This window comes from Bos grunniens, chromosome 18, assembly GCF_055505025.1.
Source record: "Bos grunniens cultivar Pamir isolate PY7600 chromosome 18, Bosgru_T2T1.0, whole genome shotgun sequence".
Lineage (NCBI taxonomy): Eukaryota > Metazoa > Chordata > Mammalia > Artiodactyla > Bovidae > Bos > Bos grunniens.
This window is the reverse complement of record NC_141182.1, coordinates 61280136-61423818: the sequence shown is the minus strand read 5'-3', so window position 1 is coordinate 61423818 and position 143683 is coordinate 61280136. Positions and strand designations below refer to the sequence as shown.

The window sequence follows — 143683 nt, the reverse complement described above, 5'->3', positions numbered from 1 at the left end:
AGATGCTCAACATCACTCTTTATCAGAGAAATGCAAATCAAAACCACAGTGAGGTACCATCTCACACCGGCCTGAATGGCTGCTATCAAAAAGTCTACAAACAGGAAATGCTAGAGAGGGTTCAGAGAAAAGGGAATCCTATTACACTGTTGGTGGGAATGCAAACTAGTACAGCCACTATGGAGAACAGTGTGCAGATTACTTAAAACACTGGAAATAAAACTGCGATACGAACCAGCAATCCCACTGCTGGGCATACACACCACGGAAACCAGAATTGAAAGAGACACGTGTATCCCAATTCATTGCAGCATTGTTTATAATAGCCAGGACATGGAAGCAACCTAGATGTCCATCGGCAGATGAATGGATGTGAAAGCTATGGTACATATACACAATGGAATATTACTTGGCCATTAAAAGAGTGCATTTGAATTAGTTCTAATGAGGTGGATGAAACTGGAGCCTATTATACAGAGTGAAGTAAGTCAGAAAGAAAAACACCAATATAGTATACTAACACATATATATGGAATTTAGGAAGATGGTAACGATGACCCTATATGCAAGACAGCAAAAGAGACACAGATGTAAAGAACAGTCGTTTGGACTCTGTGGGAGAAAGTGAGGGTGGGATGATTTGAAAGAATAGCATTGAAACGTGTATATTATCATACGTGAAGTGGATCGCCAGTCCAGGTTTGATGAATGAGACAGGGTGTTCAGGGCTGGTACACTGGGATGACCCTGGGGGATGGGATGGGGAGGGAGGCGGGAGGGGGCTTCTGGATGGGGAATACATTTGCGTCCGAGGCTGATTCATGTCAATGTTTGGCAAAAACCACTACAATATTGTAAAGTAATTAGCCTCCAATTAAAATATTAAATTAATTTAAAAAACAAGAAAGTCTGTTTTGAAGATAAGGATGAGCAACTGTCTTCTTACAGGTCCATGCCCTGTAAGGAAGGTAAAGTTCCCTTCCTAGACACAAGGGTCCTGTCATCTCACTGTGCACTAGTTTGTCTCTTAAAACCTTGAAGGAGAGCACCTTGTCATGCGTGGTGTTTGTTCTTTGGTCAGACAAGGTATAAGACAGTATTGAAAAAGGTGCTTCAAGAAAGCAGTTCCTCAGAGTTATCTGAGCATTTGTCTCTAGAGTGTAATCCTCAATTTAGCTCAAACAAAATGTTTCCCTATTCCCATTACAGATTGTTTATTGATTATTTCTTTGGCTGCTTAAATTTTTGATGACCAAGGACCCTGCAGGGTAGGGGCTGTGAAACTGGGGGTCCCACTCAGACCCTGCTCCCTCCCAGTCCTCTTACACTTCTCAACTCCCCACAGTCTGCACATGACCTGAGACACTCCAGTGTGGGGGGACCCCAAGGCCAGCTGGACCCCAACCAGGAGGAGAGGAATTTAACATCTGATATTAATTCAAGCAGCACAGCATTGAATAAGCATCGCACTTGCGTCCAGCCTTGCACAAAGGGGTGGAAGAGGGTAAATGGGAAGGTGTCCTCCTTGTCTTCTTCTTCAAGGAGTTCTGTTTGCTGAGCACACAGGCAAGGAGGGAAACGGGATGTAAGAGGTAAGGAGCTCCAGTCTTCAGGAAGGAAAACCAGGGAGCGGGAAGTGGAGTGGTGAAGGGAGTGGTGTGGGGTATTGGTGAAGGGTTGACTAGATTCTGAAATCTATCAAGTAACCCCTAAGATAAGACCCTGGACACAGACCATCAAAACAGGACTTAAATGTAGTAGTTGACTCTTACACTAACTTCTTTATTTTTTTATTGTACAAAAAAGATCTTCATGACCAAGATAATCATGATGGTGTGATCACTCACCTAGAGCCAGACATCCTGGAATATGAAGTCAAGTGGGCCTTAGAAAGCATCACTATGAACAAAGCTAGTGGAGGTGATGGAATTCCAGTTGAGCTATTTCAAATCCTGAAAGATGATGCTGTGAAAGTGTTGCACTCAATATGCCAGCAAATTTGGAAAACTCAGCAGTGGCCTCAGGCCTGGAAAAGGTCAGTTTTCATTCGAATCCCAAAGAATGCTAAACTACCGCACAATTGCACTCATCTCACACACTAGTAAAGTAATGCTCAAAATTCTTCAAGCCAGGCTTCTGCAATACGTGAACTGTGAACTTCCAGATGTTCAAGCTGGTTTTAGAAAAGGCAGAGGAACCAGAGATCAAATTGCCAACATCCACTGGATCATGGAAAAAGCAAGAGAGTTCCAGAAAAGCATATACTTCTGCTTTATTGACTATGCCAAAGCCTTTGACTGTGTGGATCACAATAAACTGTAGAAAATTCTTCAAGAGATGGGAATACCAGACCACCTGACCTGCCTCCTGAGAAATCTGTATGCAGGTCAGGAAGCAACAGTTAGAACTGGACATGGAACAACAGACTGGTTCCAAATAGGAAAACGAGTACATCAAGGCTGTATATTGTCACCCTGCTTATTTAACTTCTATGCGGAGTACATCATGAGAAATGCTGGGCTGGAAGAAGCACAAGCTGGAATCAAGATTGCCGGGAGAAATATCAATAACCTCAGATATGCAGATGACACCATCCTTATGGCAGAAAGTGAAGAGGAACTAAAAAGCCTCTTGACGAAAGTGAAAGAGGAGAGTGAGAAAGTTGGCTTAAAGCTCAACATTCAGAAAACAAAGATTATGGCATCTGGTCCCATCATTTCATGGGAAATAGATGGGGAAACAGTGAAAACACTGGCTGACTTTATTTTGGGGGGGCTTCAAAATCACTGCAGATGGTGATTACAGCCATGAAATTAAAAGACGTTTACTCCTTAGAAGGAAAGTTATGACCAACCTAGATAGCATATTCAAAAGCAGAGACATTATGCCAGGGTCCAGCCCTGGTGGATCCAGGGAATTCGAAGCCAGGACGGCGTCGGTGAGGATCAGGAAACAATTGCTTAATTAAACGTTAATTAAGGATATAAAGAGTGGTTAAATAAGGATAGCTCAGTGAGGAAATTCAGTGGAGAAAAGAGGCTGAATAATTCAGCCAGAAGGTGAGAGAAAGAACGACATGGGGAGACCAAGTTTTGGTGAACAAGGCCCGCACTTTATTTTCCAAAGTAGTTTTTATACCTTAAGTTATGCATAGAGGATAATGGGGGAAGGGGTAGAGTCATGCAGTAAGCCAGGCTTTCTTCCTGCAAACTTATCATATGCAAAAGTTTAGGTGATTTGCATCATCTTCTGGCCCAGAGGCCTGTTAACATTTTAAGACACTTTCTTCAGAAAACTTATTTTTCTCTAAAAGTGATTAGTCAAGCGCCACCCTCCAAAAGCATTAGATAAAGTTGCATTCCTATAGGGCAAAGGTGTGGTGGGCTATAACAAGAAAAAGAATTAACTCAAGGGTCCAAGGTTACAAACATTAAAGCTACTACTTACACCAATTATATTGATCAATACACTGCCAGGGACACAGCAGGTAAGGGATATGGAGACTTAGCAGCAAACATTGGCCCAACCAGTGAAAAACCCTTCACCAATACAATTTCTAATCAATCTTTTAACTGCTCAAAGGAATCTGTATTCAGACAGTTTAGAACATCTCATGCCTCTCACAGTTGGGAGGCTCTGAGCAATCACATGTGGCCGGAAAAACCTATTCAGGCAGGCTAGAGGACTTCCAAAGGAGTTTGTAGCTTGAAACACTATTACACCCAGGAACTTTATTAACTGGAGCTGTAAGCTAACTCTTTTTTCAGAGAGAGGTAGTGGGGGACAGCCCCCCATAAAGTCAGAGGTGTAAGTGAGAGCACAAAGCAGAAAGTAGGCAGACTCTGGTTTTGGGGGTAGATGCTCGAGAATTTCCAGGGGGACTCCTGAGGCTCCATCCCACCTTTGCGTATGCCAAGCCTCCTTCCTCATGACCTTTGCCATGGGTGGAGCTCCTGCTCCTGGCAACATTACTTTGCCGATAAAGGTCCATCTAGTCAAGGCTACGGTTTTTCCAGTGGTCATGTATGAATGAGAGAGTTGGACTGTGAAGAAGGCTAAGTGCTGAAGAATTGATGCTTTTGAAGTGTGGTGTTGGAGAAGACTCTTGAGAGTCCCTTGGACTGCAAGGAGATCCAACCAGTCCATTCTGAAGGAGATCAGTCCTGGGTGTTCTTTGGGAGGACTGATGCTGAAGCTGAAACTCCAGTACTTCGGCCACCTTGTGTGAAGAGTTGACTGGAAAAGACTTCACTGGAAAGAGTTCACTGGAAAGACTCTGATGTGGGGAGGAATTGGGGGCAGGAGGAAAAGGGGACGACGAGGATGAGATGGCTGGATGGCATCACTGATTCGATGGACGTGAGTTTGGGTGAACTCCGGGAGTTGGTGATGGACAGGGAGGCCTGGCGTGCTGCAGTTCATGGGGTCACAAAGAGTTGGACACGACTGAGTGACTGAACTGAACTGAACTTCCTTTGGCATGTGGGTTACCCGACCAGGGATGGAACCTGTCTGTTCATCATCCCTTCTCCCTACCATCCCTACCCACAGTCTCCAGAGAAGTCCCTGGCTGATGAAGTTTTCAGTTGAAATGTGAATCTATCCCTATGTCTGCTATGAGCTCATAGTTGATCTAAAGACGTGATTAATTCTGATTCAAATTTTCTTCAGGACTACTTTATGGGCAGTGTTGTGTATTGCCTCTTACAGCACATTGGGTATAATGTGAGAGTCAATAAGGTTATTCCATGTCAGTAAGGAAGAATGATAACCAGGTGGTGTCAACCTGTTCTATCAAAGTTTTACCCAAAAGATTCAGTCTCCATTAATTACATCTTAAGCCTGTAATTCATTCAGGCTTTCACTTGAAAGGTAGTGATTTTCCAAATTCTATTCATCTTCCTCCATTTATTCATAGGTTCATCTAATAATTTGTATTTGGTTTCTTGACATCCATCCTCCCTTCACTCTACTTCAGTTGTTCATTCCCACAAACAATCCTCTATTTCATTCTTACCAGCTTCTTGAACATCCATAATCTTGATTTTGAGCATTTTGTTCTGTAGCAACATCTTTTTGTCTTGTCTCTCCAGGATAACTTCTTACCTTTTAGTTACAGTTTGGTTGCACTCTTTTTTTCCATTACACTAAAAGTTACTAACTTTTCTTACACTAAAAATTATCTTTTAGTTATACTTTTAACTTCTTACCTTTTAGTTACACCCATCAGTAACCATTTATCAACCAGCAATTACCTATGACTCCATTTCCCCACTCCCCAATGCAGGAGTTTTGGTTTGGTTGTTGTTTTTAATTAAGAAGTTTTCTTCATCAGCTCAACTGTGTTACTCTGAGTCTGAGATAGAAAGCTAACGGGTCGCTAAGAGTTGGACACGACTGAGCGACTTCACTTTCACTTTTCACTTTCATACATTGGAGAAGGAAATGGCAACCCACTCCAGTGTTCTTGCCTGGAGAATCCCAGGGACGGGGAGCCTGGTAGGCTGCCGTCTATGGGGTCGCACAGAGTCGGACACAACTGAAGCGACTTAGCAGCAGCAGCAGCACACTGCCTCAGTAAAGCTTGGAGAAAAGAAAAATATAATCATTTCTCATTTTATGGTGAAATAATCCACTTTATCTATATTATTTCTCTTTTTCTCAGAGTCTACTTGGATAGTAATACAGCTACGCTGACTTCCTTGTGTGACTATTTGCACGTTTACTTCCAGTTTGTTTGTGTCCTAATGTTTAAAGTGTAAATCTTGACAAAATACTTAGTTACCTGTGTTTCCTTCCTAAATGGCAGTCTCTGTGTTCCTGCTGGAAAGAGGCACAAGAAGTTGTTTCTCACATGTCTGCTTAATATTTTATTTCTTCCTCTGGTTACTGGCTACCCTGTGGTAATTTTGTTGTGAAAATTCATTTTGCTGCACACTTAGGAAGCATGCACTTTTAAGTATGTCTATTATGCTTTTAAAAGTTTGCTTTAAAAGTATACAACATCCACTGGCAATAAATAGAGAGCTATAAATGCATCCCATGTTCACACTCCACAGAGGCTCAAAGTGCCCCTTAAACCAGAAGATACCTCCAGGGTTTGGAGGGATTCCACACAGCATCAATTTCCTTGAGTTAGGCAGATTCAGCACTGGGGATGTTTTAATCCAGAGTCTGGGGGGTGGAGGCTGGTGGCTGTTCATGTTTGTTCCTTGCCAGGCTGTGTTGGATCTCATATCCGAAGTATATGACAGATCCTAGTAGGAAAATGAGACAATGAATAGGAAAAGTAAGCGCTCTCTTCACCAACAAATGCCCAGTAGGCTTCCTGTTATGGCATCTGACAGTTTTGGGGAGGGCTTCTAGGAAGAGGATTGGATTCGGTCACTCAAGAAGACTCTTCACCCTAAAAAGCCTCTTACCAATCGCCATCCAGATGCCAAATAAGATCCAGGTCCCAGAAGTTATCTGCATCATAAAGTAAATGTTCACAAAGATGCTCACCAGTGGGAGGACAGGCAGAGCAGGAACCTGTGGGCAGAGTCAGTTCATTCCTGAACACAGCCCAGACGTCTGAAAGGGAGACCTGCCCCATGGTGTGGGAAGACTCCAGGCTTATTCAGGCTGTGTGTTCAGTGCCTGCCCAGACTGGGTCTGTAAAGCAGCGAGTGTGGATCCAGAAAGGGTTCATTGGTTTTAGCAACTCTCTTTATTTCCAGGTCCAACAAAGAAGTTTAAAGCTCAATCACCCAGGCTTCATTCACTCAAGGTGGACACTTTGGACACAAAACGTCACCTACCCTGAATGTAAGAGGACTGGGGTCCTGGGGCTGCCTCCAGATGATGACTGTCACCCCAGTGATGAGCAGCAGCAGCAGCACAGCCACTGTTGTGAGCACGGGGTCTCCAGAGAACACACATGTGGGCCACTGGGCCAAAATCAGGCTCAGGATGCTCAGCAGGAGAACTGCAAGGGTCAAGGAGGAGGAGAACAGGCTGGACCCAGAAGACAAAGATGTCAGGACCTTGGGTCACACCCCTCCCCAGGCTGCCCACCTCAGGAAGGGCCATTGTATCTCCAAGACCCCTTCTCAACTGCCAAAGACACAGAATCCCAACCTATCTTGTCAATTTCAGAATATGACCAAAGAGAAATCCCACTGCTCACCAAGCAGAGAGGCACATCCATAGACAATCTGCCCAGATATCTGGGTGGGGGTGGTGCTGGTAGGGAACCACAGACTCTTTAGAATCATTAAGGGTCCTGCTTCAGGTACAGGTTCTGAAAGACTTGCTTCATGACCAGAAATCTCATTTTCCTCCTCTGTTTCCTCCCTCTTGCTTAAAATCTGGTCTGGTTGGTACCTGAAGGAGAGATATCAGGGCAGTATTCACAGCAGGCCCTACCCTAACATCAGACAGTATAATCTACCTCTTTCTTGCCTTAAGCCTAGTGAGACATATAGAAGGCAGCAAGAAGGCAGAAGAGGATCACCTTCCCATCAACCCCAAGAGTCCAAAGCTCTCAGCCAAGGTTAGTGGGTCTCACCTGAGGACAAGTATGGAAACAGCCACAAGAGTGTAAGCAGGCAGGATCCCGGCTGACATGAGTTTCACCAGATCGAGGATCCTGAGGAGTGATGCCGTGAGCCCTAAAATGAGGGTTAGGGGAGGGAGTGAAAATTCCCTTGAAACATTCATGTTAAAGAAATTGGTCAAAGAATGATCCATTGATGGATGAATGGATAAAGAAGCTGTGGAATATACATATACAGTGGAATACTATTCAGTCATAAAAAGGAACACATTTGAGTCAGTTCTAATGAGGAGGATGAACCTAGAGCCTATTATTCAGAGTGAAGTAAGTTATAAAGAGAAGAACAAACATCACATATTAATGCATATATATGGACTCGAGAAAGATGGTACTGATGAACCTATTCACAGGGCAGCCATGGAGATGCAGACATGGAAAACAGACTGACGGACAAGGGCAGGAGAGAAGGAGAGGGTGAAATGAATGGAGGGTAGCATGGAAGCATATACACTAATGTATGCAAATTTGACAGCCAATGGAAATTTTCTGTATGACTCAGGGAGCTCAAAACGGGGCTCTGTAATAACCTAGAGGGGTGAGAGGTGGGAGGGAGACTCAGGAGGGAAGGTTCATAGATATACTTATGGCTGGTTCATGTTGATGTATGACAGATATCAAAATCAATTTTGTAAAGCAATCATCAATCATTAAAAATAAATACATAGAATTATTTTTTTTTAAAAGTAAAGAAAAGGTTTCCTTTATTCACCTGTAAGAGTTCCAGAAGCCAAGATGGCCATGATGGGGGTGCCAGTATGGGTGTAGATCTGGGCAAGAGCTCGGAAAAGGAGCCCGTCAGCTGCCATTGTGCAGGTCAACTGAAACATGAAGAACATGGCACATAGGAAGCTGGAAGAGAAGATAGAAAATGTGAGAGGGTGTGCAGAAGCAGGAGAGACCAGGGCGCCCTTGGTTCCCAGTCTACATGGCTCCTGTCTACATGGTATCCTTCATTTTGTCTCTCAATCCCAGGGGCTGGGGTACCTGAGCATCTGACAGTAGATGGGGAGAAAACCAGGACGCTCACCTGTATAAAACAGTACACAGTAAGACAACAGCCATGACATATCCAGCCGGGTCCCATCCGACCTGGAGAAAAGCCTGCGGCAAGGGGCTGTAGGGGTATATCAGGTAGTAGGGCACCATGAGGGTGAGCGCCGTGGAGACCCCAGAGTACGCCAGGCAGCCGATGAAGATGGAGACCACCAAGCTCAAGGAGATGGAACGCTGAGGATTTGGGGCTTCCTTCCCTGCAGGACAGGAGCAAGTACTGGGTCAGGAAAGACACTGGAATGAAAGCAGAAAATCCCCTTTCCTCTCGCAAGTCCGAAAGCAGGCTTTTGTTGTTTAGTTACTCAGTCATGTACGATTCTTTGCAGCCTCATGGACTGCAGCGTGCCAGGCTTCCCTGTCCTTCACTAGCTCCCTGAGTTTCCTCAAACTCATGTCCATTGAGTCAGTGAAGTCATCCAACCATCTCATCCTCTGTGGTCCCCTTCTCCTATGTCCTCAATCTTTCCCAGTATCAGGGTCTTACCTTTTACCAACCCCTATGCCCAGGGGCAGCCCAACCAGTGCCCACACCCCTGATGGGACACACAGTGACCATGTTACCATCAGTGACAATGCCATGAACACCAAAATAGAAGGTGAAAAGTATAGCTGCTCCTTGGACAATCCCTTCAAGCCAAAGGGCACAAACCCTCCAGAACCCAGAGGGCCCAACCTATGGTAAAAGAAGGAAAGAGGAAGAACGTGCATGAGGTGTGTTCAGCCATCTCTACTGGGCTCCTCCCTTCATATCACAAGTCCTGGGCTCCAGGACCCCCATCACCTGGATCCACCAGCCCAGATATCTTTAGTCCCCACCGTGTTCCCAGCTCTGCACCAACACCACCCATGTATTACCCAGAGGACCCTCCTGACCTAAAGGTGCTGCTGGATCCAGATGTGTTTGATCTGTAGTCCTGTTCTGTGAGCTGCCAGTTGTGCAGGTCTCCCTTAATGAAGCCAGAGAGGATCATGAAGATTGGAATAAAAAGGTTCAAGCCTGTGGACACTTTGATAATCAGGGTTGTCACACGAGCTCCCAGAACCAGTAGTCCTGTGGGAAAGATGGAATATGAGACATCCAAGGTAATTAAACCCATAGACACAGAAAGCAGGCCAGTGGTTGCCAGGGCTTGAGGGTGGTGGGGGTGTGGTGGATGGGTGGATAATGACCGTTTGGTGGGTACAGGGTTTCCTTTTGGGGAGATGAACATGTTTGGAACTAGATGGAGATGATGGTCATCACACTGTGAAGGGACTAAGTCCCTCTGGACTCTACACTTTAAGGGTCTTCCCTGGTGACTCAGCAGTAAAAAGCCTGCCCGAAATACAGAAGAAGAAGATGCATGTTCAATTCCTGGATCAGGAAGATCCCCTGGAGGAGGGCATGACAACCCACTCCAGTATTCTTGCCTGGAGAAGCCCATGGACAGAGGAACCTGATGGGCTACAGTCCATGGGGTCACCAGGAGTCGCACATAACTGAAATGACTGAGCACCCATGCAGACACAAGCACTTTAAGATGGCTAATTTCTTACTGTACCAGTCACCTCACAACACACGTCTGTCAAATCATCACTCTGTACACCTTAAACATAGACAATGTTGTAGGTCAATTATATCTCAATAAAACTGAAAGACAATAAATCAGTTTTATGCTATGAGAATAGCCTCTCAATTAAAAAAAAAAATCTGGTCTCAACACAGAGGAAGAACTTTGTCATTCTAAATAAATGATTCTGAGCTGGGGTGATTTTGTCACTCAAGAGATGTTTGACAATGTCTGGAGACATTCTGATGATCACAATTTAGCACCAGTATCTAGGGAGTAAGGCTGGGGATGCAACTCAACATTCAACTATGATTTATAAAACAAAAACAAAACCCTACAGTGTGAAGTTCAGGACAGCCCTCAAGACCAAAAGATGAAGCATCACCAAGTGTCAAGGGTGCCAGGGTGGGAAAGCAATGGTCTGTGTGCCTTGCCGCCCTTACTCATAACTCTGATCCTTCTTTCCAGTCCTAATTTTACCTTCTGCCACCCCACAACTTTCCAACACCAGTTCCCCCTCAAAACCCCACTCTTCCCATCCTATGTCTGACCCCTTCTCACCAGTCATCAGCAGCACCAGGCCCAGGGCAATGAAGTCTGGGTATGAGGCCAGGAAAGAGGGCATGTGTGGAGAGAAAGTTCTCTCTAACGCCTTAGAGATGTGGTTCCCAATGAGGCTGTCAAAGGCGTAACTCCAAGCCCTGGTCACACAGGAAGCAGCTGCAGTGGCAGAAGGGAGATTAATGGACAATAATTAAACCCCTACAATGCACCCTGGGATGTACTTAGGGCGGAAACAGACAAAATACTCATCCTCAAATAGTTTCTTTTCATGGGATTGGGGAGAGAAGAATAGATGATGCAAAAATAGGTCAACTATTTAATGTTAGGAAAAGATCAAAGTTATGCAAGAAAAGAACACTTTTCTTGGAAGTGGGACCAGGAGGGCTGAGAGATGAGGACTGACATTTTAAATCAAGTGGTAAAGGAAAATCCCATGAAGGCAACAGCTGAGCAGAGACTTCCATACGGTGAGGGGAGGAGACTGTGGGAACTGCCTCCCTCTCACCCACCCCCGACAGTGCCCTTTCCTCTGGGTTCTCGGCCCATGTTTAAAGAAAGCAGGCTAGCTCAGTACAGTGAAGCTGTGGGGCTTTCTGGAGCTTCCTTCTACAAGCTGCATAACAAAGTGTTTATGAACGAGTGAAGATCCCAGTTACCCTCCTAGTTTCCTGATCTTAAGCCCCACATCATCCCCCTTCCCATCATCTCACCAGCCACTAAATACAGTAAGATGTTCCAGCCAATGATGAAGGCGCATGGTTTTCCCATGGCGATGACACTGTAAAGATACACAGAACCGGAGCGTGGTACATAGGACCAAAATTCGGCATAGCAGAGTGCAGACAACACAGAAGACAGGGCAACCACCAAAAAGCAGATGACGATCGCTGGTCCAGCGACGAGCAGGGTTATGACACCAATCAGGACGTACATGCCAGCCCCCAGAGTTCTGCACACACCCACGATCACCAGGTCGAGGATGCTCGGAGGAGCTCTGCGACTCTCAGACTCCTCCCGGGGCTCCAGTGGCCACTTGCGGACCAGCCCCTGACGAAACTGGCGAACATACTGACGCAGCATCCTAGACGGAGTTGAAGAGGTTAAGATCTGCTGAGAAAAACAACATACAAAGCCGTCAAGAATGTCCATCCTTCCTTGGCCCTGGGAGTCCAGTTCCACGGAGCAATGGAGTGATGAGGGGTAGGTGGTATAAGGACAGAATGGGCAAATTCTCATCTCTGTGCTTTGGTTTTCCAAACATAAATCAGGCGTTTAATATGTTTCAAAGTTACTGGAAGGGTTGCTTGAATAGAACTGAGGGGGAGTGGTTTTATCTCCCCTAAATGTGTTCTTTTGACGTGTGGGCTGTATTAAGCTAAAGATGATTAAGACCCAGCAGACTCAGGAGAAGCTCCTTGCCTCTCCCTTAACTGCTCAAAATAATGTAGATTGTACTGCCTATGCCAGGAAGAGAGCTATCACCGGAGAGAACTTCTAATTTCAGGAAAACATACCTGCCTGGAGGAGCAAACATTTGTTCATCAGGCACTTGCTCTTCCCATCCTCCTGTGGGTTGTCTTCCTCCTCCTTGAAGCCCCAGATCCCTACCCGCTTCTCCTTAGCCCAGGGGAGTGTATAAGCCTTAAATGCCTGAGTCTCAAGAGTTTTTTGAGGGGCTCCTGTAAATGTATTAATCTGTCTTATGTCAACTTAGTTATTTACACCAGCCAAGAAACCTAGAGAGAAAAGTTTTCCACCCCTACAGAAGCAAAAGCCTCTAACACAGTGCCAGGTACACAGTAGATGCTTAATTGGTATAAGTTTAATGGACAGAGTGGGTTCCTCTGGTGGCTCAGATGGTCAAGAATCTGCCTGTAATGCAGGAGACCTGGGCTCAACCCCTGGGTCGGGAAGATCCCCTGGAGGAGGGAATGGAAACCCACTCCAGTATTCTTACCTGGAGAATCCCATTGACAGAAGAGCCTGGAGAGGTACTGTCCATGGGGTCACAAAGAGTTGGACACGAGTGAGTGATTAACACACATGCACACACAGAGAATTGGACAGGGGAGACTGGAGGGCTACAGTCCATGGGGTTGCAGAGTCGGACATGACTGAAGTGACTTAGCATGCTCAATGTACACTGGCACAAATGGATAAGAATGCTTGTTTCTGAATTGAAATCAACCAGATCAGCTGGTTCAAATCCAGCTCTGCTCTGTATTAGCTTGTGTGACTTTGCACAAGCTTTGCACCACTCATTATCCTCTTTTCTTCTACAGAACTGGGGAAAATGTGTTATTATTATTATAATTTTCCCCTCCCTTCCTTTATAAGTGTGCCATGACTCTCTGAGTAATCCGAGATCTCAGACTCCATACATTGCTTTGTCAAGGATGCTGAAACCTGGCAGATTTATACCTCACTGCCTGCAGTGTGAAAAGAAATTAGAACTCTGAGTCTGGGCAGAAGGAGACGGAATTTGTAGGAGGTGTAGCCCAGCTCAGTTAAAGCATCAAACCACACTGGCCTCCTGTCTTGCTGAACCTGCTCACAGCACCAGTTGTCTCACTGTATCTCACTGTGCACACTCTTTGCTGAACCCAGAGTAAGCAAGGCAGGAGCAGGAAAGCTGGAAGAAGACTCAAGGAGCCAGTGGAACTGCAGACGTGTTTATTCTCTCCTGGCTGATGCAGCAGCCATAACATCATGTAACGTAGCCCTAATGTGGACATAACACAGCCATAACACAACCCCACCTCCAGGGCTTTCCAGGGGGAGCTTATCTATATACTTACAGAACAAAAGCCACTGGTGGCCAATCGAGTACCTTGTGATAGGCATGTGCAGTGCTATAAGTAATCTCTGCTGTTACCTAATCATTATTTACAAAACATGGGGCAAGGGTGAGAGGGTTTGGGGTGAGAGAGACTGACTCTGCCATCTTGGCTAATTTGCTCTTTCCCTACAACTCCCAAGTGCCTAGAGGGAAGGGGGGACTAACCTTCATTCTGAATCAGAAATGACAGGACTCTGTTTTGCTGCTCCTTTGGGGCTTGAAATGTCTCCTCACTACACTGCTCTGTAGGACTAGGCTGACCCAGTGACCACCAGTTATTGTGAGGGGGGGGTCTCTGCCTAAGGGTATTCAAAAGTCCAATGTAACACTTTGGTTGAGAGCAAGTATTCAAAAATCCAGGGAACTAGGATTAGAATCTTGGCTTCCCCACCACCACTGTACCTCTGCACAAGTCGTTTACTTCTCTGGACCTCTGTTTTCTTCTTTGTCAAATGCCACCGGTGAACCCTTGGGAAATGTTAGCAGGAATGCAAAATGGTGCAGTTGCTATAGATAAAGTACGATAGTTCCTCAAAACACTAACGATGGATTTACCATGTGATTCAGTAATTCCATATCTGGGTGTACATGCGCAAAAAAATGGAAAATAGAGTCTCAAAAAGATATTTGCACACTCATGTTTACAGCAGCATTATTCACAGTAGATAAAAGTTGGAAGCAACCCAAATGTTCATCCATGAAGGAATGGATAAACACAATTGTGGTCTATGTATACAGTGGAATATTATTCAGTCTTTAAAAGGCAGGAATTTCTGACTCATGCAACAACATGGAGGACCCTTGAGGACATTATGCTAAGCGACATAAGCCATTCACCAATATACAAATAATGTGTGATTTCATTTCTGTGAAATCAAAGGAGGAGTTAAAGCCATGGAGACAAATGCAGAATAGTGGTTGGCCAGGGCCTGGAGTGAAGGCAAATTAGGAAGTTATTGTTAAATGAAGGCACTGTTTTAAAATGTTTTAGAGAGTGGCTACATAAAAATGTAGATATACTTAACATTATTCAACTCCATACGTATTAAGTTGGCCAAATTTACACTATATGTATTTTACCATCATTTAAAAAATTGCTGCCCATGATAAATAACAACCAGCTTCACACAGTTACTGGGTGCAGCAAACCCCAAAATGACTGAATATGTCACCATGCCTTCATCTCCACATTTACCAAAATCTGTGGATGTTCAAGTCCCTTACAGTTGCCCCAAAGTCAACAGAACAAAAACCCATAGATTCAAAGGGCCAGCAGTATGCAGGAGACTGAAATCAGTGGTCCACATCATAAGCCCTATACAAGGGTTGTGGTTGTGTAGTGTGCCTAGTCGCTCATTCATATCCAACTCTTTGCGTAATTAATCTCTAATATTATTTGAACATGAGTAAAAATTGTCTTAGAGCCTCAGAGCACTGATCCATCCCCCCTACATTTCCTTACACACATACACACATGCATGCACACACACACAGTGCAGACACTTTCATCTAGGAAATGGGTCTCTCTACCCTCAGGCTGGAGCCAGGCTGACCCCCTGCACCCTGGGATTGCAGAGGTCTCTTTGGGAGGACATGAACTCAGCGCCCAGTCTCCTACAGAAGAGGGTAACCTGAGACTTACTGGATCCTCGGAGCAGAGCCTGGAGCACTGGGTCAGTCAGGGAGGCTGAGGTTAAGCCGTGCGGGGCTGGAGCTGAGACATCTCCAAGAACTGAAGTGGGGAGTCCTGAGCACAGAAGACGTCCTCATCCCTGGGTTGTTGGGGTGGAGATGGGGCTGGGTGGGCGGGGAGCATCTGCAGTGTTGCTATCAGCCCTGACTCCTCTGTGGTTACCCTCAGGGGGAGGTTCTGAGAGGTTTGTGTGTGTGTGGGTGTGGTAAAATACCCATAACATAAAATTGATCATTATAGCCATCTTTAGGTTTCCAGTTCAGCTGTGTTAAATACCTTCAAATTTTGTGCATGCAGACTCCAGGACTTTTTTCATCTGGCAAAACTTCAACTCTGTACCCATCAACAATTCCCCCTTCTTCTTTCCCAGTTCCTGACATTCACCATTCTACTTTCTTTTTCTGAGTCTGACCACCCTAGGTACCTCGTTTAGGTGGAATGATGTAACACGTGTCCTTTCCTATCAGGTTTATATCACTTAGTAGAATATCCACTAGGTTATTCTCTGTCATAGCATGTGTTAGAATTCCCTTTCTTTTTAACACTGAAGAATATTCTCTTGTGGGTATATACCACATTTGGCTTATCCATTTCTTGGTCAATGGGCATTTGGCTTGCTTTCATGTTTTCGTTATTGTGAATAATGCTGCAACAGGAGTTTACAAATGTCTCTCCCAGGGTATGCTCTCAATTCTTTCAGGTATATTCCCAGAGGTAGAATTGCTGGATCACAAAGTTCTAAGATTTTTATCTGCTTGTGATGGAGAAGATGAAAACATATTGAGGAATGGGGAAGTCATTCTGGCTTATCCATGGCTTAGCCTGAACTGTGTGTGAACTAAGACAGCCTGTCTGACCCTCACAGCTCATCTGCTTTAACTATTGAGGTTAAGAACGTCTGTTTTGAAGATAAGAATGAGCAACTCCCTTCTCATGGCGTCCATGTTAACACTCCCTGTGAGATAAGGTTCCCTTCCTGGATACCAGGGAACTGCTGTCTCACTGTCTCTGTACCAAGTCTCTCTCTTTTGAAACCTTGAAGAAATGCACCCCATCATGAGTTCTTTGTTTGGATGAGGTGTAAGATGATGCTGGACACTACCCTTCAGCAGAGCAGTTTCTCAGAGCTATAGGGACATTGTCTCCCTTGCTATAGTCCTCAATTTGGCTCAAAGAAAACTCTTTCCTATTTTTATTACAGATTGTTTATTGCTTATGTCTGTGGACATAAATTCATTTGATCATCAAGGATCCCGAGAAGTAGGGGCTGTTAACTCGGGGACCACACTAAACCCTCCTCCTTCCCATTCCTCTTACACTACTCAACCTCTCACATTCTGCACATGACCTGAGAGACTCCAGTGTGGGGGAACTCCCAGGTCCAACTGTGTGCCAACCAGAAGATGGGGGCTTAAAATCTCTGCTGTTAATTCAAGCAACAAAAGCATTTAATGAGCATCACACCTGCATCCAGCCTTGCACAAAGGGATGGAAGAGGATAAAGGAGAAGGTGTCCTCCTCGTCCACTTCTTCAAGGAGTTCTGTTTGCTGGGAGAGCTGAGCGCCATGGCAGGGAAAGGAAATAATCTAAGAGGTCATGAGATTTTCTCTTGAGGAAGGAAAATGCCAGAGCAGGAAGTGGAGTGTTAAGGGGACAGAGGTACTGGTGAAGGGTTGACTAGATTCTGATCTGCATCAAGGGACTCTCATGCTAAAACACTGGGCATGTGTGTGTGTGTTCAGTCATGTCTGAGTCTTTGTGACTCCATGGACTGTAGCCCACCAGGCTCCTCTGTCCATGGGACTTTTCAGGTAAGAACACTGGAGTGGGTTGCCATTTTTCACTCCAGGGTATCTTCCCAACCCAGGGATCAAGTCCATATCTCTTGCATCTCCTGAATCGGCAGGTGACTTCTTAGCCACTTGAGCCACCTGCAAAGCCAAAACACTGGGCACAGACCATCAAAACAGAATTAAATGTAGTGATTGACTCCTAGAAGAACGTTTTTTTTTAATTGAGTTATAGTTGACTTGCTGCTAAGTTGCATCAGTCGTGTCTGACTCTGTGCAACCCCATAGACTGCAGCCCACAAGGCTCCCCCATCCCTGGGATTCTCCAGGCAAGAACACTGGAGTGGGTTGCCACTTCCTTCTCCAATGCATGAAAGTGAAAAGTGAAAGTGAAGTCAGTCAGTCATGTCTGACTCTTAGCGACCACATGGACTGCAGCCTACCAGGCTCCTCCATCCATGGGATTTTCCAGGTAAGAGTACTGTAGTGGGATGCAATTGCCTTCTCCTCCAACCTCTCTATGAACTACTAAATTCTACCCAACCAGACCCAACTGAATGAATGACAGAAGGAGAAAAGGCTATCAATGCTTTAACATCTGCGGTAGCCCAGGCTCCAGCAGTAGGCCATCCTAACTATAAATTGCCATGTTTAAACATTGTGCATTAAGATAGAATATTTGCCCTGGGTGTATTAACTCAGAAACATGGTGACCAGCATTGACTCATTGGCTATTCTAGCCCAGCAGTTAGATTTGTAACCAATCGCTGGTTCAGCCGCTCATCACTCAACAGACAATAAAGCAAGGAACAAGCTTCCGCAGAGAAGAATGATGCTTTATTCAGAAAAGCCAGCTATCTCAGGAGAAGGTGGACTTGTGTCCATACCAGTTCTTCTCAGCCATGACAATCTTTAAAGTGAAAGTCGCTCAGTCGTGTCCGACTCTTTGCGACCCCATGGACTATAGAATCCATGGAATTCTCCAGGCCAGAATACTGGAGTGGGTAGCCCTTCCCTTCTCCAGGGGATCTTCCCAACCCAGGGATCAAAGCCAGGTCTCCCACATTGCAGGTGGATTCTTTACCAGCTGAACCAGAAGGGAATCTTTAAAAGGAAGATGATAATGCCTCAGTTAATCCTTTAGGCAGGAGGTCAGATTATCTGTCATTTATCTGTTGCTGCTGACTTCTCCTTGTCTTCCCTGGGACACTATCTTACTCAGGAGATCCACCTGCAACTGGAGGTTCTCTTGCCCTTGTGGTCCACCTGCAAATTTACTAAGGGGAACCTAGGGGTAGAGAGTCAGTCATTCTTTAACTACTTAATTCTTCATTCTTACTCCTTATAATCCAGGAATCAGCAGGTTAGGTGAGGCATTGTGCATAATTAGAAAAGCAGAAAGTTAAATGTTGCCTAATGATCTCATCCTTATGATTAAGGTCTAAGGAAAATAGGGATGAGCAAATAGAAACGGGCAAAGGAGTGGCTTACAGTAGGTATATTGGGGCTTTTTAGACAGGATTCTAAGCACACTGACTAGACTGCAGTGTAGTATAAGCATAACTTTTATGTGCACTGGGAAACCGAAAAAAAAAATGTGACTTTCTTTTATGTCAACTCTGTAGAACCAAATCAGTAATATCTCCAAGGCTTCCCTGGTAGCTCAGATGGTAAAGAATCCACTTGCAATGCAGGAGACCAGGTTTGATCCCTGGGTCAAGAAGATCCCCTGGAGGAGGGCATGGCAACCCACTCAAGTATTCTTGCCTGCAGAATCCCATGACCAGAGGAGCCTGGCGGGCTACAGTCCATGGGGCCACAAAGAGTTGGACACAACTGAGAGACTAACACTTTCACATAACTGTATGAACTCATCACTTTGGGTCATATCATTTAATTGTTACAGAAAGTGCATCATTTTGCTTCCCGGAGAATTACCCACATTCTGGTTTGGCTGATTTTGGGGGTGGGAGGGAGGGGGGCCCTCACTGTGAGGCATGTGGGTTCCCCAACCAGGGATTCAACCTGTGCTCCCTTGCAACGAGGAAGTCCCTGGGTGACTAAGTTTTCAGCTTAAATGTGAATCTATCCCTAATGTCTGCTCTGAGCTCCTAGGTGATCTAGGGTGCAGGCGTGCAATGCTTAGTCACTCAGTTGTGTCCAACTCTTTGCAACCCCATGGCCTGTAGCCCACCAGGCTCCTCTGTCCATGGGATTCTCCAGGCAAGAATACTGGAGTGGGTTGCCAAGCCCTCCTCCAGGGGATCTTCCTGATACAGGAATCAAAACTGGGTCTCCTGCATTGCAGGCAGATTCTTTACCATTGGGCCACCTGGAAAGCAATTGATGTAGAGACTTGATTAATTCTGAGTCAACTTTTCATCAGGACTATTGTATGGGCAGTGTTCTGGGTTGCCTATCACAGTATGTTGGGTATCACATGATATCTGGCTTTCCCGCATCAGTAAGGGATCAACAACAATCAGGTGATGTCAACTTTTCCATCAAAGTTTCACCTGACAGTCTCATTCTCCATTCATTGCTTCCTAAGTCAGTAATTTCAATAGAACTTGCAAGGTAGTGACTTTCCTAATCCTATTCATTCTCCTCCATCTTTGTTTAAATTCATCTAATAACTTGTACTTGGTTTCTTGACCTCCATATCTCCATATCTCCTTTACTCCACTTCAGTTGTTCCCACAAACAATCCTCTGCCCCATTATTACCAACTTCTTGCATGTCTGTAATCTCAGTTTCAAACATTCTGTTCTGCAGCAGCAACTTTCTGTCCTGTCTTTCGAGGTTTTAGTTCAACCTTACTGGAACCATTTATCAACCAACAATTACATATGACCCCTTCCCCCCACTTCTAACAATGCAGGAAGTTTTCTTTTCCTATTAAGAGGTTTTCTTCATGAGCACTACTGTGTGACTCGAGGACTCTGGGATAGAAAAGTAAAGAAAACCAACCATTTACTCTATGTTACACTTTGTCTCAACAAAGCTTGGAGAAAATATCAAAATGATCACTTCTCTTTATCATTATGAAATGATCAACTTTATTTTTTTTCCATGGTAAACATTTTATTTTTCTACCTTAGTTGCTTATGGGGGTAAAAATAAAACGCCATTAGGGAGAAGCACAGATGAACTATTTATGGAGATGAGGAAAATTCACAATGGCTTGAACGTCTGTGAGCTAAGTATACTAGCATAAGTTCACTAAAGCAAAGCAATTCACAGCAGAACAAAACAAGCAGGAAAAAAAAAAGCCATACAGATTTTGAAAAATAGCATCTATGAAAAAGTCTGTGGGAAAATAAAAGGAAATTAACCAATGACGACATCAAGCATCTTTAATGAGGTGAACCAAACTGCACACATTGGGCCTAAAGGATGTGTGTGCATGCTTGTTGCTAAGTCGTGTCTGACTCTTTGCGACCCCATGGGGCCCGCCAGGCTCCTCTGTCCATGGGATTCTCCAGGCAAGAATACAGGAGTGGGTTGCCATTGCCTTCTCCAAGAAATGATCAACTTTATCTATTGCTATTCTTTTGATCAAAATCTAATTTGTCTGATAGCAATATAGCTACCCTAGTTTCTATTGTTAATATTTGCACAAAATATCTGTTCCCTTTCTTTTACTTCTAGCCTATTCATGGGCTAATATTTATGTGTAACTCTTTTAAAAAATCTTATTTGTTTCTTTATTTGGCTGTGCTGGGTCTCAGTTGTGGCCTGTGGAATCTTAGTTCCCTAATCAGGGCTCAAACCCATGCCCCCTGCATTGGGAGCCCAGAGTCTTGACCACTGGACCATTAGGGAAGCCCGTAAAGTATAACTCTTGACATAATACATAGTTACCCGAGTTTCTTTCCCATGGGGCAATCTCTAGTTCTTATTGGAAATAAGTACAACAAGGTGCTTCTTATGTGCAGGCTCATATTTTATTTCTTCCTCTATTTGTTAGTTACATCATAGTACTTTCTTTGTAAAGATTCATCTTACTACACACTTATGAAGCATGCAATTTTCTGTATGCATATTAAACTTTAAAACATTTACTTAAAAATTATACAATAGCAAAGTCATTGTGTCCATTGGCAATAAATAGTAAATATTTATACTAAATACTTTCCACCTTCACAGTCCATAGAGGCTCAAATCGCGCCTTGAATCAGCAGATACCTCCAGTGTATGGAGGGGTCCACACAGCATCTATTTCCTTTGGCTAAGATACTTCATCACTAGGGGTGTTTTAGTCCAGAGTCTGGGAGGTGGAGGCTGGTGTCTATGGCTCATTGTTCTCCTACAAGCTGTGTTGGATCCCATATCCAAAGTATATGGCAAATCCTAGTAGAGAGATGAGACAATAAGAAGAAAAACAGAGGCTCTCCTCACTTATGAATACCCAGTAAGCCTCCTATTATGGCGTATGGCACAGTTTAGGGAAGAAGTACTTAGAAGAGGATTGGGTTCAGTCACCCAAGAAGCCTCTTCACCCTAGACAGTCACTCACCAATGGCATTCCAGACACCAAATAGGGTCCAGGTCCAAGTACTCATCTGCATCATCAGATAAACGTTCAGAAAGATGCTCACCAGTGGGAGGACAGGCAGAGCAGGGACCTGCAGGCAGAGTCAGTTCATCCCTGAACACAGCCCGGACACCTGAAAGGGAGACCTTTCCCCATGTGGGCAAGACAAGTTCAGTCCAATTCAGGCTTTGTGTTCCATGCCTATTGAGCCTGGTTTGTAAGCACTGAGTGTGGATCAGGGAAGAGTCCATTGGTTTCAGCAACTCCCCTTTTTTCTTGGTCCAGCAAAGGATGTTTAGACCTCAAAGCACACAGACTTCATTCACTCAAGGTGGATACTTTGGCCACATAAGGTCACCTTATCCTGAACGTAAGAGGACTTGGGCTCTGGGGCTGCCTCCAGATGATGACCGTGATCCCAGTGATGAGCAGCAGCAGCACAGCCACTGTTGTGAGCACGGGGTCTCCAGAGAACACATGTCTGGGCCACTGAGCCAGGATCAGGCCCAGGATGGTCAGCAGAAGAACTGCAAGGGTCAAGGAGAAGGAGAACAGGCTGGACCCAGAAGACAAAGATGTCAGGACCTCAGGTCACACCCCTCCCTGAAACCACCAACATCAGGAAGGGCCATCATATCTCCAAGACTACTCAATTGACAAAATACACACTCTCACTCCATCCAGTCAATTTCAGAATACAAATAAAGGGAAACCCCACTGCTCACCAAGCAGGAAGGCACATCCAGAGACAATCTGGACAGATTTCTGGGTGAGGGTGATGCTGGTAGGGAACCACAGGCTCCTTAGAATGTTTGAGGTTCCTGCTTCAGGTTCAGATTCCAAAGGACTTCCTTCAAGTACACACTCCATCTCAGTTTCTTCTTCCGTTTTCTTATTCTTACTTAAATTCTGATCTGGCTGGTACCTGAATTAGAGGTTTAAAGACAATATTAACAGCAGCCACTATTCACACAACATCAGATTGTCTATTCCACTTCTTTCTTCTCTTGAACAATCAGAAGGCAGCATGAAGACACAGACCAGGATGACCTCCCCATCATCCCCATGACCCCAAGCCCCCCGATCAAGGTGTAATGGGGTCTCACCTGAGAGCAAGGACTGAGAAGGACACCATGGAGTAAGCGAGCAGGGACGCAACTGCCATGAGGTTTGCAATGTCGCTGAACTCAAAAAGTAATGCCATGATCCCTAGAATGGGGGAGCAAAAATGCCAGGGGTGGGATTAAGAAACCACTGGAACTGCACTTAAGGGAAATGGACCAAGGAAGGAGTGAGTTTTGTTTATTCACCTGCAAGGTTTCCAGAAGACATGATGGCCATGATGGGGATTTTTGTGTGACCATAGACCCGGACAAGTGCCCGGAAAAGGAGCCCATCCTCTGCCATTGCACGAATTAACCGAGACATGGGGAACATGTCACCTAGGAGGCTGGGAGAGAAAGTGGAGACACGTGTGAGGACGTGGAGAAGCAGGGGAGACCAGGGCATGCGCTCCCTAGTCTGGAGCAAGATGTCTTACCCTCTCATCTCTCAGTCCCACGGGCTGGGGTGCATGAGCATCTGACAGTAGACGGGGAGAAACCTGTGACACTGACCTGGAGATAAGAGCACAGAGGACGCCAACAGCCACGACATATCTGGCAGGGCCCCAGCCAACGTGGAGAAAAGCCTCAGGCAAGGGGTTATAGTGATGAATCTGGTGGTAGGGCACCGTGAGGGTGAGTGCCGCTGAGACAGCAAAATATGCCAAAAAGCACATGAGGAGTGAGAAGAGGGAGATGGAGCGCTGAGGCTTTAGGTCTCCTCTCTCTGCAAAAGGGGTAGAAGCAGCAGGTCACAAAAACACCATGGGGTAAAAGCACAGAACTGCCTAAAGCAGGCTAACCTTCTCCCAGCCTCTGTGCCCAAGGGCAGCTCAATCTCTGTCCAAACCCTGATGGGACACATGGTTACCACCTTACCTCTAGTGGTAATGTCAGCAAAACCGACAAATGCATAGAAACACATAGCTGCTCCTCGGACGACCCCCTCAAAGTCAAAAGGCACAAACCCTCCAGCACCTGGAGGGCCCAAGCTGTGGTGGGAGAAGGAGCAAGAAAGAATTTGGGTGAGGTGGGTTCAGCCATCACTTCTGGACTCTTCCCTCAATACCACAAACTCTGGAAACCCGCCATCTGGATCCACCAGCCTGGGTCTCTTTAGTCCCCACAAAATTCTCAGCTCTGACTCCCCTACACACACACAGACATTAATATGACCAAGGGTACCCTCCTAACCTATACAAGAATACAGCTGTGGCCAGTGTGTAGCCCTGATTCGTGAGCTTCCAGTTGTGCGGGTCTCCCTTAATGAAGCCAGAGACGATGGTGAAGCTGAGAACCAAAATGTTGATGCCCGTGAACACTCTGTAAACCCAGGCTGACTCAGGAACTCCCAGAGCGAGTAGTACTGTAGGAGAGATGAAATATGAAACGTGCACAGTAACGAAGTCCACAGAGACAGAGAGCAGCCTCGGCGGCTGGGGGTTGTGGGGGTGGGGTGGATGGACCGTGACTGCTCAGTGGATACAGGGTGTCTTTTGGGGGGAGATGAACATGTTTGAAACTAAAAGCAGATGATGGCTGGACAACATTGTGAATGTATTAGCGCCCCTGAATTGTACCCATAAGATAGTTAATTTCTTTTCTTATAATTTAAAAAAATTTTCATTTTATTTATATTTGGCTGTGCTGAGTCTTTGCTGCGGCATAACAGAATCTTTAGGTGTGGCGTGTGAACTCTTAGTGGCATCAGTGGGATCGTAGTTCCCTGACCAGGGGTGGAACCTTGGTCCCCTGCACTGGGAGGAGGAGTCTTGGCCACTGGACCACCAGGCAGGTCCTAATAGTTCATTTCTTATTGTGGTGATCATCTCACATAGGCAGGCCTATCAGGTCACCACTGTGGGATTTCCCTGGTGGCCCAGTGGTTGGGAGTCTGCTGGCCAATGCAGGGGACAAGGGTTCCATCCCTGGTCCAGGGACATTCCACATGCCAAAGAAAACTAAGCCCATGTGCTGTAACTACTGACCCAGAGCTCTAGAGCCCATGCTCTGCAACATTAGAAGCCCCGCAAAAAGAAGCCTGAGTATCACAGCAAATAGTAACCCATACGCTCTGTAGCTAGAGAAAACCTGTGAGCAGCTACAAAGATCTAGTACAGCCAAAAACAAAGTCACATTGCACACCTCAAACTTGCTGTGCTGTATGTCAGTTATATCTCAGTAAAGCTGGGGGAAATAGCAAAACAATAAATTTATGCTTTGTGAATTTCCTCTGAAATTAAAAAAAAAAAATCTTTGGTCTCAGTACCAAGACTAAAATATGTCAGTCTAAGTAAATGATTTTCACCTGGGATTAAATTTTATTCCCCAAACATTTGGCATGGTCTGGAGACATTCCAATTGTCAGAATTTGGGGAGTGGGTTTCACTGCTATCTAGTAAGCAAAGGTGGGGGACGCTATTCAGCATCCAACAATGATTTTTTAAAACATCCTGAAATCACAGAACAGCCCGCCCTACCAAGGAATGAACTGGCTCAAATTGTCAAGAGGGCCAAGAGTGGGAAACGATCCTCCAGATCTTGCTTTCCCGTCTCTCATAACACAGACAGTCCTTCCAGTCCTAGTCCCCACCCCCAAGTTTTTCCCAACCTCAGCTCCTCTCCATGCCCTATTCAGTACATCTTTTTAAAAAAAATATTTTATTTAATTAGTAATTGGCTGAGTTGGGTCTTATCTGTGGGATCTTTAGTTGTGACCCAAACAGCAAAGTTTGAGAATCAGTGGATAAGGAATCCACCTGCAATGCAGGAAACACAGGAGACATGGGTTCACTTCCTGGGTCAGGAAGATCCCCTGGAGAAGGATATGGCAACCCACTCCAGCGTTCCTGACTGGAGAATCCCACGGACAAAGGAGCCTATTGGGCTATAGCCCAAAAGGTCGGACATGACTGAGCAACTACACACACACACACACACACACACACACATTCTCCAGTTGTACTGTGCAGGTTAAGGACTTGGGCCTAGTTGTTCTGTGGCACATGGGATCCTAGTTCCCTGACCAGGGATCAAACCTGTGTCCCCACATTGCAAGGTGGATTCTTAACCACTGGACCACCAGGGGAGTCCCCTCATCCCGTCTTATATCTGACCCCTGACTCACCCGCAAGCAGCAGCACCAGGCCCAGTGCCAAAAAGTCCGCATATATGGCCAGCAAGTAGGGCACATGCAGAGGGAAAGTTCCCTCCAATGCCTGAGAGATGAGGTCCCCAATGAGGCTGTCAAAGGCGTACCTCCAGACGCTGGCTGTACACGCAGTGGCTGCAGCAGCAGAAGAATGAACATTCACAGACAAAATTGAACACCTAGTATGTGCCATGGGACGTATTTTGAAGGAAAAAATAGACAAAACATAATATCAAAGATTTTTTTCATGGGGTATCGAGAGCAGACTGGGATGATTCACAAAATAGGTTCACTATTTAATATATTAGGAGGAGATCAGTGTTTCACAAAGGAAGAAAACAGGGAAGTTGGACCAGGAGGGCCAAAAAGGGAGGGATGAAATTTTAAATCAAGTGGCAACCCCCCAAAAACAAATCACTCAAAGGCAACAGCTGAGCAAAGACTCCAATATAATGAGGTGATGAGCCTGTGGGACACGCCTCCCTCCCACCCATGCCGTTTCCTTTCCTCCTCTTTCTTAGTCCAATTATTTAAGGAAAGCAGGGGAGAGCTGAATAGAATGAAGTTGTGGGGTTTTCCAGCCACTGTTACCCACTTCCCCTAACAAGTCAGGTAACAAAGAGCCCATGAATAAGACCGCAATCGCATCTCCCAGTTTCCTGACCTTAGCCCCCACACCTTTCCCCCACACCTGTCCCCTGGTCCCATCACCTCACCAATTAAAAATAACAGTATGATGTTCCAGCCAACGATGAAGGCCCAGAGCTGCCCCATCGTGACATAGCTGCAGACATACGCAGAAGAGGACCGTGGTACCCGGGCGTCAAACTCCACATAGCAGAGCCTCGACAGCAGAGAAGACAGGCCGGCCACCAAGAAGCAGATGACAATCGCTGGTCCAGCTACGTACTTGGCCACTGCACCAACCGTGATGTACAGGCCACCTCCCAGGTATCTGCCCACACCCAAGAACACCAGTTCTGTGGCACTCAGATGAATCTTGAGACCATCAGACTCCTTTATGGTGTCTGCCCCTCGCCTGTGGGCCAGCTTCTGATCAAACCAGCGAACATACTGACACAGCGTCTTAGACATAGTTGAGGAGGCTACAATCTGCTGAGAAAACAAGACGCAGTCATCCGGATTGCTTATCCGTCCTAGACCCTAGGAGTTAAAGTTCATGAAGTACTGGAGTGATGAGGGGCAGCTGGTTAAAGGACACATCCTTTAACCATGGGCAAGTTCTCCATCTCTGAGCTTTGAATTCTTCAAACATAAAGAAGCCTCTTAATGTGTTTCAAAATTGCTAGAAAGATCGTTTAAAGAGAAGTGACGGGGAGCAGAATGCTGCTGCTGCTAAGTCACTTCAGTCGTGTCCGACTCTGCGACCCCATAGAAGGCAGCCCACCAGGCTCCCCCATCACTGGGATTCTCCAGGCAAGGACACTGGAGTGGGTTGCCATTTCCTTCTCCAATGCATGAAAGTGAAAGGTGAAAATGAAGTCGCTCAGTCGTGTCCGATTCTTAGCGACCCCATGGACTGCAGCCTACCAGGCTCCTCCATCCATGGGATTTTCCAGGCAAGAGTACTGGAGTGGGGTGCCATTGCCTTCTCCAGGGGAGCAGAATACATCTTCTCAAATGTGCCCCTTTGACTGGTTGACTGTTTTGAGCCGAAGGCAGTGAAGACCCAGCAGACTCAGGAGAAGCTCCTTGTGTCTCCCTTAACTGCTCAAAATAAGGTAATCAGCTGGTGAAGAGTCCGCCTGCAATGTAAGAGACCTGGGTTTGATCCCTGGGTTGGGAAGATCCCCTGGAGAAGGGAAAGGCTACCAACTCCAGTATTCCGGCCTGGAGAATTCCATGGACTGTATAGTCCATGGGGTCGCAAAGAGTCGGACACGACTTAGCGACTTTCACAAGGGACCTACAGCAGGAAGAGAGCTATCACCAAAGACAACTTTTTATTTCTAAAAGGATTATCTGCCTGGAGTGGCAAACATTTGTATACCAAACACTTGGGCTTTTTTGTTGTTGTCATTCAGTCACTCAGTCATGTCCGACTCTTTGTTACCCCATGAACTGCAGCACACCAGGCTCTTCTGTCTTTCACGATCTCGCGGAGTTTGCTCAAATTCACATTCACTGAGTCAAAGCTGCCATCCAACCATCTCATCCTCTGTCATCCCCTTGTCCTCCTGCCCTTAATCTTTCCCAACATCAGAGTCTTTTCCAATGAGTCAGTTCTTTGCATCAGGAGGCCAAAGTATTGGAGCTTCAGCTTCAGCATCAGTCCTTCTGATGAATATTCAGGGTGAATTTCTTTTAGGATTAACTGGTTTGATCTCCCTGCCATCCAAGGGACTCACAAGGGTCTTCCAAGCATTTTCTCCTCCCATCTTCCTGTGGGTTCTCTTCCTCCCATTTGAAGCCCCAGATTCCTACTCCTTTCTCCTTAGCTCAGGGGAGGATATGAGCCTCAGTTGTTTGAATGTGTTGAGTCTCAGAATTTCTATGGGGCTCCCCAATGAAGCAAATTGAATCTCCTAATCTGTGTTTTTTTTTTTTTCTTGTCTGCACTGGATCTTAGTTGCAGCATGCAAGATCTTTCGTTGAGGCAGGTGAACTCAGTTGCAGCATACGGGGTCTACTTCCCCAACCAGGGATCGAACCCAGGCTCCCTGCAATGTGGGCACGGAGTCTTAGCCACTGGACCACCAGGGAAGTGCCTGTTTGCCTGTCTTATGTCAGTTTAATTATTAAACCAGCCAAAGAGCTTAGAAAAGGAAATTTCTGTCCCTGCAGAAGCAAAACCTTCCAACACAGTGCCTGGTTCACAGCATCTGCTTAATGGGCATGATCTGAGTGGATAAGAATGATGATTTCTTGGTTTTAAGCAAAATCAACCAGTTCTGCCATTTCAAATCCAGCTCTGCTATTTATTAGCTAGCTGCTATTGCACGTGCTATATACCATCTTTGTCCTGCTTTTCTCTATACCACTGGGAAAACTGTCCTTATGATCATTATTTCCTTCTGTCCTAGATAGGGATGAAGTGACTAAGGGCCTTGGTGATCAGAAATCACAGACTCTACCTGTTTCCATGACAAAGATCTTAAAACCTGGTAGCTTCCTGTTTCGTTGCCTGCAGAGTGACATGGAATAGGGACTCTGCTTTGGGGCAGAAGGAGATGGAATTTGTAGGGAGGAACAGACTCAAGCTCAGCTCAGTCAAAGCATCACAGCAGAGTGGCCTCCCAACTAACTGCCTGGAGGGACGAGGAAGTAACCTTTACTCTGAATCAGAAATGAAAGGACTCTGTTTCCTGCTGCTCTGGGGTGTGAAATGTCCCCTCACCTCACTGCTCTGCAGGGCTAGGCTGACCCAGTGACCACAAGTCACCATCAGGGGGCTTCCACCCCTGATACTCTGAAGTCCAAGTTTAGCATTTTGATTCAGAGCAAGCATTCAAAGAGCCAGGACATTCTGATTAGAATCTTGGCTCCTCGAACACTACTGTGCCTTTGAACAAGTCATACATTTCTCTGGACCTGTGTTTTCTTCTTGCTTAAATGCTGCTGACCAACCCCTGTGCACCGTGAGTAGGAGGAATGTAAGGTTCTCTAAAAAAAACTAAAAGTGAAATTACCACATGATCCAGCAATTCCACTGCTGGCTGTACACCCAAAAGAACTGAAAACAGGATCTCAAAGAGACACTTGTGCACCTATATTCATAGCAGCATTAATCACAATAGCTGAAAGTTGGAAGCAACTCAGATGTCCATCCTCAAAGAAATGGATAAACGTGATGAGGTCTATACATGCATTGAAATACTATTCAGCCTTGAAAACACCGACATTTCTGATACACGCTACAACATGGAGGAAACTTGAAAACATTATGCTAAGTGACATAATACAAATATTGTATGATTCCAGTTCTATGAAGTACTGAGAACAGTCAAAATCATAGAGACGGAAAGTAGAACGGTGGGAACTTGCCTGGTGGTCCAGTGGTTAAGATGGCCTTGCAATGCAGGGGAGACTGGTCAATTCCCGGTCTGGGAACTAAGACCCCAAATGCTGTGGGGCAGCTGACTGCAGACCACAACTACTGAAGCCCGTGTGCTCTGGAGCCCTCGAGACACAACTACAGAGTCCTTGTGTCGCAACGAAAGATCCAGCATGACACAACTAAGACCCGGAGCAGCCATGTAAACAAATTTAAAAAAAGAAAGTAGAATGGTGGTTCAGCAGAGGGGCTGGGGAGAAATAGGAGTTATTATAAAATGGAGACACAATTTCAGTTTTACAAGATGAAAAGAGTTCTGGAGATCAGAACTCTTACAATGTACATAACACCTAACATTACTGAACTGTACACTTTAAAATGGTCAAAATGGTAAATTCTCTGTTATGTGTATTTTGTCACCATTTAAAAAATTGCCACTAATGCTGAATAATATAGTCAGCTTCACAGAGTTAATGGGTGTAGCAAACCCAAAAGTAATATACTATAAATCACCATACAGTTGCCCCTCACGAATACCCAACTCCACAGAAGCTCAAGTTCCTTACAGTTGCCCCTGCATCTTCAGATGAGGCACCCACAGACACGGAGGGCAGATGGTATATAGAAGACTGAAACCAGGGGTCCACATGTCCATTCAGTGTATAAGGGTAATTATTAATATGGTTTGTACATAAGTCAAAAAAATAGGCTTAGATCGTCAGGACACAGGTCCAATTACCTCCCATCCCCTACACACACCTTTTTTCCACACACACTCCCTGCTCCTGCTTTCATTGGAAAAAGGGTCAGTCAGGGGCCGGGCTGACCACCCCCTACATTCTGGGATTGCAGGGGTCTCTTTGGAAGGATGTGAACTCAGCACCCAGTCTCCTACAGAAGAGGGTGACCCGAGACTTAATGGACCCTTGGAGCAGATCCTGGAGCACTGGGTCAGTCAGGGAGGCTGAGGTTAAGCTGTGCAGGGCTGGAGCTGAGACATCTCCAAGAACTGAAGTGGGGAGTCCTGAGCGCAGAAGACAGTCCTCACCCCTGGGTTGTTGGGGTGGAGATGGAGCGGGGCGGGCAGAGAGCATCTGCCGTGTTGCTATCAGCCCTGACTCTTCTGTGGTTACCCTCAGGGGAGGTTCTGAGAGGTTTATTTTATTGTAGTAAAACACCCATAACATAACATTGACCATTTTAACCATCTTTAAGTGTCTGAGCCAATCATATTAACTGCATTCACCTTTTGTGCAACCAAACTCCAGGACTTTGTTTTCATCTGGCAAAACTTAAACTCTGTACCCATTAAGCAAAAATTCCCGTTTTCTCCCTCAGTTCCTTGCAATCACCCTTCTACTTTCTGTCTCTATGCATCTGACTACACCAGGCGCTTCATTTCCATGGAGTCGTAGAGTATTTGTCCTTTCCTGTCAGGCTCATTTCACTTAGAAGAATGTCCACAATTCCCTTCCTTTCTAATGCTGAATAAACAGTACATACCATGTTCCTTGCACACACCACATTGGCTTATCCCTTCCTTGGTCAGTGGGCACTTGGGTTGCTTTCATGTTCTAGTTATCGTGAATAATGCTGCTGTGAACTCGAATGTATAAATGTCTCTTCCCGAGTGTGGTTTCAATTCTTCTGGGTATATCCTCAGAGGTAGAATTGCTGGGTCATATGGTTTTAAGATTTTTATCTGCTGGTGATGGAGAAAATGTTCACATATTGAGGTATGGGGAAGTCATTTTGGCTTATCCATGGTTCAGCCTGAACTCTGTGTGAATTAAAACAGCCTGTCAGACCCTCATAGCGCTTAACCACTAAGGTAAAGAATGTCTGTTCTGAAGATAAATATGAGTAACTCCCTTCTCACAGCATCCGTGTTAACACTCCCTGGAAGATAAGGTTCCCTCCCCAGACACCAAGAAGCTTTTGTCTCGCTATGAACTAGGTCTGTCTCTTTTGAAAACTTGAAGACATATACCCTGTCATGTTGATGTATGTCCTTTGCTTGGATGAGGTAGAAGACTGCGCTGGACACCACGCTTCAGCAGAGCAGTTCCTCAGAGCTCTAGGGACACTGTCTCCCTTGAGGGCCACAGTTTGGCTCAAAGAAAACTCTTTCCTATTTCGGTTATGTACTTTTCATTGATCATTTCTGTGGACACTTGAACTCATTTGATCAAGGACCGTGAGAAATACGAGCTGTAAGACTTGAGATCCCACTCAACCCTGTTCCCTCCTAGTCCTCTTACATGACTCGACCCCCCACAGTCTGCACCCGACCTGAGACACCCCAGTGTGGGGACCTTCAAGCTCAGCTGTGCCCCAACCAGGAGAAGGCAGCTTAACATCTCTGATGTGAATCCAAACAACGCAAGCATGGAACAAGCACCGTGCCTGCATCCAGCCTTGCACAAAGGGATGGAAGAGGATGTGACTTGGTCCACTTCTTCTAGGAGCTGTTTTCTGGGAGAGCTGAGCGTACACACACACACACACACACACACACACACACACATGCTTCCCAGGTGGCACTAGTGGTGAAGAACCTGCCTGCCCATCTACCAGGGAGGGGATGTAAGAGACGGGGTTCTGTCCTTGGGTAGCAAAGATCCCCTGGAGGAGGGCATGGCAACCCACTACAGTATTCTTGCCTGGAGAATCCCATGGACAGAGGAGGCTGGCAAACTATAGTCCATGGGGCACAGAGTTGGACACCACTGAAGTGACTTAGCACACACACACACACACATGCATGCATACACGCATATATTTGTGTGTGTGTGTATGTGTGTGTGTGTGTGTGTGTGTGTGTGTGTGTGTGTGTACATAGCTGTTGTTGGCCAAAATATTGGCTTTCTCTGCCCAGTGAAAAAAAATATATGGAGACAGAGTTTGGAGGTAATATACAGGTGGCTTTAATTCTCAATTGGCAGAGAAGGAAATAAAGTAGGTTCAGGCCTCAAGGACTGTGCCTCCCCTCCTAAGATAAAGGCTTAGAAGATGAAGGCTCGCAGTCAGGAGTCAGTGAAGAGGAACCAAGATGGTAGGATCTTGTCTTCTTCCTCTTGCATTCTTTCAAAAACCATCATAGGCTGGCGTCAGTAGCCCAGTGATTGAGTCGGGCAGTTCGGTGGGTCTGCGGCCTTCTTTCTGAAATGTAACAAGGTGAAGGGAGTGTCATAAGGGTAAGCAAAGGGTAATAGGTGTGAAGTGCAGCTTCCTCCAGAATCAGGGGGCAGAAAAGCAAAGCCAGTTACAGACATGCAGAGTTAGGAGCAATTAAAGTTAAAAAAAAAAAAAAAAAAAGGAAATGTTTAGGCCTGCTCACTGTTTTCTTTTTTCTTCTTTGTTCTCAGGAAAGGGAAAGAGAAAAACTCACTCCGCTTTTTCCTTTTCACTGCCACATACCCAGCAATGGACTTGCTACATCATATGGTAGTTCTATTTTTAGTTTTAAGAGACACCTCCATACAGTTTTTTTGTGCAGTGGCTGCATCAATTTACACCCCTGCCAACCGTGTACATGGGTCCCGTTTTGTCCAAATCCTAGCCAACCTTTGTCATTTCTGTCCTTTTTGATGACAGCCTTTCTGACAGGTGCAAGGTGGTCTCTCACGGTTTTGATTTGCATTTCCTTGATCATTAGCACTGTTGAGCATCTTGTCACATGTCTGTTGGCCACAGCATTTTCTCTTTGAAAAATATCATTTAGTTCTGCTCATGTTTTAGTTGAGTTGTTTGTTTGTTTCTTTGATGTTGAGTTGTATGAGCTGTTTATATATGTTGAATATTAATGTATCATTTGCAGATTTATCTTCTCCCATTCAGCAGAAGAACTGACTCACTGAAAAAGACCCTGATGCTGAGAAAGATTGAAGGTGGGAAGAGAAGGGGATGACAGAGGATGAGATGGTTGGATGGCATCATCAACTCGATGGACATGAGTTTGAGCAAGTTCTGGGAGTTGGTGATGGACTGGGAGGGCTGGCGTGCTGCAGTCCATGGGGTCGCAAAGAGTCAGACATGACTGAGCAACTGAACTGAACTGAAGTGTTAATTGCTCTGAGTTATGTCTGATTCTGCAATCCCATGGACAGTAGCCCACCAGGCTCCTCTATCCATGGAATTCTCCAGGCAAGAATACTGAAGTGGGTTGCCATGTCTTCCTCCAGGGGATCTTCCTGACCCAGAGACCAAACCCAGATCTCCCATATTGCAGGCAGATTGTGCTTTCAACCAAATAAGAGGCCAGTAGTACATGTAATGGAGAAGGCAATGGCACCCCACTCCAGTACTCTTGCCTGGAAAATCCCATGGACGGAGGAGCCTGGTAGCTGCAGTCCATGGTGTTGCTAAGAGTCGGACACGGCAAAGCAACTTCACTGTCACTTTTCACTTTCATGCATTGGAGAAGGAAATGACAACCCACTCCGGTGTTCTTGCCTGGAGAATCCCAGGGATGGGGGAGCCTGGTGGGCTGCCATCTATGGGGTCGCACAGAGTCAGACATGACTGAGGTGACTTAGCAGCAGCAGCAGCACGTGTAAGTGCTTACCAGGTGACACTAGTGGTAAAGAACATGCCTGCCAATGCAGGAGACATAGAGATGTGGGTTCCATCCTTGAGTTGGGAAGATCCCCTGGAGGAAGACAGGGAACCAGCTTCAGCATTCTTGCCTGGAGAACTCCATGGACACAGTCCATGGGGTCACAAAGAGTCGGAGATGACAGAACGGCTAACACTTTCACTTTCTTTTGGGGGAACAAAGATACCATATACCATGGAGCAACTGGATGGGAGAGCCACAACTACTGAGTCCAAGTGCCACAGCTACACTCCATGCACTGAAAGGAAAGATCCCATATGATGAATGAAGATCCTGTGTGCTGCAACTAGGACCCAAAGCAGCCAGATAAAAAAATGAAAAAAAAAAAAACAAAAACCCACAATAGCACAGCCTTGCGGTGCGGTAGGGGCAGGATTCTGCCCTGCCCATTTGAGATATATACAATGATATTTTGGGGCTATGTTGCAGATATTGAATCCCCCAGCCAGCTGAAAAAAGTTAACTGTACACTACCCATGAACACATAGACCCCAGACCAGTTGGAATCAGAAAGTTGATGATGCTGATTCCCAGTGACCTCACACCAACCCATCAGAAGAGTGTCTATTAGCTCATCATGTTCTCCTCTTTGAACAATTATAAACCTCCTCCTACCCTTCCATGTCAGGACACATGGTTTTGAGGGCATTAGTCCGCTTTTGCCCCCTTGGCTCTGTCTCCACTCTTCAGTTTGGTACTTGGTTACAAAGGCTGGACTTTGGCTACCCTATCACATTGTATAGCTACCCAGGGCAATCTAATAACTTGTACTGTTTCTTGACCTCCTTCACTCTACTTCCATTGTTCCAACAAACAGTCCTGTACTTTGTTATTACCGACTTTTTGAATGTCCATACTCTAAATTTTAGCATTCTGTTCTGCAGCAACAACTTTTTATCTTGTCCTTTTACTTTCACTTCCCATCTTAGAGTTTCACTCAGCTATAACCATTTATCAACCACCCATTACCTAAACCCCTTTCCCCCACTTCTAGCAAGGCAGTTTCATTTTTCAATTGAGGATTTTTCTTTATCAACTCTACTGTGTGACTCTGAGTTTACAATAGAAAAGTAAAGAAAAACAATCATTTACACAGTGTAACACTATGTCTCAATGAAGTGGGGGAAGAGATTTTTTTTAAATGATCATTTTATTGATATGAATGATCTACTTTATCTGTTATTAATCTCTTTTTTAAGAGTCTACATTGTCCGAGAGTAATATAACTACCCTAGCTTTCTTCTGTTACTGCTTACACAGTGTGTCTGTTCCCTTCCTTTTACTTCCAATCTGTTTGTCCTAATATTTCAAGTGTAACTCTTGACACAATATACAGTACCTGAGTTTCCTTCCCATGAGGCAATCTCTGGTGTTTTTGCTGCAAAGAGCCACAAGCAGGATCTTCTTATCTGTAGGTTAGTATTTTGTTTCTTCCTCTGGATGTTGATTATATCATGGTACTTTCTTTATGAAAGTTCATCTTGCTACACATTTGTGAAGACTGAACTTTTCATTATGCATATTATGCTATTAAAAGTTTATTTGAAAAAATATACATGTACAACACCAATGTGATTTTTTCCACTGCCAGTAAACATAGAGCTTTAAATGCATACACCATCACAGTCTGTCAGGGAACGTTTAATTTTAAGGAATCCTATATGTTGTTTTCTGTTTCTCAAGGGACTTCTGTTCCTTATAAGTTCCTGGAAAACAGAAACGAGCAGAGCTGCACAGTTCTCAGGACTGAGGTCATGAGGTGGAACGCATACATGGATTCCTTTCAGTAACCTTTTTACTTTTCTGTAAAACTACTTAGTCATCTTCCTATTTCCAATACATGGATTGTCTTCTGGCCCTGTGACAATTGCTATTCCCCTAGTTACTGTTGCTATGGACCTATGACTATTGTTATTCCCTTAGTTACTGTTGTTAAGCGTCTGGTTTCAGTGTTTTTTACTCAACTTTATTTTTCTGTCTAAAGCTTCCTTGTATAACAATATATAAGCACACGCTGCCATGAATAAAGTACCCTTGTTCCAGTAGAGACTTGGGTCCCCCACGTCCTTCTTTTCTTCACCTTCTTTTTGTCGACTCCTGTCCCCAGGTTCTGTTCTGTCAAGAAGACAATAACAACAGTCCACAGACTCAAAGTGTCCCTTGAACCAGAAGATAACTCCAGTGCCTAGAGGGATTCCACACAGCATCGATGTCCTGTGGTTACAGGATGTTTTTGTCAAGTCTGAGAATTGGAGGCTGGTCGCTGTGGCTCATCGTTCCCTGCCAGGCTGTGTCGGATCCCATATCCAAAGTATATGACAAATCCTAGTAGGGAAATGAGACTGTGAGAAGGGAAAGTAGGTGCTCTCATCACTTACAAATACCCAATAGACCTCCTAGTACGGTGTCTGACAAACTTTTGGGGACAAGATAGTAGGAAGAGTACTGGGTTCAGTCACACCTCTTTATCCTGGAAAGTCACTTACCAATTGCATTCCAGATGCCAAACTGGACCCAGGCCCCAGAGGTGATCTGCATCATCAGGTAAATGTTCACAAAGATGCTCACCAGTGGGAGGACAGGCAGAGCAGGGACCTGTGGGCAGAGTCAGTTCATCCCTGGACACAGCCCAGACGTCTGAAAGGGAGACCCTACCCCATGTGGGTGAGAAAACTCAAGTCCTCTTCAGGCTGTGTGTTGAGTGCCTGCTGAGATTGTGTATGTAAAGCACTCTGTGTGGAACCGGGAAGGGACCACTGGTTTTAGCAACTTCTCTTCTTCTCTGGACCAGGAGAGGATGTTTAGACGTCAAAGCCTGCAGATTGCATTCACTGAAGGTGGACACTTTGGACACATAAGGTCACCTACCTTGAAGTAAAGGGGAGAGGGGTCCTGGGGCTGCCTCCAGATGATGACCATGACCCCAGTGATGAGCAGCAGCAGCAGCACAGCCACTGTTGTGAGCACGGAGTCTCCAGAGAACACCTGGATGGGCCACTGGGCCAGGACCAGGCTCAGGATTATCAGCAGGAGAACTGCAAGGGTCAAGGAGGAGAACAGGCTGGACCCAGAAGACAAATGTATCAGTGCCTTGGGTCACACCCCACTCCAAAGTTGCCCACCCCAGGAAGGGACATCGTATCTCCAAGGCTTTTCAACTTCCAAAATACACATTCCCACCACCTCCTGTCAGTTTCAGAATATGACCAAAGAGAAATCCCACTGCTCACCAAGCAGGAAGGCACATCCATAGACAATCTGGCCAGGTTTCCAGGTGGGGATGGTGCTGCCAGGGAACCACAGACTCTTTAGAAAGTTTGACATTCTTGCTTCAGGTATAGATCCTGAAGGACTTTCTTCAGTTACAGGCCCCATCTCAGTTTCTTCCTCTGTTTTCTTATTCTTGCTGAAATTCTGATCTGCCTGGTACCTGAATTAGAGGTATTAAAGCAATATTAAGAGTAGCCCCTACTGATCCATCATCACACAATCTATTCCCCATCTGTGCTGCCTTAAGCAGAGCAGGATTTTAGAAGGCAGCATATCAGCCGAAGAGGACTACCTCCCTATCAGTTCCCATAAGTCCAAGACCCGCAGTCAAAGTGAAGTGGAGTCTCACCTGAGGACAAGCACAGAAAAAGCCACAAGGGTGTAAGCAAGCATGATCCCAATTAACATGAATTCCACAATATCTCAGAGCTCAAAGGGTAATGCCACGATTGCTAGAATGAGGGTGGAAGAAGGGAATTAGAAACCACTGGAAAAGTCCAGATGAGGGGAACTGATTAGAGAAGGAGTGGGTTTTGCTTATTCACCTGCAAGAGTTCCAGAAGCCAGGATGGCTATGATGGGGCTGTGGGTACCGGCATGGATCCATCCAAGTCCCCGGAAAAGGAGCCCATCATCTGCCATCGCACAGATCAACCGAGACAAGACAAACATGGCTCTAAGGAGGCTGGATAAGAAAATGGGAACATGTGGAGAAGCAGGACAGACCGGCCATCTGCTCTCTAGTCCATGTGAGGTGTCCTTCCCTCTTGTCTCTCAATCCCAAGAGACAGGATACCTGAGCATCTGACAGTAGATGGGGAGAAACTCATGACTCTGACCTGTATAAAAGGGCACATAGGAAGACAACAGCCATGACATATCTGGCAGGAGCCCACCCAACATGGAAAAAAGCCTGTGGCAAAGGATTGTAGTGATGAATCTGGTAGTAGGGCACCATGAGGGTGAGTGCCACCGAGACACCCGAGTACGCCAAAAAGCAGATGAAGATGGAGATCACCATGCTCAAGGGGATGGAACACTGAGGATTTCGAGCTTCTCTCCCTGCAGGATGGGTGGAAGTAATGGGTCAGGAAACACACTGGGGTGAAAGCACAAAACCCCCTCCCTCACACACCTCACCTTCTACCCGTCCCTAAGCCCAAGGGGAGCCCAAACCATGTCCAAACCCCCAATGGAACATACAATGACCTTGTTACCTTTAGTGACAATGACACTGAAGCCAAAATATGATCTGAAAAATATAGCTGCTCCATGGAGAATCCCTTCAAAGCCAAAAGGCACAAACCCTCCAGAACCCAGAGGGCCCAAGCTGTGGTGAGAGAAGGAACGAGGATGAACATGGGTGAAGTGAGTTCAGCCTTCTCTACTGGACTTCTCTGTTAACACCACAAGTCCTAGGCTCCAGGACTGCCATCACCTGGATCCATCAGCCCAGGTCTCTCGAATCCCCACCATGTTGTCAACCCGGCACACCCTCACCCCTCACACGTGTTACTAAGGTCAAGGATACCCTCCAGTCCTGTAGATGTCACTTGATCCAGATGTGTTTTTGTAGTCCTGTTCCGTGAGCTGCCAGTTGAGCAGGTCTCCCTTAATGAAGCCAGAGATGATCATGAAGATTGGAATCAAAATATTCAAGCTTGTGAACACTTTGATAATCCAGGCTGACACAGGAACTCCAAGAACCAGTACTCCTTGGATAAGATGGAATAGGAAGCATCCAAAATAAATGAATATATAGAGACAGAAAGCAGACTAGTGGTCACCAGGGTCTGGGGGTTTGGGGACCGGGGTCGAGGTAGCAGATGGGCAGTGATTGCTCAATGAGTACTGGGTTTCCTTTTCAGGTGATGAAAATCTCTGGAACTAGGTGGAGGTGATGGTTGTAGAACACTGTGAATTTACTAGATGTCACTGAGTGTGTCCTTTATGATGGTTAATTTCTTACTGTGGCAATCATCTCACAACAGGGGGGATCTAAAAAAATCATGATATTGTGTACCTTGAATTTAGACATTTGTTTATGTCAAATATATCTCAATAAAGGTGGGCAAGTATTAAAATTGTTAATTTTATACCATGAGAATTTCATCTCCATTGAAAAAACATCTTTGGTCTCAATAGAGAGGACGGAACTTTTTTGGTCTAAGGAAATGATTCTGAGCAGGCATAATTTTGCCTTCCAAGGGACATTTGGCTCTGTCCGGGGATATTCTCAATACCTCAGTTTGGGGGAATGGGCATCAGGGGTATCTAGTGGGTAAAGGCCAGGGTTGTTGCTCAAAACTCTATAATGACTTGGAAAAAAAAAACCCACCTTACAATGCACAGGACCACCCCCACACCAAAGAATGATCCAGCCCAGAATCTCTACTGCCAAGGGTAGAAAACAACCGGCTATGTCCTCCCTTTCTGTCTCTCATATCTCAGACCCTTCTTCCCGTTCTAAGCCCCCCACCATTCCACCACTCCAATCCTTTCCCACCCCACTTCCCCCTCCACACCTCACTCTTCTATCACTGACCCCTTCTCACCAGTAATCAGCAGCAGCGGGCCCAGCACGACAAAGTCGGGGAAAGTGCCGAGGGCAGAGGGCATATATGGAGAGAAGGTTCCTTCTAACGCCTGAGAGATGTGGTTCCCAGTGAGGCTGTCAAAGGCGATGCTCCAGGCCTTGGCCACACAAGCAGTGCCTGCAGTGATAAGAGGAATATTCAGTAACACACATAAACACACATCCTCTGCTATGTGCCTTGGGATGTATTTTTTTTTTTTTTAATTAAGCAAAAACCCTAATCTCAAAGTTTCTCTTCATGGGGGAGGGGAGAGAGGGAAGGGGAAAGCAGACCCAAATGATTCACAAAATACATCAACTGGTTAATACACTGAGAGATCAATGCTATATAAGAAAAGAAGACAGGGAAGTGGGACCAGGAGGGCAGGGAGATGAGGGTGAAATGTAAAATCTAGAGATAATGGAAATTCCCACAAAGACAACAGCTGAGCAGAGACTTCAATATGATGAGGGGGTGAGCCTGTGGGCCATGTCCCCCTCTCATCTACCCTCTACAGTTCCCTTTCTTCTGAGTTCTTGGTCCATCATTTAAGCAAAACAGGATAGAGCTGAGTAGAAAGAAGTTGAAGGGGTTTTGGCCACTATTACCAGCTTCCTGCTGCAAGGTCAACAGCAAGGGGTTTATAAATGAGTATGACCCCAATATCACCTCCCTGTTCCTGGATCTTTAGCCCACATCTTCCCCCTACCCATCATCTCACCAACAAATAAGGACAAAATGAGGTTCCAGCCAATGACAAAAGCACACAGTTGTCCCATGATGACATAGCTATGGAGATACATAGAATCAACGTGTGGTATCCGGGCCCCCAGCTCAGCATAGCAGAGCCCGAACAACACAGAAGACAGGGAGTCCACCAAGAAGCAGATGATAACTGATGGTCCAGCTATTAGCTTGGCAATGAATCCAATCAAGACATACACGCCGGATCCCAGGCTTCTGCCCACACCCAAGACAACCAGATCTAGGATGTTAAGATGAGCCGTGGGACTCTCAGACTCTTCTATGGGCTCCAGCGGCCGCCTGTGGACCAGCTTCTGACCAAACTGGCGAACATACTGACACAGCATCCTAGACATAGTTGAGGAGACCATGATCTGCTGAGAAAACAAGACACAGAGCCATCAAGAATGTCCATCCTACACAAGGTCCTACTGTGTAACCCAGGAAACTCTGTTCAATATCCTGTGATAAACCATAATAGAAAAGAATATCAAAAAGCACCAAAATACATATATATAACTGAATCCCTTTGCCGTACAGCCAAAGTTAATACATTATAAGTCAACTTTACTTCAACAAAATACATGTTAGAAGAAAGAATGTCCATCTGCCCTTGGCCCTGGGAATCCAATTCCACAAAGCAATGGAGTGATGGGGAAGTGAGTGAATAGTGAGTCACTCAGTCATGTCTAACTCTTTGCGACCCCATGGGCTGTAGCCCACCAGGGCCAGGCCCCTCTGTCCATGGGATTCTCCAGGCAAGAATACTAAAGTGAGTTGCCATTTCCTTCTCCAGGGGATCTTCCTGACCCAGGGATTGAACCCGGGTCTCTTATGTCTCCTGAGTTGCCGGCAGATTCTTTACCATCTGAACCACCAGGAGAGTGACGGGGAGCAGGTGGTAAAAGGACACACTTGGCAAGTTCTCCATCTCTGAGCTTTGGTCCCTTAAGCATAAATACACCTTTTAATATGTTTCAAAGTTACTGGAAGGGTGGCTGAAGAGAAGTTGGGGGAGCAGAAAACATCACCCTAAAATGTGTCACTTTGGCTTGTGGGTTGTTTTGAGCAAACACAATTAAGATGCTGCAGACTCAAAAAAAATCTTTTTTCCTCTCACTTTATGGCTCAAAATCATTTAGATTAGGCAACCTATGCCAGGACCTATTACCAGGGATAACTTTTTATCTCAGAAAGACTCTCCTGCCTGGAGCCGCAAATATTTTTTCCCAAGCATTTGTTCTACCCATTTTCCTGTAAGTTGTCTTCCTCCCTTTTGAAGCCCCAGATCCCTACTTCCTTCTCCTCAGCTTAGGGGAGTGTATAACCCTCGATTACCTGATTGTGCCTCAGAATTTTTATGGGCCCACCATATGAAGCAATTTGAATTTGTTAACCCTGATGCTAGGAAAGATGGAGGGCAGGAAGAGAAGGGGGTGACAGAGGATGAGATGGTTGGATGGCATTGTCAACTCAATGGACATGAATTTGAGCAAACTCCAGGATATAGTGCAGCACAGGGAAGCCTGGCAGGCTACAGTCCATGGGGTCTCAAAGAGTCAGACACAGCTTAGTGACTGAACAACAACATTTAAAAATGGCTAAGATGGTAAATTTCATGTAACTTCTATTATACCACCATTGTTAAAATTGCTACCAATGGTAAATGATAGAACTGGCTTCACAGAGTTGCTGGGTGTGTGTGTATTCGTCATTCAGTCTTGTTTGACTCTTTGTGACCCCATGGACTATAGCCTGCCAGGCTCCTCTGTCCCTGGGATTCTCCAGGCAAGAATACTGGAGTGGGTTGCCATTTCTCTCTCTAGGGAATCTTTGAGACTCAGGGATCAAAGCCAGGTCTCCTGCATTGCAAGCAGATTCTTTACCATCTGAGCCACCAGAGCTGGGTGTAGCAAACCCAAAAGTAATTGAATATAAATCATCAAACTGTCACCCCTCATGAATACCCAAATCCATAGATGCCCAAGTTCCTTGCAGTTACTCCCGTATCTTCAGATGAGGAACCCACAGACACGGAGGGCAGAGAGTATAGTGAAGATGGAAATCAGTGGTCCACGTGTCACATTCACTGTATAAGGGTAATTATTGCTATTATATTGGAGAAGGCAATGGCACCCCACTCCAGTACTCTTGCCTGGAAAATCCCATGGATGGAGGAGCCTGGTAGGCTGCAGTCCATGGGGTCGCTAAGAGTCGGACACGACTGAATGACTTCACTTTCACTTTTCACTTTCATGCACTGGGGAAGGAAATGGCAACCCACTCCAGTGTTCTTGCCTGGAGAATCCCAGGGACGGGGGAGCCTGGTGGGCTGCCGTCTATGGGGTCGCACAGAGTCGGACACAACTGAAGTGACTTAGCATAGCATAGCATTGCTATTATATGAGTCAAAAATATTCACATATTGTCAGGACACTGGTCCAATCACCCCCCTCCTCCCCCACACACCTTTTTTTCACACACACTCCCAGCTCCTGCTTTCACGTAGAAAATGGGTCTCTCCACCCTCAGGCTGGAGCCAGGCTGACTCCCCCTGCACTCTGAGGTTGCAGAGGTCTCTTTGGGAGGATGTGAATTCAGCGCCCAGTCTCCCACAGAAGAGGGTGACCCAAGACTTACTGGATCCTTGGAGCAGAGCCTGAGGGAGGCTGAGGGTAAGCCGTGCGGGGCTAGAGCTGAGACATCTCCAAGAACCGAAGCAGGGAGTCCTGAGCACAGAAGACAGTCCTTACCCCTGGGTTGTTGGGGTGGGGATGGGGCTGGGTGGGCGGGGAGCATCTGCCGTGTTACTATCAGCCCTGACTCTTCTGTGGTTACCCTTGGGGAATAGTTCCAAGATGATTTTTGTTCCAGTATAATATTCATAAAATAAAATTGACCATTTTAACCATCTTTAAGTGTCCAGTTCAATCACGTTAAGTTCATTCACATTTTGTCCAACCAAACTCCAGGACTTTTTTTCATCTGGCAAAACCTAAGCTCTGCACCCATTCATCAACAATTCCCCCTTTCTCCTTCACAGTTCCTGGCAATCACCCTTCTGCTCTCTGTCTCTGTGAAACTGACCACTCCAGGTCCTTTACTTAAGTGGAATCATAGAATATTTATTAGTTGTTTCCTGTCAGGCTTATATCACTTAGTAAAGTGTCCACAAGTTTCCTCCATGTTGTAGCCTGTTTAATATTCCCTTCCTTTGTAATGATAAATAATACTCTATTATTGGCACATATCACATTTGACTTACCCTTTCTTGGTCAATGGCATTTGGCTTGCTTTCATGCTCTAGTTACTGTGAATAATGCTGCGATGAATAGGAGTTTACAAATAGCTCTTTCAGAGTGTGCTTTCAATTCTTTTGGATATATTCTCAGAAGTAGAATTGCTAGATCATATGGTTCTAAGATTTTTATATGCCTGTGACGGAGAAAATGTTCACATATTGAGGAATGTGGAAGTCATTTTGGCTCACCCATGTTCAGGTCCAGCCTGAACTGTGTATGAACTAAGACAGCCTGTCCAACCCTCACAGCTCATCCGCTTTAACCATTGAGGTAAAGAGCATCTGTTTTAAAGATAAGGATGAATAACTCCCTTCTCATTATGCCCATGCTAACAATCCCTGGGAGATCGAGTTTCTTTCCCTGACACTGGGGTGCTATTGCCTCGCTGTCTCTGCACTAAGTCTGTCTCTTTTGAGACCCTGAAGGAATGCACCCTGTCGTGTTGATGCGTGCACTTTGTTTGGATGAGGTGTAAGACTGTGCTGGAAACTGGGCTTCAATGGAGCAGCTTCCCAGAGCTATAGGGACACTGTCTCCCTTGCTGTAGTCCTCAGTTTGGCTCAGATAAAACTCTTTCCTATTCCTATTACAGATAGTTTATTGATTATTTCTGGGGACACTTGAATTCATTTGACCATCAGGGACCCTGAGAAGTGTGGGCTGTGAGACTCAGGACCCCACTTCACCCTGCTCCCTCCCACAGTCTGCACGTGACCTGACACACTCCAGTGTGGGGGACTCCAAGCCTAGCTGTGCATGAATCAAGAGAAGGGGAGTTTAAATCTCTGATGTTAATTCTAGCAACGAAAGCATTTATTAATAACAAGCATTGCATATGTGTCCAGCCTTGCCCAAAGGGATGGAAGAGGATGAAGTGGAATGCGACTTAGTCCTCTTCTTCAAGCAGCTCTGTTTGCTGGGAGAAATGAGTAGAAAGGCAGAAGAGAAACAGAAGGTAAGGGGTAAGGATGAATACTTCACTACACTAGGCACAATTATATCCCCCATAAATTTATCCTAAATTATGTGACACATCTATACTTAATAAACAAATAAAGCTTCTTCATTGTCTGTTGGAAACCCACATTTACCTTGCCACCCTGCATTTTGTCTAGCTACCCTAAACTGATTGCCAAAGAAGTTCAATGATAAGGGGAGCAAAAATTTACTTTGGCTCTGGACTTCACTGGTGGTCCAGTGGTTAAAACTACATGCTTCCGCTGCAGGTGCACAAGTTCCATCCCTGGTCCGATACTAAGATCCCACTTATCCCAAGGCCAAAAAGAAAAATCTTTTACTTTGGCTATATACAGACTTCCTAAATCAATCAGATGCACTTTTATTTTATTGATTTATTTTTTAACGGCAGAACCTTCCTTAGAAATGCTATTTCTTTGTTTCTTTATTTTCGGGTGCACTTGGTCTTTGTTGCAGTGCACGGGCTTCTCACTATGGTGGCTTCTCTTGTTGTGGAGCAAGGACTCTAGGGCACTCGAGCTTCAGTAGCTGCAACTCTAGAGGACAGGCTCAACAGCTGTGGTCCAGGGGCTTAGCCACTCCGTGGCATGTGGGATCTTCCTGGGCCGGGCACTGAACTCCTGTCTCCTGCATTGGCAGTGGATTAAGTCATCAGAGAAGCCCCTCCTCCATCTACTTTTATTTTTATTTAATTTTTTTATTTAAATTTATTTATTTTAATTGGAGGCTAGTTAATTTACAATATTGTATTGGTTTTGCCATACATCAACATGAATCTGCCACAGGTGTACACGTGCTCCCCATCTTGAACCCCCCTCCCACCTCCCTCCCCATACCATCCCTCTGGGTCATCCCAGTGCACCAGCCCCAAGCATCCTGTATCCTGCATCGAACCTGGACTGGCGATTCATTTCTTATATGATATTATACCTGTTTCAATGCCATTCTCCCAAATCATCCCCCCTCCCTCTCCCACAGAGTCCAAAGACTGTTCTATACATCCGTGTCTCTTTTACTGTCTTGCATACAGGGTTATCCTTACCATCTTTCTAAATTCCACATATATGCATTAGTATACTGTATTGGTGTTTTTGTTTCTGGCTTACTTCACTCTGTATAAAGGGCTCCAGTTTCATCCACCTCATTAGAATTGATTCAAATGTATTCTTTTTAATGGCTGAGTAATACTCCATTGTGTATATGTAGCACAGCTTTCTTATCCATTCATCTGCTGATGGACATCTAGGATTCATCTAATAACTTGCACTCAGTTTCTTGACCTCCATCCCTCCTTCACTCTACTTCAGTTGTTTGACGGTCCTATGTTTCATTATTATCAATGTCTTGAACGTCCATAATCTCAGTTTAAGCATCCTGTTCTGCAGCAACAGTTTTTATCTTGTTTTCCTAGTTTCACTTTCTTTTTGTTTTACCCAATTATGATCATTTATCAATCAATCATTACCTCTAGTGCTTTCTTATTTTTCAATTAAGAACTCTTCTTCATCAACTCTATTGCATGACTCTAAGAGTCTCTGCAATAGAAAAGTAAAGAAAAATTATCACAATGTTACACTGCATCTCAATAAAGCTAGAGGAAAACAAAAAAAATAATTATTTCTCTTCATCATGATGAAAGGATCCACTTTATCTTTTATCATTCTCTTTTTTTCAAAGTCTACTTTGACAGTAATATAGCTACCCTACTTTCTTATGTAACTGTTTGCACAAGGTATCTGTTCTTTCCTTTTACTTCCAGCCTATTTGTGCAATGCTGGGCTGGAAGAATCACAAGCTGGAATCAAGATTGCCGGCAGAAATATCAATAAACTCAGATATGCAGACAACACCACCCTTATGGCAGAAAGTGAAGAGGAACTAAAAAGCGTCTTGATGAAAGTGAAAGGAGAATGAAAAAGTTGGCTTAAAGCTCATCATTCAGAAAACTAAGATCATGGCATCTGGTCCCATCACTTCATGGGAAATAGATGGGGGAACAGTGGAAACAGTGTCAGACTTTATTTTGGGGGGCTCCAAAATCACTACAGATGATGATTGCAGCCATGAAATTAAAAGACGCTTACTCCTTGGAAGGAAAGTTATGACCAACCTAGAAAGCATATTTAAAAGCAGAGACGTTACTTTGCCAACAAAGATCCATCTAGTCAAGACTATGGTTTTTCCAGTGGTCATGTATGGATGTGACAGTTGGACTGTGAAGAAGGCTGAGCACCGAAGAATTGATACTTTTGAACTGTGGTGCTGGAGAAGACTCTTGAGAGTCCCTTGGACTGCAAGGAGATCCAACCAGTCCATTCTAAAGGAGATCAGTCCTGGGTGTTCATTGGAAGGACTGATGCTGAAGCTGAAACTCCAATACTTTGGCCACCTCATGCGAAGAGTTGACTCATTGGAAAAGACCCTAATGCTGGGAAGGATTGAAGGCAGGATGAGAAGGGGACAACAGAGGATGAGATGGTTGGATGGCATCACCGACTCAATGGACATGAGTTTGGGTAGACTCCAGGAGGTGGTGATGGACAGGGAGGGCTGGCGTGCTGTGATTCATGGGGTCGCAAAGAGTCAGACATGACTGAGTAACTGAACTGAACTATTTGTGCCCTAATATTTAAAGTATAACACATACAACACATATTAATAGTTATCTGAGTTTCCTTCATATGGCGCAGTCTCTGTGTTCTTGCTGGAAGCAGGCATAAAGAAAATGTGCCATAAGATACGATCAACCTTATGTGCAGGTTTAATATTTTATTTCATCTTCTAGTTGCTGGTTAGATTGTTGTACTGTCTTTGTGAAAATTCATCATGCTGCACACTTAATGAAGCCTGCACTTTTTGTATGCATATTATGCTCTGAGAAGTTTACCTGAAGTTATACAATATTAAAGATATTTTGTCTTCTGCCAGGGCTCTAAGTGCATCCCACCTTCACAATCCATAGAGACTCAGAGTGCCCCTTGAACCAGAAGATCCTCAAGTACACGGAGAGATTCCAAACAGCCTCTATGTCCTGTGGTTAAGATTATTCACTGCTAGGAATATTTTCTTTCTTTTTACCATGATTGCTACTGCTGCTGCTAAGTCGCTTCAGTCATGTCCAACTCTGTGCAACCCCATAGATGGCAGCCCACCAGGCTCCCCCATCCCTGGGATTCTCCAGGCAAGAACTCTGGAGTGGGTTGCCATTTCCTTCTCCAATGCATGAAAGTGAAAAGTGAAAGTGAAGTCGCTCAGTTGTGTCCAACTCTTCACGACCTCATGGACTGCAGCCCACCAGGCTCCTCTGTCCATGGGATTTTCCAGGCAAGAGGACTAGAGAGGGGTGCCATTACCATGCTTGGTCATTTTTATTTAAAAAAAATTTTTATTGGAGTATAGTTGATGGATAATGTTGTGCTAGTTTCTGCTGTACAGCAAAGTGAGTCAGTTATATATATACATATATCCACATTTTTTAAAGATTCTTTTCCATTTCATCCATTTCAGAGTATTGACAAGAGTTTCCTGTGTTCTACAGTAGGTTCTTATTAGTCATCTATTTTTGTATGTATATGTACTACAGTATGTATATGTTCATCCCAATCTCCTAGCTTATCATTTCACCCCTTCCACCTCTAGTAACCACAAATTAGTTTTCCACATTTGTGACTCTATGTTTATTTTGTAAATAATTTCATTTATACCATTTGTTTAGGATCTTCATATAAGCAATATCATTCATATTTGTCTTTCTCTGACTGATTTATTTCACTCAGTATGACAATCTCTAGGTCTATACACATTGCTGCCAATGGCATTGTTTCATTGTTTTTAATAGCCAAGCAATATTCAATTGTATGTATGTACCACATCTTCTTTACCCATTCCTCTGCTGATGGACATTTAAGTTGCTTCCATGTCTTGGCTATTGTGAATAAGCACTAGGGATATCGTCATCAAGAGTCTGGGAGATGGAAGCTGGCGGCTGTTGATCACAGTTCTACCCTGAGCTGTATCGGATCCCATATCCAAAGTATATGACAAATCCTAGTAAAGAAATGAGATGATGATAAGGGAAAGTAGGCACTCTTCTCACTTACTAATGCCCAGTAGACGTCCTATTATGGCTTCTGACAAAGTTTGGGGCAGACATAGTAGGAAGAGGGTTGGGTTCAGTCGCTCAATAGTAGTTTTTAATCCCAGAAAACTACTTACCAATGGCATTAGAGATGCCAATTTGAGTCCAGGTCCAAGTGTTTATCTTTGTCATCAAGTAGACATTCATAAAGATGCTCACCAGTGGGAGGACAGGCACAGCAGGGACCTGTGGGCAAAGTCAGTCCATCCCTGAATGCACCCTGGGTATCTGAAACATGAGCCATACCCAACATGGGTGAGAAGACTCCAGTCTGATTCCAGCTGTGTGTTCAGTGCCTACTCAGATGGAGGATCTAAAACACTTAGCATGGATCAGCAAAAGATCCATTTGTTTTAGAAATTCCCCTTCTTCTCTGGTCCAGAAAAGAATGTTTAGATCTCAAAGCATGCAGACTTCATTCACTCAAGGTAGACACTTTGGGCACATAAAGTCACCTTACCCTGAACATAAGAGGAGTGGGGTCCTGGGGCTGCCTCCAGATGATGGCCGTGACCCCAGTGATGAGCAGCAGCAGCAGCACAGCCACTGTTGTGAGCACGGGATCTCCAGAGAACACCTGGCTGGGCCACTGGGCCAGGATCAGGCTCAGGATGAGCATCAGGAGAACTTAAGGTGGAGGAGAACAATTTCAACTCCAAAAGCCAAATAGATCAAGAGCTTGGATCATATCCCTCCCGAAACCGCCCACCTCAGGAAGGGCCATCATATCTCCAAGATTCCTCAACTGATAAAATATATGCTCCCAACCTATCTTGTCAATTTCAAAATACCACCAAAGTGAGATCCAACTGCTCACCAAGCAGGAAGGCACATCCATAGACAATCTGGCCAGATTTCTGGGTGGGGATGGTGCTGGGAGGGAACCACAGACTCTTTAGAATGTTTGAGGTTCCTGCTTCAGGTTCAGAGTCCAAAGGATTTCCTTCAAGTGTAGGCTCCATCTCAGTTTCTTCCTCTGTTTTCTCATTCTTGACAAAATTTTGACGTGGTTGGTACCTTAATTAAAGATATGAAGGCAATATTAATAGCAGCTCCTACTCATGGAACATCATACAGTCTAATTAAAATCTTTCTGGACTTCAGCCCAGCAGGACAATTATAAGGCAGCATGAAGGTAGAAGAAAATTACCTCCTCATCAATCCCCACGAGTCTAAAACCCTCAGCCAACATGTAGTGAATTCTCACCTGAGGATGAGAACAGAAAATGTCCCGAGGGTATAAGCAAGCAGGACCCCAATTATCATGAGTTCAACGATATCAAGGAGGTCGAAGAGTAATGCCATGACCCCTAGAATGAGGGCACGAACAAGGTGGGGAGGGAGTGAAAACCAGTATAAACATCCAAGGTAAGAAATTTGACCAGAAGGAGTGGGCTTTGTTTACTTACCTGCAAGAAATCCAGAAGCCGTTATGGCCATGACAGGGGTGCCTGTACGGGCGTGGATCTGGGCAAGATCCCAGAAAAGGAGCCTGTCATCCGCCATTTCACAGATCAACTGAGACATGACAAACATGGCACCCAGGAGGCTGGAAGGCAAAAAACATGTGAGAGGATGTAGAGAATCAGTACAGAGTGAGGCATCTCTTCCCTGTCTACATGTCGTAATGCATCTTGCTCTCTTGTGTCTCAATGCCAAGGGACAGGATACCCAAGAATCTGACAGTAGACAGGGAGAAAACCATGATACTGACCTGTATAAAAGAGCACACAGGAAGACAACAGCCATGATATATCTGGCAGGGTCCCATCCAACATGGAGAAAAGCCTGTGGCAAAGGACTGTAAGGATGAATCTGGTAGTAGGGCACCATGAGGGTGAGTGCCGCTGAGAGACCAAAATACGTCAAAAAGCAGATGAAGGTGGAGATCACCATGCTCAAGGGGATGGAACGCTGAGGATTTCGGGCTTCTTTGCCTGCAGGATGGAAGGAAATACTGGATCAGAAAAGCATACTGGAATGAAATCAGAAAATCCTCTTTCCTTTTGCACCTCCAAAATCTGAGTTCACCTTCTACCAACTCCTATGCCCAGGGGCAGCCCAAACTGTGCCCACACCCCTGATGGGGCATGCCATGACCATGTTACCTGTAGTGACAATGACTCAAAACCAAAATATGCGTAGAAACATAGAGCTGCTCCTTGAAGAATCCCATCAAGGCCAAAGGGCACAAACCCTCCAGAACCCAGAGGCCCCAAGCTATGGTGAGAGAAGGAATGACGAAGAAGGTGGGTGAGGTGAGTTCAGCCACCTCTTCTGGATCCTCCCTCAAGACCACAAGTCCTGGGTTCCAGGATCCCCATTATCTGGATCCACCAGCCCAGCTCTCTTTAGTCCCCATCATGTTTCCAGCTCTACCCACAGCCCTCACTTCCACCCAAGTGCATTTCGATGGCCAAGAGTACCCTCCAGTCTTATAGATGTCACTGGATTCAGATGTGTTCGATCTGTAGTCCTCTTCTGTGAGCTGCCAGTTGTGCAGGTCTCCCTTAATGAAGCCAGAGATGATCATGAAGATTGGAACAAAAGCCTTCATGCCTGTGAACACTTTGATAACCAGGGATGACACACGAGCTTGTGGAATCAATACTCCTATGGTAAAGATGGAATATGAAACATCCAGAATAATCAAATCCATAGACACAGAAAGCAGACCAGTAGTTGCCAAGGGACTGGGTGGCAGAGGGTACCAAGGATGCTACTCAATGCCCACCAATGATTTTTCAAAACCTACAATGCACAGGACAGCCCCGCACACCAAGAATGATCCAGCCCAAATTGTCAGTGGTGCCAAGGATAGAAGCCGTGTATGTCCTCCTCTCCTGCCACCTTTGTTTCTAGTCCTAACCCCCCACATTCTGCCACCCAAGCCTTTCCCTCCCCAGCTTCTGCTCCACACCCCACTCTTCTCATCCTGTTTCTGTCCCCTTCTCACCAATCATCACCAGCACCAGGGCCAGAGCGACAAAGTCTGGGAACGTGGCCAGGAAAGAGGGCATATACGGAGAGAAAGTCCCCTCTAATGCCTGAGAGATGTGGTTCCCAATCAGGCTGTCAAGGCTGTAGCTCCAGACCTTAGCCACACAGACAGTGGCTGCATGGAGGAAGAAGAAGGCATATTCATTAACAAAATTAAGTACTCCTCTACCTAGTACCATGGGATATCTTAAAAAAAAAAAAAAAAAAAAAGACCAAATACTTAATCTCAAAGATTTTCTCTTTTTCAGGTGAGAAGAGCAGGCCCAGATAATTCACAAAGTAGGTCAACTACTCAGTATGCTAGGAGGAAATAAATATTATGCGAGGAAAGAACACAGTGAAATAGGAACAGAGGAACTACGAGATGAGGGTTGAAAATTCAAACATAGGGGTAAAGGAAAATCCTACAAGGACAACTGACCAAAGATTTCAATCTGTTGAGGGGATGAGCCTGGGGGATATGCCTCTCTCTTATCCAGGGAACTCCCTACATTTTCTTGTCCTTTGGATTCTTGGTCCATCATTTAAGGCAAACAGGACAGAGCTGAGTAGAATGACATTGTGGGGTTTTCCTGCCATCATTACGCACTTCACTTCTGCAGGTTCAATAACTAAGTGCTCATGAAAGAGTGAAGACCCCAATCCTGTCACCCAGTTTCCAGATCTTAAGCCCACATTTTCCCACTCCCCATCCTCTTACCAATAAATAAGGTCAGAATGAGGTTCCAGCCAGTGATGAAGGCATACAGTTGTCCCATGGTGACATAGCTGTAGAGATACACAGAACCAGAACGTGGTACCTGGGCCCATAATTCGGCATAGCAGAGCCCAGACAACAGAGAAGACAGGGCAGCCACCAGGAAGGAGATGATGATAGCTGGTCCAGCTATGTATTTGGCCACTGCACCAGCCACAATGTAAATGCCAGCTCCCAGGCTTCTGCCCACACCCAAGATGACCAGGTCTAGAACGTCCAGATAAGTTGTGGGACTCTCAGGCTCCTCTATGGGCTCCAGCAGCCGCCTTTGGACCAACTTCCGACCAAACTGGTGAACATACTGATACAGCAGCCTCGACATAGTTGAGGAGGCTCAGACCTGCTGAGAAAGAAAGACACAAAGTCATCTAGAATGTCCATCCCTCCCTTGGCCCTGGGAGTCCAATTCCATGAAGCAATGGGGTGATGAGGGGCAGGTGATACAAGGACAAATGGGGCAAGTTCTGCATCTCTGAGTTTTGGTTTCTTCAAACATAAATAGGATTTTTCACATGTTTCAGTTATTGGAAAGTTTGCTTGAAGAGAAGTGAGGGGGAGCAAAATCCATTTCCCCAAAATATGCCACTTTGGCTCATGGATTTTGGGCTAAAGGCAATTTAGACACAGCAGACAAAGGAGGATTTCCTTGCCTCTCCCTTAACTGATTGAAATATTAATAATTCAGATGGGGGAGGTCTATACTAGGAAGAAAGCTATCACCAGATAAGTTTTCATCTCAGAAAGACTTGTCTGCACATTTGTTCACCAAGCATTTGCTCGTCCCATCTTCCTTGCATTGTCTTCCTTCCCCTCAAAGCCCCAGATCCCTACCCTCTTCTCCTTAGCTCAGAGTAGCCTCTGAGCCAGAACTGTCTAACTGTCTTGAGCCTCAGGGTTTTCATGGGGCTCCCAAACATAACAAACTAAATCTGTTAATCTGTCTCGTGTCAATATAATTATTAGACCAGCCAAAGAATCTAAAAAGTAGAATGGTGGTTTTCCAGGGGCTGTGATGAAGGAGGAATTGGGAGTTATCATTAAATACAGACACAGTTTCAGTCTTACAAGATGAAAAGAATTCTGGAGATTGGTTGCAGAGCAATGTAAATATACCTAATTTTAGTGAACTATACACTTAAAGATGGTTAATGTGGTCAGTTCTGTTATGTGTATTTTGCCAGTATTTCTAAAATTGCTCCCAATGATAAATAATAGAGCCGACTTCACAGTTGCTGGATATAGAAAACTCAAAAGTGATTTAATATAAATCACCAAACAGGCTTCCCTCATGAATACCAAAATCCACAGATGCTCTAATTCCTTATAGTTGCCCCATGATACAGATGAGGAACCCACAGATACAGAGGACAGACAGTGTAGTGAAGACTGAAATCAGTGGTCCACATGTCACATCCACTATATAAGGGTGATTATTGGTTGTGTGTGTTAGTCGCTCAGTTGAGTTCGATTCTCTGTGACCCCATAGACTGTAGCCCTCCAGGCTCCTCTATCCATGGAATTCTCCAGGCAACAATACTGGAGTAGGTTGCCATTCCCTTCTCCAGAATATCTTCCCAACCTGGGGATAAAACCCAGGGCTCCCACATTGCAGGCAGTTTCTTTACCATCTGAGCTATCAGGGAAGTCCAATTGTTGGTTGTACATGAGTCAAAAAAAGTCCTGTATCGTCAGGACATTGATCCAATCACCCCTCTCCCCCACACACCTCTTCTCACACAGACTTATATATCCCAGCTCCTGTTTTCATCTGGAAAACAGGTCTCTCCACCCTCAAGTTGGAGCTGGGCTGACCCTCTGCACTCTGGGGTTGCAGAGGTCTCTTTGGGAGGACGTGAACTCAGCACCCAGTCTCCTACAGAAGAGGGTGACCCAAGACTTACTGGATCCTTGGAGCAGAGCCTGGAGCACTGGGTCAGTCAGGGAGGCTGAGGGTAAGCCTTACCGGCCTGGAGCTGAGACATCTCCAAGAACCAAAGCAGGGAGTCCTGAGCACAGAAGACAGTCCTCACCCCTGGGTTGTTGGGGTGGAGATGGGGCTGGGCGGCGGGGAGCATCTGCTGTGTTGCTATCAGCCCTGACTCCTCTGTGGTTACCCTCAGGGACTAGTTCCAAGATGATTTTTGTTGCAGTATAATATTCATAAAGTAAAATTTACTATTTTAACCATCTTTAAGTGTCCAGTTCAATCGCGTTAAGTACATTCACATTTTGTCCAACCAAATTCCAGGACTTTTTTTCATCTGGCAAAACTTAAACTCTACACCCATTCATCAACAATTCCCCCTTTCTCCTTTCCCAGTTCCTGGCAATCACCCTTCTGCTCTCTGTCTCTGTGAAACTGACCACTCCAGTGGAATCACAGAATATTTACTTAAGTGGAATCACAGAATATTTGTTAGTGTTTCCTGTCAGGCTTATATCACTTAGTAAAATGTCCACAAGGTTCCTCATGTTGTAGCATGTGTTAGAATTCCCTTCCTTTGTAACGATAAATAATACTCTATTGTTGGCACATATCACATTTGACTTACCCTTTCTTGGTCAATGGGCATTTGGCTTGCTTTCATGCTTTAGTTACTGTGAATAATGCTGCAGTGAACAGGTGTTTACAAATATATCTTCCAGAATGTGCTTTCAATTCTTTTGGATATATTCTCAGAAGTAGAATTTCTGGATCATGGGGTTCTAAGATTTTTATATGTTCATGATGGAGAAAATGTTCACATATTGAGGAATGAGGAAGTCATTTTGGCTTATCCATGGTTCATCCTGAACTGTGTGTGAGCTAAGACAGCTTGTCCAACCCTCGCAGCTCATCTGCTTTAACCACTGAGGTAAAGAGCGTCTGTTTTGGAGATAAGGATGAGTAACTCCCTTCTCATGGCGTCCGTGTTAACGCTCCCTGAAAGATAAGGCTCCCTTCCCAGACACCAGGGAGCTGTTGCCTCGCTGTCTCTGTACTAAGTCTGTCTCTTTTGAAACCTTGAAGGAATGCACCCTGTCGTGTTGATGTGTGCGCTTTGTTTGGATGAGGTGTAAGACTGTGCTGGAAACCGGGCTTCAATGGAGCAGCTTCCCAGAGCTATAGGGACACTGTCTCCCTTGCTGTAGTCCTCAGTTTGGCTCAGATAAAACTCTTTCCTATTCCTATTACAGATAGTTTATTGATTATTTCTGGGGACACTTGAATTCATTTGACCATCAGGGACCCTGAGAAGTGTGGGCTGTGAGACTCAGGACCCCACTTCACCCTGCTCCCTCCCAGTCCTCTTCTGCGACTCCAGTCCCCACAGTCTGCACGTGACCTGGCACACTCCAGTGTGGGGGACCCCAAGCCTAGCTGTGCGCGAATCAAGAGAAGGGGAGTTTAAATCTCTGATGTTAATTCTAGCAACGAAAGCATTTTTTTTCATCACTTCTGCCGCAGCAACAAAAGCCTTTAACAAGCATCATGCTTGAGTCCAGCCTTGCCCAAAGGGATGGAAGAGGATGAAATGGAATGCAACTTAGTCCTCTTCTTCAAGCAGCTCTGTTTGCTGGGAGAGATGAGTACGGAGGCAGAAGAGAAAGAGGAGGTAAGAGGTAAGGATGACTACTTCACTAGGCACAACCATGTCCCCAGCAAATGTATCCTAAATTACATGACACATGCACATTTAATAAATGAAGCTCATTCATTGTCTATTGGGACTTCAGATTTACCTTGCCCCCCTGCATTTTCCTTGGCTACCCTAAACTGGTTGCCACAGTAGATCAATGATAAGAGGAGCAAAAATTTACTTTGGCTCAGGACCTCCCTGGCAGTCCTGTGGTTAAAACTGTGTACTTCCACTGCAGGGGGCATGGGTTAAACACACACACACACACATATATATAAAGTTTAACTTTATATAGATGTCCTAAATCAATCAGATGCAGTTTTCTTTTTTTATTTATTTTTTAACAGTAGAATCCTCTTTCAAAAATTTAATTAATTTATTTATTTATTTTTGAGGGCAGTGGGGTCTCATTGCTGTACACGGGCTTTCTCTAGTTGCGATGAGCAGGGGCTAAGTCCTGTCCAATGCTTTGCACCCCCATGGACTGTAGCCCACCAGGCTCTTCTGTCCATGGGATTTCCAGACAAGAATACTGGAATGAGTTGCCATTTCCTCCTCCAGGGGATCTTCCCAACTCAGGGATGGAACCCAGGTCTCCTGCATTGGCAGACAGGTTCTTTACCACTGAGTCACCAGGAAAGACCTTTTGGGAGGGGGGTTGTGACTATAAGGGACACAAGGTGCTGTTGTTACTCTGCATCTTGATCTGGGTGCTCATTACAACTGTATGCTCTATTTGAGAAAACACAGCAATGCAAAAAAAAACGGTAATGACACATGCACTTCTGAAAAAGTATAGGGCATTACCATTCATAAACATAAGCAAACAGATAAAGAAATAGCTGTGAAATGCAAAACCCCAGTCCTCTATATTACTTTTTCTGATTCCAATCTATATGAACTCACTCAATAGACAATAAAAGCCCTTCAAGTAACAGGTCTCACCCCTCAATGGATTAACAAAGTATTTAATCAGTAAATAACAGGTTTGGGGACGTCCCTGGTGGTCCAGTGGCTAAGACCCCCCGCTCCCAATGCAAGGGGTCTGGGTTTAATCCCTAGATAGGGAACTAGACTTCACAGGCCTGCAGCAACAGACACGGCAGTCAAATAAATAAGTAAATAACAGGGTTTGTGGGAGACAAGAGGAAAAACTTTCTTACAGTTGTATTTATTTATTTGGCTGCCATGGGTCTCTGTTCCTGCATGCAGGCTTTCTCTAGTTGTGGAGAGCAGGTGCTACTCTTTGTTGCATGTCCAGGCTTTTCATTGTGGTGGCTTCTTTTATTGCCAAGCATGGCCTCTAGGGTACTCAGGTTCAGTAGTTGTGGGACAAGGGCTTAGTTGCTCCCAGGCATGTGGGTTCTTCTCGGACCAGGGATGGAACCTGCCTCTCCAGCATTGGCAGGTGGATTCTAATTCACTGGGTCACCAGGGAAGTCCTGGAAAATTCTGATGAAATATTTCTTCCACTACATACAGATAATAGCGAGCATCCAGGAGGGTGTTTATGACCAGCCGAGCCTTGTTCTAAGTTTTCCTTCATTTCCTCTTCACGACTCCCCCATGGGATGGGTACCCTTCCCATCCCTGCATTACTGAGGAGACGCCAAAGAGGCTAAGCCCTAGAGAGTCAGAACCAAACCAGGAGCTCGGCCCGCAGGCTACACACGGAACCAGCAGAGCGGACCCCCTCGGAGCGGGTCCGGGGGTGGGGCTGGTTCATGCTCCTGGGGGTCACTAGCTCCTCCCCTTCACAGTGTTCCTTATCACTTAGGCGCTGACCCTTCTGGAAAACCTGCTCATCATCACCTTGACCCTGGCTGACCGCCGCCGGGCCATCCGCCAGAGACTCCTTCTTGCCGCCCTTCTCGCTGCTGGAGGTGGGCTTCACCTCAGCCGTGACCCCACAGCTGCTGGCCCACCGCCTCATGGGACGTGGGACTGTCCCCGGAGCAGGATGCTTCGCCCAGACGGGGCTCGACTTCACCCTGGGCCCCGCAGAGCCCCTGCTGTGGCTGGGATGTCCGCTGACCGCTGCCTGGCCACGCCGCCCGGGTGGTACCCAGCGCCCCACACGCATGCGCGTCTGCCAGGTCCTCGGACCCGGCGGCTGGGCGGGCTGCCTCCTCTTCTTCACTGGGCCCCTCGCCTGGATGTCCTCTCCCCGTCTGTGGCCCCAGCATCCTGGACCACTCCCTCTGCAACAGCACGCCCTTGCTGGAGCAGGTGTGCGTGGCCACCCGACCCCTGCCGCTGGCATCCTTCCTGTGGCCGTGTGCACCCTGGCAGGCCCCGCGGTAGGGCCCGGCATGTCCTACGGCTCTGCATCATTGGCTCAGGCCTGCACCTGCCTTCCTCGAGGGGACTCCTTCTCCACCCACTCTTCCCACATCCTGGTGGTCTCCCTTACCTCCGCGAGCTGCTCAGCCTCCCCCGCCCAGCCCCTTCTCTGTGTACCTGAGCCCCAGGCAGACCACGTGGCTTGAGCTATAAAAAGGAGGGACTTTCTGCCACGCGATCATGTTGACCCTGGTGAACCCCGTCATCTGCTGCCTGAGGAATGAGCTGGTCCAGAAAGTTAGCAGGAATTTGCTGATCAAGGAGGCTGAGGTTTTCTCCCAAGAAACTCAGAGCCTAAGGCTTCCAGAGGGGCTGCTCGGTATTTAATCCATTTCTTTTTTTTTCAGTGAAGGCCTTGGAGAAAAAGTTTCCTAGTGGGAAAGCTGATGGTGGTTATTTCTGCATTGTAGCAGAATAGAAGATGAAATGGATTGTTCCTCTGCTCAGAAAGCACAGTCATTTGGCAGTAACCATGGAGACTGGACATGAGTTTGAGTAAGCTGCAGGAGTTGGTGATGGACAGGAAAGTCTGGGGTGCTGCAGTCCATGGGGTTGCAAAGAGTTGGACACGACTGAGCCTCTGAACAGAACTGATGGAGACTGCTAGTCATTCTGCTTATCCAGTCTTCAGGTTAGTAACAGAAGACTTTGAATTTTATCCAGACACATAATGTCCAGTAACATTTCCCATCCTTCCTGCAGCTCTTTTGCTCTCATGACTGAGTCTTAGAGGATGGGGTGTACATGGAATGATCTGTGTGTTTCATGAACTGTGATTTCATAAGAAAATTGCCTTCTCTCCATTTTTTTCCCCTCCCATCTTCCTGCTGCCTGGGGAATGTGATCTCTGTGGAAGGACAAAAGGTGGAAGCAGCTGTCGAGAGTAGAGACCCCATCGAGCTCCCCAGATGGCTGGATGGTAAAGAATCCAGCTGTCAAAGCAGGAGACATGGGTTCGATCCCTAGGTTGGGAAGATGCTGTGGAAGAGGAAATGGCTAACCGCTCCAGTATTCTTGCCTGGAAAATCCCATGGACAGAGGAGCCTGGTGGGCCATAGCCAAGAGGATTGCAGAATCGGAAACAATTTAGCCACCAAACACCACACACCACATCACTCTGGGTCCCTAGATGAGCGTGCGGAACAGCGCCGCCTGCTGGCCTTGCATCAACCGCAGACATCCTCTGTAAGAGAAAAGGAAAGTCTATCTTATCTCACCACTAGGATTCTTGGTTACATCAGCTTACCATAAACTTCCCTGGTAATACAGCTATAAAAGAAAATTCTCAGAGTAAAACCCGGGCTGGAGAAGCCAAGATAAAGGGACAGAACCTGGCATTCCCTGGCCGTCCGGTGGTTAGGACTCTTTTTTCACCGCTGGTGGGTGTGGGTTCAACCCCTGGGCATGGGACTAAGATCCCACAGGCTGCACGGCCAAGGGAAAAAAAAGAAAGGAAGGAAGAAAAAGGTGGAAGAGAGAACTGCTGTGGAAGTAAAAAAGGTGTGCACTGGGGTGGAGAGGGTGTTCCAGTACAAATCAGGCTGGGCTCCAGGGACCACACTTGTTCAGGAATCCAGAAACCAGAGAGGAGGTGGGAGTTCTCCATTGCCTCCCTCCCTGTCCCCTCTCAGGTCTCACCTGTTTCCTCTGGAATAAACTTAGCTTTGTCAGTCTTACAGGTCTGTTCCTGGTGGTCATAGGCTAATTGGGCAAGAGCAATACATATCAATAGCTGCAAAGCACTCTGTGTGCCCTGAAGGATAAGTCCAAGATCCTAGGAGAGCTTCTAAAGAGAGACATGAGCTGGTCTGTGATACTAAGAACCTGACAAATTTTCTTTAAGTACCACCCATTTTTGCTCTATGTTAATTTTTCAAATACATTTTATTTTTAAATTTATTTTTGGCTGTGCTGGGTCTTCATTGCTTTGGGGGCTACTGTCTAGTTGTGGTACGTGGCTTCTCATTGCAGTAGCTTTTCTTGTTGCAGAGCACGGGCTCTAGGGAGTGTGGGCTTCAGTAGCAACGGCCTGTGGGCTCAGGAGTTGCAACTCCCAGGCTCTCGAGCACAGACTCAGTAGCTGTGGCCCACGGGCTTATGTACTTCTCCACATGTGGGCTTTTCCCAGACCAGAGACTAAACCCATGTCTCCAGCACTGGCAGGTAGATTCCTTACCACTGAGCCACTAGGGAAGCCCCCTCAATGTTCATTTTCAATATCATCAGCAAGTGGAGGTCCCGGGCAGGAACAGTGGGAGCCTCTGGGGCAATGATCTGTTAATATCTGACTGTACCTCAAACCCACTGCGGGAGGGACCAGTCAGGCTGGGAGCTTCCTGCTGGGGTCTGTGGTCAGAGAGTGAGGACAGGGCTGAGGAAGTTGCACAACCTCGAGGGGCACAGGAGGCATGACTGGGACCTGTTGACAGCGGGGCCCTGGGCAGTGGGAGGACTGACACTGTGACAGCTTTGGGGAGCTGTGTGATGTCTGCAGGTCACTTCACTGCTTTGGCCTCTTTCAAATTGGAGCAGTAGTCTGCCGGGTTGATAAGTGCTTCCAGCTGCTAAGTGTTTAAAAGCTTGAACTATGGAGCCAGACTGACTTGAATTTGAAGGTCATCTATTTTCTAGCCCTGCTGTACAGGTCACATTCTCTGGGCCTCCCTCGGAGCCTCAGTTTCCCCATCTGTAAGCTGGGAGTGATGGTTTCTCTTTTTGGTCACTTGGTTATGAGCTGGGGATGCTGGTGGTGATGAGCATGTTTGGGCGGGGGGGAGGGGGGTGGTTAGAGCTTGATGTTTTATGTGACAACAAAGGGGGTGACAGAGGATGAGATGGCTGGATGGCATCATTGACTCAATGGACATGATTTGAGCAAACTCCGGGAGATAGTGAAGGACAGGGGAGCCTGTCTTGCCACAGTCCATGGACTCAAAAAGAGTCGGATGTGACTTAGCAACCGAACAACAAGGGTTTATGTAAGCCGCCATGGTGATAGCCCGTGGAGCAGCCTGTAGTCTCATTCAGTTGCTAAGAACTCAGCATTTTGTCACATCTCATGTAAAACAAGTCCAGCTTACAATGCGTTAGTGAGTAACGTAGATTATACCGATGATGGAGCTGAATGGGGGCAGAGAGAGTTTTCATCATACCGCATACAGTAAGACAATTAAAAATTCCCTTTAATCACTGGGACTTACCTGGTGGTCCAGTGGTTAAGAATCTGCCTTACAATGCAGCGGACATGGGTTCAATCCCTGGGAATTTAAGATCCCACATGCCGAGGAGCAACTAAACCCTCATGCCAAAAATAGCCTGAGTACCACAACTAGTGAGTCTGTACATCACAATGAAACGAAGATCCTATGTGTCCCCAGCTAAGACCCAACACAGCCAAATTAAAAAAAAAAAAAAAAAAAAAAACTTCTTAGAGAAAAAGCAAGGATATGTCTAAAAAAACTAGGATATGTCTCTCCTACATGAGGGAATTTAGATTTACAGTCAACATGAAAATCGTGTCTCAGACTTCTGCCAGAGATTCTTCAGTATACTTTATCCAGCTTATGTTCAGAAGCTCAGTCCTGTCTGATTCTTTGCGAACCTGTGGACTGTCACTCACCAGTATCCTCTGCCCATGGGCTTCTCCAGGCAAGAATATTCAAGTGGCCTGCCATTTCCTCCTCCAGGGGATCTTCCTGACCCCGGGATCAAACCTGTGTCTCCAGCATTGTCAGGCAGATTCTTTACTGCTGAGCCACCTGGGAAACCCCCAAATTTCTTAACCTCCTTACATTTCTTTCCACTTATTAACACACTAGGATACTTATAAATAAAGATATGGCATTGCTGGGACTTCCCTGGAGGGTCAGAGGTTAAGACTGAGCTGCTTGGGGCACAGGTTCCATGCCTGGGCAGGGAACTAAAATCTCACATGTCAAAAAAAGAGAGAAAGAGACAGAGATGTCATTGTCTACAATCAGAAAATCACATCTTCTTAGTGAGAGGGAAAAGTCTCAAGAAGTATTTTATGTGTTTCCTGAATTGGCTTTAAAAAAAAAAAAAATTGTCCCTCCTTATCTATAGAAGCAGAAGTTGAAGTCATGCACTGGAATGGCTCTTTTCCTGTGTTTCCAGAAACAGTGCTGAGCCCCAGAAGGCCCCAAAATTGCCAAGTCTCTTCCTTCCCATGAGAAAGAAGGGTTTTCTTGAAAGAGTATTAGGAAACAGGTTAGTGATTCAGCTTCCCTCCCCTCTGAATTCCTAGAACTATGTTTTTCCCTCCTGGGAAAGGAGGGGAAGAGGTAAGGTAATGAGAGCGTCATCGGGGAAGCCCAGGTCTAACCCTTAGAGGGTGCAGACTAGCACCACCTTCTTTCTCACTCCCTGCCTAAGAACTCGTGTGACTCACCCCTGAATTCCTCGAATGCATTCCCTGTCTCAGGTCAGAGCCTGCACCATGGCTCCAGGCTGCCTTCTTTGGTTCATTGTCCATTATCACCCTGAGATATCTTCCCTGGTGCAGGTCTGACTGCATCCCTCCCATACTCAAAACCATTCCATATCGTACGAAGGAATATTGTTGCAGTTTAGTTAACAACTCGTATCCGACTCCATTGCAACCCCATGGACCGCAGTCCACCAGGCTCCTCTGTCCATGGGATTTTTCACCACTGAGTCCCCAGGGAAGTCCCACAAAAGAATATTATTCAGCCATAAAAAGGAATGAAGTGTTAGTCACTCAGTCATGTCCAACTTTTTGCAATCCCATGGAATGTAGCCCACCAGGCTCCTCTACCCATGGGATTCTCCAGGCAGGAATACTGAAGTGAGTCGCTATTTCCTTCTCCCAGGGATCTTCCTGACCCAGGGATCGAAAGGTCTCCCACATCGTGGGCAGATTCTTTGCCATCTGAGCCGCCAGGGAAGCCCCTCCCCCAAAAAAGGAATGAAGTACTGATATATACTATTACATGCTGAACCTTGAAAACAAATATATAATATTGCCCATGTGTGGAATTTAGAAAAATGGTACAGATGAACTTATTTGCAAAGCAGAAACAGATGTAGAGAACAAATGTATGAATGCCAAGGGGAAAGTAGGGATGAACTGGGAGATTGGGATTGACATCCATGCCCAGTAGAGAACAGTGAGAACCTACTGTATACCACAGGGGACTCCGCTCAGTGCTCCGCAGTGATCTACACGGGAAGGGAATCCAGAAAAGAGGGGGTCTGTGTACATGTATGGCTGATCTATTTTGCTGTATAGCAAAAGCTAACACAACACTGTAAAGAATTTTATTCCAGTAAAATTAATAAAAAGAAAGAAATGTAGACCCTCACACCCACTAAAATAGAATTTTTATTTCAATAAGGTCTCCTGGTGATGCACATTAGGGTTTGAGAATCCCTGCCTGGAAATATGATTTTGCAATTGTAACCAGAAATGTTCACTAACCCCAGTTCCATTCCTTAACTACTAAAAAAAATTTTTGAAGCATTGTTGATTTACAGTATTGTGTTAATTTTAGGTATACAGCAATGTGATTCAGTCATATAATATATATATATATGTATATTATTCTATTTCACTATAGTTTATTACATGAAAAGCCATATTGTTTATATATGAATCCAACTTTATTCTGAGTCCAGAAAACTTGACTGGCCCTCACGAATGCCTCCCCTTTCCACCAAGCACAGGGGTCCTGTCTTTCCTTCTAGAAGCATTGGCAGTTGAAGAGGCAGACTTCCAGTGTAGATGGTGGTTGAGGAAAGAAGGAAGTGAGAACAGGACGATTAAAGCACATTACAAGTAAGCGTCACAGCCAAACGGCTCATCTCTGAAATTCCCAGTTTACATAGACTATGGAAGGACTTACGCTGAGTCCTACTTCTTCATTTCCTCACCAAGCCTATAAAAGTTTTGGGTGAAGCTTAGAAAGCTCTTCCAAGCTCTCACTTGACCAGAAAAGCCCCAGGGCAAGGGGTTGGGGGACAGGAATGTGAAGACCATAGAGGGTGTCCACATTGCATCACTGTCCCTAGAAAGACCTAGAAACCAAAGCATTTCCCCCAAACCCCTTCTTCACCTTGTTGCTGTGTTCAAAACCATTCACTGGCTCCCTGGACATCCTTGGTGGAACAGTGGATAAGGGGCTTCCCGGGTGGCTCTAGTGGTAAAGAACCTGCCTTCCAATGCTGGAGATACCAGAGACGTGGGTTCGATTCCCTTGGTTGGGATGATTCCTTAGAAGAGGGCATGGTAAACCCCTCCAGCATTCTTGCCTGGAGAATCCCACAGACAGAGGAGTCTGACAGGCTACAGTCCATAAGGTCGCAAAGAGTCAGACATGACTGAAGTGACTTAGCATGCAGGCATGCACAGTGGATAAGAATCTGCTTGCCAATGCAGGGGACGTGGGTTTGATCCCTGGTCAGTGAAGGTTCCATGTACCATGGAACAACTAAGCAAGTGTGCCACAACTACTGACCATCTCCCTAGAGCCTCTGCTCCACAAGAAGAAGCCACCACCATGAGAAGCCCGAGAACCACAAGGAAGAATAGTCCCCACTCGCCACAACTAGAGAAAACCCACACATAGCAATGAAAACTCAGCACAGCCAAAAATAAATAAATAAACCTTTAAGAAAAAAAGAATATCCAATTATAAGATCCCTCCTTTCTCCCCATCCAACCTAAATCTTTCCCCAGCATAAACACCTGATAGCTATTTGAGCTACATCCTTCTCCAGACTGTATCTTCTTGGGGGTTGGGGGTGGGGGGGGTGCACTGCATGGGGTCTTAATTGTGGCAGGCTGGCTCCAGAGTCTGTGGGCTTAGTTCCCCCAGCAGGGATCATACCCACACCCCCTGCCCTGGAAGAGGGATTCTGAACTCCAGGATCACCAGGGAAGTCCTGACTATGCCCTTTTCATTCATCCGAGGGCAGCTTCCTGGTCTGAAGGAGATGAGATGTCTACCTCTGCCCTTGTTTAGCTGTGTGATGGTGGAGAATCCATGTACCCCTCTGAGTTTCTGTCTCCCTCATCAATACCTGGAAGAAAAATTTGCTCCCCTTCACCCACATCTTATGTTCACATTTGCTCCCATGACATTGGTTAATGCAAGCGACACAGCCAAGTCCCATATCATCGGAAAGGAAGTCTAATTCTCCCATGAGGAAGCCTGCGTGGTAAGTTGCCTCAGTCATGTCTGACTCTGTACAACCCCTTGGACTGTAGCCCACCATGCTCCTCTGTCCATGGGATTCTCCAGACAAGAATACTGGGGTGGGTTGACATGCCCTCCTCCAGGGGATCTTCCCCACCCAGGGATTGAACCCACCTCTCTTATGTCTCCTGCATTGGCAGGTGGGCTGTTTACCACTAGCACCACCAGGGAAATGTCCCCTCACCCCCAAAGGCAGTAACTACTTTGATCGTTAGATCTACCTCGGACCCAGTGAGGCAAGGAAGACAGCAGGCAGGACAAAGAGTGTTTGGGCCAGGGACCGGGGAAGAAGGAGAGAAGTGAAAGTTCTTTCTCACTACCACTCAAGGCCTCCTGCGATTTCGCAATCTGTCTCCACTTCCTCCTCTTCAAAATGGACCTGTTGGTGAGGTGAGGGTGTGGTGGGGAGGGGTGGGAAGGAATAGAAGCGGGAGAAGGCGCTATTTCAACAGAAGGACTGTCTGGGCATTCACATCTCTGCCTGTGGTGATCAGAGCTGTGCATGTGGACTCGCTCCTCCCAGGTATAGAAACACCCCTCCAGCCTCTCTCCTGGAGGGCCCACAGCGCCCCCATGTCCTCAGCCCCACTCAGGAGTGACCTGGGTCGCCTCTGCACCTACTTGGAGGAACTGGAGGCCGTGGAGCTGAAGAAGTTCAAGTTATACCTGGGGACTGCGACAGAAATGGGGGAGGGCAAGATCCCCTGGGGGCGGATGGAGCAGGCAGGTCCCCTGGAAATGGCCCAGCTGCTGGCAGCTCATTTCGGGCCACGGGAGGCCTGGCTGCTGGCCCTCAGCGTCTTTCATCAGATCAACAGGAAGGACCTGTGGGAGAGAGGCCACAGAGAGGACCAAGGGAAGGGTAAGGAGGTGGTGATGGCCCGGGCTGAAGCTGCCACCCACTGATTCCCTTCTTCTGTGTTTTTGTTTTGCTGTGTTTTTTTTTCAAGATTTTTCTCCTGCTTCCTGTTTTAAAAATTAATTAATTTGTCTGCACCTGGTCTTACTTGTGGCATGTGGGGTCTTCGTTGTAGCATGCCAGTTTCTCTCTGTAGTTGCATGGAGGCATGTGAAATCTTAGTTCCCCCACTGGGGATTGAACTTGTGCCCCTTACACTGGAAGTCAGGTTCTTAATCACTGGACCACTGGGGAAGATCACCCTTCTCCTTCCTGATGATTGCTGGGCTCCCAAGAGCCACCTCTAACCCATCCCTCTGGTGCCTGGAGCATCTCCCTCTATCTTCTTCACCTGGAAAACTCCTATTCATCCGTCAGAACCCTGAAGGCACTACTTTCTCTGTGATTCCTTTACTCATTTTCTCCCTCCCCCTGCTCAATCACCTTGGCTGGCTTGAAAACCCCACTTTTCATACTAAGTGCTTAATAAATATATATTTTGGAGTCCATGAAAGAATAGAAGATGCTCAATAAATAAGTACTGAATAAAAAAATATGCCAGTACACATGTATAAAAGACATTTCAAAAATGCTAGTTTCTGGTGTGGGGCTGAAGGGGAGGAGGAATCCAAGCTGACTCAGAATGCCCTGGCTGAGGGATTAATCAGATGGATGGAGGTGCCAATCACTATGATCGATACCCATGGGCAGTGAGTTATTACCATGTAGACAGTTTGATGTAATGGAAGTTACTGTCGTGAAGGGCTAGTCAGATACGTGCCAGCTGATCTGACAAAATTCCTCTTCCAGACGCTCCATCTGGTGGCCCACCCTCACTGGGCAGTGAGTCAGCATGTTCTCTGGACGTCTTGGCTGCCGCTCCGAGAAAAGGTGAGCCACGAGCCATGTAAGCTGGTGGAGCCACTATGGAAAACAGCATGGAGGTTCCTCAAAAAACTAAAACTAGAATTACCATATGACCCAGCAATCCCACTCTTGGGCATATACCCAAACAAAACTCTAATTCAAAAAGATACACGCACCCCTTTGCTCACAGCAGCACCAGTCACAGTAGCCAAGACATGGGAATGACCTAAATGTCCATCGGCAGTTGAATGGATAAAGATAAATATATATATTACATCTTCTTTATCCATTCCAGCCTGAAGAAGCTGGAATGCTATTCAGCCATGAGAAAGAATGAAATCAGGCCATTTGCAGCAACATAGATGCAACTAGAGATTATTGCTCTAGGTGAGGTCAGAAAGACAAATACCATATGATATCATTTATGCGTAGAATCTAAAATATGGTGCAAATGAACCTATCCACAAAATAGACTCACAGACCTAGAGAACAGACTCCTAATTGCCAAGGGGGAGGTGGGTGGGGGAGGGAAGGACTAGTTTTGGATTATCGGATCCAAACTAGTCTATGTAGGATGGATAAACAACAAGGTCTTACAGTACCACAGTGAAGTATGTTCAGTATCCTGTGATAAATCATAATGGAAAAGAATGTTTAGAAAAAGAATGTCTATATGTGTATAAGTGAGTCAGTTTGCTGTACAGCAGAGATTGGTACCACACTGTAAATAAATCAACTATCCCTGCCTGTGTGCTCAGTCATGTTTGACTCTTTCGAGACCCCATGGATTGTAGCCCACCAGGCTCCTCTGTCCATAGTATTCCCCAGGCAAGAATACTGGAGTGGGTTGCCATTTCCTTCTCCAGGGAATCTTCCCAAGCCAAAGACTGAACCCGCATCTCCTTCACTGGCAGGCAGATTCTTTATCACTGGGCCACCTATTAACGTAAAGTGTGAAAATCGCTCAGTTGTGTCTGACTCTTTGTGACCCTATAAACTGTAGCCCACCAGGTTCCTCTGTCCATGGAATTCTCCAGGCCAGAATATTGGAGTGGGTAGCTGTCCCCTTCTCCAGGGGATCTCCCCAACCCAAGGATCAAACCCAGGTCTCCCGCATTGCAGGAGGATTCTTTACCATCTAAGCCACCTGGGAAGTTAAAAAAAAACAACAACAAAAAAGAATAGTTCCCATGTTGCTTCTGCTTCCCACAAGAAGGCAAGATCTGTGGTGTTGTACCGAAGTACCGAAGTTCCCAGGCTCCATCTAGAAAAGACTTCCAACGTCATCGCAAAGCAGATAGTCCACTAGACCACAGTTTGCATTAATGCATGCATTCATTAAAGGCTGCTGACCAATCTATCTTTCACGGTCCTTCATTCCTCTCCGTTAGATCCCCAGGAAACTTACAGGGACTACGTCCGCAGGAAATTCCGGCTAATGGAAGACCGCAACGCGCGCCTGGGGGAGTTCGTCAACCTCAGCCACCGGTACACGCGGCTCCTCCTGGCGAAGGAACACTCCAGCCCCAGGGGGGCCCAGCAGAAGCTCTTGGACTCGGGCCGGGGACACGCGGGGACCGCTGGCCACCCGGCCAGCCTCATCCAGATCGAGGCCCTCTTCGAGCCAGATGAAGAGCGTCCGGAGCCCCCGCGCACCGTGGTCCTGCAGGGCGCGGCGGGCATGGGCAAATCCATGCTGGCCCACAAAGTGATGCTCGACTGGGCCGACGGGAAGCTCTTCCAAAACAGGTTCGACTACGTCTGCTACATCAACTGCCGGGAGATGAACCGGGGCACCGCAGAGCTCAGCGTACGAGACCTCCTGGCCAGCTGCTGGCCGGAGCCCTGCGCACCTCTCCAGGAGCTCGTCCGCGTGCCTGAGCGTCTGCTCGTCGTCATGGATGGCTTTGACGAACTCAGACCATCCTTCCACGAGCCGCAGGGCCCCTGGTGCCTCTGCTGGGAGAAGAAAGCACCCGCGGAGGTCCTTCTGGGCAGCCTGATTCGTAAAAAGCTCCTGCCCGAGCTGTCTCTGCTCATCACCACGCGGCCCACCGCTCTGGCCAAGCTCCAGCGCTCGCTGGAGCATCCCAGGCACGTGGCGATCCTGGGCTTCTCCGAGGCCGAGCGCAAGGAGTACTTCCACAGGTATTTCCACGACAGGGAGCAGGCCAGCCAGGTCTTCAGCTTCGTGAGGGACGACGAGCCCCTCTTCACTCTGTGTTTTGTCCCCATGGTGTGCTGGGTGGTCTGCACCTGCCTCAAGCAGCAGCTGGAGGGCGGGGGGCTCTTAAGACGGAGGTCGAGGACCACGACGGCCGTGTACCTGCTCTACCTCCTGAGTCTGATGCAACCCAAGCCAGGAACCCCCACCCTACCGTCCCCGCCCAACCGGAGGGGGCTGTGCGCCCTGGCAGCCCACGGCCTCTGGGAACAGAAGATCCTCTTTGCGGAGCGCGACCTCCGGGAGCACGGCCTGGACGCTGCCGACGTCTCTTCCTTCCTCAACATGAACATCTTCCAGAAGGACATCATCTGTGAGACGCTCTACAGTTTCATCCATCTGAGTTTCCAGGAATTTTTCGCGGCCATGCACTACGTCTTGGATGATGGAGCGAGCGAGTCCGGCCCCGAGCGGAACGTCAGCAGGTTGCTGACCGAGTACGCCTTCTCCGATAGGAGCTTCTTAGCCCTCACAGTCCGTTTCCTGTTTGGACTCCTGAACGAGGAGACCAGGAGCTACCTGGAGAAGACGCTGGGCTGGAAGGTCTCGCCTGGCGTCAAGACTGAGCTGCTCGAGTGGATCCGCCGCAAGGCTCGGAGCGAGGGGTCCACCCTGAAGCAGGGCGCCCTGGAGGTCTTCGGCTGCCTGTACGAGCTCCAGGAGGAGGAATTCATCCAACAAGCCCTCAGCCACTTCCAGGTGGTCGTGGTCAACAACATCACCACCAAGATGGAACACATGGTGTCCTCCTTTTGTGTGAAGAGCTGCAGGAACGCCGAGGTACTGCAGCTCTTCGGGGCTGCCTACCAAGCCCATGGAGAAGACGGGCTGAGATGGCCCCTGGCAACGTCGTAAGTATTTGCTGGGGCTCGCTCCCCGAGTTCATGTCCTTAGCCAAGTTCATGTTCTCAAAGCGGGTGACTTTTCCCTCCATCCTAGGAGATATTTGGCAATATGTGGAGAAGGATTTCGCTGTCACAGTTAGGGGAGATCAGACAGATGCTAGGGGTCTAGTGGGTGGAGGTCAGGGATGCTGCAAAAATATCCTATAATGCACAGGACAGCCTCCATCACTAACAACTATTTGGCTCCGAAGTGTCAACAGTGTCCAGGTCATTTTCTAGTTCTTAAACAACAAGAACAAAAACACTAACAGTTGCTCAGTGTGTCCAGCTCTTTGAGACCCCGTGGACTGTAGCCTGCCAGGCTTCTCTGTCCATGGGATTTTCCAGGCAAGAATACTGGAGTGGGTTGCCATGCCCTGCTCCAGGGGATCTTCCTGACCCAGGGATGGAACCCAGGTCTCATGCATTGGCAGGTGGATTCTTTACCACTGAGCCACCAGGGAAGCCCTAAGCAATACTTATCAGGACTAAATAGTGGCCCATGTCAAGGAGAATGTATCCAGTCAACATATATTATCCAGGGCCTTATATCTGTGGGCTGGGCTATCCCTTTTTTTTTTTTCAGTGTTTTTTTTTTTTTTTTCCCTTGTCCTTGCCCTGCTGGGCTTAGGAGATCTTAGTTCCCTGACCAGGGATGGAACCTGGGCCCCTGGCAGTGATAGCACACAGTCCTAAGCACTAGACCTCCAGGGAATTCCCAGTGATTTTCTAATCTTACTATATGGTATTTTTTTTTTTTTCTTAAAAGTTTTTTCACATTGAGGTGTAGTTGATTGACAATGCTGTGTTAGTTTCAGGTGTACAGCAAAGTGACTCAGATACATAATACATATATATATACATATATATACTTTTTCAGATTATTTTCCATTATAAGTTATTACAAGATATTGAGTATAGTTCCCTGTGCTATACAGTAAGTCCTTGTTGCTGGGCATTTTTTTTTTTTTTATAGATTGAAGACAGTATCAATAAGCCAGCCAGTGCCCCTAACAGAGCAGTCAATGGAGAAGGAAGATAGACAAAGAATAGTAAATAAATCAATAGGCAAATGAAATGAAATTGATTAAGGTAGTTGCAAACAGAGTTATCTATTAGGAAGAAAGTAAAACCGGGTAATATTATATAACAGACAGTGACTTGAAGGGGGAAGGGCAACATGAAAGGAGGTGGTCCGTGAAGGAAACTCTGAGCAAGTGACATTTTCTGTGTGTTTGTTTGGCTAGGACTTTGTTTTGGTTTGGGTTCCCTGAGGAATCACCTTAGAAGCAAAGATTTCAACATAAGTGGAGTGGAAAGGAAACATTCTTGTTCCCTCTCCTCTCTTAGGTTGTGAAACTGGGGACTTATAAATTAGACTTACAAAAGACGAGATTCACAAGCTAAAAAAAAAAAAAATAGAAGTTTAGTAGCACGTCCATTCCTACTTACACGAGAATGGACCCAGAAATGAGTAACCCTAAGGGATCTGTAAAATTTGGGCTAAGGCATATATATATGGAACCTAGAGAGATGGCACTGATGAATCTATTTGCAGAGCAGCAGTGGAGACACAGGCAGACAAAGGGAACAGACTTATGGGCACGGTTCGGGAAGGAGAGGGTGGGAGGAGTTGAGAGAGGAGCATGGAAACATACATTGCCATATGTAAATTAGACAGCCGGTGGGAATCTGCTGTCTGACTCAGGGAGCTCGACCTGGTGCTCTGTGACAACCTAGAGAGGTGGGATGGGGTGGGAGATGGGAGGGAGGTTCAAGAGGAAGGGGACATATATATACCTATGGCTGATTCATGTTGCTGTAAGGCAGAAAGTAACATAATGTTGTAAGCAATTATCCTTCAATTAAAAATAAATTTTAAACAAAAAGAATTTGGGCTTATGTACAGTCTTAACAAAAGAACAATATGTTTGTAGGGCTATGACAAGACTTGAGTTTCTGGTGTGGCAAGCTGTGGAAAGGCATATATGTGGGAAAACTGATGGAATAATCGTTTGTGCAGTCTCACAATGATTTCATCAGCTTTGGAACTGCGGGGGAAGAAGAATCCTCTTCCTTGAGGTTAGGGTCTCTGACTGGGCCTAAGAATTAAATTGACATAAGACAGCATTATGGGGGAAACACCCAAACTTTATTAAAAGAATGAAGACCGAAGAGCAGGTGATGCTGCTGGCCTGGGGACCACACTTGGGAACCACAAGTACAGATGAAAGGCTTTAAAGACCTCCCTGGGGCTTTCCCTGGTGGTCTAGTGGTTAAGACTCCGTGCTTCTGCTGCAGGGGGCACGGGTTTAATCTTTGTTTGGAACTTAGATTCCCCCACGCTGCATGCACTGCCAAAATAAATAAACCAATAAATTTAAAGAGCTCCCTGATAGTAACTCAATCAAGTAGTGGAGCTCTATAGTTTTCTGCCCTCTCTGAGTTGCTTGCTAATGCTTTTGGAAAAAAAAAAATTACAATGGAATATTTCAAATATACACAGAGTATTTATATAGAGATAGATAGATGAATATATATATTCATCATTTATTTGACCAGTTAGCAACATTTTGCCAAATGTGCTTCATCTATTGTTCCCTGTCTTGCTTTTTATTTTTCCTCAAAAAAAAATTTGGGGGGGATTGTTCCTGCTAGGCTTGTGGAATCCTATTTCCTCAACCAAGGATTGAACCTGTGCCCCCTTCCCTCACCATGGCATCATCATTCCTAACAAAATTAACAATTCCTGGGAATTTCCTGGTGGTCCAGTGGTTAGGGGACTTCCCTGGTAGCTTGGACAGTAAAGTGTCTGCCTACAATGCAGGACACCCAGGTTCAATTCCTGGGTCGGGAAGATCCCCTGGAGAAGGAAACGGCAACCCACTCCAGTATTCTGCCTGGAAAATCCCATGGACAGAGGAACCTGGTAGGCTACAGTCCATGGGGTGGCAAAGAGCTGGACACGATTAAGCAATTTCATTTTCACTTTCCAGTGGTTAGGGCTTCCTGCTGTCACTGCGAAGGGCCTGGGTTCAATACGGGATTGAACCCAGGAATCGATCAGCATAGCAAAAAACAAAAGCAACAACCAAAAAACACAATTCCTTAATATCTTCTAATACTCAGTCCATATTCAAATATAGAGCTTCCCTGGTGCATGCGTGTGTGCTAGGTTGCTTCAGTTGTGTCTGACTCTTTGCAGCCCCGTGGACTGTAGCCCACCAGGCTCCTCTGTCCATGGGATTCTCCAGGCAAGAATACTGGAGTGGGATGCCATGCCCTCCTCCAGGGGATCTTCCCGACCCAGGGATCGAACCTCTGTCTCTTACATCTTCTGTATTGACAAGCAGGTTCTTTACCACTAGTGCTGCCTGGGAAGCCCTCAGGCTCAGTGGTAAAGAACCCACCTGCCAATGCAGGAGACACAGGAGACGTGGGTTTGATCCCTGGGTTGGGAAAATACCCAGGAGAAGGAAATGCTAACCCACTCCAGTCTTCTTACTGGGAAATTCCACGGACAGAGGAGCCTGGCGGGCAAAGAGTGGGAGACGACTGAGGGACTGAGCACACGTTCAAGGGCCAAACATCTCCGTAAACTGACCGTCCTGTCTGTCCTTCCTGCAGCCCCGAGAGGCACATTTTACCCGACATCTACAGCGAGCAGCTGGCTGCTGCCCTCAGCACCAACCCCAGCCTGGTGGAGCTGGCTTTGCACAGCAACGCCCTGGGAAGCCGGGGGGTGAAGCTGCTATGTCAAGGACTCAGACACCCCAACTGCAGACTGCAGAACCTGAGGTGAGTCCAGGCTGGTCTGTGAGCTTCTGGGGGCCCTACCGTTCCATCTCAAGGGGCTCCGTCAGAAAGAGCATAGGATGGGACTTCCCTGGTGGTTCAGTGGTTAAGACGTCCAGCTTCTACTGCCTGGGGCACGGGTTTAATCCCTGGTTGGGGAGCTAAAATCCTGCAAGCCACGTGGTGTAGCCAAAAAACAAAAAATCATAGGATGATGTTTGCTTGAGGTCCCATAAGAAAGCACCACAGGCTGGATGACTTAAGTGATGGACTTTGATTTTCTCAAAGCTGTGGAGGCTGGAAGCTCTGGCTCAGCGCGTCGGCAGGCTTGGTTTCCTCCGGGCCCCTCTCCTTGCCTTGCAGACGGCCACCTTCTTCCTGCATCCTCTCAGGGTCTTTCTTCTTTGTGTGTCTCTGTCCTAATCTCCTCTCCATAGAAGGACACCCGTCATATTGCACCAGAGTCCACCCTCATGACCTCACTTTAACTTAATTACCTTCTTGTAGTGATGGAGAAAAGAAGAGAGAATGGGGAGAGGAGGAATAAATTAGGGGGTGGAGATTAAAATATACACACTGTGTTGTTTTTGTTTAGTTGCTGAGTCAGGTCCCATTCTTTGCGATCCCATGGACTGTAGTCTTGACAAGAATACTACAGTTCGTTGCCATTGCCTTCTCCAGGGGATCTTCCCAACCCAGGGATCGAATCTGCATCTTACATCTCCTACGTTGGCAGGCGGGTTCTTTACCACTAATGCCACCTGGGAAGCCCCTTTACAAAACAACCCCAAACGAAATCACCTGGCTCTTTTCTTCTTTGCGTCTCAGGTTGAAGAGATGCCAAGTTTCCAGCTCTGTCTGCCAGGACCTGACGACCGCACTGATCGCCAACAAGCACTTACTGAGGATGGACCTCAGTGGCAATGCCCTGGGGCTGCTGGGTGCGCAGCTGCTTTGTCAGGGGCTCCGGCACCCCAAGTGCAGGCTTCAAGTGGTGCAGTGAGTGTCCCACCCCCCCCCTCCCCAGGAACACTTCCTTCACCTCTGTGACCTCCTGGGACAAGCTGGTTGTGTCCCAGGGCTTGAAGCATCTCCCCAAATGCCAATCCCCAAACCCCTACCTCTCATCACAGCTGCCCTTAGACCCGTGACCTGAGATGCCACCCCTCCTGGCCTCTGCACTTTGTGCGAGTTGCTGAGTCACTTCAGTCGTGTCTGACTCTTTTGCCACCCCATGGACTGTAGCCCACCATGTTCCTCTGTCCATGGGATGCTCCAGGCAAGAATACTGGAGTGGGCTGCCATTTCCTCCTCCAGGGGATCTTCCCAACCCAGGGTTCGAACCCAAATCTCCTGCTTGGCAGGCATATTCTTTACCACTGAGCTCAAATTAGAGCTGCCCTTAGACCCTTGACCTGAGACCCCTGCTCTGGACTCTGCATTTTGGAGAACCTGTTTTTGGCCTCTTCTGACCCCAGTCATTTCCACATGGTGAGGAGTCCCTGGGGCCACCTGCCCACCCAGAACCCACACCCTATTTATTGACCACATCCTGAGTACTCAGAACCCCAGAGGTCTCCGTGCAAAGATCCTTTTCTTGTGCAACTTCCTTTTTGTTCAGTGCCACTGTTTTCCAAAAAACACCCTGCCTTCCCCCTCTATGTCTTCATAACTACTTCATTAATACTACTCATAAGAACGCTCCATTTTTTCCCCATTTTTTAAGACTTTTTTTTTTTGAATGTGGACAACTTTTAAACTCTTTATTGAATTAGTTACAATATAGCTTCTGTTTTGTATTTTTGGTTTTTTGGCCACAAGGCATGTGGGATCTTAGTTCCCCAACCAGGGATCAAACCCAGACCCGCCCCCCCAATGGGAAGGTAAACTCTTAACCGCTGGACTTCCAGAGAAGTCCCCCAACACTCTACTTCTGACACTTTTATATGTGGAGTTATCCCCACACGAAGGCATGTGACACCAACTGGGTGTCCTGGAGTTTATCTTGGTTCTAACACTATCTACCTGGAGATGGCGTCAGAGTAAGGCTTCATTGCCTGGAACCTGTGTCCCCTGCATTGCAAGGCAGATTTTAACCACTGGACCACCAGGGAAGTCCCGTGTTTTTGCTTTTGTTTTATCACTTAGGAAATTAGAGATTTAGGAACTCTGTGCCAGGAGCCAGAGCAGAGACCTGTGTGTGTGTGTATTTTTTTTTTTTTTCTATTATCTCACTGCCCCTCATCTTATTCTTCCAAATCAACTTCTATTTACCCTTCAATAACCAGCTCAAATTCTCCCAGAGAGCCTTCCCTCATTGCACACCACTTGCCAAAGCTGGGTGAGGAGGCCCCTCCACCAGGATGTTCAACAAACAGTAACTCACGTTGATGGAGCACTGACCATGTGTCAGGCTGGTTCTACACCCACTGCTTTTAATAAATTATGTAATCCTCACAACAAACCTGAGGCCGGCATAATTATTATCCTTATTTTAGTCTGTGACTTGAGACATGGTGGCACATGTAACAGAAAGCTGAGACCTGATGAAAACTCTCTTGAGGGAATTCCCTGGTGGTTCAGTGGTTAGGACTCTGTCCTCTCACTGCCAAGGGTCAGGGTTCAATCCCTGGTCTGAGAACTGAGGTCCCACAAGCCACTATAGGGTGCAGCTAAATAAACAAACAAAAAACCCCCCCAAAAAACAAAACAAAATGCTCCTTTGAGGTCAAAGTATGGGGGGTGGGGAACAGGTTGTTGAACCCTAGAGACCTTGCTCTGAACTATTACTCTGTGTACAGTGCCTCCATGAGACCACCTGTGTGTGTGTGTGTGTGTGTGTGTGTTGCTTAGTTGTGTCCAACTCTCTGCAACCCCATAGACTGCAGCCCACCAGGCCCCTCCATCCATGGGATTCTCCAGGCAAGAACAGTGGAGTGGGTTGCCATTTCCTTCTCCAAAAGGAACTGTAGAAAGAAAGAAAGTGAAGTCGCTTAGTCGTGTCTGATTCTTTGTGACCCCATGGACTGTAGCCTACCAGGCTTCCCCATCCATGGAATTTTCCAGGTAAGAGTACTCGAGTGGGTTGCCATTTCCTTCTCCAGAGACCACCTATACTGGATCATAATTACTCACTCATTTGTCTTATTAGACAGGATTCTCTATCTGGAAGTGACAAAATCCTGTTTGTCTCTGTAACTTTAGGGACAATTGTAGGTTCATGTCCAGCTCTTTTGAAACCCCATGGACTGTAGCCCACCAGGTTCCTCTGTCATGGAGTTTCCCAGGACCCAGGAAAGAATCCTGGAGTGGGTTACCATTTCCTCCTCCAGGGGTTCTTCCTGACCCAGGGATAGAACCCACATCTCTTGCATTGGCAGGCAGGTTCTTTTCCATTGAGCCACCAGCAAAGTATGTTGGCTGATTAGATGGGGCAGGGCAGGAACCATCAGGATATGGAAAAGCAAAATGGCTCCCTCTTCAACTCTTCTCTTTCCTCCCAAGGTTGAGGAAGTGCCAGCTGGAGGCCGGGGCCTGCCAGGAGCTCGCCTCTGTGCTCAGCACCAGTCGCCATCTGCTGGAGCTGGACCTGACAGGAAATGCACTGGAAGACTCAGGCCTGAGGCTCCTGTGTCAAGGTTTGAGGCACCCAGTCTGTAGGCTGCGGATTTTGTGGTGAGTTCTACCGGTGTCTCTGTGAATCTGACTCCTCTAGGGACCTCATATGGGCTTTACTGTGGCTCAGAGAGTAAAGAATCTGCCTGCAACTCAGGAGACCCAGGTTCAAACCCTGGGCGGGAAATATCCTCAGGAGAAGGGAATGGCAACCTACTCCAGTATTCTTGTCTGAGAAATCCCATGGACAGAGGAGCCTGGCAGGCTACAGTTCATGGGTTTGCAAAGAGTCGATCACAACTGAGCACACACACACACACAGTTATTTTTAACTTTTTGAGGAACCATCATACTATTTTCCGTAGCCACTGGACCGTTGTACATTTCCACCCACAGTGCAAAGAGGTGCCAATTTCTCCATATCCTAACACCTGTTGTTTTCTGTTTTTTGGATAATGTCTATCCGAATGGGTATAAGGTGATATCTCACTGTGCTTTTGACTTGTGTTTTCCTAATGATTAATAATGTTGAACATTTTTTTTCACGTGATTTGTGGCCATTTATATGTCTTCTTTGGAGAAATGTCTATTTAGGCCTTTGGCCATATTTCGAACAAGTCGTTTATTTGAAAACATTACTTTTAAGATTGGGGGCAGCCATTTGCAGCAACATGGATGGACCTAGAGATTATTGTACTAAGCAGTCACTCAGTGTTGGGGATTTTTTCCCCGGGACTTGGAAACGACGAACCTGAAAGAATGACACTCGGACAGTCTCTTGCAAGGACTGACAAGTTTATTTCTGCAATCAAGCCTGTTTATAAAAGCAGGAACAAAGAGCTTAGACTATACAGCCAACAGAATGCATACAGGGTTAACATCTAATCAGTAAAAATATTTCAAGGACAACGCACTCTAAGTGACCCATGTGCTTATCCCATAACTCGTTTTCTCAAATAACATCCTTAATATTTATTATTAAATCTTGGCGCCGGGCATAACCAAAGGCAGGAAATGTTTTTCTGCCCGCAGCACACCAAGCCAGGATATTTCTGGCCCTTCGCCATTTTCCCAAAGACTTCCTCCAACCGGCTATTTTGTACTGTGCTTCCTAACAACTCAGAAAGAGAAAGACAAATAATATCACTTACAGGTGGAATCTAAAATGCTATCACTTATATGTGGAATCTAAAATATGACACAAATAAACTTATCTATGAAACAAACAGAGTCACTGTTGCAGACAACAGACTTGTGGTTGCAAAGGGGAAGGCAGGGTGGAGGAGGGAAGGACTGGGAGTTTGGGGTTAGCAGATGCTATTATAAACTGAATGGATAAACAAAGTCCTACTGTACAGCACAGGGAACTATCTTCAATATCCTGTGATAAACCATAATGGAAAAGAATATGAAAAAGAACACATACGTATAACTGAGTCATTTTGCTACACAGCAGGTATTAAGAGAACATTGTAAATCAAGTCTACTGTAATAATTTTTTAAAAAAGATTGGGGGAAGGGAGGATAGCATCAGCATTGTACAGGAAACACTCCCAAACTGGATTTTCTGCAGGTTGAAGATTTGCCTCCTCACTGGTGCTGCGTGTGAAGACTTGGCGTCCACCCTCCGCGTGAACCAGAGCCTGGTGGAGCTGGACCTAAGCCTGAATGACCTGGGGGATCCCGGGGTGCTGCTGCTGTGTGAAGGCCTCAGGCACCCCCAGTGCAAACTCCAGACCCTCCGGTGAGTCCCCGCTTTCCTCACTTTCCTAGGAGTCCAAAGTCACAATTCCTGCCCTCCTGCCTAGGCTCAGGGGGGCTGTCTCCCTCCCCTCCTCTCCTAACCTCTAGCTCCCTCGGCCTCCTGTCAAAGGTTTTTCTGCCACAGGGCCTTTGCACAAACAGTTCCTTCTTCCTGGAATGCACTCCTTTTTTTTTTTTTTTTTTCTTCTTTTAACATTTATTTTATTATTTATTTATTTATTTAGCTGCCCCAGGGTCTTACTTGCAGCATGCAGGATTTTTAGTTGTGGCATGCAAACTCTTAGTTGTAGTATGTGGGATCTAGTTTCCTGACTAGGGATCAAACCCAGGCCCCCTGCATTGGTAGCCTGGAGTCTTAGCCACTGGGCCACCAGGGAAATCTCCCTGAGATGCACTTCTGCTCTGATTTCTCCTTTTTTTCACCCTGATAATACCTGTTTCATCTGTTAGGATCCAAAGCAAATGCTTCTTCTTCATGCACATCTTCTCCAATCCCTAGATAAGATTACTTTTAGGATCCTATTTGACCTTATTTTTCTGTGTCACTTATCAGAATTTGTGTGTGTGTTGTTGTATTCCAGAAGTACAGGAACAACATTGTGGCAACAACGTGTTCCAGTGACTAGCATAAGATCTGGCTCAGAGATTATATTTTTAAATGATGGAACAGATGAAAAAGCAAATTTAAAAAAAAGAAAATGAGGAATTCCCTGGTGGTCCAGTGGTTAAGACTCTACACTTTCACTGCTGGGGGCTGAGGTTCAATCCCTAGTTGGGGGACTAAGACCCCAGAAGCTGCTGGGTGGGGCAAAAAAAAAAAAGCAGCAGGACTGTCAATTTCATCTTGCCCCTCCCCCATTCCCTCTCCCCACCTGTAAACACTAGTTTGTTCTTATATCTTTGAGTCTGCTTCTTTTGCATAATATTCACTAGTTAATACAGTAGCATTTTCGACCCCATTAAGCTGAAGACATCTGGGAATTCCCTTGTGGTCCAGTAGTTAGGACTTCCTGCTTTCACTGCTGAGGACCGGGATTCAATCCCTGGTGGAGGAAGTAAGATTCAATCCCTCTCTTTCCCCCAAAAAACTTCAGAAGAAATGAGACAGCTCTCTCCTGTGCTTAATGTCTTCCCAGGCTCTGCATTTGTCGGCTCAGCTCTGTGGCCTGTGAGGGTCTCTCTGCTGTGCTTGGGGTCAGCTCCCACCTTCGGGAGCTGGACCTGAGCTTTAATGACCTGGGAGACCGCGGCATGTCCTTGCTGTGTGAGGGGCTGCAACACCCCACCTGCAGACTCCAGAAACTGTGGTGAGTGGCTGGGAGGCAGGACTGCTGGGTGTGATGCTGGTCCCTGGCGGGGTGGGAGGGGATCTGTCCTGATCTTTTTTTCTGTTGGACGGTTATCCTTCCATGCCTCCATCTCTCTGGAAGATACGAGATGCTCAGAGGTGGAAAGAAAAGCTGTGTGAATGAGTCGCAGAGTAATTCATCCTCTGGAATGCAAACAGAGAGGCTATTTTTCCATCCAGTAATTGCCTCTAAACATGTTCTGTAAAACTCCCCTTTTCTCTGGGCATTTACTTGGGCAGATTTATAGCTTTCTGGTAACCTTTATGTAATAAAAGTTCAATCTGGGACTTCCCAGGTGGTCCAGTGGCTAATAAGTCTCCTCGCTCCCAATGCAGGGGGCCTGAGTTCAATGCCTGGTCAGGGAACTAGATCCCACATGCCTCAACTAAGACCTGATGCAGTCAAATAAATAATAAATAAATAAATATATTTTTTAAAATTCAGTCTGGTCCAGAATAAACTTCAGTCAAATGTTAATGAACCTTTCTTCCTTCCCCTTTCTCCCAATACCAGCCCATCCCTTCCTCCCAAAAGACTTAGAATGAGAGGAGGCTGTGTCTATTTTTTTTTAATTAATTGTGTTAATTAATTATTTTTGGCTTTGCTGGGTCTTCACTGCTTTTCTCTAGTTGCAAAGAGCAGGGGCTACTCTTTGTTGTGGGGCAAGGGCTTCTCATTGCCTTGGCTTCTCTTCTTGGGGGTCTATGCTGGTGGCTCAGATGGTCAAGAATCTCTTAGAGGCTCTAGGCAGGCAGGCTTCAGTAGCTGTGACTCACCGGCTCTAGAGCTCTGACTCAGTAGTTGTGGTTGCTCCCTGGCATGTGTGATCTTCCTGGACCAGGGATCGAACCCCTGCTCCCTCCATGGGCAAGCAGATTCTTAACCACAGGACCACCAGGGAAGCCCAGGCTTATCTATTTTTAATTTTCTTCCCTTCATGAATCTCTTGCTTATCTGGGGCCCTGGGTAACTGGAAACGAAGATGAGAGCTTAGGGACAGCATGTCTCCCTTTTATTTATTTATTTTTGGCTGCACTTGGGTCTTGGTTCCTGCGAGAGGGCTTTCTCTAGTTGAAGTACACAGGCTTCTCACTGTGGTGGCTTCTCTTTTTGCAGAACACAGGCTCTAGAGCACGGACTCAGTGGTTGTGGCTCATGGGCTTAGCTGCTCCTCAGCATGCGGGGTCTTCCCGGACCAGGAGTCTAACCCACGTCTCTTGCACTGGCAGGTGGATTCTTAACCACTGGACCAAGGAAGCCCCATCTCTCCCTTCATTGGTGCGGCTAGGTTCCCTCTGGGATGTCAGTTCCACCCCCTCCCAGTTTGGCAGGTGTCCAAATGATACCTGTCTCATGGGGATCATATGTGTGTTCTCATGGGGACCCCAGAGGAGGTGCTCCTGACATGAAATGATCTGGGTCAAGCTCTTTCCACAATCCCCTCCCCAGCTCTCACCATATGTCCTACTCCTGACCTTTCTGTGCCTGTGAGGTGCGTGATTATACATCACCCACCTGGGTCTTTCTCTTCCATTTCAAGTCCTGAACTGTTGCCTTATACGTTGTTTGGAGGCACATATTGCTTCACAGCCTCAGCCAAAGATGAAAACATTTCCATCTAACATCCCAACTATAACAGCACTTCAATGCTACCTATTTTTACTGTAACAGCATGGAATACAAGAAAGAAACACAACTGAACAGAATAGAAACCAGAGAAAATCAGATGGCATAGTGTTGGGGGTGGGGGCAGGAAGCAGCCCAAATCATGCTGACTTCTTTAAAAAAAAAAAAAAAAAGGAGAAGAAGAAGATGGGGGAGAGCATTGATCAAGTTGTGTAACTGGAAGTGTAGGTTTCAGGTATGGCTTGATCTAGGCATTCAGATACTTGATCTCCATTATCTTCTCTACTTATTGCTGTATTGGCTCCATTATGAGTTAAGGTTAGCCTTGATCCAGTACATGGTGGCAAAATGCCTACAGCTCTATAGATGACTTCTTTTCAGGTGCAAATTCTGAACAAAAAAATCTCTAGGGAAAGCATGATTCTAATTCACTGTTTTGGATGGATCCTGTGCCCAGAGGGAACCACTTGTGGTGGCTGGGGACAAGGAAACCAACCAGCTTAGCCCTTGACCCTATATCTACTGCTAGAGCTTGTAGATATTAATCCCTGAGATGGGGGTTTCAATGAGAAATTGGGATAGAATTACCAGAAGGAGAAATTCTTGGCTGCAGAACCAGGATATCTATTACAGATGGAGCTATGAATTCAGAAATCTTTTTTCTTTCTTTCTTTCTTCTTTTGTTTTAAAAAATTAATTTTGGGGCTTAAATGGTGACTCAGTGGTAAAGAGTCTGACTGCCAATGCAGGAGACACGGGTTCAATCCCTGGTCCAGGAAGTCCTCACATGTCAGGGAGCAACTAAACCTGAGTGCCACAGCTACTGATCCTCAGCTCGAGAGCCTGTGAGCCACAACTACTGAGACCATGAGCTGAATCAGGTGAAACCCAAGCTCTGCAACAAGAGAAGCCACCGCAATGAGAAGCCCAAGCACCACAGCTAGGGAGTAACCCCCACTTACCACAACCAAAGCCCACACAGCAACAAAGACTCAGCACAACCAAAAATAAATAAAAATAAATAAAATTAAAAACTTGAATTTTTATTGGAGTATAGTTGCTTTACAATGTTGTGTTAGTTTCTACTGTACAGCAAAGGGGACTGTCTTTAAATGCCTTTATGAAATGCTTTCCCTCACCACACTGCCCTTAACCTGGACTGATCTGATTCTAGTCTGCTTCTTTCTTAAAATGATCCCTAAAAACGTCACTCTGATTCCCTATGAAGCTGACACTTTCCAACACAAACTGCTGACATTTTCAACCACTTCTCGTCTTCCACAGGCTCGACAGCTGCAGCCTCACAGGCAAAGCTTGTGAGGACATTTCTTCTGCCCTGGGCATCAACCAGACCCTCACAGACCTTTATCTGACCAACAACGCCCTGGGAAACACAGGTGTCAGGCTGCTGTGCGAGAGGCTGAGCCACCCGGGCTGCAAACTCCGAGTCCTCTGGTGAGAGATGGTCCCTGCCTTTGGAGGAGACAGGACCCGGGGCTTGGGGTCAGGAGTCGTGTCCGACTCTTTGTGATCTCATGGACTGTAGCCCGCCAGGCTCCTCCATCCGTGGGCTTCTCCAGGCAAGGATACTGGAATGGGTTGCCATTTCCTCCTCCAGGGTATCTTTCCCGGCCAGGGATCAAACCTGGGTCTCCTGCATTGCAGGCAGATTCTTTACTGTTTGAGCTACCAGGGAAAGCCCTTCCGTAAGATGATTATAAATTAAATTTGTTAACACAGACTAGGGTCTTAAAAATGGGATGTAGCTTAGAGCAAGCTTATCTCCCAATAGATTTGATTTACAAAGATGAACTACTTAAATACTTAATTAAATACTTAATGGAGTATCTAATTCCATTAGAATTAACATATTGTAACCAAGCAGGATGTATAAGAGATTTGCTGTAAGGACTGAATGCCACCATAGTGGCCTGGAATATTTCCCTTCTTGTGTCCTCAGGTTGTTTGGAATGGACCTGAATAAAATGACCCACCGAAGTTTAGAGGCACTTCGAATGACAAAACCTTACTTGGACGTTGGCTGCTGAGTAGCTGGGCTGCTGGTTCTTCTCTTGAAGTCAGGACAGAAGAGGACCATCCCAGGACCCATGAATCAACGTTGACCTCTGTCTCTTTACTTCCTCAAGAGACAAGATCCTCTGCAGGATAATCTTTGCTGCTTGGGGTTTGTGCGATTGCTGGGCAAGAGGGTGGAATTTTAGTTTGGAGAGTTGGTGCCATGGAGAGAATTCAAGGCAGGGTCCCAGATGATTCTAGAACAGAAGCTCTCAACTGAGGGTGATTTTTGTCAGCCGCCCTCCAACCTCCCCTTTCCCAGGACACCCGGCATTGTCAGAGGACACTGGGCTGGGAGAGTTGTTGGCATCTTGTGAAGTCCTGCTATAAATATCCTAGAAAATAAAAATACACCGACAGTCCCCACAACAAAGTGTTAGGGAACTGTTGACCATAATCACCCTCCTTGGCCAGGTCTGCTTGCCTGAGTTTTCTCACAACAGGAGGTCCCGATAAGGAACTTGGTGCTGCTTATTGGTTATCCATCTTAAATATAGCAGTATATTATCCATCCCAAACTACCCCTTCCCCTCTGGCAGCCCTAAATTCATGAGCAAGCTGAACTAGGGGTAATCTGACTCACTTAAAGCAATCCCTAGGCTGTCATAAGGGCTTCCCAGGTGGCGCTAGTGGTAAAGAATCCACCTGCCAATGGAGGAGATGTAAAAGACGCAGGTTTGATCCCTGGGTCAGGGAGATCCCCTGGAGGAGGGCATGGCAATGGTATTCTTGCCCGTAGAATCCCACGGACAGAGGAGCTTGGCAGGTTACAGCCCACAGGGTCACAAAGAGTGAGACTGAAGGGACTTAGCACATGCACAGGCTGTCATAAAGCTGAAGGCTAAGGAATCTTGTGGGCATACAAGTTGAGAGTACACCTTAAGGTGAAAGTATGAGTTTTCTGGCTTTGTAGTCAGAACTGCGTCTCCAGCATTACAGGCTAATTCTTTACTGATGAGCCGCCTTAGTTTAAAACTAGCAACACGGGACTCCAGGATTTAATTACTGGACACTCAAGGTTCCATGGCTGGAGTGGTTTGGGGAGTACTACAGGGCACTTCTGAGATGGGATGTCCCAATTATAATGATTTCCCACTACGAATGAGATATAACATTTAGAAATTGTGAATCACCATTATTACACACCTATAACCATATCAACTGCATTTTAGTAGATTTCAGAATTACCTAATTATTACCAATAAAACTTTACATGAAGTTGTATCTCTAAATTCAATTCTAAGCACAGGAGTCCTGGCAACTGACTTTCCACATTTACCTATAGGTTAAGCATCTTGGCAAACTGCTAGTCCATTGATTCTAAGATCATAGTTCAGCCACTTGAACTTCTGAACAAATTTAATTCTTAACATTGAGTGTTAAATAGCCAGACTGTTTAGTTGCTAGGTCATGTCTGGCTCTTTTGGGACCCCATGGACTGTAGCCTGCCAGACGCCTCTGTCCACATTTTCCAGGGAAGATTACTGGAGTGTGTTACCATTGCCTTCTCCAGGGGACCTTACTGACCTCTAGGACTAAACTCAAGTCTTTTATGTCTCCTGCATTAGCAGTTGGGTTCTTTACCTGAGCCACCTGGGAAGTCACATCAGATACAAACTGCCACTGTAGGCAGATTCTTTACTCCTGAGCACCAGGGAAGCCCTAAATTAACACCGTTTAGGCACTTGTTTCGGAGAAGGCAATGGCAGCCCACTCCAGTACTCTCACCTGGAAAATCCCATGGATGGAGGAGCCTGGTAGGCAGCCTACCAGGACAGGACTGAAGTGACTTAGCAGCATGCCCTTGTTTAACACTCTGCCAATCTGTGTGGAGCTTGTCAGAAAGCTAAATCCCCTTTTTAACTCCCCTTAAATAACTGGGTATTTTATGTCCCAGGTGCTACTAGCCAAAACTTGGGGAAAATATGTTGAGACCACGGCAGCCATCCCTAAACACTATAGAGATGCTCCACCCCAGCTGCAAAGGGATGGAGGATCACACAGGAGGTGAGAATTAAGAGCTTTATCTGCTGCTCACAATTTCTGATTCAATGAGCACATGTCCCCATCCCCGTGGTAAAACTGCACCCACAAAACTAGTCCCTGGTCCCTAGTTTGGGAACCAGGAAGTTTCTGGACATACCTTGTATGACCTTAGTCCCCAACCCAGGGAGATTGCTAGAGGCCTAGAAACCACCTCCAGGGCTTAATCCTACGAGGAATTAACGTCTTCCCCACTAGGGATCGAAGCTGCACCCTTAAGAATGGTCTAGGAACCCAGAGACCCCTGGAGGCACCCACTGAGACAGTCCCACTTTCCAGCAAGCCCCCAGAAACTCCTCATAGTGTTCAAGGACCAACTTTGGAAATAAATGACTGGAAAAATAAACAGGACACAATATAGGTATACTGTTTTATTAATATTTATGACATTCAAATTTGTTTTATTAACATTAATGACACTTATATATGACATAACATTTATGACATTAACAATTATAAGTGAAATAAAATGATACGCAGAGCTTTTAATTGAGCAAGGGACGGGGGAGCCTGGTGGGCTGCTGTCTATGGGGTCGCAGAGTAGGACACGACTGAAGCGACTTAGCAGCATATTGAACACGGCAAATTACAGACAAAAACCCTGGAATTGTTAAGTAAAACCCCACCATTGATTAAACAGAAGTCCTTGGTTGCTGACAGAATCTGACTTGAGTCAGTAATGAAGAGCAGGATCGGTAAACGCGAGCAGATATCGCAGATTCCAATCCTGAGATGGTTTTCCCGAGCAGGGACGCTCGAAAATGGGAGCACTTTCCAGTCACAAATCGGCAAGCACCCCCATTTTGAGCATCCCGGTCTGGGTTACTGGAACCAGTTCTGACCCTTATCCTAGGAAAGATCTCTGAAAGTCATTGGTGTAAGGAGACGTTAAGCAAACTTTCATACCAGGCCCCCAGTTTTCACCAAGTGGAAGCTACTCTCTCAACCGGTAACACTCAAAACATGGCGGCACTTCCCTTCGTAAAACGGAAGTGCCCCCACAGTTTGAGTACCACAGGCTGAGAAGTTGCGGGCCAGGATCACTAAGGAATTAGAAAACAGAACGCTTCAAAGGATTAACACTAACCCAAACCGCAAGAGCAAGAGGGAAAGCTAACATGAGTCCGTGTTTACCCCCCGCCCCTGCACTATTACCATAGTACTAGAACTTCGGTTAAGGAGAGTTAAATGCATGCTGAGGTTATTCGACTTTGCCTTGGACTTCCCAACCAAGTCCTCTGCATTTGATGCACGGAGGCGGGGAAGGTACAATCCCTGGTTGGGAACTAGGACCCCTCATGCCACGTCGCGCGGTAGTGAAAAGTTCAGGCTGCCTCAATTTACGCTGAAATGAGCCAAGAAAATTCCCCTCCCTAGATGTCGCTGGCTAAACACTACCAACTTTGGGGACACAAAAGGTCAGCTACCAGAAGAGAATACACTAGGCTGGGCGAGTCGGGGTGGGATTCTCGGTGGTTACGCCTCTGCACTTTCAATGCAGGAGACGTGGGTTCGATCCCAAGTTGGGAATATCCTGCATGCCTCCTGGCTGAAAAAAAAAAAAAAAACGAAAAAAACTATTAGAATACATAAGTGCAGTTTAAATGAGAAAAGGTAGCTTCGAGTCAAACGAAGAGGTAACAACCCAGTGCAATTTCAGAACACTGAAAGCAATAAAACTTACTGAAAATAGACGAGCAGCTGGAAAAAGAAAAGGGTGAACAATTTAAGGAAAAGAATGTGCAGGTGATACTCACAAAAAGCAGGATTTCATTGCTTCTCTAGCCAGGAAGTAAGGTCTCAGACCTGCCGACCTCTTATATAAGCCAAAGACCCAGCCTTTTCGGGGAAGACCACTCCCCTCCACAGGTCTCCACCCAGACCCACCCTGCCCCATTCTGAGTGAGACCCATCCTCCAGTATTTTTTTTTAAAACCGTCGACTCCTTCATTGTTTATACCATCAAAACAAACAAATTATAAACAAACTAGGAAAATACATAGAAGTACCCCCTAAGAACATAACTGTACCTTCTGGGGACTCAGTTATTCATTCAACTACTATTTACTATTTAGCAATATTTGTTGAGCACATAAGACATGCCAAGGCATGCTTGTTAGTGTCTGGGGTGTTTGGGGTGAATAAAACGACGGATTTTATAGTCTAGAATACTGTTTTTCGACTGAGGGTATTTTTTTTCCCTCCTCAGGGGATATCTGGCAAAGTTTGGAGACACATTTGGTTGTCACAACTGGGGAAGGCAATGGAGTACCTTCAGCCTTTTGTGGATAATGCCAGGGGTCTTGGCAAACATTCTAAACTATGTACAGCGCTTTACAATGTGAATAGTGTGGAAGCTGAGACTGAAACCTAGAGGAAGGGTGATGGAAAAAAACAATCAAGAACACGTCTAATTCTGTTCATGTTATCTCTGAATCTCTGTGTATTCATACAAAGCATTGGTGTAGGGATCGCTTCGGAGTTCTTTAAATCCAGCACCCCATTAAAAGGTATTTTAAGTGTTTCTTTTTAACAACTATGAATATTACAATTTCTCAAAATATTTTCAGTATCTTTTTAAAATGTGCAGTTTTACTAAATTTATGCGTATTATTGAGATCTGAGTATTCTCCCTGTAAGAAATTCTGGACAAAGATAACAAGTCCATGGGATTTACTAAAGATTGTTGGATAAATTTCAAAAACTATATAAATAAAATGGTAAAACCAATAAATACATGTGCCTTAATGCTTAATGGCAATACAGAGTATATCTTTAGCCTATTTCATTAAGCCCCTGTTAGACATTTTCAATTTTTACAAATTTAGGATAATTTATTAATAGTGCTATAATGAGCATTTTTAATTAATATTTTTATTGGCAAATAGTTGATTGGCAATGTTGTGTTAGAATGAGCATTTTAAAATATTTCCTTTTCTGTTTTTTCTTTAAAGAATTTTTTTTTTTTTTTACAATGAGCTTTTTTTTTTTTCCCGGCCACCCTGAGAGGCTTGTGGGATCTTAGTTTCACAACCAGGTATCAAACCTGGGCCCGTGGCAGTGAAAGCATTGAGTCCTAACCATTGGAACATCAGGGAATTCCCTAAAATGTGGATTTTTGAGAGCAGCTTTGGTAAAAATGGAGACATTGGTTTCCACCCAGATCTAACCTCGCCACTCCTCTCCACCTGGACCCTCTGCTCTGTCCCCAAACCCAGCAAGGTCCTTTTCATCACCTTATTTTCTCAGCCACTGACAGCTTTTTCTTCCTGCCCTTCACCCTCATGGAGCACGTTCAGGGCCGACCCCTATGTGTCTCTCGCATTTCAAGGGCTTAGCATTTCTCTTTGTCTAATCACTAGCCACCAGTTCAATCACTTGTCACAGTTGTCCTTTGAGCTCAGCTCCCAGGGGACAGTGGTTGGTCTTATTCACCTATAGCCCCCCACCCCCAAATCAGCCCTGGGGCCCGCACTTAGTCAAAATGCAAGAAGCATTTGTTCTTAAGGGTGAAAAACTATTAATGCAATTGACTTTAAGAAATGTGAAACAAAGACTTCCATTCAAAGTTGATTTTAAGTAAATCCCGTGGAGAAGGAAATGGCAACCCGCTCTGGTATTCTAGCCTGGGAAATGCCATGGACAGAGAAACCCGGTTGCAAGAATCAGACGTGACTTAGCAACTAAACAACCACCAACGTGCCCATTAAAATCTCAAGTTAATATGTTTATTAGCTGCTTTTTTCCAATTTTCCCCCAGCTTTATTGATGTACAATTGATTTGTTAACTATTAAAGTTTTATTGATGTATACTTGATTTATTAACTGTTAATGAACCTTAAGTCTCAAGTTAATATCTTTCCTCTTTGAAGGTATTAGTCACTCATTCCAATCCGACACGACAACCCCATGGAATGTAGCCTGCTAGACTTTGCTGACCATGGGGAGTCTCCAGGCAAGAATACTGGAATGGATTCCCATTTCCTTCTCCAGGGGATCTTCCCAAACCGGGGGTTGAGCCTGGGTCTCCTACATTGCAGGAACATTCTTTACCTTTCCTCTTTACTGAGCCACTTTTTTTTTCCTTCTTTATTTTTTTTTTTGGATTAAAAAATTTCAAAGATTTAAGAAATGAGATTCGATAGCCTGGGGTGGCTGGGGGAGACTAGGACTAAATGGAAAAAGTTTGCTAAATCAAACATTCTTCCTGCAGAATTGAAAGCTCTTCATTTGCAAATCACTAGACCTTGTTGTCATTACAATCACCTGGTCTCTCCACCGTCCCCACCCAATTCATACCTTTATCTGGCTGGTCTGCATACCAGTAAGAATAGCTTAAAAAAAAAAAAAAAGATCCTCAACAGTTTTTGAAATCCTTTAGTGTACAGAGTTCTTTGCTCAACAGTGAGGTACTGCCTGGAGGTGAATGGGTGATAATCGTGTTTTTTAAAAGGATTCCTACAATTTAATGTAAAGTTACTGCTTTGTGCTGAAGTTGAGGAGAAAAAGTGGGGGGAAGGGAGGACTATTTCCAGACTAGATGAAACACTTTAGAAGACCTTACCTGACAGCTGAAATTTATTAGACATCATTTAATATATCTGGCCACCTCATGCGAAGAGTTGACTCATTGGAAAAGACTCTGATGCTGGGAGGGATTGGAGGCAGGAGGAGAAGGGGACGACAGAGGATGAGATGGCTGGATGGCATCACTGACTCAATGGACGTGAGTCTGAGTGAATTCCGGGACTTGGTGATGGACAGGGAGACCTGGCGTGCTGCGATTGATGGGGTCACAAAGAGTCAGACACGACTAAGCTACTGAACTGAACTGAACTGAATATATCAGGGCTTCCCTGGTGGCTCAAGGATAAAGAATCTGCCTGCCAATGCAGGAGACTTGGATTTGATTCCTGAGTCAGGAAGATCCCCTAGAGAAAGAAAAGGCAACCCACTCCAGGATTCTTGCCTGGAGACACCACTGAGTAAGGCGATACTCAATATGGCCTTCAAAACCAATCAAGTACGCAGTTATGTTAGAACATCAAGTGAGTGCTAAATCCCTTCAGTCGTGTCCAGCTCTGTGACACTTGGGACACAGGTAGCCCACCAGGCTTCTCTGTCCATGTGATTCTCCATACAAGAATACTGGCGTGGGATGCCATGCCCTCCTCAAGGGGCTCTTCCTGACCCAGGGATCGAACCTGTGTCTTCTGCGACTCCCATGTTGCAGGCCACCAGGCCCCATGTTGGGCCACCAGGGAAGCCCTAGAACATCACAGGATATGGGAAAGAAATAGAGCAAACTTTTGAGAGTTGTAATGATACAGACATGAAACATAGTAGGTCTACTTGTCCAGAATTTTCCAGTTCTTTTAATTGCTTTCTTCCCTAATTTCATTGAATCATGCCTCTTCAAGGACACTTCATCCAACCAGCTTTTCTAAAATAGCAATTCCATGGAATTTCCCTGATGGTCCAGTGGTTAAGACTCCACACTTCCAATGCAGGGGGCACGGGTTTTATTATTGGTCAGGGAACCAAGATCCCACATGCCATGTGATGAGGCCAAAAGAAATACATGGAATAAATAAAATGGTACAGTTATGACTGATTCACGTTGTTGTATGGCAGAAACCGATATAATGTTGTAAAATAATTTTCATCCAATCAAAAAATAAATGAGCATGAACACATGAATATATTTCAGAAAGTGTCAAAGTTAGTGCACATTTGAAAAAAAAAATTGTAATTTTTGACATTCACCTCCATGCTGTATCTGGAGTACTTGGTATGCATAATTAGCTGATATTAAAAACTCATTTGCTTATTTCTTTGTCATCTGTTTCCAAAACGAAAATGTAAGCTTGATGAAGGAAGGACATTTTCTATTTTGTTCAGAACTGTGTCCCCAGTGCTTGGTCCATCACAGACTTTTGAAAATATTCACTGAATAAGTGAATCTGCCAACTGGAAAAAAAAAAAAGAGTCTGGGAGAACACTTTAGAAAATGCGAGAATCCCTGTGAATGTGAATCTGTGTAATGATAATTTTACATTTTTTTGTTTGCAAAAACAAAAAGCATTTTTTTTTACATTTTACATGTTTTTGTTTGCAAAACAAAAAGCAAACCTCTACTTTTAGTAACGCCCACTGAGAACCAAGGGAGACGGCAATGGCACCCAACTCCAGTACTCTTGCCTGGAAAATCCCATGGATGGAGGAGCCTGGTAGGCTGCAGTCCATGGGGTCGTTAAGAGTCGGACATGACTGAGCGTCTTCACTTTCACTTTTCACTTTCATGCATTGGAGAAGGAAATGGCAAACCCACTCCAGTGTTCTTGCCTGGAGAATCCCAAGGACAGGGGAATCTCGTAGGCTGCAATCTTTGGGGTCGCACAGAGTCGGACTCGACTGAAGCAACTTAGCAGCAGCAGCAGCAGCAGAGAACCAAGAGGAAACCTTAGGGAGGCATTTCAAATGTTGATCACAGTCACTTAGGATGGGGTGTGCTTGGAGTCACATAGCCCTCATCGAGAATATTTGTCAGGCATCTTAAGAGTTGTGTCCTGGTTTTCACCTTGATTATTTTGCATTTCCTTCAGGGTTCTTTACATTGTGTGGATAAGAAATTCATTTAAAGAGTATATGTTTTTATGACTTTTGCCTAATTTAACCATCTATATTCAAGCTTTGTGAGGAAGAAAGTGTTAGTCTCTCAGTCACGTCTGTCTTTGCAACCTCGTGGACTGTAGCCCACCAGGCTCCTGTCCTTGGGATTCTCCAGGCAAGAGTACTGGAGTGAAAAAAACAAACAAACAAAAAAAGAGTACTGGAGTGGGTTGCCATGCCCTTCTCCAGGGGATCTTCCTGACCTGGGGATTGAACCTGGGTCTGACTCATTGCAGGCAGATTCTTTACCATCTTGAGCCACCAGGGAAGCCTGTGAGGATGGCCATTCTAACTAATATTGGTGATGGAATGAATGTAATTGATAAGAGAGAGGAAGGTATGAGAGTCATGAGCTTCCAAGTGTCAGAGGTGTTCGAATGTGTCTGACACTGTTGTTAACACCGAGAAGACATGAGTTTGCCTCAGCTTTAGATGGAAGCAAAGTCACGAGTTTTAAGTTTTTTTCTTTTTTGGCCACCCACGTGGCATGCAGGATCTTAGTTCCTAACCAGGGATGGAACCCATGCCCAGAGCAGCGGAAGTGTGGAGTCTTAAACACTGGACCACCACCAGGGAAGTCCCAGGGGTTTTAATTCAGGGGATTCTGAAGGTGAATCTTGTAAGATCTTGCAAACCACTTCACTAATCAATTTCTCCAGTAGACACACAGCCACATAGTTTGGGGTGGCCTGTTCTGAGTTCTTTCAGGGTACAAATTTTCTCAATAGGGGAGATGGATTGAGAGAATATCTGATTACAAGTTCAGTTTTTAAGTCGTGTCTTTGTGACCCCATGGACTGCAGCACTCCAGGCTTCCCTGTCCTTCACTATCTTCTGGAGTTTGCTCAAATTTATGTCCATTAAGTCGGTGATGCTATCTAACCATCTCATCCTCAGCCGTCCCTTTCTCCTTTGGCTTTCAGTCTTTCCCAGCATCAGGGTCTTTCTCAAGGTGAAATGGCGATTTGCAGCCAGAGTGTTGAGTGACGGGGTCAGTGGATGCAAAATCCTTGAGAAGAGATACCAAAGTGAGGAGGGGTCTTACTAAGTGAGTCTAATAGGATTCTCATTAAGGCAGGTCAAGGACTCAGAGATTAAATGGAGGGAGAGGAACTTGATCTGGCATGAGAGGTGATTAGCTCTCAAGGGTCAGGGAAAAGATTTAGCAGGATTCTTTGCTAAAACCTGGAAGGCAGGCTCAGGGTCAAAGTCAAGCTCATTATTCCCTCAATTACAAATTCTACCTGTGGGGCAGAAGGACAGATTTTGTGGGGCCAGGCTGCGGAAATTGATGCAAAAGCTAATGGCGATGGATGGGGGTGGCAATCTGAAAGGGAAAAGGGGACTTAAGGGCAGAAATTCCTTCCTTCTCCTCAGGAAAGAGGTTCAGACCCTCATTCAGCACAAATAATGAGATTTGATAGCTGTTTCAGAGAGTATTTTGAATATCACCAGCACACAAAGAGTAGGCAAATTTACTATGAAAGCCCTAGGGGTGGGGACTTGACTAGGTGGGACTTACTCTCATTCTTTGGATTTCTAAGAAATGACTGAGCCAGAACAGTTTTTTAATTTACGGCTTTTTTTCTTTTTTAAAAAAAGAAACTTAAAAAAAATTAAATAATGAAACTTTTCCTTTTGGAACAAGTTTAGATTTACAGAGAAACTGCAACATGTAGAGTTTCCACTATGCCTACTCCCAGTTTCCCCTATACATGAATACATTATAACTCCAACAAGGACTGAGAAACCCGCGCAGCCAAAGGCAGAAGCGGAGCCTAAGAAAACAGGACAACTGTGTGTAATGCGATGTTCTGAGTGGGATGCTGGAACAGAAAATGACATTAGGTTAAGGTTAAAAAAAAAAAAAAAAACCTAGGGAAAGCTGAATTAACCATGGACTGCAGCTAATAATGGGATTCCCTGGTAGCTCAGACGGTAAAGCGTCTGCCTGCAATATATTGGCTTTTTAAATGTAACAGAGCACAGAGAACTGGGTACTCTATAATAACCTAAATGGTAAAAGAATTTGAAAAATAACTGATACCTATAAAATTAAATTTTAAAATACATCATTAGTACATTGGTAGAACACACGTGTTACAGTGAATAAACCAATATCATTACTGTTATTAGCTGCAGTCCATCAGTTCAGTTCAGTTCAGTCGCTCAGTCGTGTCTGACTCTTTGAGACCCCATGAATCGCAGCACGCCAGGCTTCCCTGGCCATCACCATATCCCGGAGTTCACTCAAACCCACGCCCATCGAGTCGGTGATGCCATCCAGGCATCTCATCCTCTGTCGTCCCCTTCTCCTCCTGCCCCCAATCCCTCCCAGCATCAGAATCTTTTCCAGTGAGTCAACTCTTCGCATGAGGTGGCCAAAATACTGGAGTTTCAGCTTTAGCATCATTCCTTCTAAGGAACACCCAGGGCTGATCTCCTTTGGAATGGACTGGTTGGATCTCCTTGCAGTCCAGGGGACTCTCAAGCAGTCCATAGTTAATTTATATTTCCTTAGCTTTGCTATTAGAACATTAGTACAACAAACTTGTTACATTTAATAAGCCAATATTATTATCAGCTGTAATACATGGTTAATTCGGTTTCCTTAGTTTTTTTTGGGGGGGTGGTTACACTTGGCTGGGAGGGTTTCTCAGGCTTTTATTTTGGGACAGTTTTGAGGCCTTCTGCTCAGGTCTTATAGAATGTGCTTCAGCTGGGATTATGTGCTCAGTTGCCCAGTTGTGTCTGTCTCTTGGGGACCCCGGGAACCCTAATCTGCCAGCCTCCTCTGTTGGATTGGTCTCCTGTTTTTCTCATAATTAGATTAGGAGCCTGGTGGGCTGCAGTCCATGGGGTCGCAAAAGCCGGACACAAGTGAACGGCCTTAAGAGTTTACATAGAGAGCCTGGGGACTTCCCTGGTAGTCCAGTGGTTAAGTGGAGAAGGAAATGGCAGCCCACTCCAGTGTTCTTGCCTGGAGAATCCCAGGGATGGAGGAGCCTGGTGGGCCGCCGTCTATGGGGTCGCGCAGAGTCAGACATGACTGAAGTGACTTAGCAGCAGCAGCAGCCAGTGGCTAAGACTGAGCTTCCAATGCAGGGAGCACAGATTCGATCCTACATCCCACAAGGTGCTGCCAAAAATTTAAGAAATTTACACATTAAGAGAAAAGAGAGAGACATCCTGTTCCCAGAATAAAGCTACCACCAGCGATGTCTACAAAGAATATGTGGCAAGTATGTGTGTCGAGAAGGGGGAGAACCTGGAGGCCTGGAGATCAGACTCCCCTCTGAGTTCCGTGGTCCCAGCCCGGCCCTAGCAAATGTTTGTTTACCAAACATTTGCTTTCATCTCCATGTGAATTGCCCTTCTCTCAAGTCCCATTCCACCAGCCTCAGCATCTTCTTTTGTCTTAGCTGAAGGTGGCATTTTAAGGCAAAGGTTTGGGCCAGTCTGGCTGTTTACTCCATTTTCCTCAGGCTCCCTCACATATTGTTGTTCAGGCACTCAGTCGCATCCCAGTCTTCCCCCTGCAGTGGTAGCGCCGGGTCCCAGTCACTGGTCCACCAGGGAATTATTGATCTCATGTCAATTTCGAACAAGAGAACCTAGAAGAGGAGAGGCACATTTCTTCCTTCTGGACAACACTGACCAAGACTCTGTCTTTGACTTAAGCCTGATTGAGTCAGGCTCCCCTGTAGCCTCTTAACTACACCTTGACCTTGACTTGCCCGTGGCCCTCCCAGTCCAATCTTGGCAAAAAAATATGCCTGTCTCCACCCCACCCTTGTTAACCGATAACTTCTGATCTCTGATCAAATTCCTCATCCAACACCCCTGATGTCTAAACCCTTGGCTGGCTTTCAGCAAGAATCCTGTTAAGCGAGTTTAGTAGTATCCCCCCACCATGAGGTCTCCTCCTGGTAATTTTCCAGCCACTCACTCACCTTTACTCCACTCTTCAGGCTCTGACTCCCTGAATTTGAGCCCAATCTCAATCCCCCTGGGCTTCCCTGGTGGCTCAGATGGTAAAGAATCTGCCTACAATACAGGAGACCCAGGTTCAATTCCTGGGTTGGGAAGAAGCCCTTGGAGGAGGAAATGCCAACTCCCTCCAGGCTTCTCCTCATGGACAGAGGAGCTTGGTGGGCTCTAGTGTCTGGGCTCACAAAGTATCAGACTCAACTGGGCACAGCACATATTCTTTTCCAAATTCTTTTCCAATTTAGATTATCATAGAATTTTGAGTAGAGGTCCTTGTGCCATACAGCAGGTCCTTGATGGTTACCTGTTTTAGAATAGCAGTGTGTACGTGTCCATCCTAAACTCCCAGTCTGTCTTTCCCCCTTTCCCCCCCTGGAAATCATAAGTTCCTTCTCTAAATCTGTTAGTCTGTTTCTGTTAAGTCTTGTCAACTTAAAAAAGAAAGAAAGAAAGAAAGCACTATGTGAGAGTTGCGAGTTAAGTTTTCTTTGGGACAAAATGAGGACTGCAGTCTAGAGACAGACCTCAGATAGCTCTGAGAAACCGCTCCAGAGAGGCAGGGGGAAGGTCAGTCTGTATGTGATTTTTGGGAAGAGAAGTTATGCAATCAAGCACTTTTTTTTTTTTTTCCTGCAGAAGGTTTCTGCTAATCACGAGGAGGAGCAGATATCACCAAAAAGGATTTTAGTGCTTTCCTAGATATGAGGAGATACAAGAATTGGGCTCATAAAATCAGTTCCTGAAAATATCTAAATTTCTGAAGACCTGTCCTGCCAGTTTTTCCACTGAGCACAGCGTGCCTCCTTTCTGTGAGCTCCTTTGAAGGGCAACAGCTGCCACAGCTCACGATTTAGCCCTTGTAGAGTCAAGTGCGAACTTGCAGTTGATTGTCTGTACCTTTTTTTGGCTTCACGGTGCCACTTATGGGATCTTAGTTCCCTGACCAGGAATTGAACCTGGGCCCTCAGCAAAAAGTGTTACCAAAAGCGTGTGTGGGGTCTGGCTGCCTGCCACTCAAAAGCAAATAATCAGGCCAGGTTGGTGGGAAGGAACGTTTGCTTTATTTCAGATGCTGGCAACTAGGTTGGGGGAGGATGGTGGACATCGATCCAAAGGCCGACTCCACCCCACCCCAAAAGGGGATGAGAGCTTTTATAGACAGGGGGAGGGGGGGCTACAGGCGGAAACAGCACAGTCCTCTCCAACAGTCATCTTCAAATTGGTCATCAGTGGTCTGAGCAGCATCAACTTGATTGTGTTAGGTACAGTTAACCTTCAGTTTCAGGGTCCATTTTTTCGCATATCTTTCCAGTCAATTGTCTGAATTGTGGCAGCTCATGTCCAGGGTGCAGTCCAGTCGCCCTGTAGTTAACTTCTCCACCTGCTGCTTTGGTATCTATAAGACAGCTCACAGATACGGCTCAGAATATTGTCCATAGCTCTTGAGAGGGAACTAAAGGTCCTTGACTATGTTGAATGACTACATTATTACTTAGTCTCCTTTGATTGTTTTCCTTTGTTTCAGCATTTCTCCTTCTCTGATCACACTTATTCTTTGACTAAAGTCTTCCACGGGCAAAAGGCAGGCAGAAGATACGGTGTGGGGGGCAAGGACCAAAGCATGGAGTCCTAATCACTGGACCACCTGAGAATTCCCAAGTCTTCACCAACTTTTAACAAGTGTCCAGTGGATTTTTTTTTAATACTTGTTCCAGAACCTGCATGGTTAAACACTCAGAACCATACCATTTATTCTAGGATTCTACACTCAGATGGGTTTTACTGATGATGTACTTTAAGAAAAAAGAGAGAGAACATGCTACAGTGATGAAGGTTTGGAGATAAGGGAGGGAAGGGGTGGGCCATGAAGGACCTCTCTACTCAGCCCTGGGAATCATCTCAATAATTAGGTCCTGTTATCTGCTCTCTGGACTCATTTTTACCATCAACTGTGTTTCCAACACAATAACCATTAGCCATGTGTAGCTCTTTAAAATTTAATTAATTAAGAATTCAGCTCCTCACAAGGTCCTACTGAATAGCACAGGGAATTGTATTCAGTATCCTGAGATAAACCATAATGGAAAAGAATATTTTAAAAATTTATGTATATGTATAACTTAGTCATTTTGTTGTACAGCAGAAATTAACACAACATTGTAAATCAACTTTATTTCAATAAAAAAAAAAAAGAAACAGGTGGGGAAAAAAATTCAGCTCTTCAGTCTGGAGTTGCCAGGCAAAATACAGGATGAACAGTTATATCTGAAGCTTCGGAAATTCCCCAGGGGTCCAATGGCTGTGATTACACGTCCACTTCGAGGGGCATGGGTTTGATTCCTGGTGGGGGACTAAGATCCCGCAAGTCTTGCAGCAAGGCAAACAAAACAAAACAAAAAAAAGAGGATTCCTTCGAGATCTTGTAAGGGGTCACAGGAGCCACCAAGGTTAGTCTTGTACGTGTGTATGAGTTGCTTCTGTCCAACTCTTTGCCAGGCTCCTCTATCCATGGGATCTCCCAGGCAAGAATATTGGAGTGGGTTCCCATTTCCTTCTCCAGGAGACCTTCCTGACCCAGGGATCAAAGTTGCGTCTCCTGCATTGCAGGGGCATTCTTTATATTCTGAGCCCCGCTGATCCTCAAATTCAGCTAGAATAAAGTTTTCTGTTTTTTTCTTGGATTGACTGATTTTTCATTGACAGAGAAGAGGTCTAGAAAATATTCCAAGGTATTACAGCTCCTGGAAAAGAGATTTCAGATGTTCAGCTCATTTCAAAGAACTGAGTCTCCTGAGCTAGATGCAAAAAGATATTTTTAACACAAAGAAGATAGCTTACTTAGCAGGAAATTCCTCTTGGATGACTCTAGAATCCTGAAGAGGTTTGAGGGTAGGGCTTAATCTCATTTTCTTTTGCATCTGTTTAGGATTTGCTAGGACACTTTTTTAGTTTCCAAAATCCAATTTCACTGAATATTCCTGAAGATTTCTTTTGAGCAATTTATTTGTTCATTAGGTATTAGTTGAAATCTATTTTCTGGGTCCTAATTCACTAGTAAGAAAGGGAGATATAATCCCTTAGTACTTGGGGTCCATGCTCAAAAGCTCAGAACCTGAGCTATGGCCACTGGGTGGAAGGGACAGTATGGGGTGACTCCTCTGGTCTGAGATCCTATGAAAGACATTCTAAAGAAAGCTTTGGGAGGAAAAACATTCCTCTTCCAAATCAGGTCTAGTAGCTGAAGGCCAGAAAACTAACAGTAGCAAGATTAACAGGAGAAAAGAAGCTTATTAACAAGTGCATGAGGGACCTCCCAGTATCGAGAAATGAGAGAAACTTTTACATAAGGCTTCCCTGGTGGCTCAGATGGTGTAGAATCCGCCTGCAATGCAGGAGACCTGGGTTTGACCCCTGGGTTGGGAAATCCCCTGTAGGAGGGCATGGCTAATCCAATCTAGTATCCTTGCCTGGAGGAGCCCATGGACAGAGAAGCCTGGCGGGCTACAGTCCACCGTGTTGCAAAGAGCAATTAACGCTTTAACTGAAGGGGAGCGCATAAGGGCTTCAGTGGGAGGGTATGGAAAGTTCTATGGGGCTTTTTGATGCTAGGGCTATGGGCCTTCTGCCTTGGCAACTGAATTTACAGGAAACTTCCCTTGGAGGAAGTGGTTGAGGGCAGCTATTTTGGGGGGAGGCAGATGAAGCTTATCTAAGATTTCTTTCTGCACTTTCAGCAGCTGAATTGTTTTTATTTTGGGATAAATATAATTTTGGGACAAAAGGAACTTCCCTGGTGGTCCAGTGATTAAGACTGCTTCCACTGCAGGGGTGCGGTTAAAATCCCTAGTTGGGGAACTCAGATCACATTTGTCTCACAGTACAGTCAAAACAAACAAACAACACACACAGGAATAAGGATAGTTTGGGGATTAAAGATTATTTTACGTGAACTCTGGGATTCCATGTGGGCCCCCATTTCAAAGGGAAGTAAGACAGGCAAGCATAGTAGGGTGAGGGGGTATGTAAAGGTGTTATAAAAACTCACATTCACAGGATAAAAAGTTTAATCTGAAAAGCTTTGTTTTGGAGCCATTGCTATGCTATGCTATGCTATGCTAAGTCACTTCAGTCGTGTCTGCCTCTGTGTGACCCCATAGACAGCAACCCACCAGGCTCCCCCGTCCCTGGGATTCTCCAGGCAAGAACACTGGAGTGGGTTGCCATTTGCTTCTCCAATGCATGAAAGTGAAAAGTGAAAGTGAAGTCGCTCAGTCGTGTCCGACTCTTAGCGACCTCATGGATTGCAGCCTAACAGGCTCCTCTGTCCATAGGATTTTCCAGGCAAGAGTACTGGAGTGGGGTGCCATTGCCTTGTAATGGGTACAGAAAGAGATAAGAATATTTTATGGAAAGTGGACCCCAAGGGAAGAGTTTTGTGCATAAATACAAGTTTTCTTGAGATGTTGAGCTGCCTTTGATACTGGATTTTAAGTTTCTTTACCTCTGAAGGGATCTGTTCTGTTTACCTTTGAAATCTTTGTTACTTTGGCTAAGTGAATATAGTCTCCCAGTGATCTATATGATTGTATCTGACTGAGTGTTATAACCCCTTTTGAAATTTGTCCACAAAACTTCCTGCTGCTGCTGCTGCTGCTGCTAAGTCGCTTCAGTCGTGTCCGATTCTGTGCGACCCCATAGACGGCAGCCCACCAGGCTCCCCCATCCTTGGGATTCTCCAAGCAAGAACACTGGAGTGGGTTGCCATTTCCTTCTCCAATGCATGAAAGTGAAAAGTGAAAGGGAAGTCCCTAAGTCGTGTCGGACTCTTAGCAACCCCATGGGCTACAGCCCACCAGGCTCCTCCATCTATGGGATTTTCCAGGCAAGAGTACTGGAGTGGGGTTCCACTGCCAAGGCCTGTGGCTTCTAGCACCCTGGGCAGTGAAAGCCAGAGTCCTAACCACTGGACTGCCAGAGAATTTCCTCTTGAATGTTTTTCCAGATTTTATGAGGCTGGAATGGTGGGGCTGGTGAGTAAAGCTGAAACTTCATAGTCAGGAACCCGATTTCTGAAATAGAAGCTCAATGAGAGCAGAAGAAGTGGGTGACAGAGGATGAGATGGTTGGATGGCATCACTGACTCAGTGGACATAAGTTCGTGCAAACTCGAGGAGATGGTGAAGGACAGGAAAGCCTAGCGTGCTGCAATCCACAGGGTCGCAAAGAGTCAGACATGACTGGAAGTGACTTACAATATAGCAGATACCCATTTCACAGATGGGCACACTGAGACCCCAGCAAAATGTGGTCCCAGCTGACAAATCAGCTAACTGAACAGGAAAGCAAATTTGGGGTGAATGTGGAGAAAGAAGAGGGGCTGAGTAGACTAGAAACAAATTTTGAGGAAGAGGTGTAACCCCCCAGGAAGACACATGTCTGCAGTTATCCCAGGACTTTATTTTGGAGTGAAAACTTCTGTTTAGTGAGTGAAATCTGTGACTCAACATGCTTCAGCTACAAATTAGCACTTGCCATCCACCTCTACAAGGATTAAATCCGATGCTACTGCAGTGCTGACCTTCAGCACCCCCTGAAAGGAGCTCAGGGTGGAGAGCAGAAACTGTTGCAGAGAGGAGGCCAACTCTGACTCCATGTTGGAAACTGTTTCTTCCGCTTGCCTTTGTTATTATAATCATACTTAATGGCTTGCCTGGAGGACCCTGCCCTTCTGCCTGTCTGTAAACTAAAGTGCCTTTGTTCAGCTCAAGGAGAGATAAAGTGCTCCTCCGCACCTGTGAACAGAACAGATTAACACACCCCTTCTGAAGGCTGGACCCCTCCTTGGAGACGTTTTGCAGGCCTGAAGACCCTTCCACTACTTCCTCACTGCCTCTCCGTCTCTCGCGCCTTTTGACTTTAGTCCCTCATTGCTTCTTTCTCTCTGATCTGGAAAGGAACCTGGCATCCAGACCCCAGTAAGATGGTGATTTTGAGGCGCTAGCCTGCCCTCTTCTCCGTCTGCCAGCTCCCGATTAAACTCTCTTCTTTGCTTCAACACCTCGCCTCTCGGATTCACTGGCCTATTATTGTGCAGCAAGCAGAGCAGCTTGGACTCAGTAACAAAATGAGGTAGTCTGTACTCCAGGAAAAACTGGCAGGACAGGTCTTCAGAAAGATATTTCCAGGAGCTGATTTTATGAGCCCAGGTCTTGTATCTTCCCATATCTAGGAAAGCACTAAAATCCTACATGGTGATGTCTGCTCCTCGTGACTAGTAGAAACCTGCAGGGAGAAAAAAAAAAAAAAGTGCTTGATTGCATATACTTCTCTTCCCCAAAATCACACACATAGCTGACCTTCCCCCTGCCTCTTTCGAGCAGTTTCTCAGAGCTGCCTGAGGTGCTGTCTCTCCAGTGGCGGTCCTCATTTTGCCCCCAAATAAATTTACTTGGGGGCTTCCCTGATGGCTCAGTGGGTAAAGAATCTGCCTGCAATGTGGGAGACCTGGGTTTGATCCCTGGGTGGGGAAGACTGCCTGGAGGACGGCATGGCAATCTACTCCAGTATTCTTGCCTGGAGAATCCCTATGGACAGAGGAGCCTGGCAGCTACAGTCCATGGGGTCTCGAAGAGTCAGACATGACTGTGCGACAATCACAAGCACACAAACGTCCTTGGCTCCCAACTCTCACTACGTGCGTGTTTTTAAATCAACACAAGCAATCCATTGTTTGTGCCACTTGGGCTGTGACTGTCTTCTCCATCAGAGTGGGAGCACCTCAAAGCCAAGAACAAGACAGACACGTCTCTGGATTCAGCGTGGGTGCTGATGTGCAGAGAGCTTGCTGAGTGGCTGAAATGGACCAGTGAGTGATTTCACTGAGCCCTGGTTCAGAAGATCTGGCGGAGGAGCTCAGATTATGGCTCCATTTAGCAAATCTGCATTCCCAGTGCGTAAAGAGCATGTGCTTACATTTATTTACCCCGGACATGGCTAACGCAGTTCTCATAGTGACTTCAGGACTCAGAGATGTCAAGCCCCTTGCTTAAAAATCTAGAAGCTCCTACAAGCCAGGATTTACACGCTGACTCCAGATCTAATTTGTGTTATTACCCCATCTACTGGAAGCTTCTGGTATTTTTTTTGTTTTTGTTGGGATTTTTTTTTTTTTTTTTTTTGGCCTCAGGTTGTTAATTGTCGTTCAGTCACTAAGTCCCATCTGACTCCTTGCAACCCTATAGACCGCAGCACGCCAAGCTTCTCTGTTCTTCACTATCTCAAGTTTGCTCAAACTCATGTCCATTGAGTCCGTGATGCTATCTAACCATCTCATCTTCTGCCGCCTTCTTCTCTTTTGCCTTCAATTTTTCCCAGCATCAGGGTCTTTTCCCAAGAGTCCACTCTTTGCATCAGGTGGCCAAAGTATTGCCTCCCAATTAATGAGATAAGGTTAATGTGATAAGATTATCACAAGTAAGCCATGATGTCAGTTACTTTACATAGATTTCCCACTATGCCCAATTTCATTTTTTTCAATGATGATATTGAAAATTGCATTTTCTTTCTGTAAGGTATATAAATTAGGATTTAGGATTAACATATGCACACTACTGTACATAAAATAATCAACAAGGACCTACTGTATAGCACAGGGAATTTTATTCAATACTCTGTAATAACCTATATGGGAAAAGAATCTGAAAAAGAATAGATACATGTATAACTGAATCAGTTTGCTGTACACCTGAAACTAACACAACATTGTAGATCAACTATACTCAAATAAAAAATAATTTTTAAAAAAATGGAGGTGAGGGGGCATGGGGAAAGGAATGGAATTCTCTTCTGGTCCTATGGTTAAGACTTTGCTTCCACTACCAAGACAGGGTTAGATCCCTGGGTGGAGACCTCAGATCCAGCATTCCACACAGCACAACCAAAAAAAAAAAAATTCCAATGTTATGGTGTTATAGTCAGGGTGAGTGAGAATGACATAAAATAAGGGGATGCTAGATCATTCAGATCAGCCCTTGTGAACAGAGAGGACTGGGGTACATCCCAAAACAAATGATCAAATATCTTTGGAAATCTGTGCCCCCAAGTGGGCAAAAGATATGAACAAATAGTCCATGGAAGTGAAACTCGTTCTGCTGAAAAAAACCAGTGAGAAACCGAACTGCTGAAACATTGAGGCTGTACTTCAAAGTGAAAAATCCTATGGCAACAATTAAATCCAAAAAGCATTTGCTGGCTTCCCTGGTGGCTCTGAACTGTGGTGCTGGAGAAGACTCTTGAAAGCCGATTGGACTGCAAGCAGATCAAGCCAGTCAATCCTAAAGGAAAGCAACCCTGAAGATCCATTGGACGCACTGATGCTGAAGCTGAAGCTCCAATACTTTGGCCACCTGATGCAAAGAACTGACTTATTGGAAAAGACCCTGATGCTGGGAAAGATGGAAAGCGGGAGGGGAAGGGGACAACAGAGGGCGAGATGGTTGGATGGCATCACCGACTCAATGGACATGAATTTGAGCAAACTCCGGGAGATGGTGATGGACAGGGAAGCCTGGCGTGCTGCAGTCCATGGGGTTGCAAAAAATCGAACACAACTTGGGGACTGAGCGCACACAGAGACGTGTGCAGGTCACTTTGGATAGAGGTCAAACTTGGCTTGTTGATCTTCATCCATTACCTGTTGTATACAGTCCTGTTCCTTTCATACACACTCCCATTCCTCAGACTTAAAGGCCTTGATTCCAGCTGCTGAAGGATCCAGCCTGCAAACAAGCCCCTTCCTCCTGCTGCGTCTCACTGGGTGGCAGCATCTCACCCAGAGGAGGATGCTCTGTGAGTATCCCTTTTTGCACTTGCCCTGCATCCACTCTGGCCTCTCCAGGATTTGCTCTGGAGCTAGACCACAATGTTCTTTTCAAAACGCACATAATTATCCTGACCTAAACCCAGCTCAAAAAAAAACGTTAATGGAACCAAAGTCCTTGTAAAGGCAAATTCTTACCAGCCCTTACAGGGACTTAAATAACTATCCCTGCAAGCTCTGAATCATCATTACCCCTCTCTGTCTCATTAGATGTCAACCCCGCTCACTGTGCATTGTTGCTTTTCTGAAGAGGGCTGTCAGCCTGATCCACTCTGCCTGGAATGCTTTTAGCTAGCTAATCACCACCCTGTGTGTCCTTTTAAAGGTAAATGCCATTTCCTCAGAAAATATGTTCCTGGCAAGACCAAAGTACCCTCTCTTTTTCTCTGCAAAACAGACCACATTTTTTTTTTTTTTTTTTGCAGGGTGTGGTGGGTCATACTCAGAAGCTTCTATTGTAATGATTTTTTTTTTTTTTGAAGATGGGAACTTTTTTAAAAAATGAAATAAAATGTTACAAAATGAACAGGAAGCATACCAGGTATAAGCATCTGAACCAATTCCAGATCTTACTGTCAACTGGCAGGAAATAAAGACCAATGGTCATTGCACCAGGAAGATTTGGCCAGAAAAATCCAGACCATGGGACACCCTTACAGGTCAAATTGCTCAAGTTCTACAATATAGACTAGAACAAAGGGAATATAATTTATGGGGAAGAGTCTGGGTGATGGGGAAGCAGCAGAAAAGGGAAGATTGTTCATCGATCTCTATTTTATTTCATGATGTGATTTTCTCTGCTCTGCTAGGACCATAAGTTCCTTGAGAACTGTTGTCATTCTTGAGTTCACCCATCCCAACAGTAGTAGTGTTTGATGTAGCTTCTTGCCCCCAAACATGTTTCTCAACCAGAAATGATGTCTTCCAACGTGGGACTTAGAGCTGTCTGGCCACATCAACAAAGGTGCAGAGATGGTTCTGTGAGGCAAGTGCACTCACAGACCTCTGGGTGGCAGAAGAGGTGACCACATAAAATACAGGATGTTAAAAACAAAAAAAACACAGGATGCTCAAGACTTCCCTGGTGGTCCGGTGGCTCAGACTCTGCTCTCCCAATGCGAGGGGCCCGGTCTCGATTCCTGGTCAGGGAACTAGATCCCACATGCTGCGACTAAGACCTGGTGCAGCCACATAAATAAAAATAAATAGCAAAAAAAAAAAAAATACAGGATGCTCAGTGACATTTGGATTCCGAGTAAACAATGAATCGTCTGCTATTCAAAGAAGTATTCTCACATATTACAGGCTTAAATAACAGATAATTTCCTCACTTCAATAGCAACTCATTTTTTTCCCTATAAGAATGTCCCAAATGAGGGCTTCCCTGGTGGCTCAGATGGTAAAGAATCCTCCTGCAATGCAGGAGACCCAGGTTCGATCCCTGGGTCAGGAAGATCCCCTGGAGAAGGGAATGGTAACCCACTCCAGTATTCTTGCCTGGGAAATCTCATGGACAGAAGAGCCTGGCTGGCAGGCTATACAGTCCATAGCACTGCAAAGAGCTGGACACGACTGAGCTAACACTTTCAAACATTTTCACATGTCCCAAATATTCAATATATGGGACATTTATATTAAAACATCATCCATTGTTTATCTGAATTTCAAATTGTACTGGATATCCTATAGTTCACTTGTTCAATCCAGCATGCTATCAGGGTAAGCTCGTCTGGGGAATTCAGTGAGGCATCTCTCCAGAAGGTTTGTATTTTCAGCAAAAACTTGGAATGTGGAAATCTCACTGAAGGGATTGTATCGTCATGGCTCTTCATCACTTTCAGAAACCCTGCCAGATCCATGAATTCTCCACAAGGTCTAAAATATGGGCAGGAAGGACGGTTGGACTGGAGGAACTGGCTGGGTTTGGGCAGGTCGTCTGTCCAGAGTGTGCATCCTGCCGGGCTTCTGACCTTCTGTACCAAACTTCTTCATCCACCTCCCCCCACCCCACCCCATATCAATCTCTTTCATTCTCAGCCTCCTTACCATCATTGTTGTTATTGACCCCATGGACTGCAGCACGCCAGGCTTCCCTGCCATCACCAACTCCTGGAGCTTGCTCAAACTCGTGTCCATTGAGTTGGTGATGCCATCCAGCCATCTCATCCTCTGCTGCTGCCCTTCTCTTCCTGCTTTTAATCTTTCTCAGCTTCAGGGTCTTTTCCAGTGAGTTGGCTCTTAGCATCAGGTGGCCGAATTATTGGAGTGTCGGCTTCAACATCAGTCCTTCCAATGAATCTTCAGGTATTTCCTTACCATGGTTACACGTCTTACTTTATCAAGGGCTCAGCTCCAACGCTGACAGGACATCCAGACCAACCCAGCCAGGACAGCTGCTCCCACACCCATCCCAGTTTCCTCTGTGCCTGGGTGAATTTTCATGGTACTCGTTACCAGACAAACCATTTATACCTGACTACATGCTAATGGGAGCTACCCAGGTGGTACTGGTGATAAAGAAACTGCCTGCCAATGCAGGAGATGTAAGAGACTTGGGTTCGACCCCTGGGATGGGAAGATCCCCTGGAGGAGGAAGTGGCAACCCACTCCAGTATTCTTGCCTGGAGAATCCCATGGATGGAGGAGCCTGGTGGGCTACAGTCCATGGGGTCACAAAGAGTCAGACACGACTGAGCATGCACACACATGCTAATGAGCTGCACCGGAACTGGGAGCTCCTTCATTTAATGTTGTAAATGAGTAAAACAAAAATGAACCCAACCTTTTTAGGGTTGGTGATTCATAGCATAAGGGTTTGAAAAGAGTTGATTATGGCCGTGCTGCAGAAGAAGCGTATCTGTTTTAAGATATGGTCTAGAACACAAACTAAAAGGAAAAGGGAATCAACGAATCTTCAAGCGGAACACAATTTTACTAACAAGGTGTTAGTGTAAATGGAAATTTTCATGGAATAAGTATGACCCATATAGAGGAGTTTAAAAAAATTTGTTTGTTTTATTTGGCTGAGCCAGGTCCTAGCTGTGACATGCAGGACCTGCACTTGTGACATGTGGCATCTCGTTCCCCAGCCAGAGACTGAACCCAGGCCACCCACACTGGGAACATGGAGTCTTAGCCACTGGACCACCAGGAAATCCCTAAAGGGAATATTTTACCTCCCTTGGTTCCCAGGATGAGCAGTTCTTGGAATGTAACTCCAGATTCCAATAATGTTGTTAACTGAAGGGCAATTCTGCTTTTTTTTTTTTTGGCTCAGAAAAAAATGCATTGTATTAGACATGCATGGTTTGTACCCAACAATTAGGTTAGATTTAACAATCTCTATGGGCTTCCCTGGTAGCTCAGTAGTTAAAGCGTCTGCCCACAATGCGGGAGACCTGGGTTCGATTCCTGGGTTGGGAAGATCCCCTGAGAAGGAAATGGCAACCCACTCCACAATCTATGGAGATAGACATAGAGGTAAGTGATTACTCAGCTTCAGTGTATCATTTGTAGTCCAGGTGAGATCATCCATAATAGAATCTGAGATGTTTCAGGGGCTTCACTGGTGGCTCATTAATAAAGAATCTGCCTGCAATACAAGAGGCCCGGGTCTGACCCTTGGTTGGGAAGATCCCTGGAAGAAAGGAATGGCTACCCACTCCAGTATTCTTGCCTGGAGATTCCCATGGACAAAGGAGACTGGTGGGCTACAGCCTAGTGGGTCGCATGCTGCAGGATGTGGCCACAAAAAGAAAAAAAGAAAAAGAATTAAGTAGTTTAAGAATGCTTGATTCTCTGCCCCTAGCTTCCTCTTGGTAAACTTGCAAGTGGACTACAAGGGCAAGAGAACCTCCAGTTGCAGGTGAGTCACTTGAGCAAGACAATGTCCCAGGGAAGACAGAGGGGAGTCAGCAGGCTTGTGGCAATGGAAAAATGACAGAGAATCTGACCTCCCGGCTTAATGATTAACTGAGACTGTTTCCCTTTAAAGATTGTTTTGGCTGAGGGGAACTGTCACGGACAAGTCCACGTTCTCCCCAGATTGCTGGCTTTTCTGAAGAAAGAATCTTTCTTCTCTATGGAAACCTGTCACTTGATGTATTGTCTGTTGAGCAGTAAGTGGCCAAACCTGCCGTCAGTTACAGATCTAAGTGCTGGGCTAGGATAGCCAATGAGTCAATGCTGGTCACCTTGCCTCTGAGTTAATATACCCAGGGTGAGTTCTCTCTCCTCATGCATGAAGATTAAACGTGGTAATTTATAGTTAGGATGGCCTACTGCTGGAGCCTGGGCTAATGCAGATTTTAAAGCATCGATAGTCTTTTCTGCTTATTCATTCAGCTGGGTCTGGTTGGGTAGAGTTTAGTAATGCATAGAGAGGTTGGGTAATGCAGGAACATCTAGGCACCTAATTCTCTTGATGTCTGGTTAGACTTAGAAATGCCCTGAGATATCAGGAACTGAGAAAGCCAGGGTTCCCTTAATTCTTTCAGAATCAATCAACATTCTTCCTTAGATATGAAATGACTTAAATATTTCACAACTGGTGAGCAGAATTGTAGTTTGTCTGTGGAGGTATCATGCCACTTAGAGGCTAATTCCTATAACAGATGGATAGTGTCTAAACTCTCCATGACAGCTTAAAGTGAAAGTGATAAAACTCAGGGCGCCTGCATTGTAAGCAGACTCTTTATACCCTTTGAGCCACGAGGGAATCCCCTACTTTGTGTGGTTGCCTTTAAAAAAAAATTTACAATATTGTAAGTCAACTATACTTCAATTAAAAAAACACAGTCAATATAAGAGTCAACTACTACACTTAAGTCCTGTTTTGATGGACTGTGTCCAGGGTCTTACCTTATGGGTCACTTATAGATTTCAGAATCTAGTCAGCCCTTCACCAGGACCCCCACCCTCTTCACTATTCCACTTCCTGCTGCCGGATTTTCCTTCCTGAAGACCAGAGCTCTTTGTCTCTTATCTCCTATTTTCCTTCCCTGCCTGTGCACTCAGCCCTCCCAGCAAACAGAGCTCCCTGAAGAAGGGGACCAAGTCACATGTCCTTTGTCCTCTTCCATCCCTTTGTGCAAGGCTGGATGCAGGCATGAGGCTCGTTAAATGCTTTTGTTGCTTGAATTAATATCAGAGATCTTAAGCTCCCCTCCTCCTGGTTGGGGTCCAGCTGGCCTTGGGGTCCCCACACTGGAGTGTCTCAGGTCAGGTGCAGACTGTGGGGAGCTGAGAAGTGTAAGAGGACTGGGAGGGAGCAGGATCTGAGTGGGGCCCCCAGTTTTACACCCCTTCTGAAATCCGTGAATTCAAGTGTCCAAAGAAATAATCAACAAACCATCTATGATAAGAATATGAAAGGGTTTTGTTTGAACCAAACTGAGGACTGTACTGTGGGTGAGAGATGCTCAGATAGTTCTGAGGAACTGCTTCAGTGAAGCAAGAGTTTTCAGCGCAGTCTTATACTTTATCCAAACAAAGAACATGTATCAAACATGACAGGGTGTATTCCTTCAAGGCTTCAGAAAAAGACTTAGTACATAGTGAGACAGCAGGACCCTGGTGTGAGGGAAGGGAACTTTATCTTCCAGGGAGTGTTAACATGGATGCCATGAGAACAGAATTGTTCATCCTTATCTTCAGAACAGATTTTCTTTACCTCAGTGGTGAAAGCAGATGTGCTGTGAGGGTTGGGCAGGCTTAGTTCACACAAAGTTCAGGCTGAATCATGTATAAGACAGACAGACTTCTCCACTTCTCAATATGTGAACATCTTCTCCATCACAAGCAGCTAAAAATCTTAGAGCCATATTATCCAGCAATTATACCTCTGAGGATATACCCAGAAGAGTTGAAGCCACACTCGGGGAAAGACATGTGTACACTCAGTGTTCACGGCACCATTATTCACAGTAACTAAAACATGAAAGCAACCTAAGTGCTCATTGACCAAAGGATGGTTAAGCCAATGTGGTAGGTACCAATAGTAGAGTATATTCAGCATTTAAAGAGAAGGGAACATAACACATGTTACAACATGGATGAACCTAGTGGATATTACACTCAGTAAAATAAACCCGATAGTAAAGGACAAATATTGGATGATTCCACCGAAATGAAGAACCTGGAGTAGTCAGAGTCATTGAGACAGAAAATAGAAAGGTGATTGCCAAGAACTGGGAAAGGATAAAGGGGGATTTTTATTGTTGTTGTTGAATGTGTAGTTTCTGTTTGCCAGAGGAAAAATGTCCTGGAGTTTGGTTGCACAAAATGTGAATGTACTTAACATGGAGACGGAGTAGGACCCTAGGGTCCTTGACCCCCATGTCCTCTGCCTGCCTTCTGTCTGTGGGAAAAGCTTAGCCAAAGAATAAGTTTAATCCAAGACGTGAGAGCATGCGGAAACAAAGGACAGCAGCCAGAGGAGAACAAATAATAATAATGTGGTGACTAAGCATAGTCACGGACCTTTAGTTCCTCCTCAAGGGCTACAGACAATATTCTGAGAGTGTGTAGAGACGGACACCTCCACCAGGTGCAAGAGAGTAACTAGCTGAGGACCAGAGTGTAGCCATGACAACAGCTGCCCCAATTCTGAGAACCGCCTCAAGGAAATGGGAACAAATGGCCTCAAGGAAATGGGAACACACTGACCTTGTGACTGAAGAGTAACTGTACCTAAAACAATCAAGATGCTGCTGGTCCAACCATCCATGACCAGTTGCAAGATGACTGTCAGAGCTGACCATGCTGTTTCTCCATGTAGCCCCCTCCCTCTGTCTAAACCTCTTACCCACTGCCTGTTGGGGTGGGAGGGGAGTCGACCTTTGGCAGGAGTGTAACGCCCTCCCCCCACTGCCAGTATCCAAAATAAAGCAAACTTTCCTTCCACCAACCTGGCCTCCTGAATGGCTTTTGAGCAGCCAGCAGCCAGACTTTGCTTTCGGTTACAAAATGACTGAACTGAATACTTAAAGATGGTTAAAATTTCCTGTTACGTGTATGTTACCCCAGTTAAAAACATCTTAGAAAATCTCACAAGGGTAACCACAGAGGGCTGTGGTTAAGTGCTAACAGGAACTTTGCATAAGCTTCAGGTCCTCTCAGCCCCATCCCCACCCCAATTACCCAAGGTTAAGGGTTGTCTTCTGTGCTCAGCGACTTCCCTCTTTAAATTTTGGACAAACATCAGCTCCAGCCCTGTGCGCCTTAACCTCAGCCTCCCTGACTGACCCAGTGCTCCAGGCTCTGCTCCAAGGATCCAGTGAGTCTCGGGTCACCCTCTTCTGTGGGAAACTGGGTGCTGAGTTCACATCCTCCCAAAGAGACCTCTGCAACCCCAGAGTGCAGGGGTCAGCCCGGCTCCAGCCTAAGGGTGGAGAGACCCGTTTTACAGATGAAAGTAGAAGCAGCTGGGAACTGTCTGTGTTTGTGTGAGGAGAGGAGGGGCTGGGAGAGATTGGATCAATGTCCAGGGGCTCTTGGACTGGTTTTAGTCTGGTGCTCACACAACCCTAAGATGACCCTCACATGGAGTTTGTGATGCGGGTACCACTGCCGTCAGTCTCCTGTCTCCTCTCTGCCCTCCACGTCTGCTGATGCCTCCTCTAGGAGCTGAGCATTCTGCTGAAGACAATTCAGTGGTGTTTTGTGTTGAATTACCTTGGAGTTTTGTACACTCATCAACTCTGTGAAGCTGGCTCTCCAGTTTATCCCCAGCATACAATTTTAAAAGCTGTGGTGAAATATACATAAATTTGCCAACTTCACCATTTTTAAATGAGCCTTCAGCAGTACTGGGTAAATTTACACAGCTGTGTAACCAGTTCGCAGAATTCTTTTTGTCTTGTAAACTGAAACCATGTGTGCATTGAACAATGACTCCCCATTTCCCCCCTCACCCAGCACCTAGCAAACCAGCATTCTACTTTCTGTCTGTGTAAATTTGACTGTATTAGCTATTTTATAGAAGTGGGATCATACAGTACTTGTCTTATGGTGACTGGCTTATATCACTTAGCATATTGTCCTCAAGTTTCCTCCATGTTATAGCATGGGTCAGAATTTCCCATATTTTTAAGGCTGAATAATATTCCACTGTAGGTATAGAGCACATTGTTTTTATCCATTTTTCATGGATAGCCATTTGGGTTGCTTTCATCTCTCAGCTAATCTGAATAATGCCACCATGGGTGTACAAACGTCTCCTGTGACCTCACTTTCAGTTCTTTTGGGTGTACACTCAGGAGTGGGATTGCTCAACCATGATGGTAATTTCACTTTTGGTTTTTCGGAGGAACCACCATACTTTACCCACAGCAACTGTACCATTTTATGTTCCTAAAGACAGGGCTCAAAAGTTCATCAGCAGCGTTTGAACAAGAAGGAAACACAGGTCCAGGGAAGTATATGACTTGTTCAAGGGCAGAGAGGTGGGGCCAAGATCCTAATCATGGCTTCCTGACTCTTTGAATGCTTGCCCTCAACCATAATGCTCAACTCGGACCTTAGAGTAACATGGACAGAGGCCCCCTGCTCTTAACTCGTGTTCTCTGAGTCAGCCTGGCCCTGCAGAGCAGTGTAATGGGGAGACATTCTATGTCCCAAAGGATAGAAAATGGAGTCTTTTGTTTCTGATTCAGAATGAAGATTAGTCCTCTCTTCCTCCAGGCTCTTGGGAGATTGGTTTGGTTTTCCTTTTTTTCGATATTCAATAATAATTAATTAGGAACTTTTTTTTTTTTTGCTTTTTCATTGGAGGATAATTGTTTTACAATGTTGTGTTGGTTTCTGCTGTATGATAAAGTGAATCAGTCTTAATTATAAATATACTTTCTCCCTGGTGAGCCTCCCTCCCCCTTCCCATCGCGTGTGTCTACATCCTCACAGAGAGTCAGGCTGAGCAACCTGAGCTGTGCAGAGGCTTCCCACTAACTCCATTTTACACATATAGTGTATACATGTCAATGCTACTCTGTCAATTCATCCCACCCTCTCCTTCCTGCGCTGTGTCCACAAGTCCAATCTCGATGACTCCATCTCAATTCTGGCCCTGCAAATAGGTTCATCTGTACCATATTGTACCAAACATATACATATTTGTTTTTCTCTTTCTGACTTACTTTACTCTGTATAACAGGTTCTAAGTTCATCCACCTCACTACAACTGACTCAAATTCTTTCCTTTGTATGGCTGAGCAATTTCATTGCCTATATGTACCACATCTTCTCTATCCGTGCATCTGTCTAAGGACATGTAGGTTGCTTCCATGTCCTGCCTGTTGTAAACAGGGCTGCAAAGAACATTCGCGTACATATATCTTTGTGATTTGATTTGATTTGACTTTGGTTTTCTCAGGGTTTATGCCCAGTAGTGGGTTGCCAGGTCATATGGTAGTTTTATTCCTAGTTTGTTCAGGAATGTCCATCCTGTTCTCCATAGTGGCTGTGTCAGCTTACTTTCCCACCAACAGTGCAGAAGAGTTCCCTTCTCTCCACATCCTCTCCACCATTTATTGTTTGTAGATTTTCCAATAGTGACCATTCTGACATCTGTGAGGTGACAGCTCACTGACATGTGGACCCAGTGGGGGAAGGAGAAGGTTGAACAAACTGGGGGATTAGGATTGACATGCATACACTACATGTGCAAAACAGAAAGCTAATAGGAACCTGCAGAGAGCACAGGAACCTCAGCTTGCAGCTCTGTGATGCCCTAGAGGGTTGGGATGGGCGACGGGGTGGGAGGGAGGCCCAGCAGGGAGGGGACATATGTATACATATAGCTATTCACTGGGCTTCCTTCCCTTGTGGCTCAGTGGTAAAGAATTGGCCTACCAATGCAGGAGACACAGTTTTGATCCCTGGATCAGGAAGATCCCCATGATTAGGAAATGGCAACCCACTCCAGTATTCTTGCCTGGAGAATCCCATGGACAGAGGAGCTGGTGGGCAACAGCCCATGGAGTGGCACAGAGTCAGACATGACTGAGTGGCTAAACAACAACAACAAAGCTGATTCACCTCTTTGTGTCGCAGAAACTAACACAACATTGTAAAACAGTTATACGCCAATAAAAAATCAAAAAAGAGAACACTCATATAAGTAAAATCAGAAATGAAAGAGGAGATATTGTAAAGGGTACTTCAAATGTCTTATACACATTTCTTATACTATGAAAAAGTATACGCCAACAAATTGGATAACCTGGAAGGAAAAAATAAACAATCTGAATAAACCAGTAACAAGAAAGGAGGTTGAATCAGTGATAAGAAACCTCTCAACACAGAAAAGATAGTTTCATCGGTGAATTCTACAAAACATTTGATTTAAAAAAATTTTTAAACAATTTTGGCTGCACTCGGTTTTTGTTGCTGCGGGAGGACTTTCTCTCCAGTTGCAGTGATCCGGGGCTACTCTCCATTTTCGTATGCATGCTTCTCCTTGCAGTTGCTGCTGTTTTTGTTCAGTCCCTCAGTCTTGTCTGGCTCGTTGCAACCCCATGGACTGTAGCACGCCAGATTTCCCTGTCCTTCACTGTATCCCGGAGTTTGCTCAAAGTCATGTCCATTGAATCATTGATGCCATCCAACCATCTCATCCTCTGTTGCCCCCTTCTCCTCCTGCCCTCAATCTTTCCTAGCATCAGGGTCTTTTCCAGTGAGTCAGCCCTTCACATCAGGTGGCCAAAGAATTGGAGTTTCAGCATCAGCATCAGCAGGTAGATTCTCATTCACTTATACCACCAGGGAAGTCCAAAAAACTAAGAATTTTAACAAACACAAAAGACTACATTTATTTCTAGACTCCTTCCTTGTATAAGATAATGGAGAAAACCTGAGTTGTCAGTGTGTATTCTTTGGAGGGTCCCCTCATAATGGAAGAATCTTTGATGATACCGTGATTGGGAATTTTTTCATTCTCTTCTCATGTCACATGGTTTTCTTTCAACTCCCCTCTGACTTAGTTTCTGTTCTGTCAGGGCTAGAGATTTGGATGGTTTCCAAAGGCAACCAAGGCAGGAAATCTACTGGTCCAAGGCACAGTAATGAATTCATGTCAAAAACAGGATGTATGGGGGGAGGGGGCAGAAGGCAAGAGAGAGAGAGTGAGATGAAGTGTTTCCATCTGAGATAGAAAAGAGGCAGGAAGTGAAGTGAAGTGAAGTTGCTCGGTCAGGTCCGACTCTTTGCAACCCTGTGGACTGTAGCCAACCAGACTCTAACTTCCATGGGATTTTCCAAGCAAGAGTACTGGAGTGGGTCGCCATTTCCTTCTCCAGGGGATCGTCCCTACCCAGGGATGGAACCCAGCTCTCGCGCATTGTAGGCAGACGCTTTACTGTCTGAGCCACTAGGGAAGCCCAAAAGAGGCAGGAGGAGGAGGCAAAGACAGAAGGATTAAGATACCAAAGACTGGCGGTGAGAAGGTAGGAGCAGATTATCAATAGTGAATTACAGGTCACCATGAATGCAACATCAATTTAAAATATTCATATATAATGTATATGCAAAGCACCCAAACTCAGCAATGGTTATACAACTGAGAAATAATTTCAGATGCTTCAGGAAGTACATGAAAAAGAAAAGGTGTTAATATTTGAGAGATAGAGGTCAGAAGGCTGGGAAATTTAGGGGAGGGGTGATGATCAGGACACTCACCTTGAAATACAGGGTGGCTGTTCAATGAGAAAGGGAAAAGAAAAGGAATGTGAGCATATCTGTGATATCTCAGTCTCCGTGAGATGAATTAAAAACATGGGAAATTATATTGAAAAGATGAGAGGGTGGGGAGAAAGCAGCAGAGGTGGACCTGAGTGACTCTCATGAATCAAAACAGGAAGACAGTACCTGACAATTGGGGTTGTCTACTGGGCATCCCTAGTGGCTTGGTGGTGAGAAGCCAATGCAGGAGAAGGTGGTAAGCCAATGCAGGCGGTAAGAAGCCAATTGGTCTCATGCCAATGCAGGAGGCATGGGCTTGATCCCTGATTTAGGAAGATCCCCTAAAGGAGAAAATGGCAACCCACTCGAGTATTCTTGGCTGGGAAATACCATGGACAGAGGAGCCTGGCAGGCTACAGTCCATGAGGTCGCAAAGATTCAGACACGACTGAGTGACTAAACAACAACAAAAGCAACAAAATTCTGTACGATGTTATATCAGACATGCCATTCTCAAGGCTTAAGTGTCTGTCCTCACATTACTTTAAACTCTATGTTTTCTCCTATTATATTATAGCTGTTTGAAAAGTCAGACTCTTAAAAAAATGATGTGGAATTTTTTTCAACATTTGTATGTGGACTTGATTCCAAATGTCCTTCTGTTATTAAAGAGGGGAGTGCTCCTTACTTCTAAATCCCCAATACCTATTTTAGATGTCTTTTTTTTTTTCTTCTAAATTTATACTCTCTTGTTTGGCTGCCTCAACCTGAATTATTTTTTTTTAATTTACTGAAGTATAGTTGATTTACAGTGCTGTGTTAGTTTCTTCTGTAAAGCAAGGTGACTCAGTTATGCATATGTATTGATATCTTCTTTTTCATTTTCTTTTCCGTGACTGTTTATCACAAGATATTGATTATAGTTCCCTGTGTTATACAATAGGACCTTGTTGTTTATCTAGTCAAGGCAATGGCAACCCACTCCAGTACTCTTGCCTGGAAAATCCCATGGATGGAGGAGCCTGGTGGGCTACAGTCCATGGGGTCTCGAAGAGTCAGACACGACTGAGCGACTTCACTTTCACTTTTCATTTTCATGCATTGGAGACGGAAATGGCAGCCCACTCCAGTGTTCATGCTTGGAGAATCCCAAGGATGGGGGAGCCTGGTGGGCTGCCGTCTATGGGGTCGCACAGAGTCGGACACGACTGAAGCGACTTAGCAGCAGCAGCAGCAGCATACGATAGTTTGCACATGCTAATCCCAAACTCCCAATCCTTCCTTTTCCCTCTTCCTTGGCCATCATAAGTCTGGTCTCTATATCTGTGAGTCTGTTTCTATTTCATAGGTAGATTCATTTGGGTCGTATTTTAGACTCCACATATAAATGATATCATACAGTGTCTGTCTTTCTCTTTCTGATTTACTTCACTAAGTATGATAATCCCATTATCTAGGTCCGTCCATACTGCTGCAAGTGGCATTGCTTCATTTTTCATGGCTGAGCAGTCCGTCAGGATGTAAGTATGTCTGAATATATATATTTGTTGTTGTGTAGTTGCTAAGTTCTGTCTGTCTCTTTTGCGACCACATTTACTGTAGTTAGCCACGTTCTTCTGTCCATGGAATTTCCCAGACAAGAATACTGGAGTGGGTTGTCATTTCCTTCTCCAGGAGATCTTCTGCAGGCAGATTCTTCACCACTGAGCCACTAAATATTTACACACACACACACACACACACACACATATATATATATATATATATCACATCTTGTTTATCCATTCATCTATTTGTTGCAGGAAGGGGGACCTCTTCCAGGGCCCCAAACTGGACTCTTGTCTAACACTTGGAAATGAATTGTGCAAGGAGACACGTGTGCTGACAAAGCAAGAGATTTTATTGGGAAAGGGCACCCAGGTGGAGAGCAGTAAGGTAAGGGAATTCAGGAGAACAGCTCTGCCTCATGGCTTGTAGTCTCGGGTTTTATGGTGATGGGATTAGTTTCCGGGTTGTCTTTAGCCAATCAGACTCAGAGTTCTTCCTTGTGGTGCATGCCTTGTTCAGCCAAGATGGATACAAGAGAGAAGGATTCTGGGAGGTGGGTGGACAGGTGGTGTCTCCTTTTGACCTTTCCCAAATTCTTCTGCTTGGTGGAGGCTTATTACTTACCTGTTCCTTACCAGGACCTCCTGTCATAAAACAGCTCATGCAAATGGTTATTATGGTGCCTGGCCAGGGTGGGTGGTTTCAATCAGTGTACTTCCCCTAACATATTGATGAGTTTTAGGTTGTTTCCATGCCTTGGCTATTGTAAATAGTGTTGCTATGAACATAGGGATGCATGTATCTTTTTGAATTATAGTTTTGTCTGGGTATACAGTCCGAAGTGGGATGACTGGATCTTACATCAACTCAATTTTTAATTTTTTGAGGACCCTTTATACTGTTTTCCATAATGACTGCACCACTTTACATTCCCACCAAGAGTGCAAGAGGGTTCCCTTTTCTCCACACCCTCTCCAACATTTATTATTTGTAAACTCTTTAATCATAGTCATTCTGAACAGAATGAGGTGGTGCCTCATCGTTGTTTTGATTTGCATTTCTCATGGCATCTGGTCCCATCACTTCATGGGAAATAGATGGGGAAATAGTGGAAACAGTGTCAGACTTTATTTTGGGGGGCTCCAAAATCACTGCAGATGAGGATTGCAGCCATGAAATTAAAAGATGCTTACTTCTTGGAAGGAAAGTTATGACCAACCTAGATAGCATATTAAAAAGCAGAGATATTACTTTGCCTACAAAGGTCCGTCTAGTCAAGGTTATGGTTTTTCCAGTGGTCATGTATGGATGTGAGAGTTGGACTGCAAAGAAAGCTGAACACCAAAAAATTGATGCTTTTGAACTGTGGTGTTGGAGAAGACTCTTGAGAGACTCTTGGACTGCAAGGATATCCAACCAGTCCATTCTAAAGGAGATCAGTCCTGGGTGTTCTTTGGAAGGACTGATGCTGAAGCTGAAACTCCAATACTTTGGCCACCTCATGCAAAGAGTTGACTCATTGGAAAAGACTCTGATGCTGGGAAGGATTGGGGGCAGGAGGAGAAGGGGACAACAGAGAATGAGATGGGTGGATGGCATCACCGACTTGATGGACATGAGTTTGAGTGAACTCTGAGAATTGGTGATGGACAGGGAGGCCTGTCGTGCTGTGATTTATGGGGTCGCAAAGAGTCAGACACGACTGAGTGACTGAACTGAACTGAATAATTATGAATGATGGCCATCTTTTCCTGTGCTAGTTGGCCATGTTTTATACGTCTCTTTTAGTGCCTATTTTAGGGTGCATTTTGGCAATATTGTAGGTCTTCATAGAACCGTTCAACTTCAGCTTCTTCAGCGTTACTGGTTGGGGCATAGACTTGGATTACTGTGATATTGAATGGTTTGCCTTGGAAACGAACAGAGATCATTCTGTCGTTTTTGAGACTGCATCCAAGTACTGCATTTCGGACTCTTTTGTTGACCATGATGGCTAAGACTAATAGAGTTTTGCCAAGAAAATGCACGATCATAACAAACACCCTCTTTCAACAACACAGGAGAAGATTCTACACATGGACATCATCAGATGGTCAACACCGAAATCAGATTGATTATATTCTTTGCAGCCAAAGATGGAGAAGCTCTATACAGTCAGCAAAAACAAGACCAGGAGCTGACTGTGGCTCAGATCATGAACTCCTTATTGCAAAATTCAGACTTAAATTGAAGAAAGTAGGGAAAACCACTAGACCATACAGGTATGACCTAAATCAAATCCCTTATGATTATACAGTGGAAGTGAGAAATAGATTTAAGGGCCTAGATCTGATAGATAGAGTGCCTGATGAACTATGGAATGAGGTTCGTGATATTGTACAGGAGATAGGGATCAAGACCATCCCCGTGGAAAAGAAATGCAAAAAAGCAAAATGGCTGTTTGGGGAGGCCTTACAAATAGCTGTGAAAAGAAGAGAAGTGAAAAGCAAAGGAGCAAAGGAAAGATATAAGCATCTGAATGCAGAGTTCCAAAGAATAGCAAGAAGAGATAAGAAAGCCTTCTTCAGCGATCAGTGCAAAGAAATAGAGGAAAACAACAGAACGGGAAAGACTAGAGATCTCTTCAAGAAAATTAGAGATACCAAGGGAACATTTTATGCAAAGATGGGCTCGATAAAGGACAGAAATGGTATGGACCTAACAGAAGCAGAAGATATCAAGAAGAGGTGGCAAGAATACACAGAAGACCTGTACAAAAAAGATCTTCACGACCCAGATAATCATGATGGTGTGATCACTGACCTAGAGCCAGACATCCTGGAATGTGAAGTCAAGTGGGCCTTAGAAAGCATCACTACAAACAAAGCTAGTGGAGGTGATGGAATTCCAGTGGAGCTATTCCAAATCCTGAAAGATGATGCTGTGAAAGTGCTGCACTCAATATGCCAGCAGATTTGGAAAACTCAGTAGTGGCCACAGGACTGGAAATGGTCAGTTTTCATTCCAATCCCAAAGAAAGGCAATGCCGAAGAATGCTCAAACTACCACACAATTGCACTCATCTCACACACTAGTAAAGTAATGCTCAAAATTTTCCAAGCCAGGCTTCAGCAATATGTGAACCGTGAACTTCCTGATATTCAAGCTGCTTTTAGAAAAGGCAGAGGAACCAGAGATCAAATTGCCAACATCCACTGGATCATGGAAAAAGCAAGAGAGTTCCAGAAAAACATCTATTTCTGCTTTATTGACTATGCCAAAGCCTTTGAGTGTGTGGATCACAATAAACTGTAGAAAATTCTGAAAGATATGGGAATACCAGACCACCTGATCTGCCTTTTGAGAAATCTATATGCAGGTCAGGAAGCAACAGTTAGAACTGGACATGGAACAACAGACTGGTTCCAAATAGGAAAAGGAGTACATCAAGGCTGTATATTGTCACCCTGTTTATTTAACTTCTATGCAGAGTAGATCATGAGAAACGCTGGACTCAGAGAAACGCTGGACTCAAAGTAACACAAGCTGGAATCAAGATTGCTGGGAGAAATATCAATAACCTCAGATATGCAGATGACACCACCCTTATGGCAGAAATTGAAGAGGAACTAAAAAGCCTCTTGATGAAAGTGGAGAGTGGCAAGAGAGTTCCAGAAAAATATCTATTTCTGCTTTATTGACTATGCCAAAGCCTTTGACTGTGTGGATCACAATAAACTGTGGAAAATTCTGAAAGAGATGGGAATACCAGACCACCTGATCTGCCTTTTGAGAAATCTATATGCAGGTCAGGAAGCAACAGTTAGAACTGGACATGGAACAACAGACTGGTTCCAAATAGGAAAAGGAGTAAGTCAAGGCTGTATATTGTCACCCTGCTTATTTAACTTCTATGCAGAGCACATCATGAGAAACCCTGGACTGGAAGAAACACAAGCTGGAATCAAGATTGCCGGGAGAAATATCAGTAACCTCAGATATGCAGATGACACCACCCTTATGGCAGAAATTGAAGAGGAACTAAAAAGCCTCTCTATGAAAGTGAAAGTGGAGAGTGAAAAAGTTGGCTTAAAGCTCAACATTCAGAAAACGAAGATCATGGCATCCGGTCCCATCACTTCATGGGACATAGATGGGGAAACAGTGTCAGACTTTATTTTTCTGGGCTCCAAAATCACTGCAGATGGTGACTTCAGCCATGAAATTAAAAGACGCTTACTCCTTGGTAGGAAAGTTATGACCAACCTAGTTAGCATATTGAAAAGCAGAGACATTACTTTGCCAACAAAGGTTCGTCTAGTCAAGGCTATGGTTTTTCCTGTGGTCATGTATGGATGTGAGAGTTGGACTGTGAAGAAGGCTGAGTGCCGAAGAATTGATGCTTTTGAACTGTGGTGTTGGAGAAGCCTCTTGAGAGTCCCTTGGACTGCAAGGAGATCCAACCAGTCCATTCTGAAGGAGATCAACCCTGGGATTTCTTTGGAAGGAATGATGCTAAAGCTGAAACTCCAGTACTTTGGCCACCTCATGGGAAGAGTTGACTCATTGGAAAAGACTCTGATGCTGGGAGGGATTGGGGGCAGGAGGAGAGGGGATGACAGAGGATGAGATGGCTGGATGGCATCACTGACTCGATGGACGTGAGTCTGGGTGAACTCCAGGAGTTTGTGATGGACAGGGAGGCCTGGCGTGCTTGGATTCATGGGGTTGCAAAGAGTCAGACACCACTGAGTGACTGAACTGAACTGAACTTTGGCAATATTAGCTGGATGAATTCTGTACACTGCTTCTTTCCTTGGCCACATATTTTACTAGTGAAAGAAAAGTGAAAGTGTTAGTTGTTCAGTTGTGTCCAACTCTTTGTGACCCCATGGACTATAGCCTGCCAGGCTCCTCTGTCCACGGGATTCTCCAGGCAAGAACATTGGAGCAGGTTGCAGTTCCCTCCTGCAGGGGATCTTCACTATCCACATTTCTATGTCTCCTGCATGGCAGGCAGATTCTTTACTGTCTGAGCCACCAGAGAAGCTTATATCATCTTGTTGAAGCATTTAAACTTTATTGCTGTTGGGGCAGAATATCGTGTCCTCTATCCTCTTAGGTTCTTTGTCTGGAGCCTGCAAAGTAGACACATGAAGAGTAGATAAACAGGAGAAAGAAGCCTTCTGTTTACATTTCCCAAGAAAGGAGGCAAGTGGGCTCTAGGCTAGATATTTACAATCTGCCTTCTGTTCCCACTGGGAGATGGAAATGACAGGAACAGAGTAAATAGCTGGACTTTGTCTGCTGTGGACACGATAATATAACAATCATGGCACGGACAAAGAGGGGCTAAACCCTGTGTGTGTAAAAGATCAAGGGGTCACATATTTTCTATCTTTAGGGCACCGCACATGCACAGAAAGTCTCCTTGGGGGGCAAAAAGATGGGAGTGCCATCCCGTAATAGGTGATGTCCAGGGCCCCCAGAGGCCTGTGTGTTGGAATCCATCTAGGAAAAAAGTCTGCACACACTTGTCAGGGAGGGTCCTAGGGCAGGGCAGATAATTAGCCAAAGACAAACAAAGACAGGAAGAACCACCCTGTACAGATGATTTAACAGTCTCTTTATGGGCTCCTCCTCCTTCGGGAGGACGCCCACAGCCTTTCTATTGTGTGTGAACTCTGCCTGGCTTCTGTCTTAACAAACCTCCTCTGTGCTCCCCCACGACTGTGCTGTGTCTCCAGTAACGCACGTTTATCATATTTTTAGTTTTTGCCTCCTGGAGAAATGCATTTTTTTACTGGGGGCAAGAACCAGGAGAACCTTGTTTCTAGTTTCTAGCCACTGGTGGACTAGAGATTAAGATTCCTGGTTTTTCACCCAGGCCACCCGGGTCCAATTCCTGGGCAGAGAACTAAGCCACTCCTCACGGTTGATCTCTCTCCAAGATCATTGATGCTGAAGCCTGGGATTTCAAGGTAAACTGCCAGTCTCCCCAAACTGCTGGCTGGAGACTTCTGACTCTCTCTCTCTCCCATGACAACTTGCTTACTCTCACTCTCTGCTTTGTTCTCTTTTCAAGACCCACAGGGCTGAATCTAGGTCCGCACAGTGAAGGAGCCCTGCTGCTGCTGCTTAGTCGCTTCAGTCGTGTCCGCCTCTGTGTGACCCCATAGACGGCAACCCACCAGGCTCCCCAGTCCCTGGGATTCTCCAGGCAAGAACATTGGAGTGGGTTGCCATTTCCTTCTCCATTGTATGAAAGTGAAAAGTGAAAGTGAAGTCGCTCTGTCGTGTCCGACTCTTAGCGACCCCACGGACTGCACCAGGCTCCTCCATCCATGGGATTTTCCAGGCAAGAGTACTGGAGTGGGGTGCCAATGTTTTTCTCTCTCCTTTCCTCTTTCTCTTGTCTGCCTGATCTACAACTCCCAGCATGTCCCTTGCCCAAGCAGTGCTTCCTCATCAACTTTCGAGAAACACGCCGGGAATCAGAGCTGGGCGCCTACCGCCACCACCAGCAAATCGCTCCCTGCTGTGTTGCTGTTGCTCAGCTGCTCAGTCATGTCTGAGTCTTGCGACCCCAAGGACTGTAGCCAGCCAGGCTCCAAGTTTTCTTGCTCTTTCAGATTCTTCTGTAATTTTAAGACACTATATTTGTAAAAAGAAAAAATGCTAACAATCATTTGACCATCACATGGTTGCCACAAACCTTCAATTTATAAGAAAAGGCAGTATCTTTGAGGCACAATAAATCAGTGCATGATAGTGCTTGTACATGTATATGTACAGATTTAAAATATAAGTATAATTAATGCACAAATATGCATTTATATAAAAGCTGTGTATTGAAATATATATTTGAATATTCACTCTTTGTCTGAAATTCAGTATATCTAGGTGTTTTGTATTTTTATTTATTAAATCGCTCACTCCTTGGTGTCCATGTATACTCTCTGTATTCTACTCTCTTCTTAGAAGAGCATTAGTCATGTGGGGTTAGGAGCCACCCTAATAGCACAGGTATAGGAGTAAGAAGGTAATCAGTTAGCACCAAGCAGTCAGGGTTGCTGTCATCTTGAGGTGCTGGAAGGAAAATTGCAAGGTTCAGACGATTATATCAAGCCAAAGTGACATTGGGTGAAGGGAGTTACGGTACCTCCTAAGAGGCCAGTTGACTCAGAACAGTGTCGAGTATGACAGAATTTAAGAGATTCAACTGGGTGAGCAACAGAAATAGTCAGAGACCACAGTTACAAGTTCTTCAGGCAGCAGGACACCATCTGGGAAGGGAACCTTGTCTTTTCATGGACACCATAAGAAAGGAGTTGTTCATCCTTATTTTCAAAACAGATGTTCTTTATCTCAGTGGTTAAGACAGATGAGCTGTGAGAGTCAGACAGGCTGTCTTAGTTCACACAAAGTTCAAACTGAACCACCAATAAGCCAAAATGACTTCCCCATTCCTCAATATATGAACATTTTCTCCCTCACAAGCAGATAAAAATCTTAAAACCATATGATCCAGCAATTCTACTTCTGAGTATACACCCAGAAGAGTTGGAGAGAAGCACAGTCTGGAAGACATATGTGTATACCTGTGTTCATAGCAGCATTATTCACAATAACCAAAGCATGAAAGAAACCCAAGTGTCCATTGACCAAGAAACAGATAAGCCAGGTGTGGCATGTACTTATAATACTATGGAGTATTATTCAGCATTAAAAATGGAATTCTAACACATGCTACAACATGGATGAATTTTGTTGACATTGTACTAAGTAAAGCCTGACAACAAAAGAGAAATAGTGTATGAACCTACAAGAATGAAGTACCTAGAGTGGTCCCAAAGAGTTGGACATGACTGAAGCAACTTAGCACTAGCTCTAGAGTGGTCAGGCTCACAGAGACAGAGGGTGTAATGGTGGTTGCCAAGACTGGTGGAGAAGAAAGGAAGAATTTTGTTGTATGGGTACAGAGTTTCAGTTTTAAAAGATGAAGAAAGTTCTACAGTTTGGTTGCCCAAAATGTAAATGTACTTAACTAAACTACACACTTAAAAAAGATTAAAATAGTTAATGTTACGTTCTGGGTATTACAACACAATTAAAAAAAAAACAAAAAACAAACAAAAAAACCCTCTCAGAAGCACCCCCTGAGGTAACCACAGAAGAATCAAGGGCTGATAGCAACTCTGCAGATGCTTCCTTCCTGCCCCCAACTCCATCCCCACCCCAACAAAAAGTTGTCTTTTGCTCACAGGGACTCCCCGCTTCGGTTCTTGGAGATATCTCAGCTCCAGCCCCGCATGGCTTAACCTCAGCCTCCCTGACTGACCCAGTGCTCCAGGCTCTGCTCCAAGGATCCAGTAAGTCTCGGGTCACCCTCTTCTGTGGGAGACTGGGCGCTGAGTTCACATACTCCCAAGGAGACCTCTGCAACCCCAGAGTGCAGGGGGTCAGCCCGGCTGCAGCCTGAGGGTAGAGAGACCCATTTTCCAGATGAAAGTAGAAGGAGCTGGGAGCTGTTGTGCTGTGTCAGAAGAAGTGGGGGGCTTCATCATCTTGATGGCTTTGCATCTTGTTTCCTCAGCAGATAGTAGCCTCGTGACCTCCGTCTAGGATGCTTCAGGATGCTCGCCAATTTGGTCAGAAGCTGGTGCGCAGGCGGCCACTGGGTCCCAGAGAGGAGACTGAGCATCACATGGCTGGTTGTCTGAACACCCTAGACCTGGTGATCATAGGCGTGCGCAGGATGTTGGGAGCTGGCGTGCACATCCTGGTTGGTACAGTGGCCAAGTACATCGCTGGACCAGCAATCGTCCTCTCCTTCTTGGTGGCTGCCCTGTCTTCTCTGTTGTCTGGGTTCTGCTATATAGAATTTGGGGCCCGGGTACCAAGCTCTGGTTCTATGTATCTCTACAGCTGTACCATCATGGGTCAGGTGTATGGCTTCATCATCGGCTGGAATCGCATACTGTCCTTAACTGTTGGTGAGATTTTGGGGTACAGGAAGGGGTGGGGCTTCAGATCAAGAGACTAGGAGATATGAATGGGATCTTTGCTCATTCACAAGCAGATGTTATCCACCTTGCGGGGCTGTGCTGTCCTCAGTCACTGCAGTCGTGTCCAACTCTTTTTGACCCCATGGACTGTAGCTCTCTAGGTTCCTCTATCCTTGGGATTTTGTCAGGCAAGAATACTGGAGTGAGTTGCCATGTCCTGGTTGCCATGCCCTCCTCCCGGATCTTCCCAATCCAGGGATCAAACCCCACCTTGTGGGGGGAGATGGGTAATAGTGACAGAAAGGCTCTACAACTTCATTCTACTCAGTTTGATGCCATTGTTGATGTTCAGTCTCTAAATTGTGTCTGACTCTTTGCAACCCCAGGAACCGCAACACGCCAGGTTTCCCTTCAATCCTGCTTTCCTTAAACGATGAGACTAAGAACCTTGAGGGCTTCCCAGGTGGCTCAGTAGCAAAAAATCTGACTGCCAGTACAGGAGACTTGGGTTTAATCCCTGGGTCAGGAAGAATCCCTGAAGAAAGCCATGGCAACCTACTCCAGTATTCTTGCCTGCATTATTCCACAGACAGAGGAGCCTGGTGTGCTGCAGTCCATGGTGTCACAAAGAGCTGGACACGACTTAAGGGCTAAACACAGTGACAACAAATAACCCTGAAGGAAAGGGAACTCTAGGGAGTGTGTGTGTGTGTGTTAGTCACTCAGTCTTGTCCGACTCTTTGCAATCCCATGGACTATAGCCCTCTCGGCTCCTCTATCCATGGAATTCTCCAGACAAGAATACTGGAATGAATTGCCATCTCCTTTTCCCAAGGATCTTCCAAGGCAAGGGATCGAACTCCGGTCTCCCGCATTGCAGGCGGATTCTTTACCATCTGAACCACCCCCTGCACAGGGAGTGGGTAGAGGGAGGCAAATTCCTCAGGATTATCTCCTCATCGTAGTGAAGACTTTGGTTAGCTGCTGACTTCCCAGCACTTTTCCTGACACTCTGATTTAAAATGCCAATTCCGATCCCACCATCCTGGTCCCACCTCCCTGTGCTTTTTGTTCATTTTCTGTAACTTTGATCTCCTAGCATATTAAAGAGTTAACCTATGTTGTGAATCATCTGGGCCTGCCCTCCCCACCTGATGAGAAGAAACTCTTTGAATCCCTAGATATTATGGGTTTTTTGTTGTTGCTGTTGTTCACTCCTCTCCCTAGATCATTGTGGTTCAATTTCTGTTTGCTCATAAACATTCCTTCTTCTGCTGCTGTAGGCACTGCCTGTATAGCCCGGGCCTGGAGCTACACCTTCGACAGCCTGACTGGGAACCACATCTCTCAGGGGTTAGAGGGAACTTTCTCCCTGTATATGCCCTACTACCTGGCCAAGTACCCAGACTTTTTCGCCCTGGGCCTGGTGCTGCTGCTCATGGGTGAGTCAGGGGTCAGAGTTAGGATGGGAAGAGTGAGATGTGAAAGGGAAGCTGGGTTGGGAAAGCCTCAGGGTTACTGAATGGAGAGGGGATTAAGACTGGGAAGGAAGGTTTGCAATAAGAAAGAGAGGAAGGCAAAACAAAGACCATTTTTTCCCTACCCTTGGACTATTGAAAATTTGGGCTGGATCATTCTTTGAGGTAGAGGTAATAGGTGGCTCAGATAGTAAAGAATCTGCCTGCAATGCGGGAGACCAGGGTTCCATCCTTGAGTCCTTGAGTCCGGAAGATCCCCTGGAGAAGGGAATGGTTACACACTCCAGTATTCTTGCCTGGAGAATCCCACGGACAGAGGAGCCTGGTGGGCTACAGTCTATGGGGTCGCAAAGAGTCGGACACGACTAAATGACTAACACTTTTGTTCTTTGGGGTTGGGGGCTGTCCTGGGCATTTCAGTATTTTTTTTTAATCATTTTTTGGGGAATTCCCTGGTGGTCCAGTGGTTAGGACTCTGTGCTTTCACTAATAAAGGTGCAGGTTCAATCCTTGATTGGGGAACTAAGATCCCACCTGGCAAGCGGGTCACCCCTCCCCCCCAAAAAAGATCATTGTTGAATATTGAGTAGCAACGCTGAACTTTATGTACTATATACCAATGATACCCAGCTCTCCAAACTGTATCAATCACAATGTTTCCAGACAGTGCCAAAAGTCCCTTGTGGGATAAAATTACCCCAGTTGAGAATCAAAGTTGTTTTTTTTCTTCCTGGCCGCACTGGGTCTTCTTGTGTGACCTTCAGGCTCTTCATTGCTGTGCTTAGGCTCAGCAGTTGCGGCATGGAACATGGGATCTTAGTCCCTGGACCAGAGATCAAACTTATATCCTCTGCAATGCAAGGCAGTTTCTCAACCTCTGCACCATTAGGGAAGTACCAAAGATTTTATAAAATTATTTTTTATTATTTTTTTACTTTATTATTTTATTGGAATATAACTATTTTACAATGTTGTGTTAGTTTCTGCTGGACATCATTGTGAATCAGCCATATGTACACATATATCTCCTTCCTTTTGAGCCTCCCTCCCACCCCACAAAGATTGTTTTTAACTGAGAGGAAACTTTTCCAGTTTACTGAGATATAATTGACATACAACACTGTATAAGTTTAAGATGATTTGATAGACATGTATATTGTGAGGTGATGGCCACAATAAGAAATTAACCACCTGAAAGTGTACAGTTTGGTGGCACTTAGTACATTCTCAATGTTGTGTAACCATCACCTCCTTCCAGTTCCAAACATGTTCTTCACAACAAAAGGAAGCCCCATACCCACTGAGCAGTCACTGTCTGTCCACCACCCATAACCACCAGTCCTAGGCAAAAATGTGTTTACTTTCTATCTCTATGGACTTAGTTATTTATTTGGCCTCATCATGAGCATGCAGAACTTCCCCAACCAGAGATCAAACCTGTGCCCCCTGCCGTGGAAACTTGGAGTATTAACCACTGGACTACCAGGGGAGTCCTGGATTTAGTTATTTGGAAAGTTTCATTTTCCAGTTTTACCCCACAGGACTACTGGTTCTGGGAGTTCATGCGTTACCCCAGGTTAACAAAGTGTTCACGGGCATCAACATTTCGGTCCTCAGCTTCATCATCGTCTGTGGCTTCATTAAGGGAGACCTGCACAACTGGAAGCTCGCGGAACAGGACTACACACTGAACACATCTGGATCCAGTGACATTTACAGGTTAGGAGGATGTCCTTGACCTTAGTAAGGTGTGGCGTGAGAAAGGGTACCCATCTGGGAATCTGGGGGTTGAAGAGATCTTGGGCTTCTTTGGTGGCTCAGATGATAAAGAATCCACCTGCAATGCAGGAGACCAGGGTTCAGTCCCTGGGTCTTCCTGATCCTCTGGAGAATAGAATGGCTAACTACTCCAGTATTCTTGCCTGGAATATTCCACAGACAGAGGAGCCTGGTGGGCTACAATCTGAGTTTGAAGTTGGACACAGCTGAGAAACTAACCTAAAGAGATCCAGGTGGAGGGGGTCCTGGAGCCCAGGACTTGTCATATTAAGGGAGGAGTCCAGTATACATGGCTGAACACACCTCACCCACGTTCTTTCTTGTTTCTTCTCTCACCATAGCTTGGGCCCTCTGGGTTCTGGAGGGTTTGTGCCTTTTGGCCTTGATGGGATTCTCTGAGGAGCAGCTTTATGTTTCTACATGTTTATTGGTTTTGATTCCATTGTCACTACAGGTAACATGGTCACCCTGTGTCCCATCCAGGGTGTGGGCACGGATTGGGCTGCCCTTGGGCATAGGGGTTTCTTTTGGAGGTTCAACAGGAAAGCGGATTTTGTGCTTTCACTCTGGTGTGTTTCCTGACCCAGTGTTTCCTCTAATCCTGCAGGGGAAAAAGCCCAAAATCCTCAGCGGTCCATCCCCATCAGCATCGTGGTCTCAGTCTTGATCTGCTTTGTGGCATATTTTGGTGTCTCAGCAGCGCTCACCCTCATGGTGCCCTACTACCAAATTCACCCTGACAGCCCCTTTCTACAGGCTTTTCTCCATGTTGGGTGGGGCCCTGCCAGATATGCTGTGGCTGTTGGCATCCTCTGTGCTCTTTCATCCAGGTCAGTGGCATGGCTTTCTCCTCGTTGACTGTCAGATGCTCGGGTATCCCAGCCCTTGGGATTGAGAGACAAGAGAGAAAGACACCTTACCCCGTGTAGACGAGGGAGCGGATGCCCTGGTCTCTCCTGCTTCTGCACGTTCTCACTCCTCTCTGTTTTCTTTTCCAGCCTCCTGAACACCATGTTTGCCATGTCTTGGTTGATCTACACAATGGCAGAGGACGGGCTCCTTTTCTGATTTCTTGCCCAGATCAACGCCCGTACACGCACTCACATCAAGGTTATCATGATTTCTGGAGTCCTTGCAGGTAGATAAACAAAACCCACCCCCTTTGGATTATCTTCCTTGGCTTGCATATTCCCAGCTGTTTCTCACTCCATCCCCCCACCTTGTTTATGCCCTCCTTCTAGGGGTCTTGGCGTTACTCTTCCATTTCAGTGATCTGATGGATCTCATGTCACTTCGGTCCCTGCTTGCTAACTTGGTGGTCGATTTTTCTGTCCTTGTGCTCAGGTGAGACTCCGCTCCACCCTGACTGGGGGTCTTTGACTTGTGGGGATTGATGGGGGCTAATCCTCTCTGCCTTCATGCTGCCTTCTAAATGTCCTGCTCTGCTTTTGTGGGAAAAAAAGATGGATTCGACTGTGTGATGTTGGGTGAGTAGGGACTGCTGTTCATGTTGCATCATACTTCTAATTCAGGTATCACTCAGACCAGAGTTTAAGCAAGAACCAAAAAACAGAGGAAGAAAGTGAGATGGAGCTTGTAGTCAAAGAAAGGTCTTTGGACCCTGTACCTAAGCCAACATCTCAAGGAATCTCAAGAGTCTGTGGTTCCCTGCCAGCACCATCCCCACCCAGACATCTGGCCAGATTGTCTATGGATGTGCCATAGTGCTTGGTGAGCACTGGGATCTGTCTCTGGCGGTATTCTGAAATTGACAAGATAAGGTGGGAATGTGTATTTCATCAGTTGAGGAATGCTGGAGGTATGATGAGCCTTCATGATGTGGGAGGTTTTGGGGAGGAGTGTGACCCAAGGTCTTGACATCTTTGGCTTCTGGAGTCGAACCTGTTCTGTTCTCCTCCACCTTGACCCTTGTAGTTGTCCTGCTGATAATCCTGAGCCTGATCTTGTACCGGTGGCCCAGCCAGGTGTTCTCTGGAGACCCCGTGCTCACCACAGTGGCTGTGCTGCTGCTGCTGCTCATCACTGGGGTCACGGCCATCATCTGGAGGCAGCCCCAGGACCCCACTGCTCTTCACTTCAGGGTAGGTGACCTCATGTGCCCAAAGTGTCCACCTTGAGTGAAGGAGGTCTGCGTGCTTTAGGTCTAAGCTTCCTTTGCTGGACCAGGGAAGAAGGGGAGTTGCTGAAACCTATGGACCCTTCCCTGATCCACACTCAGTGCTTTACATGCACTAAGTAGGCACTGAACACACAGCCTGAATGGCACTGAACTTGTCCCACCCACATGGGATAGGGTCTCCCTTTCAGATGCCTAGGGTGTGTTCAGGGATGAACTGACTCTGCCCACAGGTCCCTGCTCTGCCTTTCCTCCCACTGGTGAGCATCTTTGTGAACATTTACCTGATGGTGCATATGACTACTTGGACCTGGGTCCTATTTGGCATCTGGATGGGGATTGGTAAGTGACTTTCTGGAGTAAAGAGGCCTCTTGGATAAACGAACCCAATCTTCCTACCACCTCTCCCCTAAACTGTGTCAGATACCATGATAGGAGGTCTATTGGGCATTTATAAGTGAGGAGAGTGCCTGCTTTTACTTCTCACTGTCTCATTTCCCTACTAGGATTTGCCATATACTTTGGATATGGGATCCGACACAAGTTGGAGGAGAACACTGAGCAACACACTGGCCTCCACCTCCCAAATGCTGGACAAAGACATCCCTAGTGATGAATCATCTTAACCACAGGAGAGAGATGCTGTGTGGAATCCCTCCATGCACTGGAGGATCTGCTTCGAGAGGCACTGTGAGCCTCTATGGACTGTGAAGGCAGAATGCATTTATAGCTGTGTATTTATTGCTAGTGGACAAAGTGACTTTAATGCTGCAAATGCTGAAGGAAGCATTTAAAAGCATAATCAGTTAAGTTCAGTCGCTCAGTTGTGTCTGACTCTTTGCGACCCCATGAATCGTAGCATGCCAGGCCTCCCTGTCATCACCAACTCCCGGAGTTCACTCAAATTCTTGTTCATCGAGTTGGGTAATACACACCCAGAAAAGAGAATTTTCATGAAAAATGTACAGAAATGTAACCAGAAACCAAAGGAAGAAATAAAATATTAACTTACACATAAGCAGTGTCCTCTTATGCCTGTTGTCAGTGAAAACACACAAATTGTCACAGGAGAAGGAAACACAGGTAACCATATGTGCAAGAGCTGTACTTCAGGGGGTTTCCCTGGCACTCCAGTGGTTAAGACTTGCCTTCTAATGCAGGGGGTGCCAGTTCGATCCCTGGTCGTGGGGCTAAGATCCCACATGCCTCACAACCAAAAATCAAAACATAAAGCAGAAGCAATAAAGACTTTAAAAATGGTCCACATTAAAAAAAAAAATTTTTTTTTTAAAAAAAGAGTTGCACTTTAGGGAATTCCCTGGAGATCCAGGATTTAGGACCCAGTGCTTTCACGGCCAGGGCCAGGGTTCAATCCCTGGTTGGAGAACTCAGATCCTGCAAACTGTGCAGTGTGGCCAAAAAATAAGAAAAAAAAAACAACATAAATGCGAGTTTAAAAAAAGAGTTGCATTTTAAACATGAGAAAGCAGATGCATTGGAAGCAGAAGGAACGAAGAGATACACTGTGCAAACAGTAACACAAGAAAGATGCATAGCCATATTAATATCAGATGAAAGAGATTTTAAGAAAAAGAGAATAATAATAGATAAATGGAATTATTTTACTGAGAAAGAGAAATGGTCATTTTCATCTTCTCCCCCAGCTTTACTGAGACATATATCACACTGTGTAATAAGCACTTTACTTTTCTGTCACGGACTATTAGAGTTAGATAGTAGAGTTGACGAGGAAAAGTTCTTTAATTGGAAAATAAAAACCCTGCATTGCCAGAGGTAAGGAAAGAGGGTGGGAAGTAATGATTGGTTGATGAATGGTTACGGTTGTGTGAAAGTTGTTCAAGCATGTCCGACTCTTTGCAACCCCATGGGCTATACAGTCCATGGAATTCTCCAGGCCAGAATACTGGAGTGGGTAGCCTTTCCCTTCTCCAGGGGATCTTCTTATCCCAGGGATTGAACCCAGGTCTCCTGTATTGCAGGCAGATTCTTTACCAGCTGAGCCACAGGGAAGACCATGGTTATGGCTGGGTGGAACTAAAAGATAGGAAGCGAAACTAGAGAAGTAAAAATAAAAAGATGTTACCGAAGAAAATAATGCTTGAAACAGATTATGGACATGGAGGACATTGATTATTATGAAGTACCCAACTATTTGTGGGAATGAGCAGCTGCAGTAGAGAGAAAGAGGGATGGAGGTAAAGAAATTAAGCAGCAAAGTTGTTAAATGAGTTTTTTCAAAAATAGAAGAGGATGAACAGAATTAGGAAAATCCTGCAAGTTCACTGTCCTGCAAGTCTACTGAAATACAGGCTGGGAAACAATGGAGACTGAAACTGTCGGGTTAAACTTTGATGGAAGAGGCTGACATCACCTGATCGTTGTTCTTCCCTTACCGCTGGGGGACAACCAGATACCCCGTGTTAGCCAGTGTGCTGCAACAGACAACACAGAACACCGCCCGGAACACAGTCCTGATGAAAAGCTGAATCAGAGTGTCCTCAAGCCTCTAGATCAACTACAGCTCATCGTGATCATAAGGGATAGATTCACAGTTTGAGTAAAAACACAATCAGCCAAAACCAGGATGTTGATAATTCCCCAGGGCAGAAAAATGATCCAGTATTTATACCAATTAAATAGCATGACCAATAGCCATAAAAAGGAATGCATTTGACTCAGTTCTAATGAGGTGGATGGACATAGAGCCTTTAATACAGAGTGCAGTAAGTTAGAAAGAGCAGAACAAATATCCTACATTAATGCGTGTGTATGGAATCTAGAAAGATGGTGGTACTGAGGAACCTATCTGTAGGGCAGCAATAGAGATGCAGACATAGAGAACAGACTTGTGGGCACAGTGGGGGAAGGAGAGGGTGGGATGAATTGAGAGAGGAGCACTGAAACATTTCCATTACCGGTGTAAAACAGATGGCTAATGGGAAGTTGGTCTATAACCCAGGGAGCTCAGACCCAGTGCCTTGTGACAATCTAGAGGGGTGGATGGAGTGGGAGGTGGGAGAGGAGGCCCAAGAGGGAGGGGACATACGTGTACCTATGGCTGATTCATGGCAATGTATGGCGGAAACGAATAAGTCATTGTAAAGCAATTATCCTCCAATTAAAATTTTTTTTAAAAAGGTGTGTGAAATGGATTCCAGATAAACTGTCTCCAATGCCCCCTGTTGTTAAAGTGGGAGTGCTCTTTCCTTCTAAGTCTCTGATGCCTATTTTAGTTCCTGACACATAGTCGTCTCTATGGCAACGTTAAATGCGTGAACGCTGTCCACTACTTCCTTTACCTGGCCACACATTTTATGCAGTAGCAACATCATATTGTGGAAACAGTTAAACTTGGCTGCTCTTGGAACAGAAAAACGTCCCCCCCCTTTATCCTCAGGTTTTTTGACTGGAGCCTGCAAAAAAGACACAGAAAAGGCAAATTATCAGGAGGAAGGATTATATACAGGAGACAACAAAAGTATAACTTGCTAAATGATTAAAGCTACAGGCTTCTGTACCTAACTTAGTAGAGGGGTGTAGGGAGAAAAGTCTTTTATGGGAAGAACAAATGAGTTTCTTTGGGAAAAACAAATAAATTAAGAAACCAGAGATGAGACGCTTTGTAATAGTGTTTGTCTCTGCAGGTATGAGTGGTCTTTCCAGTTTCGTCAGGATAGAAAACTCCAAGGGAGTGAAATTTTTAAAAAATGTAAATGTCTCTGTTTTTAATTGGAGGATAATTGCCTTACAACTTTGTGTAGGTTTCTGCCATACATCTGCATGAATCAGCCCTGGGTAGGCATGTGTCCTCTCCCTCTTAAACCTCCCTCCCACATCCCACCCCATCCCACCCCTCTAGGCATCACAGAGCATCAGGTCTGAGCTCCCTGCGTCATACGGCAAATTTCCACTGGCCATCTGCTTTACACATGATCACGTGTATGTCTCCATGCTACTCTCTCAATGCTTCCCACCCTCTCCTTCCCCCACTGTGTCCACAATTATTGCCCTAGTTCTACTCACCATCCTTCTCTTGGGCACAGCCTGTCCCCAGAGAGGGACTTTCTGGCAGCCATACTTACCAGAACTTTCTGCTTTGAGTCTGATAAGGGAGGCTCCGAGAAAGCTTTTTCTGCATCCGTTGCATCTCCAATGTCTTCTTTTATTTTTTTTTTTATGTGTGTGTAATAAAGTTTTATTAAAGCATAAAAGAGATAGAAAAGGCTTCTGACATAGACTTCAGAAGCGGGCAGAAACAGTGCCCCCCTGCACGTCTTTAGCCAGATGTTATATAGCTACTAGCAGGCTGCTAATTAGAGAAAGGGAATTCTTAAAACTCAAAGACTAGTACCAGGCCCTCACCCACAACATGCATTTTGAGATAACATTGGCACAAGGCGAGCTGTCCTGGGCCATAAAATGATTGACATGAATCTTGAAGAAAGGCAGGTTTCCAAGTAAATATATAGTTTCATTAACATAGATTAGGAGAACAAGGTATGAGCAAAACATACTGGTTTGTTGAGCCCCTAATTGACTTGGAGAAAGACAGAGTCTGGGGTAAATACATAGTTCTTCAACATAGCTTAAGACAAACATTTCCATAAGAAAAACGCATTGGTTAGCTCAAAGTTTGATACAAGTTCAGGTGGAACCAGGTGTCATCATGGCAACACAGAATTTTAAGAGGAACCTCCTTTTAATTTTGTATAGAGAAGGGGAAAAGAGGGACACTTGTAGTTTCTTTCCTCCTGCCACTTAAGAAAGAGACATCTCAATCCCTGGGTTGGGACGATCCCCTGGAGAAGGAACTGTCAACCCACTCCAATATTCTTACCTGGAGAATCCCATGGACAGAGGAGCCTGGCAGGCTAAAGTCCATAGGGTCACAAAGAGTCAGATGTGACTGAGCAACTAATGCACACAAATTGCTTCTATTAAGAATAATCATATTTTGGTAATCTTTTTTTTTTCTTTTTTTAAATTTTATTTTATTTTTTAACTTTACAATATTGTATTGGTTTTGCCATATATTGAAATGAATCTGCCACAGGTATACATGTGTTCCCCATCCTGAACCCTTCTCCCTCCTCCCTTCCCATACCATCCCTCTGGGTCGTCCCAGTGCACCAGCCCCAAGCATCCAGTATCGTGCATCGAACCTGGACTGGTGACTCGTTTCATATATGATATTATACATATTTCAATGCCATTATCCCAGATCATCCCACCCTCTCCCTCTCTCACAGAGTCCAAAAGACTGTTCTATACATCAGTGTCTCTTTTGCTGTCTCATATACAGGGTTATGTTACCATCTTTCTAAATTCCATATATATGCGTTAGTATACTGTATTGGTGTCTTTGTGGCTTACTTCACTCTGTATAATAGGCTCCAGTTTCGTCCACCTCATTAGAACTGATTCAAATGTATTCTTTTTAATGGCTGAGTAATACTCCATTGTGTATATGTACCATAGCTTTCATATCCATTCATCTGCTGATGGACATCTAGGTTGCTTCCATGTCCTGGCTCTTATAAACAGTGCTGCGATGAACATTGGGGTACACGTGTCTCTTTCAATTCTGGTTTTCTCAGTGTGTATGCCCAGCAGTGGGATTGCTGGATCATAAGGCAGTTCTATTTCCAGTTTTTTAAGGAATCTCCACACTGTTCTCCATAGTGGCTGTACTAGTTTGCATTCCCACCAACAGTGTAAGAGGGTTCCCTTTTCTCCACACCCCCTCTAGCATTTATTGCTTGTAGACTTTTGGATCACAGCCATTCTGACTGGCGTGAAATGGTACCTCATAGTGGTTTTGATTTGCATTTCTCTGATAATGAGTGATGTTGAGCATCTTTTCATGTGTTTGTTAGCCATCTGTATGTCTTCTTTGGAGAAATGTCTATTTAGTTCTTTGGCCCATTCATTGATTTACTAAATTAATTGATTTACTAATCAATGAATATAGTAAAGTTGCAGGATATAAAATCAACACACAGAAATCCCTTGCATTCCTATACACTAATAATGAGAAAATAGAGAAATTAAGGAAACAATTCCATTCACCATTGCAACGAAAAGAATAAAATACTTAGGAATATATCTACCTAAAGAAACAAAAGACCTATATATAGAAAACTATAAAACACTGATGAAAGAAATCAAAGAAGACACTAATAGATGGAGAAATATACCATGTTCATGGATTGGAAGAATCAATATACTGAAAATGAGTATACTACTCAAAGCAATTTATAGATTCAATGCAATCCTTATCAAACTACCAATGGTATTCTTCACAGAGCTAGAACAAATAATTTCACAATTTGTATGGAAATACAAAAAACCTCGAATAGCCAAAGCCATCTTGAGAAAGAAGAATGGAACTGGAGGAATCAACCTGCTTGACTTCAGACTATACTACAAAGCCACAGTTATCAAGACAGTATGGTACTGGCACAAAGACATAAATATAGATCAATGGAACACAATAGAAAGCCCAGAGATAAATCCATGCACCTATGGACACCTCATCTTTGACAAAGGAGGCAAGAATATACAATGGATTAAATATAATCTCTTTAACAAGTGGTGCTGGGAAAACTGGTCAACCACTTGTAAAAGAATGAAACTAGAACACTTTCTAACACCATACACAAAAATAAACTCAAAATGGATTAAAGATCTAAATGTAAGACCAGAAACTATAAAGCTCCTAGAGGAGAACATAGGCAAAACACTCTCTGACATACATCACAGCAGGATCCTCTATGACCCACCTCCCAGAATATTGGAAATAAAAGCAAAAATAAACAAATGGGACCTAATTAAACTTAAAAGCTTTTGCACAACAAAGGAAACTATAAGCAAGGTGAAAAGACAGCCTTCAGAATGGGAGAAAATAATAGCAAATGAAGCAACTGACAAATAACTAATCTCAAAAATATACAAGCAACTCCTACAGCTCAATTCCAGAAAAATAAATGACCCAATCAAATAAATGGGCCAATGTCTTCTTTTAAAGTAATCCTCCTGACTACTGAGCCTGTGCTCTACAGCCCCTGTGCCACAGCTGAAGCCTGTGACCCTAGGGTCCGTGCTCCCCAACAAGAGAAGCCTGAGCAAGGCGGCTAGAGAGCAGCACCCACACCACCCCCCATCACTGCAAATGGAGAAAGCCCCGGCAGCATGAAGACCCTTCCCAGCCAACAAGAAACACAGACGTGGCTCAGATGGTAAAGACTCCGCCTGCAATGCAGGAGACCCTGGTGCAAACACAGGGTTTGGGAAGATTCCCTGGAGAAGGAAATGGCTACCCACTCCAGTGTTCTTGCCTGAAGAATCCCATGGACAAGAGGAGCCTGTGGGCTACAGTCCATGGACTCACAAAGAGTCAGACAGGACTGAGACACTGCTTTTTTTTAACCAACTTTGGGGATTCAAGTGCGTCTTCACTCAATGAACTAAAACTTTCTGGAATAGGTTAAGCCACTTCATTTCATCTTGTATGGCTGTTTTTTTTTAAATTTACAATATTGTAAATCAACTATACTTCAATGTTAAAAAAAAAAAAGTTAATGTGAGAGTCAGTCAAGCATTTATGTCTCCTTTTGCTCCCTGGTAGCTCAGTTGGTAAAGAATCACTTGTAATGCAGGAGACCCCGGTTCAATTCCTGGATCAGGCAGATCCTCTGGACAAGGGATAGGCTACCGACTCCAGCATTCTTGGGTTTCCCTTGTGATTCAGCTGGTTAAGAATGCGCCTGCAATGCAGGAGACCTGGATTCAGTCTCTGGGTTGGGAAGATCCCCTTGAGAAGAAAAAGGCTACCCACTCCAGTATTCTGGCCTGGAGAATTCCATGGACTGCATAGTCCGTGGGGTCGCAAAGAGTAGGACACAACTGAGAGACTTGCACTTCACTTTACTGGTTTGTGCCCAGTGTTTTAGCATGTGGGTCACTTGACTTGGGTCAGAATCTTGTCACCACTTCACTATCATCCTCCAAAACTGCAACATTCCCCTCTCACTCTTGGGCTTTCCTTCCAGGAGGAGCAGAGCTCCTGATCTCTTACATCATTTTCCTTTTCTGTCTCTGTGCTCAGCTCTCCCAGCAAACATAGCTCCCTGAAGAAGCAGATCAAGTCACATCCCCTTTACCCTCTTCCATCCTTTTGTGCAAGGCTGGGTGCACATGAGATGCTTACTCCATGTTTGTGTTGCTTGAATTAACATCAGAGCCTAAGCTCCCCTTCTTCTGGTTGGGGTCCAGCTGGACTTGTGTGTCCCCCCGCACTGGAGTGTCTCAGATCATGTGTAGACAGTGGGTATCCAGCAAGAGGACTGGGAGGGAGCAGGGTTGTAAGTCGGGTCCCAAGTCTTACAGCTCACATGTCTCATGGTCCTTTATGATCAAATGAGTTCAAGTGTCCATGGAAAGAATCAATAAACAATCTAACAGGAATAAAAGTGTTTTATTTGAGCCAAGCTGAGCACTATAGCCTGGGAGGCAACCACTTAAATAACTCTGAAGAACTGCTCTGGTTTTCTTTCTTTCTTTTTCTTTTTTTTTTTTTTTAGGCCCTGCTGCATGGCATGAAGAAGGAGGGGAGGGTGGAGGGTCCTTAGTTCTCAAACCGGGGACTGAACCCATGCCCACTGCAGTGGAGCACAGAGTACTGCCAGGGAATTCTCAGAAGTGTCCCACTGAAGCATGGTTTCCAGAACAGTCTTATGCCTCATCCAGAGAATATACTCACACACGACAGGGTGTACTCCTTCAAGGTTTCAAAAGAGACAGACTTAGGACATAGACAGCAAGACAGCAGGACTCTGATGTCTGGGAAGGGAAACTTATCTTGGAGGAAATGTTAGCATGGATGTCATGAGAAGGGAGTTAC

General features: G+C 45.4%; 5 protein-coding genes, 1 long non-coding RNA gene and 1 pseudogene across 8 annotated transcripts; 2 read left to right on the top strand and 5 right to left on the bottom strand.

Moving 5' to 3' along the window:
* Positions 1-6135: 6135 nt before the first annotated feature.
* On the bottom strand, positions 6136-11856 carry LOC147354551 (cationic amino acid transporter 3-like). The gene is given in 12 exon segments (XM_086355145.1): positions 6136-6257; positions 6423-6531; positions 6801-6967; positions 7169-7365; positions 7550-7652; positions 8307-8446; positions 8625-8847; positions 9212-9283; positions 9286-9323; positions 9524-9701; positions 10762-10920; positions 11475-11856. Coding segments are annotated over 12 exon segments (1878 nt in total). The 5' UTR covers positions 11845-11856.
* Positions 11857-21396: 9540 nt separating this feature from the next.
* Positions 21397-28277, bottom strand: LOC147354550 (cationic amino acid transporter 3-like). The gene is given in 12 exon segments (XM_086349418.1): positions 21397-21440; positions 21607-21715; positions 21973-22151; positions 22350-22549; positions 22731-22833; positions 22935-23074; positions 23241-23452; positions 23602-23719; positions 23922-24093; positions 25855-26013; positions 26595-26991; positions 28248-28277. Coding segments are annotated over 12 exon segments (1863 nt in total).
* Positions 28278-35789: 7512 nt separating this feature from the next.
* Positions 35790-41457, bottom strand: LOC147354549 (cationic amino acid transporter 3-like). Its single transcript, XM_086355144.1, is given in 11 exon segments — positions 35790-36836; positions 36998-37106; positions 37380-37546; positions 37742-37941; positions 38131-38233; positions 38327-38466; positions 38621-38843; positions 38999-39111; positions 39313-39496; positions 40337-40495; positions 41079-41457. Coding segments are annotated over 11 exon segments (1866 nt in total). The 3' UTR covers positions 35790-36747.
* Positions 41458-49381: 7924 nt separating this feature from the next.
* Positions 49382-53598, bottom strand: LOC147354548 (cationic amino acid transporter 3-like). The gene is made up of 11 exons (XM_086354373.1): positions 53220-53598; positions 52476-52679; positions 51946-52132; positions 51644-51739; positions 51234-51476; positions 50929-51068; positions 50727-50829; positions 50337-50536; positions 49980-50146; positions 49597-49705; positions 49382-49428 (listed from the first exon to the last, which is right to left on the bottom strand). The coding sequence occupies exons 1-11, from the start codon at positions 53596-53598 to the stop codon at positions 49382-49384; spliced, it is 1875 nt and encodes a 624-aa protein (XP_086210499.1).
* A 13357-nt stretch (positions 53599-66955) lies between these two features.
* Positions 66956-90349, top strand: NLRP12 (NLR family pyrin domain containing 12). The gene is made up of 10 exons (XM_086354372.1): positions 66956-67336; positions 68183-68263; positions 69631-71314; positions 74975-75145; positions 75971-76141; positions 78647-78817; positions 80331-80501; positions 81658-81828; positions 84781-84951; positions 85457-90349. Exons 1-10 carry the CDS (start codon positions 67048-67050, stop codon positions 85542-85544), a joined length of 3168 nt encoding a protein of 1055 aa, XP_086210498.1. The 5' UTR covers positions 66956-67047; the 3' UTR covers positions 85545-90349.
* On the bottom strand, positions 88330-91419 carry LOC147354546 (uncharacterized). Of its 2 annotated transcripts, none has more exons than XR_015146491.1 (3): positions 89373-91419; positions 89043-89164; positions 88330-88464 (listed from the first exon to the last, which is right to left on the bottom strand). It is a non-coding gene; the product is annotated as an uncharacterized LOC147354546 (long non-coding RNA). The 2 variants fall into 2 exon arrangements; XR_015146490.1 differs by having other exon boundaries at positions 88340-88477.
* A 22917-nt stretch (positions 91420-114336) lies between these two features.
* On the top strand, positions 114337-135778 carry LOC147354545 (cationic amino acid transporter 3-like; annotated as a pseudogene). Its single transcript, XR_015146489.1, has 13 exons — positions 114337-114431; positions 128625-128730; positions 128958-129354; positions 130650-130808; positions 132386-132563; positions 132965-133077; positions 133231-133453; positions 133622-133761; positions 133865-133967; positions 134156-134354; positions 134559-134725; positions 134994-135102; positions 135267-135778. The product of XR_015146489.1 is annotated as a cationic amino acid transporter 3-like (transcript).
* The last annotated feature ends 7905 nt before the right edge of the window (positions 135779-143683 follow it).

Coding starts and splice junctions, on each gene's coding strand:
- LOC147354548 (XM_086354373.1), bottom strand. CDS start 53,598: ATGTCGAGGCTGCTGTATCAGTATGTTCACCAGTTTGGTCGGAAGTTG. Junction 51,740..51,945: donor GACATCTATAAGACTGGAGG/GTACTCTTGGCC, acceptor CTCTCACCATAG/CTTGGGGCCTCTGGGTTCTG. Junction 51,069..51,233: donor CTGTGTGCTCTTTTATACAG/GTCAGTATCATG, acceptor TTTGCCTTCCAG/CCTCCTGGGTGCCATGTTTG.
- NLRP12 (XM_086354372.1), top strand. CDS start 67,048: ATGTCCTCAGCCCCACTCAGGAGTGACCTGGGTCGCCTCTGCACCTAC. Junction 67,337..68,182: donor CAGAGAGGACCAAGGGAAGG/GTAAGGAGGTGG, acceptor TTCCTCTTCCAG/ACGCTCCATCTGGTGGCCCA. Junction 81,829..84,780: donor TGCAGACTCCAGAAACTGTG/GTGAGTGGCTGG, acceptor CGTCTTCCACAG/GCTCGACAGCTGCAGCCTCA.